This window comes from Danio rerio, chromosome 22, assembly GCF_049306965.1.
Source record: "Danio rerio strain Tuebingen ecotype United States chromosome 22, GRCz12tu, whole genome shotgun sequence".
In the NCBI taxonomy this organism is placed as follows: domain Eukaryota; kingdom Metazoa; phylum Chordata; class Actinopteri; order Cypriniformes; family Danionidae; genus Danio; species Danio rerio.
Genome location: NC_133197.1, coordinates 15,142,731 through 15,286,909, shown reverse-complemented (window position 1 = coordinate 15,286,909; position 144,179 = coordinate 15,142,731). Strand labels below are relative to the sequence as shown.

General features: G+C 36.0%; 5 protein-coding genes across 7 annotated transcripts in view; 3 read left to right on the top strand and 2 right to left on the bottom strand.

Moving 5' to 3' along the window:
• hsh2d (hematopoietic SH2 domain containing) overlaps positions 1-127 on the top strand; it is a 7,213-nt gene extending 7,086 nt beyond the window's left edge. For both annotated transcript variants that reach the window (XM_073936490.1, NM_001017541.2), the window contains exon 6: positions 1-127. This exon is cut by the window's left edge and continues 1,160 nt beyond it. The gene's annotated coding sequence lies outside the window, so the exon portion shown is untranslated.
• Positions 128-1,684: 1,557 nt separating this feature from the next.
• On the top strand, positions 1,685-23,191 carry ankmy1 (ankyrin repeat and MYND domain containing 1). 2 transcript variants are annotated; one of them, XM_692348.10, is made up of 16 exons: positions 1,685-1,920; positions 3,627-3,773; positions 3,848-4,293; positions 4,966-5,182; positions 5,744-5,920; positions 7,241-7,767; positions 8,484-8,655; positions 9,516-9,656; positions 9,741-9,851; positions 10,996-11,103; positions 11,752-11,883; positions 13,629-13,742; positions 13,828-13,978; positions 15,459-15,570; positions 15,655-15,803; positions 19,121-23,191. In XM_692348.10, the coding sequence occupies exons 1-16, from the start codon at positions 1,792-1,794 to the stop codon at positions 19,270-19,272; spliced, it is 2,985 nt and encodes a 994-aa protein (XP_697440.1). In that variant the 5' UTR covers positions 1,685-1,791; the 3' UTR covers positions 19,273-23,191. The 2 variants fall into 2 exon arrangements, with proteins under 2 accessions (XP_697440.1, XP_073793548.1); XM_073937447.1 differs by having other exon boundaries at positions 5,628-5,920.
• On the bottom strand, positions 22,169-64,745 carry gpc1a (glypican 1a). Its single transcript, NM_001037373.2, has 9 exons — positions 64,193-64,745; positions 31,242-31,400; positions 30,111-30,508; positions 27,945-28,110; positions 27,136-27,266; positions 26,854-26,991; positions 26,639-26,769; positions 25,493-25,668; positions 22,169-23,531 (listed from the first exon to the last, which is right to left on the bottom strand). The coding sequence occupies exons 1-9, from the start codon at positions 64,347-64,349 to the stop codon at positions 23,323-23,325; spliced, it is 1,665 nt and encodes a 554-aa protein (NP_001032450.2). The 5' UTR covers positions 64,350-64,745; the 3' UTR covers positions 22,169-23,322.
• A 5,432-nt stretch (positions 64,746-70,177) lies between these two features.
• Positions 70,178-132,828, bottom strand: gpc5b (glypican 5b). The gene is given in 9 exon segments (NM_001302221.1): positions 70,178-70,356; positions 95,172-95,298; positions 107,468-107,588; positions 122,120-122,242; positions 122,580-122,639; positions 123,034-123,215; positions 125,503-126,212; positions 128,850-129,011; positions 132,660-132,828. Coding segments are annotated over 9 exon segments (1,833 nt in total).
• Positions 132,829-134,458: 1,630 nt separating this feature from the next.
• On the top strand, positions 134,459-142,037 carry rpp21 (ribonuclease P subunit p21). The gene is given in 5 exon segments (NM_001003530.2): positions 134,459-134,611; positions 134,710-134,810; positions 134,926-135,008; positions 135,212-135,346; positions 141,677-142,037. Coding segments are annotated over 5 exon segments (498 nt in total). The 5' UTR covers positions 134,459-134,554; the 3' UTR covers positions 141,799-142,037.
• Positions 142,038-144,179: the final 2,142 nt, after the last annotated feature.

Genomic DNA, 144,179 nt, shown 5'->3' with positions numbered 1-144,179 from the left:
TGATATCATGTGAATTGTAAGCCTCGGTTTGCTGTTCTCAGCTGACAGAGAGTTTTTTTCTGCTGCTGTAGCTCATCTGCTTCAATGTTCGATGAATTGTGTGTCCATAAATGCTCTTCATTTATAATGAGTGGTTATTTGTTGGCTTTCTGTGTGCTGAACCAGTTCAGAGGTTCTCTGCTGACATATCTCTGGCATGTACAAGGCATTTCCCCCACTGCTTTTCAGTTTTTCTGACCATCCTCATTTATAAACCCTAGAGGTGGTTGTGCATGAAAATCCCATTTGACGGCAATTTGCTCCACTAGCCGGCCTGGCACCAACAACTATGCCACAGTCACCTAAATCACCTTTCTTTCTCATTCAGATGCTTAGTTTGTACTTCACCAGACCATCTTGACCAGGTCAGTGTCTGAGTTACTGCAAAATTATTGATGCAAGCATTAATACGTTGAACCCCCTACTGAAAAAAATAGCTTAAACCAGCCTAGGCTGGTTGGCTGGTTTTAGCTAGTCGACCAGGCTGGTTTTAGAGGGGTTTTGGCCATTTCCAGGCTGGTTTCCAGCCATTTCCAGCCTGGTATTAGCTGGTCAGGCTGGGAGATGACCAGCTAAAACCAGCTTGACCAGCCTAGCCAGGCTGGGAGCCCAGCCAAAACCAGCTATGTTCAGCTTAAACCAGGCTGGTCAAGCTGGTTTTAGCTGGATTTAGCTGGTCATTATCCAGCCTGACCAGCTAAGACCAGGCTGGAAATGGCTGGAAACCAGCATGGAAATGGCCAAAACCCTCAAAAACTAGCCTGGTCGACCAGCTAAAACCAGCCAACCAGCCTAGACTGGTTTAAGCTGGATTTTTCAGCAGGGCAGGTACCTATTAAATTGGCCAGTGAGTCTTATTGTTTATTTTCATTTATTTTATTTGTATTTAAATATAAAATCTTATATTATAAATATAAAATCTTATATTAATCTGTCATTTTGCCAGTTAGCTGGTCTTTTAGACTGGACTTCAGTTTAGCTGATAAAAAGAGCTTATAACCCAAAAAAATATCATGGGTGTCATTGTAGTTACTTATTCAAATCGTCAGGATTCTTAATTAAATGTTTATCTCGTTAGAAGGGCACTGCGTGTTCAGCCACTTGTAAGTATCATGTATCATTAAGTATTGCCAGTCAAGTATCATGTGTCGCGCGCCCAAGAGCACGCGCTTGAGGGAGCTTGTTGCACAACTGGCTGCTGTCTAATGAGTCAGGAAAAATACGTATTAGTTAATTTAAACAAACAATATTATCGCACATATGCAAGTGTGCAATGTTATGTGCTTGATAGCAGCGAGAAAGCTGTAATAGCGCGTGAACATAATGCGCGCTCTCGAAAACCCCAGGTTATTGCGGTTGCTTAGTTGCGCGGCGTTTATTAGCTACAATAGCAGATCACTCGAAACAGAAAAACAAACCATTGAGGGACACGTGCTTATTTGAAGAGGCTCTCCGGCTTTTGTCTTGTATATTATGTTGTGAATAGACCATCTGGAGTAACTTACTAACTATGCCACTAAAGAACCGGCTGAAGTATAGTTCATTTAAAGAGGACTTTATTTTCCGCACATATTATGGCTCTGACAGAAAATTTACGACAGTTTCAGGAATGTACGCGAGACGTCATGTCGTCATGGTAACTGTCAGACGTTAAACATTAAAATCTCTTTGCTAGGGCACCTAAGTACGCTGCTCATATAAAAGTGTATAAAGTCAGAATGTGAGCTGAAAAATAAGGACAAGAACAGTATAATGTGGGATATTTCTTGCAAAAGAAATGGACATGGCATCCAGGAGTGGCCTGATGGATGCAAATATGAGGGGGAATTCATAAATAACCTGAAACATGGCGATGGCGTCTTCACATGGACAAATGGAGAGGTAACGTTAACGTTAACATTTGCAACAATTGGTGTTTTTTATTCGTTATACTCAATTTTGTATTTATTTCCCCTCTTTAAGCTGTTGTTTATTTTCTATCATTTAAAATAAGTTAATATTGTTTGAGAAATGCAAATTTATTGAATAATAAGCCAAATGTTTACTTAAGCTTTAATCTGTCTATCTATCTATCTATCTATCTATCTATCTATCTATCTATCTATCTATCTATCTATCTATCTATCTATCTATCTATCTATCTATCTATCTGTCTGTCTGTCTGTCTGTCTGTCTGTCTGTCTGTCTGTCTGTCTGTCTGTCTGTCTGTCTATCTATCTATCTATCTATCTATCTATCTATCTATCTATCTACAGTTAAAGTCAGAGTTATTTGCCCCAATGTTTATTTCCCCCTATATTCAAAACATTTCTAATCATAAGAGTTTTAATAACTCATTTCTAATAACTGATTTGTTTTTATCTTTGCCATTGTGACAGTAAATAATATTTGACTAGATATTTTTCAAGACCATTCTATACAGCTTAAAGTGACATTTAAAGGCTTAACTAGGTTAATTAGGTTAATTAGGCAGGTTAGGATAATTAGGTAAGTTATTGTGTAAAGATGCTTTGTTCTGTAGACTATCAAAAATATAGCTTAAAGGGGCTAATAATTTTGACCTTAAAATGGTTTTCAAAAAAATTATAAACTGCTTTTGTTCTTGCCGAAATAAAGCAAATAAGACTTTCTCCAAAAGAAAAATTATTATCAGACATACTGTGAAAATTTCATTGCTCTGTTAAAATATTAAAAAATTTGAAAAAGATAAAAAAATTCAAAGGGGGGCTAATAATTCTGATTTCAACTGTCTGTCTGTCTGTCTGTCTGTCTGTCTGTCTATCTATCATCTATCTATTGTGGTAGAATCACATCATTTGATTTCCTAATATTTTTACCTAACAACTTATTATATTTATTAGGGCTGTACAATATATTGTTTCAGCATCATTGATGCAATGTGCGCATCCGCAATAGTCACATTGCAAAGATAGGCGATGTACAGTCTGAATTATAGTTAACCGAGAGCCATAGAATTGTATTTACGGTAATCACTGTATTTATATGGAGTTTATATGATTTATGCTAAAAAAAAAAAACAAAACAAAAAAAAAACATTTCTTTCTTAGAATTTTTGTCTTTTTACATATCAAAGTGAAAACAAGATTTTTTCGCTTACCCCACTGGCAGATAATTTCTTTAAAACAAGCAAAAAAAAAAAAAAACTCTTAATTTGGACTGATTCTGACAGTGAAAACTAAACATTATTTTTACTTGGTCAAATAATTTTTGATATTTGGAATAGAAACAAGACAAAACAAAGTAAGAAAAGCATTTTTTGCATTGTGATTATTCAATTTTTGTGCCAGAATATACTGTTAGACTCCACACAAGTCTACCAAATGGAGCCATTCAAACTTTGTTCTGAAACTGTATTAACTGTATCGCAATGTTTATCGCGGAAAAATAAAATATCGCAATATCAGCTTTTCCCAACATCATTCAGCCCTAATATTTATAATCTAAATCACAACATTATAATTATGATATTATATTTAACATTTGTGATTATTTTGTTGCTATTATTATTTGTAAACATCATAAAGTCTTTGCCAGTTTAATATCAAACAATCGTCATGTTTTATCAGTCCTACAAAGGTTCATTTTTCAAGGATTATCGTCACGGCAAAGGCACATACTCCTGGCCGGATGGATCTAAATACACAGGAAAGTTTTATCTGAATCGAAAAGAGGGATACGGAGTGCAAGTTTTTTCAGATGGATCAACGTTTCAGGTAAACAACTCCCATTTTATTCATTAACAATACATTTGTTTCATAATACATAAAACAAAACCTTTTCTCTTTAGGGCCTATATCATGCAGGTGAACGTTTCGGCCCTGGGGTCATGACATACCCGGACGGCCGACAGGATTTAGGCCTGTGGCACAGAGAAAAGTTACTGCAAATGTGCAGCACAATGGAGGACGGTTTCAGTCTGGAGCATTTCCCAGAATACATGACTAGACGGCTTGAGAAAGACCTGAAACAGCCCCTTTTTCCTGTCGATGTGGAGTCAAGGGCAGACAGAGGTCATTATGTGTCAGATCTGTGTTTATTGGAGGACGAGGATCACTTTATTCTGCCTCCAGAGATCGAGAGGTACTCCACAGACTCAGACCACCTGCCCATCCCGAGGCGTTTGAGGAGAGAGCTGGACCTGCACTTTTTCGGCACTAGTGAGATCAGCACTGAGTCACTGTCGATTGCTGTGCCGCTACAACAGCGCCTGAATGCACACATACAGAGACACAGGTAAGAGTGTTTTATTTAGTGTTTTATTTTTAGTATTAATATTATTATTTAAAAAAACTTTGTTTCATATTTATTATTATTTTCCTATTTATAAATTTATATTGCTGCTTAGTATTTTATCTTATATTATTTAAAGCACTTTTACAAAATTACCAAACATTTATACAACAAAATTACACAACTTTTACATGCATTTCATTATTTAAAAAAATGTAATTATACACAGCGACATTTTATTAAATCACCTTTTCACTTTAGCAGGTTTTTTAGCTTTATTAACCCATTAGGGTTAACACATTTTTTATTATTTTATTTTAATTAGTTATTATTTTATTTTATAATTATATTGCATAAATGTATAAATATTGACAATATTCCTATTTATTTATTTTTATTATTATCAACTTAAATTACCAAATTTTATTATTTGATTATTTAAAATTTATTATTATTGTTGTTGTTGCTGTTGTTGTTGGTTATTCATAATTTATCAGAAGATGGCAGATTGCTTGCATTTAATTTTAATTTTATTTTAAAAATGCATTACTATTGACCCTATATTTTATTTATTATATTTAATCTCAGTTAAATAGTACTGTGTTTTAATTAACTTTATTTTATCTAGATTACCTTTATTGCTGTCATATATTTTTCTCGCCTTTTCTCCTGCAGATTTGAGGCAGAAACTTTAGACTGGGACGTCGCTGCTGTGCTGAACTTGAACAGGGCTCAGTTTGGACCCAAAGGTCCGCTGGAGCTCAACTCAGAGAGACTGATCATGGAAGCTTCTCGTGGCGAATGCAGGAATGTTTACCGAATCCTCAGAGATGGAGAAATTCATCCGAATGTGAGCGATGCAAAAGGACATACAGCTCTCATAGCAGCAACGGTAAGCTTTTGTTGTGTGATCAAACCCAGTAGAAAGTTGTTGTTGTACAGGATAGTTAGCTTTAAATCTTGGTCTTTAATGTAATTCCATTTTTTATTTATGCTTCTCTTATGCTTTTTTGTTATAAATGCAAAATAATGCAAAAATTATGAATGTATATTATATTATATTATATTATATTATATTATATTATATTATATTATATTATATTATATTATATTTACTTATTTTAGTTGCTGATAAAATTTAATAACAAAATATAATACATAAATAATATATATATATATTAAAGTTTTATTATTTTATTTTATTTTATTTTATAAAAAAATGATACTTTATTATTATATCACATTTTGTTGCTGAACATTTTCTTTCCCGTCATTAGAAAAAGTAATCATAACTTCCCAGCAGAGGGCAGCATTGCTTTTTCTTTTATCTTTTTCAGTCGTGAAAGATCATCATGTGGAAACCTCAAGTTTCATATATTCAGCAACAACAACAACACCCAAGACAACTTGTTTAATGAGGTATGTAAATGAGCTTTGTCGGTTGGCATTGCAGGTTTATTGTCATGATGATGTCATCAACATGCTGTTGGACAATGGGGCTGATGTTAATAAGCTGAATGCTGAAGGCATGTCTGCTCTGGCCGTCTGTATGCTTCTCTACTACCCACTTCAGTCCTTACACGAGACGCTTGCAGAGAAAGTGCCTCGAAATATCAGCCCAGAACCACAGGTAAATAATACATTAGTGCATTATGGGAATTTTATTTGCTTATCCACCTTTTTGTGCTACATATTTTTGGATTTTATAAAAAAATTCTTGGTATTTTAAAATGAAATATATATCAAAAAACAAAGCAATGCACTGCGTTTTGTTCCTTCAGATTATTTTCTCATAAGCTGGGTTTCCATCACCCTGTGTTAATGTGCATTTTAAAGTGTCACATAAAAAAAAAACAGATGATGGAAGTGCCAGATAGCGATTAAAAATCATTTAATTAAAAATATATTTTTATGCCCACTTGAGAAAGATTTGTATTTTGCTGAAAAGAGTTCATGTGGATAATAGAATAGACGAAAACACATTTGCTGAATAAACACTGACGTAGTGAATATTACACTGATGTGACCCCATTGTCCTTGCCTTGTTAACTGTTGGTTGCTAGGTTACCAATACTACCACAGACTGCTCTAACGACTTAATGGAATAACATCTAATTTGCATTTAAGATGTGTTTTTTTTGTGCACTTTACAAAGATTTGCTTCATTGTAGGATGGAAAACTGGCTATTTTTCTACAGTTCAGTATATTGAATTTACATCCATTATATTGCTTTTCGAGTTATTCATGATTGGATGAAACAAATTTGTTAACTCCAAACTGTCTTTTCATATTCAGTAGATAAACATTGAGGAGAATGCGCATTTTAAAAGCATCACATAAAAAAAATGTGATTTTGATTAAAAAAATCATTTAATTAAAAAAAGTTTTTACGCTCACTTCACATTTTATTTGTTCTAAAAAGGGTTAGGGTGAATAATAAAGTAGATAAAATAGCATTTGCTGAATAAACACTGACTTAGTGAATATTACACCCACTTCATTATGCTTGCCTTGTTTACTTTTGGTTGCTAGGTTACCAATACTACAACAGACTGCTCTAACAACTTGATGGAAACAAACCTAATTGGGTTTTTTCTTGTTGTTGAAAACTTTAAAAAGATTTGGTTCATGTAATTATATGAAGGCTAACCCAGCTAATGTACGACCCTGCAGTACATTAATTTTTAATTTATCTCTATAATATTTTTTAGGGTTATTCATAGTGTGCTTAAAGTAATTTGTTAATTCTGAACTGCCTTTTCAAATTCTATGAATGAACTATAAGGAGAATAATGACACCTCATTGTACCCAGTAAACAAAACAATTTACTGATTGTTTACAGTTTAACAGAAGTTACTCCCATAATTCACGCAAAACATCATGAGGTGAAGGAAAAAAGACACTTTTAATCTGCTTTGTTTCTGTTTTTTCCGTCCGTTACGCTGAAGATCAAGCCTCTGGAAGACGTCGCTCATGAATCTTCTCCAGATCCGGTGACAGAAACAGCCAGAGATGAAAGAGAACCAGTGACATCCGAGACCAACCAAACTAACCCACGTCTTGAACCAGAAAACCTTGAGGCGCATGGAAAAATCAACGATAACGAGACGGTTGTTCAACTGGATGAGCTCAACACCTCTGAGGAAATAGATAAAAATACAGACTTAATCCGTAAGGAAACTCTGCTTGAACTCGAAAATGAGCAGAACATCAGGTCTCAATCTGTTCAAGTGTTGGATGATTTGGTCCCAGTTGGTTGTGTTTCGTGGAAAGAAGCAATTAAAGAAGAAGATCTGGAGAGTAGTGTCAGGTCAGATGATCCGGATTTCAACTCGGCCTGCTCTATGTTGAGTTTTCAGATCGAGGTGACAGAGGAGATCCTGCAGAAAAGCGCTGAGATCTTGAGCCTGACGCAAACGCTGAGTCCCACTGACACACAGGAGACTGTTCGCAGAATCGCTCTGCTCAAGACAGAGTTAGTAAATACATTTCTAGAGAAAAGGTTTTAATTGGCGATTGTTTTAAACAGAAATGTCTGTGTATATCTTGTTTTATAACAAAAACAAACAAACAGTCAAAAAAAGCTATTTATTTATTTTGAACTGGATAACTAAAAGTATTTTGCTAGCAAATAAATACTAGTAAATAAATATATACTAGTATTGTATACAACTATTAAAATCAAATAATTAATTACCCAATAAATAAATGTAGATTAAACTTTTTCATTGGTATTTAAAAGACCAACAACAAAATAACAGCAATATAATTTAACATATTTATATTTTTAAAATAACAGAATTATGTAATTATAATTTCAGTATTTATTTGGTAAACTTCATTGTAAGTAATATTTACATTTATATTACAATTATTAATTTCATTACTACCACTGCTAAAGCAAAAATTGTTCAATAAATGCAATTATTATTATAATAATATTATATATTAATATGGATATTTTTTTGTTGATTTTGATTATTTAAAAATAAACATTTATATAGATTATCACATTGTTCCCATTACTGCTGGTACTGCTATTATTAATAATAATAATAACAATGCAAAATTTACTGACAGTAATATTTGTATTTTTATATATTCTAATATTACGCAATAACACTATATAATAATATTGTTATTTGATATTTTGTTTATATGTGATTAACTGGTGATCGTTTGGTTTGTCAGGCATCGTAAACGGTGGGCAACAGTTGAGCTTCTGTTGGAAAGAGGAGCAGATCCGAACTCCTCTACTGTCCCTGTGCCTGTGATCTTCCTGGCCATTAAAGCTGCTCACGTGAATAGTGTCCGGCGACTGCTGGAATGCGGAGCTCGTACAGACATTCCTCTCCCTCCAGAGGTACCATTTTATTTTATTTTATTTTATTTTATTTTATTTTATTTTATTTTATTTTATTTTATTTTATTTTATTTTATTTTATTTTATTAAAATGTCTTATTTTATGCATTAATTACTGATTATTTTCAAAATGCATAAATATTGACAATGAATTAATTTAAAACCATATATAAGATATTAATTGTTGTTACTTTATTTGTATTTATTATTTACTATTATTAGTATTTTTTTCTGACCCAAAGTTTTTAAAACCGTATCATTTATGATGTAAATGAATTAAAATAATTTAAGTACTTGATTTCCACAACATTTCATTCTTTTTTACTGTATCCATTAATGAATGATGAATAAAAAGTGATTTTGTTTTTATTATTATTATTATTATTATTATTATTATTGTTATTATTATTATTATTATTATTATTATTTATTTATATTTTTTTATTTTTAAATGAAAATAAATGTACAGAATATTAGTATGTAAATAAATATTATTTAAACAAATGTTTTAATTTGCCTTTTTTATCTTACATATTTATTAATGCATTGCTTCATTTCCTGAGTAGTTGCTTTTTTGCTTTTTATAATATTATTATTATTCTTGTTATTATTATTATTATTATTATTATTATTATTATTATTATTGTGTCTCAGTTTTCTCCTATTATGCAGATAAATTAGGGAAAAAGTATATTTATATTTATTAATTTAAGTATTATTTAAGTATAATTTATGTATTAATATTATTATTATGCTTTTTTGCATACATATTGACTATGAATTCATACAAAACCATATAATGAATCATTAGATTAACAATAAGAATAATTAATGTATTGATGTTTTTGTGTATTTGACAGCAAAAGGGTCTGTATCCCCTTCACATAGCAGCAGGTCTGCTTGGAGCAGAGGGTCCTGAAATCACAGAGCTGCTCCTGCACGCACTGGCAGACCCCAATCACAAAGCACTGGACCAAAATGAGGTCTTCCAGCTCGATCAGGTTTGAGGAAACCATTACTTTTGTGTGATTTATTATTATGCAAAAGTGTTCAACAAAACACTAATGAAAGAAATTTGCCTCCAGGTCTTTGAGGATCCTCATGTCTGCCAGTTCAGTGATGCTCATGTCCAGTTTTCTCAAGAAGGTGGCAGGACAGCACTGCATGTGGCCTGTCAGAGAGACTCAGAATATACTGTGAGGTTACAATATTTAGTTTTAAAATCATTTTTGATTCATTCTCATTTCAAAAAGTAGCATGTTAGAAGAATAAAAAGGAGAATTGCCTAAAAAAGATGTAATCTAGCCATCATAGACATGACTTCGACTATTAAAGGGATATTTCACTTACAAATAAATGAAAACCGTTACTCACCCTTTACACCCTTTACCTTTACTCACACTCTAGCGGTTCTTAAATTTTATGAGTTTCTTTTTTTCTGTTGAACACAAAACATGATTTTCTGAAGAATATTGGAAAAAACAGCCATTGATGTTCATAGTAGGAACAGAAAGTACTATAATGAAAGTCAATGACTGTTGGTTTCCAGTAGTCTTCAGTATATCTCCGTTTACACTCAAAAAGGTTTTCCTTTCAGAAGCAATCATTTATTTGGGTTTACTGGATTTATTACGGATGGGATTCAGTATAATGTTGATTTTTGTATTATTCTGGCAGTGTATTCTGGCAGTGTTTGATTACATTTCTTCCACGTTTTAAATAAATATAATGTTATTTAGAGCATTTATGAACAATTGGTCAGAATAACAAATCTGTAAATCAAAATCTGGGTTAATCCAACTAATAGCGATTTCTTAATTCTTCAGAAGTTAAAACATCTGAGGACACCTCTGTTTCATCGACACTTAACTGACTAACAACAGCAATCACTTAGGCATGCTCAATATATCGTTTACTGTATGTGTTTGTCTTTTGTTTTTGCTATTATGCAGAAAAATGAGAAGGAAATAGGCTAATACATCGTTAATAATACTAAAAGGCTAATATATTGACTATTGGCCCACAAACTAAATATTGGTTATAGATATCGGTTATCAGTATGGGTCAAACACTCCATATTGGTGCATACCTGTACTCACTAGTTATTCCTTTGCGTTTTTTCCTGTTAGTTTGATTTTAAAAATAAGAAAATTAAAAAAACACACCACTAAAGTAACACTGACTTGTCATAGCATTTATATATCACTGCTCTCTAGTGACCTAAAGTGCTTTTATTATTTTCATTTGTGAGTAGTTGTTAGATAATTGACTAAATATAAAATGTAAATGTACAACATTGGTATTGTGTTGTCTAAAAATCAATGCCTATTTGTCTTCCAGAATGCTAGAGATGTGGTGGCGCTTCTCCTTTCTCACTGTGCGAGCCCCAATGAAGTCTGGAGTGGCCATTCACCTTTGTCTCTGGCCATCGCCAGTGGCAACCACCTTGTATGTGGTATTTTCTGACATCACTGCATCATCTATTCTGCTGTTATGGGCTCTTTGCACGGAGTGTGTCTAAACCCATTGAAATTCTTCAGATGAAAGGGTTGACGTGATTCTAGTGATCTTACATTTCACTAAAATCCTTGAACAGCATGCAGTTAAAAAAGGATTTCGCTGCTTGTTCAAACTACTTGTGCAAAATGAGCTCAAACAACACAATTTTTGAGATTTTTTTTGGGACAACTTTCATGTTTAAATTGGTTCAGTTTGTTAAGTTAACTCAATCGATTTGTGTTGGGACAACCTGAATGAATTGCATTACAGTGTAATATAATCAGAATCCAGTCAGCAGTCATTAAGTACACACGCATAGTAGTGCCTGTAAATCTTGACCTTGTTGGGTCATAATGTTTAGTCTCCATAAAGAAAAGAGCTCATAAATCATCCAGGATGAAGTCATTTGAAAATGCAAAACTGCAAAATATTTTCTGTCAGTGTTGAAATTGGGAAAAGGACAGAATGTACTGTGTACACAGTATAAAAATAATTAAATTTATTAAAAACCTTTATTAAACATGAAAACTCAATATGCATGTCTGTATATTTGTGTGTGTGTGTGTGTGTGTGTGTGTGTGTGTGTGTGTTTTGTAGGCTGTGGATGAGCTGTTGTCTGCCGGGGCTGATGTTAATCTTCCCCTCACTCGTCATATAGGCAGTGCCCTCTGTGCCCTCACCAATATCAACTATGACCACGAGCAGCAGCCGCGAAACCATGTCAAGCTGGTGACTAACTACTAACCTATCAACTACTTAATTACTAAACAACAATCCTGGACTCATCAGAAAGACTTGGCTGTGCATATGTGTAAAATGTATATTTTGTTTTATAGAAAATGAACATATCTGAATAGAAAATCTAGAATCTAAAATGAAACGTAGTTTGGAAAAAATTATTTTCAGTATAACGTCATACAACGTTTACTAATTCTAGGTAAAAATGAAAATTTATTTATTCGTATATTGATTTAACAAGTATGAAATATGTAATTTAAAACAATGAAAATAACAAATATAACTGTATACTGACCTTTTTTGTGTGGAGTTTGGAGTTGCGTGGCTTTACTCTGGCTGCTCCAGTTTCCCCCACAGTCCAAAGACATGCGCTATAGGGGAATTGAATAAACTAGCAGTAAATGAGTGTGTATGGATGTTTCCTAGTACTTGGTTGCAGCTGGAACGACATCCGCTGTGTAAAACATATGTTGGATAAGTTGGCGGTTCATTCTGTTGTGGCGACCCCTGATGAATAAAGGGACTAAGCTGAAGGAAAATGAATGAATGAAAAAGGAAAAGTTTGGACTTTAGTGTCCTTAAGTGTCCTTTTGACTGGTACTGTACTATAATATTCATATTAAAAAAATCGGACGATATATCAGTTGTTTTTTACTCCCTGATATCTCTGATTTTTTATAGTTTTAAAATATATTAATCAACATATTTTTATTTATATTAATTGATTTAATAAAATGGTTAAAATTGTATCATTTAAAATGACTCCAACAATAGCACTTATACAGTATTTTAATTTGAAATACATAATACTAAGTGAAGTTTATTTATAAACTAATTTCGAGAGGATCACATGCTTATGATTGCTTGCAGCCAGTCCCCCATTATTCAATTTCAGATTCACCAATCAGGCGATTCCTAAGCCACTATAAATACCCTAAGTTCCATATAACAGCCATCTTGGTTTTGAAGAATCCCTCCTTCCACCCCTACTCCTCCTCCTTTCCTAGATGGTTGGCACGGTGGCCCAGTGGTCAGCACTGTTGCCTCACAGCAAGAACTTCACTGGTTGTAGTCTTTACAAAGCCAGCTGACATTTCTGTGTGGAGTTATGTTCTCCCCGTGCAACTTAAATTAATTGACTAGTCCAAATCTGCACCATAGAAATGCTCCTAGTAAGTAGTTATCTCCTAAGAGCAATCACTATCTGTTCATTAGCTACTACAGCAGGGGAGTTCTCGAGATCTACCTGAGCTTAAACTCCCCTCTCGCCTTGCAAACGGGAAAAAGCCCCGGGCTCGAGGATCTTATTAGCTCAGGGCTCTCCACCGGGACAGCATGTCAAACACGCTTTATAATCAATCATCAGCTAAGTGTGAACTCTTGAAAGTAAATATAATAACATAAAAAATACAGCTGTTATTCCAAATATTCATATGAAGATCGAGTAATTAATGTATTAATAGCTGCAATTTAAATATTGAACATAAAGGATTACTTGGTTTACATTCGTAATGTTTTTTATTTATTCATTATTTTCCAATTTAATTAAATAGAAATAAAAGAACATCACACGTCTGACACAAAAGGCTTGTTTTGTATTTCAATGTTTTTGCAGAAAACATCGAGTCTCACATTCTCACGGTATCAGGCTGAATTATAATAAACCTGCCAATCAAATAAACTGTAAAAAAATAAAGTTCTCATCTCTCTTTGTGTGTGTGTGTGTCTCAATCCAGCTGGATAAGCTAGTGAAAGCAGGCGCTGACGTTCTCATGCCTGTGATGGTTTGCGATGGCCGCAGGTGTACGATGGGAACAGTAGTGGATTATGCACACATCACATTCCAACAGGTGCAGCTTTTCATCGCCACTTCATTTTAAAGAGCTTCATTTATCGCCTCAGTCATTTACCAGAGGTCTTCTGCTTTCCCTTCAGAACCGGCGCATGTCCCGCACCCCGTATCACGCCCTCAGCAAACACGAAAGGCACGTTTATAATGCCCGCCGGCAGCTGCTCGGACTCATGGGAGATCTGATGAGACAGACCGCCTCCAGGGGGCAAGAGGAACAAGGCCAGGATGAGTTCGGTGAGACTAGACTATTGTTGTTGTTGTTTTTTCATCTCCATTGTTTCGGATTCTGTTTTATCCTCTTAAAAAGATCTAGGTTCTATTATAATAGTACATAAAATACATTTTAGTAATCAAAAAGATGGCTTAGATAATTTAAATCAAGAAGCTTAATCGATTTTTACAACATTTATGAAGAACATAACGGTTCAGCTAAGAAAAAAAATTCAGTCTTCCTTTCCTCACCCTCCACTTGATTCAAATCTGAGGAAGATAAAATGAAGAATGTTTGATAAAATCAGCCATTGACTTTTACAGTATTTTTTGTTCCTACTTTGGATGTCAGTGACATTCTTCTGAATATCTTGTTTTGTGTTCAACAGTTTAGAATAAAAGAGTAAATTTAAGCTTAGCTTAGCATAAATCATGGAATCGGATTAGACCATTAGCATCTCGTTCAAAAATTACCAAAAAGTTTAGATAATTTTAATTTAAAATATTTAAAACTCTACTGTCGACCAACAGAAAATGAAAGGTCATTTATAATTTTAAAAATCATAATCTTTTATAAGTATGTGCTAAATGAACAATGCAAAATTATAAAAAAGTTATAAAATACAACCTAATTTAAATGTATCTTTTAAGAATAAATTTTTATTGATCTTTTTTTTTTTTAATTACCTATTCTAAATGACATTTTTATATATTAAAAAATGGGAAATTCTACAAACATTATATAATTACTAATAAATTGATCCAAAACTGTAGTCAATGTATGTATTTGCATATGGACAGTGAAACTGAAACACTGGCAAATTTAGCGTTGGAAGTTTTTATGGCTAAATTTGAACAACCTTTCTGGAGGACCATGTGCACCCAATGGTTCAAACATTGTATCCTGAAGGTGGTGCCATGTACCAGGATGATTATAATGCACCAATACACAAGCAAGACTGGTGACAGAGTGGTTTGATGAACATGAAAGTGAAGTTGATCATTTCCCATGGCCTGCACAGTCACTTTAACCAAATATTATTGAGCCACTTTGAGGTGGTTTGTAGAAGCGAGTCAGCAAATGTCATTGCAGTCAGCATTATGTAGCGACCTGGCCACTATTCTGCAAGAAGAATGGCTCAAAATCCCTTTGGCCACTGTGGAGGACTTGTATCTCTGTCATTCCCAAGATGAATGAATGCTATATTGGCTGCAAAAGGAGGCCATACACCATATTAATGAATTATTGTTGTCTAAAACCATGCGTTTCAGTTTCATTGTCCAACCTCTGTTTATAATATATATATATATATATAAATATAAATATATATATATATATATATATATATATATATATATATATATATATATATATATATATATATATATATATATATATATAAATATATATATATATATATATATATATATATATATATATATATATATATATATATATATATAGTATAAATCAGTGTAATGTATTTATGTTGTGCTGTTGAAGGTGTAAGTCCCTCAGAGAGGTCTGTGTACAGTCGATCAGCAGTGACGTCCAGTCTCCTGAACTCTCCTGAAAGCATCAGTAGGATGTCCTGTAATAAACAGAGAGCACACAGGTACTCCACACTGACTCTCTAAACCACACTGACTCTTTTTGACAGCTGCTTCAAACACTGAATGTGTGTGTGTGTGTGTTTCAGAAAGTGGAGGTTTTGTGAGGAGTGTGGTCGTTCAGTGGGTGTTCATCTGACCGCCTGCAGCCGCTGTCATGAAGTCTATTACTGCAGCAACACCTGCAGAGGCAGATCATGGGAACAGCGCCATCGAGAAAAGTGTGTGCGGCTGCCAGGTCAGTGTTAGTGCTCAGTACATCACAAAACACAAGAAACCCTGAAGATCCTGAGTTAAACATGCACTGCAGAATTTAGTTTCATTATATATCGTTTGTAATGTAACAGAAAATTGTGTATGTTTTAATACATAATGGTTAATATAAACATATATATTGTGTGTATATAAGTTTAATCATCTTCTTTCAGAATTTATTTTATATTAGACAGATAATGTAGCAGCAGTTTAGATAGCGTAGCATATTTTGGTAATTTATATACATGCATATTTAAAAAAAAATTCAATATTCATGTTCACTTTATAACTGATATAATGATGGAAAATTTAGCATAACTGTTTAGTACAATTTCTATAAAAATGTGTCAATTACTAGAAAATTTACCTGTTGGTACCGAAATAAAGTCAATATACATGCATCACATTTTTTTGGCACAGTGTGCTAAATAATGAAGATTATGAAACATGACTGGAAATAGGTTGAAAGAGATTTTCGTAAAAAGAGTCGGTTTTTAGAGAATATATAAAAGAGAGGTTGTTATATATATATATATCAGAAGTCAGAATTATTAGACCCCCTGTTTATTTTTTTTCCCCAATTTCTGTTTAACGAAGAGAAGATTTTTCAACACATTTCTAAACATAATAGTTTTAATAACTCATCTTTAATAACTGATTTATTTTATCTTTGCCATGATGACAGTAAATAATATTTTACTAGATATTTTTTAAGACACCTCTATATAGCTTAAATTGACATTTAACTAGGTTAATTAGGTTAACTAGGCAGGTTAAGGTAATTAGGCAAGTTATTGTATAACGATGGTTTGTCCTGTAGACAGTCGAAAAAAAATTATCTAAAGATTAATAATTTTGTCCTTAAAATGGTGTTAAAAATTAATAACTGCTTTTATTCTAGCCTAAATAAAAACAAATAGGACTTTCTGCAAAAGACATAATACTATCAGACATGCTGTGAAAATGTCCTTGCTCTGTTAAACATCATTTGGGAAATAAAAAAAAAAAAAAGGAAATTCAAAGGGTATATATGTGCCCCTCACACATAAACTTTACTTGGTCGGGTATATTAACGGCCGCCCAAGTATATTTAGTGACACTACGAGAGTGCAATTGTCAACAGGGTGATCGCTAAAACTAAACTGTAAAAATCCCTTGAACGCTAATTACACCTAAGAGAGTAGAACTTAATGTTTCTTTTTAAAAATCATTCCGATTTTAAATATTGGAATGTTCTAAATGAAAAGGGCATAGGGGGGATAACTGGGAATAGAAAACAACTAGAAACTATGCTTAACTTGTTAGTTGGAATGATGGATTTGAGAAACACTAAATCAACTAACTATGTTTGTAATGATGGAACTTGCGACCTTAGTTGGCTAACGATGGTTTTCGGAAACACACCCCTGGCCAGGGTTTCTAAATCTCCTAAAATGTCTGGGATTCGACTTTTGCTTTCTCTGCTTAATGCTGTCGTTATTCATTTGCATTTTTGCTTTAGCTTTTTACTTAAGTCTACTTTCGATTGGCTTCGTAGATGACTGCGCGTGCAAAGTCGCAAGCGCTAGAGAAACATTAAGTAACTCATTCTTTAATCTAAACGACTCAGAGAAACTTTACTATGTACTCGGAAAGGATGAAATGACTGGTCTAAACTGGCTGCAAAATATATGTACAACATATTGGTTAATCATCACATTAAATAATTTACTGTCTTTTATTTCTCATTTGCTGTATATTTTATTAATTTGATGATGTCAGTATATTACAAAGGCTACTTTATATACATTTCTAAAATGCTTTGGCATTCAAGTTCGCATTAAACTTCAAAGAGAAAGAGAAGCAGGTTTTACTTGTCAGTGGGTGCACATGGCTACTGAATAGTGGATTTCTTTTTTTATTTCAACAGTCTTTCTACTTTAACCCATTGTGAGAAATGGTGTATAACAGTGTCATAATAAACAGAATTATTGTTAAAAATTTAAATTATGTTTTTTTTGTCGCATTTAGTTAGCTTATTTATGTGATGTGGGTAAATTTTGTGTTTCAATCTGGCTACCACCACAAGTGTATATTGAAAATACTGTGGAAATTACTGTGTATATTACTGGTAAAAAGGACGATACATAAAAAGCTGAGAAGTTTCTGTCAAAGGTTTTTACAAAAACTAATCACTGTAACTTGCATTTAAAATGTGCCATCCAAAAGTGAATTAAAAATAATAACAAATAGCCATATAGGCCATTAAATTATCAATAGATTGTTACAATTAAAACACAAACATATTTTTTTATCAGCAGTTAAACCTATTCATAGTTTTTATATTCAAAACATTTGAAAAGTTTTGCTTAGATTCTGATCTGCGAAGCACATAGTTGGTCTGTATGAAGCTGAAAAGTCTGAGAAGCTGAGCGGTAGCAAAAGAGCGAAGGATTTGTTTTGAAAACAGACAGAAAATCCTGTGGGATTTGGAGAATGAGATGAGAAATGCTCTCCTCTAAGATGAAGAGTGCAGGAACAACAGTGATTGAGGAAGAGTCTGTGAGGCCACGGCAGAACAAATGAGAAACACACCAAGGGTCATCAGGAGCCCTGGAGGATCTGTCTGTCTAGTACATGAGAAACTGATGCTCCACAGACAGCACAAAACATCTAAATGGAAAATAATCAGATAAACATAAAGTAATGAACATTAAAATTGAAGTAAAAAAACAAACCTAAATGTGTATGAATTAATTATATATTAATGTATTAATTAAAAATATTCTTATATAATAAAATACGCGTAAAAACCTAAAAAACTTTTACAGTAAACTTAATTCAAAAGCTTTACAATAAAAATATATTCATATTGATACCTAATTATCTACCTATGGATTAATAAAATATCTTTTTTTTTTTCAAGTGTTTTTTAAGGATTTTTTGCATTATGGAAAAATAAACCTGTTTGGACACATTTTGTTTTTTGTGAAAGTACAAATCGATTTATACGAAATTATATGTATTCATATTTATAATTATTCAGTTGTTTTTTGTGGCTAAAAAATGTACAAAAAAGGATTAGAATATAATAAATAATAAAAGATTATTATTTATAAATTTCTTTTTAAACACTTATCTATTCATTTTAAGAAAAATCTAAATTTATAAAATGGCATTACATATTTTTATAAATAAAATGTATGATTTTATGAAAATATCAATATTTCTCTATAAATAGAGAAAATGTCTCATCTTTAATTAGCAAATAAATCAGTGAACTAATATGTAACACGTTTCTTTTTTTTTTTATCTTTCAAGTGGTCAATGGAAAAAGCAACAGTGGAAGAATTGAACCCAACAGACCACGTTCATCGTCGTCACCCAAAGATGCCAAAGCCAACCCCATCCACCCCAGCATCAGTCCAGAAATACAAGAATACGACCCCAACGAAAACTACAGCTTCATTTAAAGTGCGGTACTACATTAACATCAAAACCCACAGCATCACATTTACATCTCATGAAAAGACGGAGACCAAAAGACACTTCAAATGGATGCAAAACAACTCGAAAGACACACAACGTCCATTTCCTTCAAACAACTGTGCATGTTTATTACATAAAACAGAGCAAATTTACAAAGTCAGACCTCAAATAAAACGCTAATGCAGAAATAGAACAAAATCAAAGGTCTCTCGAATCATCTTGTGTTTGAGCCCTTCTCACTGTCCGCTCGTTGAGTCCTGTCAAGAGTTTACAATGTGCTTTTTATTTATACTGTACAACCGACAGACCCTCCAGGATTTCACAATCGGCAAATTTTACCCAAAATTAAGCAAAGTTGTCAGGGCACTGTTTAAATTCCCGCCACGAAACAGAGCATCGTCTGCATAGTTTTATATTCACAAATAATATAGTATTCACAAATCGATTGTGCTCGTCCAGTGTGCAAAACCTCGAATTGTCAATATACGCTTCTCATACGATGTGTACTCCACGTCACATGATGGTATTGTAATGTGAATTCAGAGCTTGTTTGAAATAGACAACATGAGTTGTATCAAATCCATACGAACAAAAAGCACACACGAGATCATTTTTATCAATGTGTTCTTATAGCTTTCATTCGACTTAGAGTTTATTCATTCATTTGTTTTCTTTCGGCTTAGTCTCTATTTCAGAGGTTGCCACAGCGGAAAATTGGTTTCACTTTCATTTGATACAGCAAGTTTTAGGGGTAAACTCTAGTTTTGCTTTCTTTTTTCTCAGTGTTTTCTTTATACAAATTACAGAGATCAATTATTCTCAAGGTCAAATTTATAATAAAGAATTAAAGATGTGTACATTTCTGTTTATTTCCACAACAAAATAATAAAAGAAATTCCGCAAAATTTGACACAAAATTTGCCTAATAATCGAAACAAAATCCTGGAGGGATCGAACCAAGTACAAAAAACAAGCATCTCGGGACAAAGACTGCATACATTTTTCGACTGCGTTTACATTCCACTATGTTTACATTTCCACAGCCTTGTGGATTGAACAATAGTTGTGCACCGAGAAAGGAAGAGTCATTAAAAACAATTAATAGAAATGTGAAGATCATTTGACACTTTAATTGCAAGATGCACATGTACACTACCAGTCAAAAGGTTTTAAAAGAAGCCTATCCTTTTCATAAAATATATGAAAATATTAGAAAAACAGTCAAATCTGAAATGTTTTCATATTAAATGTAGTTCTAAAGCATCAATACTCCAGTCTTCAGTGTCACACGATCCTTCAGAAATCCTACTTATAATATGCATTAAACATGTATTCACTTTTATTCATCAAGGACACATTTAAAGGTTCAAGAGGGAAATTAAAGTCATTTATTTCAAATAAATGCTGTTATTTCTAACTTTCTTTTCACTAAAAGAATCTTAAAAAGTCAAATGTATTACAGTTTCTACTAAACTGAAGCAGGAATAATTTGTTTATGATTTAATGCCAATAATTATTGAAATATTATCATAATAGAACATCAGATCAGCAAATTATTATTTATGAACAATTTAAACTGCAATAAGAAATTAGTTATCTAAAATTGTAATGTTATTTAATAGTTTCACTATTTTTGATCAAATAAATAAGCAGATTAGGCCCTAAAAAACAACTTTTGACCAGTAGTTAAAATATCTGTGCCATTTGATTTAATCATATTGCTCTGGAAAGTCACAAACTGTATTTTAATCAAAAGTGACACTTGGCATTTTAAAACGGTACATTCTGTAAATGACTGCTTCCCATTAGCTTTGGCTGTAATGAAATTTCATTCATAGCAAATTGGTTCATTCAGGGTTGACACATGCTTCTGTTTAACTTGGCATCGATGCTGAAAGTATTCAAAAAGTGACATTACTAATATAATTTAGCATCGTTCTGAGTTGTAACGCATCCATCAGTTTTCAAATGCTATTTATGGTTTGCATGGGATTAAGTGAAGCAAGTATTTTGTGCTTTTTTTGTTGTTGTTGTCTGTTGAATGTCAAGTGTTTTGCATTCACGATTTCTCATGTCCTGGACATATTTCACAGCTAAATCAAAAACAAACAAATATTGCATAAAAAATAGAGCATTTTTAAAATGAATGAATTAATATAATTTTTTCTTTTTGCATTCTATTTGTAATGAAAATAAAAAGAAAGTATTCCAGAAATTACGTATTATGATATACTAGACATTATATATTGAAATGTTGTGAAGGTATAATTATGAAATTATTATATCAATATTTTTTTTGTTTTTAATGTTCATATATATATATATATATACACACACACACACAACAGTTCTGTCTGGTTCTTGAATCTAATTAGCTGATAGCAGTGCGATATTCTGCAAATAACAACACTTGTACCGCCCCTTAACTCTTGGGTATTACTTCGCCTACATACAGAGAAAAGCAGAGGATACTCTACAGTATGACAAATATTGCTGCTGTTGGACAACATAATGTACTTTTGAGACTTTTTTAGTCAAGAATCTAGTTGTTTAGATTGCAACTATGCAGTTTATTTATAAGGATAGTGCTTTTTAAAAAGTATTTATAATTTTGGATAATCGGATTCAGTGCATCGACTGCCATCAGCCTGTCTGAGCAGACCAAAGAAAGTGAAGGTTGACGTTCCGCCACAATTTGGCGACAGAGACTGCATAATGAGTCCTTAGGGGAGGAGAACAGCATTTTCTCAGCACAAGTTTAAACTACAGCTGAACAAATCATTATACATCGGGAAAGTGACATTCTAAGTCGATCGCTGTCTTTTGTATTTTGTAGTGCTGTATATATTTATGTATTAAAACTAGTAGTGTTTGCTTTGCTTTTTTTTTTTTCGGGTTTAATTATTGTGTAATCCTGATTGCAACAGAGAAATACTGGGAAATCTCTGCAGACTGATGCATTTCATGCCGTTCAGCCTTATAACCTTAAAATGTGAGCAAAAATTACCACTTTTGTCATCACTTTAGACATTACGCTAGAGAATCATTCAAATACTAGCTTGAAAGTGACGTTTGTGAAGCAGCAACGGTTTCTGCTGTTCTGACATCAGCAGCAGATGTCATTGAATGCCGGAAGAAAGTAAGTCGTGTCCTTTTATAAACACAATTATGCACTTGTAAAATATCACACTTGTAACAGTTATTTACCTAATTTTTATGTAAACACAGATAATTACCTAAAAAATATGGAAACATTTTTATTAGCCCTAAAAATGCTCTATTTTCTTTTATGCAACAAAGAAAAAAAAGTTTCTTTTTTGTTTTTTGATGTTAGTTTGAAATAAATTGACAGTTCTTCTATTAAATGAAATTCACCCATTATAACAGCTTGCCATTATACAAAATTGGACGCAACCAAATGAATCACAGTTAAAAAAAAACACCATTACATAACTCCTTAGATACTCAGCAGTTCCATATTTCAATCCATGTCCATGCCAAAGTTCATACATTTTGTAATCTAAAAGGGATCTGACTGATGTAGTACTTTGTAACAATGTCCATCTGTGACATATTTAAAATGTACAGTTGTGCAAAAACAAACTTGCGTAACTCAAGCATGGTGAAATGACTTGTTGGGGGTGACTTGTTGACTGTGACTTTAATAGCAAAGAACTGTGGGTGGGTAAGTCACTTATGTTTTCAAGAAGCTCATATTGTATCTCTAAACCATCATTCCTCCTGTCCATCTGTTTACATTCAAAGGTAAAAAAAAAGCAATGTGACGATTGATGCAACAAGTCAGCACTCAAATCTGACGTATATTACAAAACATAAAAAAAACACAAAAGCAATTCCTTTCCAACCTATTCCAAAGGAATTAAAATGTCCTTTCACTCAAAATGCTTCCTTTTTTTTCTTTTGGCAATTTTGATTACACTCACCTGTTCCCACTTTCTCAATTTTTCCTCAACATTCCTGGTCATAATCCAAATTTCCTGACCCAGAACCCAAAGTTCAATTTAGCATCTCCATTATCGTCTGAGCAATAGACTCACAAAGAACACAATCAGTAAAATGAAAGAAGGCTGAATCTGGTTCCCGGATCCTTTGACTCTTTTGTTTTCAGGCCCAGTGGCATAGAGTTTGGGCCTGTCCGTTTTCGGCCCAAAAACCGGAGGTCGACCACGAACACACAGGTGATCCGCACACATGCCGCTTCCCGAGCCACTGAAATCATCACCTAGAAACACATTATAGAAAAACATCATGATTACTTTGGTAAATAGGCTACAGACATAATGATTGCTATGCAGTATCTAATTTGCTTGAAATTGCATTACGCTTCGAGACAAAAATCACTATTGCAAAGACCACCCAACCTTATAATAGTGCTATATATAGAGACAGAAGTAGAACAAACATAATGTTTTGTTTACACATGTATCACATTTAGAATATTTCACTTGTAATTAAATAGTGAATTGTGTTAATTTGGAATTAAATAGACAAAACTGCAAATGTAAACACACCAAAGTGGTGTACAGTGTAGCAAAATTGAAACTCATCAATTAATTTTTTTACTTTGGCTTAGTTTTTTTTTTTTTTATCACTCGCCACAGCGGAATGAACCACCCACTATTTCAGCCTGTTTTACACAGCGGATGCCCTTCCAGCCACAACCCAATACTGGGAAACACCCATACAGTCACATTCACACACGCACTCGTACACTATGGATAATTTTGTTTACCCAATTAACTAGTGTTCCTTTGCTTTGCCCATGCCAAATCATAAACGTTGCTCCCACACCAAATCAAATTGTATCAAGGCTCCAATACTATGAACTGGACCAAACCATGGCATTGGTATTTTGTTAGACCTCTAGTGAATAAGGCCCAATCCCAAGTCTTAAACAGAATTTTTAGGACCTCACTCGAAACCAAGGGGTACCAAAATTGTCCAGAATACACTATCTACAACGACAGTATGGCTGCACACGGAAGTCAGGAGATCCACAAATTAGAATTTTTTTTGTCATTATTACTAATTTTTACAATAAACAAGCAAATGATTTAATATATTCATAACCGCTTTTGTGTTTTACCATCATGCTTTAAATGAAAAACGATAAAATAAAAAGCGCTAAATTTCGCTATCTACAATTCATAGTAGTAACTCTTGTATAGCAGTCCCACAACATTTGGACACTCGATGACACTCGAATACCCTGTCAGAAAAGTCTAGTGGCTGGAATTGAGCTTTTTACAGTGTCTGCTATAATGTTAATGTTGTTTTTGTGTTAGTTTACATAGATAAATATGTCTAAGGTGTAAATACACAGTACAGTTACAATATTATAGCCACACTAGATTGTTATGATAACATGATATATGCCTTAAGTGATTCCCTGAAGATAAATACCAAAAAATAACAAAAGTGGAATAACTACAGTAGTCGTGATCGACGATCTCATATAAAGCAAGAGATTGCGATGACATTGGATGATGTTTGCAGGTGTTGTAGTGGTGTCCCATTTCTTAGGAGTAAATTTTAAAGCCCTTTTTCATCACACTTTGTTTCAATGGTTAAGTGGAAGGGGTAGGGGCACAAAAATAGAATTGGTATTGGGTTTACATGACAGTAATATAGCCTAAATAGAAAAGTTTTTCCCTTAAGTTTTGAAAAAGTTTTACGTCTACATGACTGTTTTTAAAATGATCGACGTTTACGCATCTAGCCATGTAAACAAACCAGCAAAGTGTAAATAAAGTTTCCTGTTTTTGTCTGTAAACATTGTGTAAATAGCCCTGTAGGACTGGTTAGAGTTTTACTCTTGTGTCTGCATTTACAAAAAATACATCTTAATATCAAGGGTAAATAGGTCACAGTGTTAAAGGTGAACAGGCTCAAGTTTCTGACCCTCTTTATACTTATAATTAGTGTCATCTATTTTGTATCAAATTTATCTAAGGACACATCTAAATATTAGGGGTTTATAATGCAGTATTAGTCAAAAGTGAGCAAGCTCAAAATGTTTTAGATCTTATATTAATGTGCTCCACTTTGGATCACACTAACTAAAATGCATCTTCACCTGATTTTAGAACTTTGCCCTTTAGATCAGATTGATGAAACTATCTTAACACTAATTGTATATGGGGCCTTAGTTAGCACTAAGCAGTTTGTAGCTACTGTACGTACTTGTATCTTGGAAATCCACATCATTGCCTTCGAGGGCGTTTTTCAGGCGGTTAGACATGATCTTCAGCAGCATGATCTGTTGACGTATAGTCCTGTCAGGCTTAGTGATGTCGATCTCCACCTCTGGGTTATTAATCTGATTGGCCAGCCCATCACCCATGACCTCTGGGAGGTAACTGCAGAAAAAAAAAAAATCAATTTCCACAACCATTTCAGTCACGCACATTTTGTTCCTGCTTCTTGGATTTTTTTTTCACAATTTATAGACTTAAACTGAAATTAAATGCATACTGGTAGAACAAAATGGATTATAGTGTCATGCTAACATAGTGACAGTCAAAAATAACTGTTTTGAACATGTAGCTAAGTTGTTTATTGATTATTTTTTAGCATGTTGCTAAAGATTCTGAGGGTTTTAATGCATTTCTGTGTGGTTGCTAGGTTGTTCTGGGTGGTTGCTATGCAATGTTTTTTGTATTTTGCATTATTATTTTATTATGCTTTAGCATCTGACCGGTTTGCTATGTGGTTGCTAGGGTGTTTGTTTCTGAGTTTCTGTGTTATTCTAGTCTTTAGATTTATCTCATCTGCCTGCATTTTATTATCTGTATAAACCGTAGCTAGCAATAGTAATAGGGATACTTGTGTTTGCAAACATCCCTAATCACATAGTAGTATGTATAAACTACCCCCACAAGATTGCTAATTTGGTTATGTAGAGCATAGAGCTAATAGATATCAGCAGTGACTAAAAATAAAGCTTTTTTGGCCATACTTGTTAAAATCTTCTCACATGAACGCACATCTAAACCACATCCAGTGATTAATTACTTCTGATGACTTTGAGCAATGGGAGTTCAGTTCTGTGGCAGTGATTGCTAAACAATCAATTTAACGACTTTGGCCGCAAAAAGAGGGAGGGATGCAGCTTTGAGACGTCCGCCAGCACTGACCATGAGTAACGATCTATAAATTCATAATGTGCATTCATCCTAAAAGTCATCCATCAAAATCCTGCACACCTATTTAGCCTTGAGAAGTGCATACATTTGTGTAGATTATATAAAAATTAACTGCAAATTACACATACCGACCGGCTGAATACACACCTATCATTGTAGAGTTAAAAGAATTTCCATGTAATACCTGGCTTTGGTGATGCCATTCCAGCATTTGTCACCAGTGGTTGAAGATGCCGTTTTACCACTGCACAAAGCCGAAGGAAGTTGGATCCAGTAAAGCTGCATTTCCTTGAGTTTGCTGTACACATCCGTGACCTGGGAATTGCACAGATGTTTAAAAAATATTGTATAAAACTCATAGAAATGTTCAGAAGTGGACACAGCCACACATTCACACACCTGGACCTCCAGTCTGGCTGCAGACTTAGGGCTGGGTTTGTATTCCAGAGCAGTCACTGTGCGTTCTTTCTTTTTTGGCTCCTCAGATATTGAACTTGGTGTGCCTTCCTCACCACGGTCCCCACAGGCCTTAAAAACCTGAAATACAACACAAGCGTACGTGTACATTTGTACAAATGATGCGTGCCTGATCGATAAATCTCTAAACGGACACCTCGAGTGCAATCAAATCTAACAAACTCGCACAAGATTAAAATAGACGCTTAATTTCAGTGACCTAACCTTGCTGGTATAGATCTCCATGTTCTCCTGCATGGCGAGGACAGCTTCAGAGATTCTCACAGGAATTGAATAGATCACCGTGTCCATACTGGGCTCGGCACCAAAACTGGAGGCCACCTGTAGCATGGTTTCTGACCGAGATAGAGGGTGAATAAATTTGTGTCTTTTCCAATTTCTGTCAACACTGTAATTGTAGTTTTTACAAAGCAATAAAAAAGAGGTGATGCAACAAAAATAGGAAAAAGCAAACCAACAAAAAAAAAAAGGCTGATTTATACTTCTGCATCAAGCGCACATGTATGCTCGGGTGCAGCCTTCGCACGGTCACATAGCCCTTGCCGTGGCTAATGCCGATGCTGACATGCACCTCTCAAAAAATTTAACTACACATCGCAACAACGCAAGCTGTGTGATTGGTAGGCTTGGTAGCTGTGACGAGTGTGGAGCTACGAGCTCCATGGAGCCAATGTTTACAAGTGTTGAGTCCTGTGAAGGGGCACCAGCTGAAAAGTTTTGCGTTCACCTTATGATTAATGTTGTTGCACGTACGCCGGTTTCCACCTCTAAATAAGCAAGATGTGGCTACATGTACATTAAGGTAGCGTTCAGAAAAATCTCCATGAAGAAACTCGACACAGGATCATAAAAACCTACTGCTAGCTAGCGTTTTGGAAGTTTTACTGCAGAGCAACACAGCGCGCAGAAGTATAAATGCATGACTACATGCTAGGCAGGCACCGTGGGTCACGACAATCACTCGACGCAGAAGTATAAACCAGCCTTGAGAGTTCTAGTGTTATAAGCCCTACCTATGAGGCTCTGCCACTCAGTGTCCAGGTCAGCCTGATTAGCCAGGCAGCCCTTCATCACATTTTTGCAGTAGTTGATGCAAGGTTTGACTGATCCCAGACCTCTGCAATGAGGGCAGTACACCAGTTTCATAATGGCACGATTGCACTCTGGGCTCAGTGGGACCTGTGGAAAGAGTGACCATTGCCAAGGGTTCATTTTTTTTAAGATAACAATATTAAGTTAAACAGTAACCATGGCATTTATCAGTGAGCAAGGCAATTAACTCAGTATATCTTCAGGGAAGCTGTCCTGATAAAAAAAAAAAACACTGGAAGTTGAAATAAGAGCACTGGTAAACACACTAGATGCGAGTTAGCTTGATTTACTGAATTGTACCTGCTTATTACCTGCATGTTGATTCAGGTCATCTACTTCAAACTTTGAAGTCTTTTGGGAAAGCCAGGTATGGAGGGCAGAGTAATCATGCTTGTATATTAGCTGAAGGCATCTTCAGTTGAATCGCTTTATTCTGACAGAATGTGAACCTGTCATGCTGCTCAACAAACTTGAATATGGCCATGACTAAACGTATTCATGTTGAATGCTAATCCCTATGAACGTGCCATGCAGTGGAATTCAGATTTTACTGATGTTTTTTACAAGGCACGCAATATTCTGAACTGATCTATTCCCAACATCAGCAAGAATTTAGGTCTGCTTAGCAGGAATCTCTCGAGAGTTTGGCAGCGGGAGACCAAGATTCCAATTCTGTAAGAAATTCCTTAACGAACAGAGAGGTACCATTGTGCCCTACTTTCATTTGTCAAAGCAGCAGGGAGTAGTTGAGAAGGGAAGGGTAGTCACTAAGGACTTGGACTAATTTTTCTTTTGCGGATTTGGAGCCAACATCATCTGTGAAGCTATTGTTTAGCCATTTGCCTTGATGTCATTGATCCATTATTGATGATTTTTTTGATTGACTTGCTAGCCAGCTAGGGCACATGAAGGTATTGCACCATTCTAGTGCAACCCGACCTCCCACAAATGTAGTGACATTGAAAAGTATTTGTAGTTTTATACATATAGGCACATCAACTCAAAGAACAATAGCCACAAATGTTTGTGTCTCTGGGCTTTCTCTGAAGATCAGTGTTACACCAAGGAACAATGATTCACTGAACATTTTTTCCATTTCTGTACAAGTCTAATGTCAAACACACCTGTGTCTAGGATAATACACACTTCATCTCCAAGGCAACACCCTACCGCAGAACCCAAGGATCATTATTAGCAGATCTGCAGCAAGTTCTTGAAGAATACTAGTCAGGGCAAGGATATAAAACATATTAAATATACCTTGAAGCACTGTGAGGTTTGTCATTATAAAGGTGAGAATTGAACTTCCTCCAGAATTGGGTGTCTGGACAAGAAGGGTTTGGCAACACTAAAGTGTTACACTTATACACAACATACATTTAAGAGTCTCATAAGGCATCAATATCATGCCAAGAACAAAAACACTTCATAAATCTGGTTCATAAAGGTGAAAGAAGGAAATCTTTGTTATCATTTCTTTGCTGGTATTTGCCCAAAAGGCTTGTCAAAGGCTTGAGGGAGAATCCCTGGTCTGATGATACCTTAGCTAAACCTTAAGACATTCAAGTGAAGCACTATATTTGGTGCAAACTTAAACCCAAGAATTCACACTGGAAAACACATTAGAAAATATTGATGTCAGTATATAGCTATTCCAGGGCTTTTTAGGACAACTCTTAGGTTATTAATCTTACAGCATGCAGGACAAAATAAGTAAGTCTAGAAATTTGGTCACTAAACTTTCAGCTCCTAAATGGCCCAATTTCCAATTTGCAGAAGGTTTGCTAAGAAGATGCAAATCTAGCTTCAATTTGTTCAATGCTAGTAAGGACTGGAAATATTGGTCTTATCAACTCTTGGGAATTTATTTTTAACTTATTTAGTCGAACCCTTGTTTTTAACTTTCATGCTTGAATGCCGCCCTTCACCCTGGAGCATTCTGGAATTAATTGCCTTGCTCAAAGGCAGCATGGTCTTGGCACAGGGCATGCATCTTGTGGGGATCAAACCGACAACCTTCCGGTTACCAGCCCTAGGCATTAACCACTACATCACAGCATCCTAAAAAAGAAAGAAATCTGCTGTACCTGAGACACCTTCCGTACAATCTCTCCAGCTGCGTTAAGGCCCTGGACAAATGCCCGAGCCGCAATGAATGCCCGCACCAGCTTGGCCTTTAGTTCCCGTGGAGCATCTCCAAAAGGACGCAGGGTCTCGGTCTGCTTGGAGGCACAATCAAGGAAGTCATCAGAGAGCAGGGAGGCAGTTTCAGGGTCAGACGCCTTCAGAAGTCGCTCCAGGAGCTTCATCCAGAACTCATCCAAGGCCTCCTCGAGATTCAGGGAAGCACCACTGTAATATCGATGCAGTTCGGCATAGAGGTCACGAAACACTCCTGCATTCAGTCGATACAGTTCTCCAAGTGCAGCCACAAAAGCCTCCTCTAACCACCGTTCAGAGCCATTCAGGAGTTCCAGGAAATATGCTGAAAGGATAAAAAAAGAAGTCACTTTTCACAGAAGAATACTAATAACCAAATGAATCTTCTTTAGGTATCCTGTTGGCAACTACTAACTCTCATTAGAGTATTAGTGTACTGTCAGGATGGAGTTTAGAGTTAGAAGAATAAGCGGACATACTTGCAAAGTTGCTTATAGCCTGTAAACAGTTTGTTGGGGACTTGCAGGAAGTGTCTGATTAGAGTTAGGAACTCCAACAGCTGCATCAAAATCATTATTGGGCGTCACTATAGTTTATCATTCCTAAATGGTGCACTGCAGTAAAAGGCCATAAAAGCCCACTGTAATTGCCTAGCGAAGGACCACTTGGTGCGAAAGCATATGAGCTACAGAGTTTTCCTTTTATCTAAGCTTACAATGACACAAACCAGGAGAGAGTTTGGACTTCAGAGTGCTGCAACTCTTTAACCCTACACATTCATTAACCCTGATGCCGTTAAATCTGCAGATGGGTAAAAAGAAAAAATGTTAAGTAAAAGCAGATGAAGTTTGGTAAATGGCTGCTCTGGATAAGACAGCCATTCGTGACAGTACAAGCACACTGTAAAACCCCTAAATCTCATTTCCGCTATGAGCTGCTGTAGTTGCTACCCTGTTTTTCTTTAACTTGACACTCTGGGTGGAGAAATGACAACTTAAAAAGTGAGGTTCCCTGAAAACCATTTGATCTCAAAGCCCAAAAAAGAGCTGTTGACTCACTGTCAAAGGTTCTGTACTGAGCATTGAGCAAAGCTTGAATGGATCGTCCTGCTTCTCTGACCAGGCCTTCAAATTCTCTGCGGCTCAGGTTCGACAGCGTTTCCTCCATGGCACTGGTGCAGCAGGTGTAACCTTGCGGGCAGATGCGGAGATGCTCTCCTGGAAAAGGGAAACATAATCTCATTTAGGGAGACTTTATAACCTAGTTATGGAACTATAGATGCCAGTTACACTTATAACATAATATATCAAACTCTATGAAGTTTCAAATTTAGCCTGATGCCTGAAAAGGTTAAATGTAATGTCATGCTTACACAAAGGCCAATGAAGGTAGTGATCATGTTTGTAATGTGTGAGGAATGAAAAAAAAACAGTATATTCCCATCCATTTATCCATCCATCCATCTATACCTTCATACTTCCTCCTTGTTTTCCATTCATTCAACTATCCATCCATCCATCAATTTGTACTTTATACTTGTTTCACATCCAACCATCTATCTATCCATTTCTACTTTCTTCTTGTTTTCCATCCTTCCAACCATCCATCCATCCATCCATCCAACCATCCATCCATCCATCCATCCATCCATCCATCCATCCATCCATCCATCCATCCATCCATCTATCCATCCTACCATTTGTACTTCCTTCTTGTTTCCCATCATCCATCCATCCATCCATCCATCCACCCACCCATCCATCCATTATTACTTCCTCTTTGTTTCACATCCATCCATCAATCCATTTGTACTTTGTTTGTTTTCCATTCATCCATCCATCCATCCATACATGCATCCACCCATCCATCTGTTCGAATAAGTGGCCTCTCTTATTCCATGCGTGTTCAATACAAATTCAGGAGGCAGAGATCAATTTAAAAAATATTAGAAACTTATTAAGTACAAATGAATAATTCGATTAGGGCCCTGGCAACTGTGTCCTACTGGTTATACAATGCTAACCAAGAGAACACACAAGGCGACCTGCAAGTGTTTTCTTAGGATTAAAGACCCAGTTTATATACACAGAAGAAGGAGAAGGTGGGTTGTCTCTGTCAGCTTTTCTGCACCGTCTCTAGTTCCTCTTTTCTGCACAGAAGAACTGGACCAGTTAAATGTACATGCTTAGAGACCTCCATAGGCCTCAATACATTTTCATAAATTGTTACACAGGAAAATTAGAAGCAAGAGACACATGTTATTCTTATTGTTTCTACTCCATATGTCTTGTCCAAGATAGCTCTTTTTGCAAAATGCCTCATTAGAATGCAAACTACATTTCCTCAAAGGCCAGTTTCGGTTAACATATTATTTGACAGAGCATACAAAATATAATAAAGAATACAAAAATATATATGGTAAAGAATGACTGTAAGGTAAATGATTTAACATCTCTAACTAATAGAGAATCAAGGATAACAAACCAAGATAATCCATCCATCCATTCATCCATCCATCCATTTGTTCTTCCTTCTTGTTTTCCATCCATCCATCCATCCATCCATCCATCCATCCATCCATCTGTTTGTTCCTTCTTCTTGTTTTCCATCCATCCATCCATCCATCCATCCATCCATCCATCCATCCATCCATCCATCCATCCATTGCTAAGTATTAGACCTTTTTAAGGGTTATCTTTCTGTGGTTGAATTATGAGTTAGTTTAGCTTGTAGCCTAACTGTCTGATGTTTTAAAATAGCTTCTCATAAACATTACTAAAACCAGACCATTGGGTCAGCTCGGTCCTCTAGAGAGCAAGAGTTTCTTGGACCCAGATGACATTTAGCGAACAACTTTCCTAGTTAAGCCTGTCTTGGGTCATGGCTTAGGGAACTAGAGCGAGAGATGCCATCGCTACCATGCATTTTTTATGCAGCAAGTGCAAAAAAAAATCTCAGAAAAGCACAATTTTAGACATTCGCCATGGTAAGGCTGTAGCACAGGGGTAAAAATACTCGATTTCACCACTTATTGGTCAACTTGAGAGTCTTCCCGTCAGGTTTTGGTACCTAGATTTTTGTGTGTGCTTAAAGTAGCCTAGAGTGCATCTATATCAAGACATGCTGACAATATTTTATTTATGTATGGAAAAAAAATGACACTTAGGAACACTCAAGTCAACTGAAATATGCATGTGTCAAAGTAAGCATTGTTTTATATCATTCTTTTCCTACTGTAGTCATTACCCAGTTTATGTATTAACTAGACTGATGCATACGTCTCTATACTATGTGAAGACAGTATCTGAGCTGTGTAGTATACGTCTGAATTCATAGTATTCGAAGTAGTATAAAAGAGTATTCCTTAATTCATAGTAGTATAACAGTAGGCTAGACGTTCACAGATGAGATGTAGTTCGGTGATTAATAACATGACATACATAATACATTTTAATTCCATTTATGCTACTCATATTCATACTATATATAACATACTTTTCTAATGGTGGTAAATTCAAATGTATTACCTACTCGAGTAGTATGCAATTTTTAAAGGCAGCTATACTATAAAGTCTCTCTCAATCTCTACTATTAAGACTGCAACTCTCATAAGTCAGGTATTTAACACATTCAGTATCATGAGGCCGTTTTGAGATGTGTTTGAGATCCCAACATCATATTCTGCATGTCGTTCTGCATCTACTGGTGTTAAAGAGCCTTCAGAGTCATTACGTATCGTATCCCGGGCCCTTCATCGCAGTCCGTGAGCAGCACAGCCGTGTGGTCTGCATATCAATGTGAACTGACTAGGGACCGCCAGACACAAGACAGATGAGGCTTTTCCTCCCGCTCTGATACACAAAGGAAGAAGCTGCACCGACAATGTGCCTATATATATATATATATATATATATATATATATATATATATATATATATATATATATATATATATATATATATATATATATATATATATACATATATATATGTGTGTGTGATATATATATATATATATATATATATATATATATATATATATATATATATATATCAGCCGGAATATTGCTTTGCATATAAAACAAACACCTAAGAAAATAAACAAAGCGAAAGTAATAGAAAAAAAATCACTGACAATAAGAATAAATACTGTCTAATTTATGTCTATGCACAATGTCTACTGCAGTTTTCCACATGTACTGTATGTTTATTGCAGATATTGTTTTACAGGCATGCAAATGAAACAAAAAATTCCTGTGCATAATTTACATTAGCAAGTTCCAGTGCACGAGGGGGCAATAGAGTTTTGTTCAAGTCTTTGTCAACAACTAATGCAGACTGCGTGATTTTTAGCCCCGATTTTGCCTGGCTAACAGGCTTTGAGAAATCGCAGACAAATGCCTGAAATCACAAGCAAATCGGTGCAGTGAGACAGTATGAACTATTAAAGACGCGATATGAGAGAATCGCTGATGAGTCTTCGACACCCGTAAGATATTTGGCATGCTAAATATCTGCAGCTGCAGGCGATTCAAGTCATGCCATGTGAAATGAGTTTTGACCGAAAAAGAAACATAGGCGACACCAGCAGCCAATGAGAGAACAGCATCTGCTAGTATGGGTATCTGCAGGCCAGCGGGAGGTTGAGGGAGAAGTTAAAGGTGGTGCTTCTCAGTCTATTTGGATCCAAGAAATGGAGGAAAAACTAGAGCAAAATTGGCAGGAGCACCCGTGTCATATAAGCAATCTCTCAATTGAGTCAAAAAAGAAAAAAAATTGATGAGAAATTGGTAATTCCCTTCAAAAGCCAGGCGAGCAAAATAAGTACATTCTCTACCCCACTAAAGGCTTCTTTCCTCATTGTGTTGTTAATGACAAAAGATATACTACATGATCTTTTGTTGTTTCCATGTCAATTCTCACATCTATTTGATTGTGAGAGATGTAGTTTTTGGACCGAGACAAAGTTGTTGCAGGTTCTTCCTCTTCTGATGTCATGCAGTGTGAAACTCCCTGTCGCCGATCCTTCCTACAGTGTAAACAAAGCAGCGATGAAACACTACCCCAGATAGTCATGCAGTGTGAAAACACCTGTGACACAACTACTTTGAAAATTATGCAGTCTGAACTCGGCATTAAGTAAATTATGCTGTAAATCATGTTCAATTTCTTAAAAAGAACAATGAATTCACTTTTAAAGGGTGCTTTCACAGTTTCATAGTTCATTTCAATTGGCCGAGACCAAGGACAACTGATTACTCTTGTTCAAACTAGCTGAATTGAACTAAAATGCAGTCATTTTACAACATCTAGATCACACGTTGGACAGAACTGCGTTTTGATTGGTCCACATTGCATGAATATTCCTCTGGAACTACCGAAAGTAAACAAAATGAGGAGGAAAAGCCTTCAGACAACACACTACTTCTTAGTATGGAGAGAGAACTGCACTGGCTGACTGTATCCCTGCTCATTGTATACAGTATTAGTTTGTATTCATCACTTCAGACAGATTATATATTTTAAGAATGAAGCATAAAAGCAGGTTGAAAACAAAAGCACAGCAAATGGCGAAGGTGGATAGCACCTTGTGATAACTATTAAAGACTCAATATGAGAGAATCGCCAATTCTTCGACACCTGTGAAGTCACTTCAGAAGTGAGCTAATGCTGAGGTGTTGCTAAAGCATTGTAGCATTTTAAGTTGGATCTGTTCGAGTTTGGACTACTGTATGTTCTCATCACAAGCTAACCACTTTAATCCACTCAAGTGTGATTGCTGCATTCTTATCTGTCCAATTGTACCTTACCAAACAGGAAAATGAACTCTAACATGATTCAACCAAACTAAACGAGGCAAGTGAGCCCAGTGGATTGTCAGGAGACATTCATTTAATAAAAATTGCAGGCAAAAAAAAAATCTAATTGATTGTCCTGAGGGAGAATAAATTAACAGCAAGTTGTCCCTTTAATGCTAACATTTTCACACTATTTTATGAGTGTATGCAGTGTATGCTGCTTAGTAAGCAGTATGCTAGTATTCCATGTATTAAACATAGTCAGAGATGGAGATTAACAAAGATTGATCTTGTGCATGCACATGCACACTGAATCTCCCACAATTCCAGATCAAGGGATGATGCATAGCTTTACGAATGCGGGATTCTTGCCAAGGCAGTATTTTGAATAAGCTAAAAATAAACGCTGAGGAATTATCTCTTTCTGTTGCGAATAAACATTGTTGGAGCCTCCTTGTGCTGCCGCATCCGTGTGGCAGATGAAAATCGACAGCCTGCCAACAGAACAAGACCCTGAATCAAAGCCTGACAGAGAATCACCTGTCAGCCGCCTCCATCTGCCCTGAAAAATCAAGGGTTTCTTCAGACAGCCTAATTGTTAGAGACGGACAGCGAGACAAATAGTCAAGCGGGATGACAAACAGACCGACGAGGAGGAGAAACCTTGTGGTGTGGTGTCAGTTGAGGCAAATGCCTTCAAGTCAAACTGTTAGCAGGTTGCATTCCACGCAACTGCCTCAGATCCTTGAGGGTTGGAGACTGTTTAATCAAAGAAATGCTTCGTACGGTGTAGTGCAGAGCGCTCTTTTTCCGCTCTTCTCTCTCGCATGCCTATTTGATATTCGCTTACATACTGCAAAACACATCAGGGTGTCAACTTTTGAACAGATCATTACAAATAATGGACTTTTGAACACAGCACTGGGAAAATGCACAGTGGCTACTTATAAGCGTTTTTGTCTGTGCTATTAAAAGAGATGTGTTGTTATTCAAGTAATTTGCTGTGAGCATTTGCTTTATCTGACTGAGTAAGATTTTCTTTAAAGCATTATTCTGTCATAATAGTAAATTACCTGAACACTATGTCAATAAAATAGCCAGAACACTATTGAAACTGCAAAGCAACACTCTGGAAACTGGCCAGAACAGCATAGAAATCATACAGCAATGCTGTTGTAACTGGTCAGAACACTTTAGAAATTGGAAAGCAATGCTGTGAAAACAAGCCAGAACACTGAAGCAACCACACAGCAACACTCTGGCTAGCAGTCAGAACAGAATGACAATCACACAGAAACACCCTGGCAACCAATCAGAAAACTTACTGTAAACACATAGCAAGGCTCTGGCCAGAATACAATAGTACCACACTCTACAGATCAGGAGTAGGACATTATTGTAAAAGCATGGCAACAATGTAGCAATTAGCCAGAACTTCTTAGCAACCCCTATGATAACACTCTAGAGATCATCTAGTACACCATAGGAACCGCATAGAAATGCCCTAGCAACCGGTTAGGAACTGCACAGCTGTTTGCACCAATGTTATTGTTGATAGCGCACTGTCATGTGCTGCAGATTTCCCCTGGTGAGCAGCGACCCAAATTTGATTCCAGACTCAAGGTTCTTTACCACTCCATCTCCCCTCTCTCTACCCCTCTGCTTTCCTATTCAGTCTCTACTGTCCTGTCAAATTAAAGCATAGAAGGGCATTTATTCATTTTCTTTCAGCTTAGTTTCTTATGTATCAGGGGTCACCACAGGGGAATGAACCGGCAACTATTCCGTCATATGTTTTACGCAGCGGATCCCCTTCCAGCTGCAACCCAGTGCACTCTCATACACACACGCACTCATACACTACGGCCAATTTAGTTCATCCAGTTCACTTAAAACGCATGTCTTTGGACTGTGGGGGAAACCGGAGCACCCGATGGAAACCCATGAGAACACAGGGAGAACATGCAAACTTTACACAGAAAGGCCAACTGGTCCTTTCGGGACTTGAATCAATGATATTCTTTGCTGTGAGGTGGCAGGCTAACCACTGAGCCACCATGCCACTCAAGGGCAAAAATGTGACTTAAAAAAACGAAACTGGAGAACAATTCTAGAGAGAACAGCTAGAAACTATATAGCAATGCTCTGACAACCAATCAGAACACTTTAGGCTCTGTTCACACATGGTATTTAAATGTTGTTTTTTTGTCCAATTTCAAACACTACTTTTAACTATATATATACTTTTGAAAAAAAAATAGTCCTTATTTTACATTATTAAAGGTCATATTTTGGTTTTGGGGTTTCCAACAACAGGCTGATATGTATGCAAGGTCAAAAAACACTTTCATTGTCTTATAATATGCATTTATTTTACCTAATTATCCCAACAACTCCCATATGATTCCCTGTGGTCCACTAGTGTCTGAAGGGAAAGGTGTGTTCACGTTTTCCTAGAACTGGCACTTCATATTTGGTGATGTACCGTATTGACGTCGACACATTCAAGCGAAAGATCCAAACCCAACACGATTCATTTATACGACTCTGGGTCGACTATTTTATTAACGAATCTATAGTTTTAAACACGTTGCACTTTCAGATTTAAACCTCAGCTAGATGTTTTCATTCACTTAGTGCTGTGTTACACACTGCATGGAAGGTCATTTAAAAAAAAGGGGCTTTTGAAACACTTCAGGACTAGAAAGAGAACATTCTACTCTACACATTTTTTTTTTTGCCTAAGATTATCAACGGCAAACTTTAACGTTCATTAAACACTGCGGCAACTACCCACAACAGATAAAATCTCAGTAAATACTTCTTTCATTTACTTCACAAGATATAGATATGTAGTTCTGCCAAACCACAAATAGCTAACATTGCATAGCTGACTTATGATAGAAATCTTCATCATGACTTATGTAAGGTACATGGTATAAGAAAACATTCGCAATATGCATGCAGGATCCTCAAAGGCCGATGCTTTGTGAATGTTGACTGATTTTCCCAAGTTCTGTCAACCACATTCCAACAAGAAAATCTGCATCCTAATTCATAAAAAAGCACTGATGTTGACACAGCGGGCTAAAAAGCCCTCGTGCCTTCTGGATTGGCTTTTGAAAATTGACTTGGACGGACATCAGAAGAAAAAGGCGTGGCCTCGCTGTAAGAAGTGAACCACCATACAGTATGAAGAAAGTTCTTTTGAGGGATGTTCTTCAAGTTCATCTTCAAAGCCCCTGACATACCAATGTGAATAGTTCTTTTATTTTCCCATCTCCGTACTTTCCTTCTTTTCCTGGGAGAGGATTTGAGTGGACTCCTTTGAGACGAGAGCAAAGGCTGCCTCAGGCACCGGTTTACCAGCAGCAGGTGCGCGGGGATCTACAGGTGAGCCAGGTTGAGGTTTTAATTCCCTGCTCTGGCCAAAAACCATACTCCTGTCCTCCGTGCCTGATTAACAGAGTGCCTCTGAGGAATGAGAAAGTGTTTGGTAAGCTTGTTTCCCTAGCAAGCACTTCTGGAAGACATATAAACACTACACCCGCGTTACCACACAAGTACCGCATAGCACAACGCTCAGGAACAAGCTCAGCAAGCAGTAAAAGAATTTATGGATACACACTGAGAGGTTAGCTTAAAGTGCTCCAGAATTGCAGCTCAAGTGCTGACATACTGACTTGTATATGAATTACTAAGTAAAGGTGCGTTAATGCTTTCCTTGTCATTTATGACTGCCATACAGTGAGTAGAAAAAACAGAACTATGTTGAAACTATGTTCATCTATGTTGAATTCCAGATTATAAAAGATAATTTGAGTTAACCTCACCTAGATTATCCATCAACATTACACCTCCCGTGTGAAATAATTGAAAAATGTCCGACTGCGACTATGAGGCCTTATTGTCTGGTTTACTTGTAGATCAAGACATGACGACAACTGTACGCAAACTCTAGGCTTGCTGCCATTCACAACTAATCTCTGAATCTGACCTTCTTTTCAAACATAGGGGTCATGGGTGAGATGGCACTTTGCCAAAAATTGGTCTCAATGAAGAGGATAAGCTGCCTTTAATGAATACAATGCTATATCTCTGTAATCCCCAGCAGAGCAGTGTCCTCAGAGGACACTGGGAAAATGTGCACAGGAAAAATTAGGTTAGGAAGACAAAGAGAGATGGGGGAGAAGAAGTGCGTAACGGAACAAATTTATCTGTAAAAAAAAAGTGTGCCAAACACCTTTGCATCTGTGTCAGCAACATGGATTTAAATTTAAGCATGGAAGGATTAACACACGTCCCTGCCAAGTGTTTGTCTTGTCTCCTGACCAGCAGGGGGCCATGATGAGTACACTGCAATACACTAGAGCGTAGATCTCAAACTAGATTCCTGGATGGCCACAGATCTACACAGTTTTGCTCCAACCCTAATTAAACACAACTGATCCAACTTATAAAGGTGTTCAAGACTACTAGAGACTATTAAGCAGGTGTGAGTTGGAGCTAAACTGTGCAGAGTTGTGGCCCTCCGGGAATTGAGTTTGAGATCACTGCACTAGAGTACTTTGTTTATAGTATATCACAATGGCCCTGTCTTATATGACACCTTGAATCTTTGGCACCCAATAGCACACTAAATCCTCAGTGTGGGCTCAACAGAAGTACAGATCAAAGGCACATAGCGGCCTCAAAGATCATCAGACAGCTAAAATTAAGTATAGGACATCCTACTTTTTGGAGTTAATGGCCTTGTGGTGGCCACCATAGAATACAGGTGCACATAAAATGTGCTATTTCCAACAGGTCCAAGGAATAGGCTAGATAGTTCCTATCTACCTATAGCATCAGCAGATTTTTCATGTACCTGCTCCAGACCAAAGCTAAATGTTAAGGTGCATCAATTTCTGAAAAAAATGGTACCAATTCTCTCTCCAATCTAATTTTATTTTCTCCGACCCTACTTGCTGGGAACTGCAAATTCTCAGCAAAAATGATTGATGTGGCTCAAACACAAATTTGACCCTGAACCACAAATTCAGCCTTAAGTTGCTTGTGTATATTTGTAGGAATAGCCTACTCAATATAGGAGTCGAAATCCAAATTCTACCCCTTAGCCCTACCCCTCGTTTTGCACATGCTTGACACAGAAGTATAAATCAGCCTTTAGGGGTAAATTTTAAAGCCCTTCTCCTTCACACTCTGTTTCAAGGACCAAGGGGAAGGGGTACAAAAATAGAATTAGGATTCGCCCTAACTATGTGAAAACATAATATTTTATTAGTAATACGGATTACTTAATTTGGACAACTTTAAAGGTGGTTTTCTCAGTATGTCGACTTTTGGACCCTCGGATTCCAGGTTTTCAAATAGTTGTACCTCGGCCAAATTATGTCCTACCATAACAAACCTGCATCAACGGAAAGCTTGCTTATTCCGGTTTCAGGTTTTTAGGTTTCCGGTTTGAATAAATCAATCTCAATTTCCAAAAATTAACTGGTTTTGTGGTTAGCATCACAAATGGATTTGCAAATGTACAAAAATTAAGTTGGAGCAAACTGTTCAAGACTTTTTTTTCATTTAATTGAGGAGCTACGAAAAAGGCAACTAATAATAAATGTTTCATATGAATCAGACTTTTAAAATGTAAATACTGTCACTTGACAGATAGAGGACAATGCACAAGACATCGATGAGCAAATCAAGGCAAAGGCAGGAGCAGCTTGACTAATGTATTCAGTATTGAGCTCCATTGTGTTATAAATGGGATTTTTTATGTTTTTACTATATTACGTTGATTATATATAAGGCTAATAATTATACTGCATCATCATTTAATATGTTTTAAAGCAACTTTTTCTAGTTATTTTTAAATAATGAGCAAACAAATGAGCGAATTTGATGAAATATGGTTCGGTATATTTAACTTTATACAACAGTTCTGTCTGGTTCTCAAATCTGATTGGCTGATAGCCGTGATATATTTAAGAAATATCAGCACCTGTACAGTCTCTTTACCCTTTGTGTATTCCTCCGCCCACATACAGCCAGCAAAAAGCAGACACTACAGATCTTAAGTTTTAAACTTGCTCAACTGTTTAACTGTCAGCTTATGATTTGAATCCAATGCGGAAGAAAGTAGTTCCTCATTCAAAAGGGTTTTTGAGATTCTCCATGTTTGATTTTGTTTTTATATACACAATTATGCCATCAAACTGTTGTATAAACGCAATATCACACTCGTAGCAGTGCGACATGGCTGTATATCGGCACTGGTTGGGGCACTAAGGTACTCGGCCTGTGACCTCGTGCCAACGCACGCCTCCAACCAGTGCCGATATACAGCAATATCGCACTGCTACGAGTGTGATATTGCTCATTTAGCCCACAGCCCTCAATCAAGTTTGGCTTTTGGCCTTTTATAGGAGAAGGTTTGGGCACCCCTGATTTAAATGAACAAGCTGCATGATTGTTTTGTCACCACATTATACCTGAAGACAGATGATGAGCTAAACTGTCTACAATTGAAGGCCAGCAGACTATTTTCATTGGTATCTTACTTCCATTGTACATCATCCGGACATCTCAGGACATCCTAACGTTATAATCTGTTCCCATATACAAGAAAGACACTGTTGGGGAATAAAACTGATTAAGGATTAAGCTTTTATACTATCGACAGTATAAACGTAATCTAGTGCTTCGTCACCGCTCTGGCCGACTCTTTTAATCTCCGCTCCTGTCCGCTTTTAGTCTGGTCTTCCACCACATTTCGAGGTGACCTTTCTTTCAACCTCTTCCTGTGCCTATTAGCACTCATTACCCCCCTCCTGCTGGGTTTCTCGCACTCTCTTAACCATCTGCCTCTGGTCTCTCTTATCCGCTACCCTGCTGAGTCGCGGGGCTACTCAAAGAGTCCCGAACGTCCCAGGCGCCATGCCGTCTTACGCTCAGAGCTTGTGACCCCTGAACCAGGCCGTGCACGAAACCGCAATAAAGGCGATTGACGGCCACTCGCTTTATGTGCTAAAAGAGACGACTTCAGAGCAAGCCCCAGGTATGCCTTATAAAACACTGGAAAGCACCTTTTAATTGATTTCCTAGGTTCTTCTAAGATGCCAGCCTTTCCCTTCTTGGGTAAATGGGCAGGATCGTCAAAGCCAATGTACGTCTGGCCATAATCGGCGGTGAAAATAGCCTGACTGTGATTTAGTTTGCACATGGTCTGCTCTCATATTCGTGTTTACAGTTTTATGACCCAGGGGAACTGAGGAAGCAGAAGGGAGTGTGAAATATAAAGGCCATAACAGGTCGGTCTAATGAGCTGCTGTGATCCTATAACACGCAGTATATGAGAGGGTTCAAACGGAAAATACAACCCTGTTGACTTTATATTTAGAACATGATATACAGGGGCTTTTTGGGAAACTAATAAAACAAAAAGTACAGCTTCGACTAACATTGATAGCATAGTTTAGATATTTGAATTTTAACTTTAAAAGTAGTTAAAATATACTGTTAAAGACATATGTAGATGTATAGCAAAGTAAAACAGCTTTATTCGTAACATTCTTTTTCAAATTTTCAATTATTATTATTTATTTTTGGCTGGGTGGTTACCTAACAGCACAAAGGTAGCTGGTTCGAGTCCCGGCTGGGCCAATTAGCATTTCTGTGTGGAGTTTGCATGATTTTCGCCATGTTTTCTCTGGAACTAAGAGACTAAACCGAAGAAAAATTCTGGACTGAATTATGAATTTTTTTATTTATGGTGGCTTAAGAAAGCCTTTCCGTTGTATTCATATAATACAAACTACCGTTTATAAAATGAAACTACCTATTTTTTGTCATCCAGTCCTGTGCAGTGTTGCTTTACAGACGGATTGGGAAAAAAACTGCAAGTAAAAAATGTGTTCTATGTCCTTAAACAAGTGTTTATGTTCATTTAAAAATGAAATGTTAAAAGTAGATCTTTATTAGTAGATAGCTGCTGAGTGCAACGAAATATAGGCTATATTTTATCACTTTCTCTTACGTCCTGAAACACTTTACTTAAGTTAACCAAATATTATTCAACATCCTTAAATTGTTCTCTTAAATAAAGGGGAATTACCTATTAAGTATCATATAGCCTAGAAAAAAAAAATTATGTTTTAGGTCTCACCGGAGCATTTGGGCAGAATGTTTGACGACGTCTATCAAAACGATGATGTTGTAAAATACATTTTACACCGAGCTATTACTGGAGAATTTCTGTGATTTTATATTATGGATGGTGCGCTGGGTCCCTCCGTTAGTGGCGAGACCGCTTGATGTACGATGCCAACAGTCGGTCGATGGGTAGCCTAAGCAAAAGCAATATCTGAAAATAAATAGGCCTGTGCGTATAGACATATAATGTAATGCTGTACAGTAATGTGTCATTTGTTTCAGTTGTCTTCATTTGAATTGTTTCGTGATGATGCGATGGTGTGCGTGACAAGCTGTAAGCTACTAGCACGACAGTGGAAACGCGACATGATTACGACCTCACTGCTCAACCTACCGGGCGATTGGCCTGGCCCAGCCCGATAAAAGCCCTGGCTCGCACTGACCCGACAGTGGAAATGCAGCTATTGATGCAATATTTGTGTTATCAAAATGACTACGGAGACTTTTAAAGATGGAGAAGAGACTAGTGGTCGCTGTTTTGCATTATACGGAGCTATGCGACTTCACAAATCATGAATATCACAATATTATTACAATTATAACAATAAAAAGCAATGTTTGTGCACAATATGCTGATTCAGTCAATGCCTAGCGACATACAAAGCACAGAGCACTTCTTTTATTTCTTGTCGACAGATTGCGTTCTCAGATTGGAAAAGCACATTCGGTGTCATCGGCCCCTAAGTCAGCCATCAGATTACACTTAAAGCAAAAAATTAGGGCACAATTTAAACTATTTTTGCTTGAACTTCTCAAATAAACTGACAAAAGATTAGTGTAAGGTCAGGAGAAAAATATCATGTGGTTGATGATTTTTGACATGAGCTTACTGATTCTACAGACATATTAATATTTATATATAATATATATGTATACAGAAATGGTTTTGTTTTATAACTCTTAAAAATATTCAAATATGTCGAACCAAATCTTGATAAATAAAATCTACCAGAAATGCTGTATTTGGACATTCAAAGCAATAATTTTTGCAGATTGTTCAAACTACTTTTTTAAAATGCATTGAAACAACACAATTCTTGGGTTTTTTGGGGACAACTTAATTGTTTTGTTCAATCCACTTAAATTTGTAAAAATTATTAAAATAATCCATTTGTGTCGGGACAACATGAAGGATTTGTGTGAAATTCTTTTTCCTGTGCATAGTTACTTACTGTTCATACACTTTGGCTTTGTGCCACACTATAGCTTAACAGACTTGTAAACATCTCATTAACCTTCATTGCTTCAGGCACTACATCTAGGTAGGAAAGCACTTTTTTACTTGTTTTATTCTCTCGAGCATTAGTTAAGATGTGAACTCGTAGCATGCATTATGGATACGCTCTAAAAACCTGTGCCTCGCTTCGCTAATGGTGAAAGATGGCTAAGCGCTCAACCCAGCTCTTTGAATTGGACATTTCTAGGTTTCCATAAACCTAAAAATACACCAAAGCTCAGACGCTGCTTAGATACACACGTGTGCGCGTTGAACACGTGCTTGTGTGTAAACAGCGCCCGTAATTGTGCACATTACAATGTTTGGCTAACCTTGTTAAAACAGACATCCTGAGCTCTAATCGAGTTTGAGGCGAGGACACGTGTAAGAGCGTGGATGAGGAAAACAGGCTAAGGGGTTAAGACTTAGAGAGATGGTGAAACCTAAGAAAAAAAAGACCACAAGAACTCCTGTTTGGTTGCTTCAAGACTTCTTAAGACGTATTTTTAGCTTGGATTTTGGTGCTGAATTATTCAGCTCGGGCAGCTCTGTACTTTTTTATATTGCTATTTTATAAAAAAATGGGTTTAATTTTTTTCTCAATTGAAAGATTAAAAATAAAATGAAATAAATCATATGTATTTAAACTATAGGGTTGTCCCCGACTAAAGATTTTCTTAGTCGACCATTAGTTGTTCATAAAAGCCATTAGTCAACTAATCGCCCATTTATTAATTAGGGCTACTTAAGCAAATACGGGGGAAACGGTTTGAGTTTAAAGTTTTAGAAAGAATGTCATTTGTAACATATTTTTATTTTGTAGAGAAATACTACAATAATAAGCATTCAAATTTGACATTGAAAATTTTCACATGCATAAAACCTCAATGACGAATGATATCATTGTAAAAGTGTTGGAAAGAAATGCACAAGGCTTTGCTGAATATTTAACCTATATGTGAAGTTTATTTATAAACTAATTTTGAGAGGATCACGTGCTTATGATTGCTTGCAGCCGGTCCCGCATTATTGGATTTATGATTCACCAATGAGACGATTCCTGAGCCACTATAAATATCCTAAGTTCCATATAACAGCCATCTTCGTTTTGAAGAATCCCCCCTTCCAACCCTACTCCTCCTCCTTTTCTAGATGGGTGGCCCAGTGGTTAGCACTGTTGCCTCACAGCAAGAACGTCACTGTTTCTAGTCCTTACCAAACTAGCCGAAATTTCTGGGCGGAGTTTACACGTTCTCCCTGTGCTCAGGGTTTCCCCCGGGTCCCCCGGTTTTTTCCCACCGTACAAAAACATGCAACTTAAGTTAATTGACTAATCCAAATCAGCACTATAGACATGCACCTAGTAAGTAGTTATCTCCTAAGAGCAATCACTATCTGTTCATTAGCTACAAAAGCAGGAGAGTTCTTGAGATCTACCAGACCTTAAACTCCCCTTGCAAATGGGAGGGAGCCCCGGGCTCGAGGATATTATGAGCTCAGGGCTCCCTCCCGGGACAGCATGCCAAACAAGCTTTATAATTAACGATCACACAAATCGCAATTTTCGAACTGGCTAACAATAAACTACACCGTTTGGTGAAGAAACTAAAAAACAAATAAATATATCAGAAAGTGCAACTTTGAAAATAGCCAAAAACATTATTTCCTATGTTAAATATTTGTGTAAGTAAACCATAGCCTATAAATTAACTAAATTAAACACAACAAATATAAAAGACTTAAAAGAAAACCTTACAAAAATATGGGCAATTATAACTGACCGTCTCTAATGTAATTTTCCCTTCACTCTCATTTTTTTTTTTTAAATATTGAAAGCAACACAAGTTTGCCTATGCGTTGTTGGGAAGATGTTATCTCCGTATCCTCATGTCTTATTTACCATAAAACCAGGAAATGCGCTCTGTTATAGAAGGTATGGAGTGATGGAATGATCTCACACTTTTGATTCCCTTCCTGCTATCATTAGCAGATGGATTTGCCAGATCTGCGAGTGACCACCGAAGTGTTTTTTGCGCTGCAGAAACGTGAGCACTAAAAATTCTCAGCTGCGAGCACTTCTCCAACTGTCAGCTTTTAAAACTCTGCGCTCAGTTCGCTTATCTGCAGCGCAAATACACTTGTGTTTTTTTTTTTTTCGATACGAACCAACCAACGAAATCTTAGTCAACCAGAACAGGCTCGACTAGTGGGCTATTAGGGGCCTTATTTTATGGCAGAGCTCAAAAAATTAAAGAAGGCTTGGATAATATTTTTCGCGATTACAAATTGTCATTTGGTGCTAGTATGAACAAAAAGATTGTGGCTATAAATTATCATTCCGTAATCAAGCCAGCATGTTTCACTGCTGACATTTTACTTCATGTTATTTTGTCGTTTAATGTTAGTTGATAATTTTTTTGGCGTAACATTTTTTGTGATGTTGTTTATTTTGTTGTTTATTGTTAGATTGTTAGTTGTTTATTTTTTGGTGTAATGTTTCATCCACACCATTAGGGGTGTGTATGTAATTTATTTTGTTGTTTATTGTTAGATTGTTAGTTGTTGGGTTTTTTTGGTGTAACGTTTCATCTACACAACCAAGGGTGTGGATGTAATTTATTTTGTCGTCTATTGTTAGATTGTTAGTTTTTTTTTTTTTTTTTTTTTGGTGTAACGTTTCATCTACACAACTAAGGGTGTGGATGTAATTTATTTTGTCGTTTATTGTTATATTGTTAGTTGTTTATTTTTTGGTGTAATGTTTCATTTACACAACTAGGGGCGTGTATGTAATTTATTTTGTCGTATGTTGTAAGATTGTCTTTTTTTTTTTTTGGTGTAACGTTTCATCCACACCACTAGGTGTGTGGATGACGTTTATTTTGTTGTTTATTGTTAGATTGTTAGTTTTTTTGGGGTGTAATGTTTTCGTCCACACTACTAGGCGTGTGGATGTCATTTATTTTTACATTGTTGTTTATTTTTTTGGTGTAACATTTTATCTACACCACTAGGGGTGTGGATGTCATTTATTTTGTCATTTATTGTTAGATTGTTAGCTTTTTTTTTGGTGTAACGTTTCATCCACACCATTAGGGGTTTGGATGTTGTTTATTGTTACATTGTTTATATTTTTGGTGTAACATTTCATCTACACCACTACGGGTGTGGATGTCGTTTATTTTGTCATTTATTGTTAGATTGTTAGTTTATTTTTTTGGTGTAATGTTTCATCCAAACCACTAGGGGTGTGGATGTCGTTTATTTTGTTGTTTATTGTTAGTTAGTTGTTTTTTGTGTGTGTAATGTTTCATCCATAACATTAGTATAATGTGCACTTGCTCATTAACTTACGTAGTTAGTTCAACATTGCCATGAGTTACTAAAAGCAGGGAACAAATTAATAAATATTGAATCTACCGTGATATTATTCATCCACACCTCTAGGTGTCAGTGTAACTTGCTCTTACCTTGTGACTTTTATTGAAATATTCATGTATATATATATATATATATATATATATATATATATATATATATATATATATATATATTTTTTTTTTTTTTCCCTAAAAAGCTAAAAATGAACAATTTGTACCGAAAATTTTTTATGCTTTTATTTATGAACACGCTAAAATACACAAGTCTGTTTGTAGTGTTAACCACAAGTTTGTTGCTGTGTAATAACAGGAAGAATCCAGAGAGGAAAAAAAGAGATAAATCACTGGGCATGTTGCCAGGCTGTAAGAGAGGCAGAAAGTGAGAATGTGCTTACTTAGTAGACTATAAAAACAGCAAATGATAATGTCCCGTCATTTTCAATGTGATGCGTTAATTTTATAATCCCTCGCTGAGTTTTATCGACCGCAGGAGCTGTCATTCAGTGCGTGTGGCTCTTCCCAGTGAGCAAGGAAAACGTGCCGTGACTGAAGCGGCAAGTCATTATGCAAAATAATAAGTTCTTCATAATTGCTTCCACTCAAACAATAAAAAATGTCACAATAAATAAATCTCATCAGCCTAATGGTCTGTCGCATTCGCTGACAGGGTCAAGACAAATGAACAGAGCACAGCAAGAGCAGAATGGATTTGAAGGCCGTCATTTTTTTAAATGCATGATAATGTAGGTAAAGAGGTCCTTTGAGTGTTTTCCTTGAACGTAAAATCCTTGCTTTCTAACAAGGTCAAGACGCTCGCAAATTGCCATGCTAAAATCTGGATTACGGGTCCACGGATTACGAGTATTTGAGTCTTAAAGAAATCCTAATCCCAGAGCTGTCACGCATGAAGTCAGAACAGTGTCTTTACCAGAGTACGGATGTTTTGTTTTCAGGTTGTGAACAAACACCTCATTCTTTAGGGTATTTAGCATTTAGCTTTACTCATTTCTTTCCATGCTAATCAGATGCAAGTTTAATATCAGAGCACCTCTTTGGATTGTGTATATTTTCATGACTATGCGAGAATACTGTATGCAACCTGTCAGTGTTAGCATCCGTTAAAAATGTGTAGCTTCCCCCAAGTTACAGAAGATTTTGTGCTAAAATGTTGCAAACGTTTATTTAGCTGCATTTCTTTAGTTAGATTTAGCTATGTTATCATTGTTTTGTGTCAAATCTGACTATTTCAATATTTTGAGATGCAAAGCATTGTGATATTGGAAGGCAGAAATGTTTTGCTAACATTTTAAGTAGCCTAAGAGAGGCTTTGGTTGCACTTTATGTTTAGCATTGTTAACACTATCTTGTACGCAAACAAACCTTCATTTTTGACTTATGAAAAACAGTAATCAAAATGATGAATAGAAAACATTTCATGTAGCAAAACTTGTTTCGCTAACACTAGGCTAGCTAATTAGAGGCTTTTAATACTTTTAAGTGGAACTTTAATAGTTGTATTTAGCATTATTAGCACTGTTTTGTTCCTAAATGTGAAAGTGGAAACATAATATTTGTAAAAAGAAACAGGTTTTGCTGATAAATTATTTAGGTAATGACAGACTTTTTAGTAACTCTCACTATTTGTGCTTTTCATTAGCATTGTTAGCATCATTTTGTATGAAACCAGATCCTCATTTTTGAGTTATAAAACACATGAAATATGGTAATTGCAAAAGGAAAACATGTTTTGCTAACATTAGGCTAGCTAATGAGAGGTTTTAAATACTTTTAAGTAGGACTTTGATATTGTTAACATTATCTTGACTTGTACCCAAACAAACCTTAATTTTTGACTCATGAAAAACAGAAATCCTATTGGTGAATAGAAAACATGTTTTGCTCACATTTCATGTAGCAAAACATGTTTTGCTAACATGTAGCTACCAAATGAAATGCTTTGAATACTTTAATATTTGCATTTAGCATAGTTAGCTCTGTTTTTGTTCCAAAATGTGAATGTGGGAACATAGTAATTGTGAAAAGCAACATGATTTACTAAAAAAAATTTAGGAAATGACTTTTTTGTTGCTGACTATTTGCACTTTTATTAACATTGTTAGCATGGTTTTGTATGTAAGCAGATCCTCATTTTTGAGAAACACATGAAACATGGTAAATATGAAAGGAAAACATGTTTTGCTAACATTTCATGTAACTAATAAGAGGCTTTAGAAGTAGCACTCAAAATTTAGTTCCACTTTATTTAAATTTATCATGTTCTAGCATTGTTTTTCCAGCTAACAGGGAACATTCTCAAAACACTACTTTACATTTTTTTTTTAATAATGTTTTAAATATCGGCCTAAGAACATTGATGTAACAAGACAATAACATTTTGAATAATGTTATAACTCAAAAATAATATCATTCATTCATTCATTCATTTTCTTTTCGGCTGAGTTCCTTTATTAATCCGGGGTCGCCACAGCGGAATGAACCGCCAACTTATCCAGCACGTTTTTACGCAGCGGATGCCCTTCAAGCAACACATCTCTGGGAAACATCCGCACACACTCATTCACGCTCATACACTATGGACAATTTTAGCTTACCCAATTCACCTGTATCGCATGTCTTTGGACTGTGGGGGAAACCGGAGCACCCGGAGAAAACCCACTCTAACGCATGGAGAACATGCAAACTCCACACAGAAATGCCCATTGACCCAGCCCAGGTTCGGACCAGAGACCTTGATGTGAGGTGACATCGCTACCTACTGTGCCACTGCGTCACCAAAAATAATGTCAATAAATCATAATTATTAAACAAATGTATTAAAAATGTATTAAACACTTAACACAATGATAACAATTAACTGAGAATTTTAGGTAAAAGTTCTTAAAACATAATGTGGATGTAATGTTCTAATAACGTTTTAAATAACATTCGGAGAACATGTATAAAATTCTAAGAAAAAAATGTAACGACTGAAATGTTATGAATAAAATAGACGTTTTAAACATTTTAAGAACATTAAAAAATAACATTGTGTAACTTAATCAGGATTGTTAAAGGAAAGTTTTATGAACCTGAAATTGTTAGCTGGGTTCTACCGAAACAGATCTCCGAACCTATAGGCATAGTAAAGAGTAAACGTCAAGGGAAAAAAAAAACATGCTAACATTTCATGCAGCGTTACGTGCAAGACAAAAGTTGAGCTGAGGTAAAGCTTTACCCAGGTCCTGTCATGCATTGTTCTCCATTAGATCCAATTACAAGGAAACGCTTAATGAGTAAACGGTAAAGAACCGATAATTCACTCAATGTCAAGACCTTAAAGACATTACCTGACTAATGCAGTCAACGCAGGATGATGGCTAACATCCCTCAATGCTAATGTGACACGACCCTGTTTTCAGGACAGCGGATAAGAGACAGCGAGTTTCATTCAGCAGGACATGTGTACACAACATTTTGTACATTTTCACAAACAAATCTAAATCTAAATATGAAAAATCTGTGCAGTTGTTAGTGAATGCGGCCCTCTTACTCATGGAAATGTTGTTAAAGCGTTGAGAGGACACACATTTCACAGCGCTGTGACTTTCAAAACAGCATAATGTTCCCTTAAAGGACGCTGACAGCGATAATAATCACATCTCCGTCTTCATCGTTCGCTTCTCTTCGCTTTCAGCAGCATGTTGGCAGCGCGAGAACCTGACAGCTAACTGGCTAACGTGGAGAAATGTGCAATTAATATTGACAGAGCCAAACGGTTGGAGAAAAGCCCGGCATGACTGTGAATTATTCACGACACGGCTGCTAGTGCGCATTCAGCACGAGGAGACGAACACTTGTCTGCGGCTGCGGAAGACTGATCACAAATGAAGCCATTTTGTGTATTTAATTAGCTAGAGGCGCTAACAGCACAGATTAAACAATGAACTCCACTGCTGCTGAGTTTGAGGTGTGAGTGTGAACTTGTGGAGAGTTAGAATTAGTTTAGGATTTATGTAAGTCAAGTGTGCTATCGACATACAACACCTGCTTGGCCGTGCTTATACGTTTAATTCAATGCTAACTGCTACAGCGTAATGAATGTAATCTTTTACTACACAGACTAATCAGCTAGCTAAGTTTCGATAACATAAAGTGCCATTCTGATGCAATTCTTTGAAACTTTGCTTGTTTTTCAGGCATACTGTAAAGTCCACACAACCATTTATCAATAATAATGCAAAACAATAAGCCCAAGTTTTTAATACTTAGGAATTTCAATCAACTTGGTTGAACTTGAACTTAAAAATTAAATCTGCTTTGTATTTTATTTATTTATTTGTTTATTTATTTATGTATTCATTCATTCATTTTTCATTATTCATTCATTCATTTATTATTTATTATTCATTAATTCAGTTATTTATTCATTCATTTATTTATTTATTTATTTATTTATTTATTTATTTATTTATTCATTCATTTTTTTATTTATTATTCATTCATTCATTATTTATTTATTTATTTATTTATTATTAATTAATTCATTTATTTGTTTGTTTGTTTGTTTGTTTATTTGTTCATTCGTTCGTTCATTTATTCATTCATTCATTCGTTTATTCATTCATTCATTTATTTATTTTTTATTATTTTATTCATTTATTTATTTATTAATTTGTTCATTCATTTTATTTATGTATGTATTTATTCATTTATTTATTTATTCATTCATTCATTCATTCATTCATTCTCATTCATTCCTTTATTCATTTGACATGGACATCACAATTACACTGGACAACCAAATGCATTTGTTTAGGTGTTTTAGCAGACTTGCTAATTCTCATCACCTTTCCACAGGAGGCTTGAAAATATAATAGATACATATACTGTACACAAAATTATAATTCTTTACATAAAATTACTGTAAGGCCGTAGAAAAGGCGGCATGATCAAACAGTGTGTGCAAACACTGCTGTTTTGTTTTCAACCACTTTTTAAGAACACTACTAAAAATATTTATATTACTTTCTAATTTTAGGCTAACGGGTAAATCATTCCACAATTTAGTTCCCTTAACAGAAAAAAAAAACTGATTTACCAAAAGAGCTATTAGACAGTCCCCATTAATGCTGGATCAAACTGAATTTAGTTTCAGGATTTATTTTTAGTGAATGACAACCCTGCACTGAGAGACAATAATAGTCTTAATGGTACAAATTAGTGTTTAATTACCTTCCTATTTTAATTTGAAATTATAAATCAACCTTTTTGAGTTTTGATCAAGTTTTACAAATTAAGTAGTGCACTTTCGTCATTTATAATTTCATAAAATTGTTTTAAATTATTATTATTATTATTATAGAGTTTTTGTTTTCAAATGAGAGCACTTAAAAGCAAAAATCAATGATCATTTTGCAATTACACTGAATTACTCCCATAAAATGTATCCAGCTTTTGTCAAACATATGTTAATGCTGTTTTTTTTAAACATCTACAGTTGAAGTCAGAATTATTAGCCCTTTTTTTGAACTTTTTATTCTCTTTTAAATATTTCCCAAATGATGTTTAATGGAGGAAGGAAATTTTCACAGTATGTCTAATAATATTTTATCTTCTGGAGAAAGTCTTATTTGTTTTATTTCGGCTAGAATGAAATTAGTTTTTAAAATTTTTTAAATCCTTTTTAAGGTCACAATTTTTAGCCCCTTTAACCTATATGTTTTTGATAGTCTATAGAACAAACCATCATTATACAATGCCTTGCCTAATTACCCTAACCTGCCTGTTAACCTAATTAACCTAGTTAAACCTTTAAATGTCACTTTAAGCTGTATAAAAGTGTCTTAAAAAATATCTAGTCAAATATTATTTACTGTTATCAGGGCAAAGATAAAATAAATCAGTTTTTAGAAATGAGTTATTAAAACTATGATGTTTAGAAATGTGTTGAAACAAATCTTCCCTCCGTTAAACAGAAATTGGGGAAAAAATAAACAGGGCTAATAATTCAGGGGGGCTAATAATTCTGACTTCAACTGTATATTCGCTATAGAAGCACGAACAGCACTTTTGAAATGTACAGTCCAGCATTTACACTCATTTCAGCACACTTAAACACCAGAGGAGCTGCGAGGTCATTCAAATGCAGAATAAATGAGTTCAGATTGTGTTTACTGGACATCAGGCCAATCAGATCAGCATGATTTCGGCTGTAGGAAGAACAATCAGTGGGTCGAGCCAGAGCCGCGTGTGGGAGAACGTGTGATTATTCGCACATAATCAGCAGTCGACAAATAATCAGTGAAAACAAGAGCGTTCGCCACTAATGTCTCTTTGCACAAACTGAAACCGCATGAGAAAATTAATTACTTTAAAAAGGACTGATGTAAACAAATATTTATATATTACAGCAAATATAACTTTTGTAATGAAAATCAAGAGCAGATTTTGAATTTGCATGACAAATTGTAAAATATAATATATTTTTTTTAAGTATGAATTAAATATATACAATTAATAATAATAATAATAAATAAATAAATAAATAGTAATATTATTTTTTTTATAATTATGCACAGTTTATAGAACCAGGTTGATTTATTAATAATAATTCATTTCATTTTCATTTCATTTTCACTAACATTTTCAGTCGTTTTCAAATAATTTCAGTCAATTTAAATACTAATATTGTATATTTATAGTCTTTTTAATATTTATGTGTTACACTTTATAAAATTAATAATGAATAATTTTATTAATTATTCATTATTATTATCAATTTTAATACATAAATATTAAATACTATAAATATACAATATTTGTATTCAAACTGACTGAATTTATATACATTAAGTTAATTATGTATATAATTTTTATCAAATGAAAAAGCATGCACATTAAAATATATATACACAATTAAAATGTAATTTTTTATATCATTTACATATTTATTTAAAATGTAAATTAACTTAAAATATAATTTAAAATGTAAAATAATTTAAAATGTAAAATATAATTTGATTACAATATACATATATAATCACATGTTTAGTTCACGCTTCATCTACCAATTAATGTCTATTAATTACATGATTTTCGAGGAATTACCACTGGATTAAAATCTGCGATGGTCGTACAAACATTAATTAGATGCAGAAATCTAATTAAATAACTTCGAATGAGCAAATCTGATTGTCACTCTCCGCCGAACGAATGTATTATAGAATTTGCATGTGCGAGCTGCTTTAATACATGCCAAAGCCTCAGCATCTCCACATGGGGTTGATGTGCGGGTGGCGGATATTGTGTGTGTGTGTGTGTGTGTCTTTCATTTCACACAGGCCTCATGGGTGTGTGCCGCATCTATACAAGAACAAAAAATATGAGCCAACAATCTTGAAAACCAGTCAAGTCACAAAAACTACCCATGCCACGTTAGTTAAAAGCTGGAAATCAATCTCTTGACGCATGAAACTACAGGTAAATGAATAAAAATAATCTAACCTTATAATTACAGTATATTTGACCCGTTTATGAATTAAATTAAGATAAGCAAACATTTATTTGCTTCATAAGTTCTCCAAAACGTTGTTTAAATATTCTTATTTGTGATTATTTCATTAAATATGTGCTAATTTGCATACATTTCCTGCACAAATTAATATATCTCTAAATTATAAATTAAGTAAGGTTCAAAGGTCAATTTATTTATTTATTTTTTTGACATATTCACTGTAAAAAAATGCTGGCTTTCACACAATCGATTTGTGTTGATACTTGAACAAATTAAGCTAACGTATTAGTTTTTAGAAAATTTAGTGGTATCAGGACTGTAAAAACTGATCAGTTACCTAAAGCAAGTAAACCAACTACCTAAAAAGCAACACGCTGACTTTACAAAAAAATAATGTAAGTAAGCCCATTGTAACTTGGAACTGTTAAGTTGACTTAATTTTTATAAATATGCAAATTGTACTTACTTAATAATATTTCCAGTACACCTTTATTATATTTGTTTTTTTTTTTCTCCAACTTTTCTGTATCTAGCAAAATGACAGTAACTAAAATAAATCTGCTCTTCCAGACTTGGTGTGTCTTCTAAATTTAATACAGGCGATAATTGTAGATTTTATAGACTTAAGGAAGCACCATATATGTAATATTGTAATAATTACAGTAATTATTTGAAAACAGATGTACCAAAATAGTCTGACACTGTAAAAAGTTAATGGGGAAGTTAATGGGACTTTTCTGAACTTTCCTGGTCTGTTTTTGGAAAACCATAAGTCGGATCAGTTGGAAAAGATATAGCAACCCTAGTCAGACCAGTTTGGAGGTTTGGTGTTTGTTCAAATAAACTAAATACCACTGAACATATTCTAACTTCTAACTCAAAGTAAAACTTAATTTACTTCCAAAATGTGATGTATTTATAAGTATTTGGTCAACAACAGCAAACAGCATAGTTTCTTCTGTGGAACACAAATAAAGACTTTTCCTTACAAAGCAAGTGAATGGGGTCCAGGACTATCAAGCACCAAAAAAGCACAAATAAAAGCATCATCCATATGCCATTTAAAATGAAATGACTTTCTTATACAGTATATGGAGTGGAAAATGAAATGCTTGGGAACATGGTCAGGCTGCTCGTTTCCTAACAATGAAAGTGGATGTGGACTGGGACTGAAAACTTAAAAAAAAAATATTAAAAATAAAAATCATAAAGTGGTCTCAACTCAACATTCTGTCATCATTTACAGATCCATGTGCAACTCAAAACCAAAACCACATAGTTTCTTCTGAGGAACACAAATAAAAATATTTTGAAGCATGTTCATGCTGCACTTTTCCTTACAATAAAAAAGGGTCCAGGCCTCAAACAACAACAACAACAAAAAGCACAATTAAAGCATCATCGGTGTGCTATTTAAAACTGGAATGACTTTCTTATATGTGGAGTGTAAAATGAAATGCTTTGGAGCATGTTCAGGCTGCACGATTCAGTTCTGTGGTTGTAGTATGAACAGTCTAGGAAGAGATCCATATTGAAATTAGCCTCAAAAGAGGAATATTACGCTTCCCCCTACCCTATTATTAGGAATATTACGCTTATGTAGTATAACAGTATGTTGGCTTTCTTAAGCCACCATAATAACAGCAGTTTTTATAACAAGAGGTCTATGGAAAACAAAGAAACATTTAACCATTTACTACATTTTAAATGGTGACAACTAATTATATTCGTTTTTGTCATTTGTGACAGTGAAAATATGATGTAAACAGTCCATATATGAACAAATGCCTCTGTAAAAAAATTCATGAATAAAAACCTGCAGTTTGGTGCATATGTAAAGCTGCTGAAGTGGAATTTTATGAGAAAAAGAAACTAATATTGAGATGAAAATCAACAAATGCAAATTGATTAAGTGATACAAAGGAAAAGACTCCAAAAAAGGGTATTTTGGATTTTTTCTTTACATTAGACTGACAAAAATCACTTTATGTTAAGCCAGAAAATACCAAATCTCCAAACTGACAGGTGGATGACAAAGTGTCTCATCTCACAAAACAAATGCGAGATGAGCACAGACCAGACCTGTCTTCATGGCCTATTTGAGCGAAACGTGAGATTGTCATTGTTTCAAGTCACCGCAGGGCTCCAAGTGTCACATAGTCGCCCGTTGAACAATACGCGGCCTCTGTGTTTGTAAAAACGGCAGACACACAGTGGTTGCATCTGTAACTCTAGAGCGCAGCATTCAGCTCTGGTTCCTCTCTGACCTTTAGGTGATGCTTTATGATCAGCTCTTTCTAAAACACCTTCAAACCTCAAACCCTCTGACTCTGAATGCAAATGATGGGTATCACCGTCACACCCAGCAAAACCGCATCGAGATAAAGGCGTATTGTAGGCATTCGGAGAGAGGACTGTGATATAACTACAACGTCGGTTCAACGTTGAAACAATGTTTTGTTAATGTTAGAGCTAACATTCTGCAAAAATCACTATGATGTCAAAATATTGAAAGAAATATGTCAATCATCCATAAACTGCAATTACTTTCTTATAAGTGGAGCAAAAAAAATGAGACGCTTTGGAGCATGTTCAGGCTGCACTTTTCCTAACAATGAAAGTGGATAGTGACTGGGACTGTCAAACTAAAGAAAATACAAAAAAAAAACCATAATAAAAGTCGTCCAAACTATTTGTTTTACTAATTTATTACAAAAGTGCTTCCTTAATAAGGAACAGACTGAAGCTGATTAACAGACTTAATAATGAACTACAACAGTTTAACCTTTAAACAACGTTTTATTAACGTTGCATCTAATATTCAGAATTCGAAATTTTAGTCAATTGTAAAAAAATAAAATCAATATAGATATGAAATTTATGCTTGCTGAATTGTCAGTTTAACATTTAAACATTTTATTGTTATATCTAACAGACTGTGAAATCGATTTCTGTGGTCGAAATATTGTAAAAATTATATAATCATGAAATATAGCGAATCAAATTTTAAAACACATACTTCCAAAATATTTGTAAGTAATCAGTCCAATAATGAAAGTTCAGTCATCATTGCCACAACCTCATGTGCAACTCACACAAGAATGACTCTTTTATTCCATCAAACACAAAAGAAGATATTTTGAAGCATGTTCAGGCTGCACTTCTTTATGATAAAGGGGATGGAAATTTCAAGTCTTTCTCATACTTTGAAATAAGCTTTATTATTTGGTAGAATGTCAAACTATTTATTTCTGTTACATCTAATATTGTCTTATACTGTCTGTTGTCAAAATACTAAAAAAAGTTTTAGAATTATAGAATTTCAAATTAAACATAAAAAAACTTCTAAAATATGTCATATTTGTTCGGTCATCAATGGCACATCCTCCAATGCAACCCAAACCAGATTGACTATTTTTTTTCATTGAGCACAAAAGAAGACGTTTAGAAGCATGTTCATGCTGCACTTCTTTATAATAAAAAAGGAAGGAAATTGTTCTGCATTTCAAGTCTATCTGAAACCGTCAAAAGAAGCTATATTACTTGGTAGAACGTCAAACTATTTATTTCTGTTACATCTAAAGTTCTCTTATACTGTCTGTGGTCAAACTATTTTTTTTTTAAATATTAGAAACATATAAATTCAAATCAAATGTAAAAAATACTTCCAGAATGAACCATATTTGTGAGTAATCAGTCAAATAATGAACATTTGGTCATCACTGACACATCCTTATTCATTCATTCATTTTCTTGTTGGCTTAGTCCCTTTATTTATCCGGGGTCGCCACAGCGAAATGAACCGCCAACTTATCCAGCAGATAAAAAAAAGATAAGTTTTTACGCAGCAGATGCCCTTCCAGCCGCAACCCAACTCTGGGAAACATCCACACACACACTCATACACTATGGACAATTTAGCCTACCCAATTCACCTGTACCGCATGTCTTTGGACTGTGGGGTAAACCGGAGCACCCAGAGGAAACCCACGCGATGGCAGGGAGAACATGCAAACTCCACACAGATACACCAACTGAGCCGAGGTTCGAACAAGCGACCCAGCGACCTTCTTGCTGTGAGGCGATAGCACTACCTACTGCGCCACTGCCTCGCCACACACATCCTTATGTGCAACTCAAACCAGAATGACTGTTTTATTCCACTGAACACAAAAGAAGATAGGATAAAGAAAAGATAAAAGGGGATGAAAATTGTGCTGAATTCCAAATCTTTCTGAAACTGACGAAAAAATGTTCTCTTATATGATCTGTGGTCATAATAACTATAAAACTGTTAGACAAATGAACATTTTCTAATTTCTAAATCTCAAAGCAAAACATTATTTACTTTCTAAAAAATGTGACGTATTTATAAGTATTTGGTCAACAACTCAACAATCTGTCATCATCTACACAACCGCATGCAACTCAAAACCAAAATGACAGTTTCTTCTGTTGAACACAAATAAAGGCGTTTTAAAGTATGTTCAGGCTGCACTTTTCCTTAAAATGAAAGTGAATAGGGTCCAGGGATATCAAGCACCAAAAAAGCACAAATAAAAGCATCATCTGTATGCCATTTAAAACTGGAATGACTTTCAAATACATGAAGTGTAAAATGAAATGCTGTGGAGCATGTTCAGGCTGCACGTTTCCTAACAATGAAAGTGGATGAGGGCTGGGACTGTCAAACTTAAGAAAATATGAAAAAACATCATAAAAGTGGTCTCAACTCAACATTCTGCAATTATTTACACATCCACGTGCAACTCAAAACCTAAGTGACATAGCTTCTTTTGTGGAACACAAATAAAAAACTTTTGAAGCAGCACTTTTCTTAACAATGAAAGTGAATGGGGTCCAGGACTTTAAGCACCAAAAAAGCTGAAATAAAGGATCAATCACATCCCATTTGAAACTGGAATCATTTTCTTATAAGTGGAGTGTAAAATTAAATGCTTTGGAGCATGTTCAGGCTGCACGTTTCCTAACAATGAAAGTGGATGTGGACTGGGACTGTCAAACTAATGAAAATATAAAAAAAAAACATTATAAAAGGGGTCTCAACTCAACACTCTGTTATCATTTACAGATCCATGTGCAACTCAAAACAACATTGTTTCTTCTGTGGAACACAAATAAAGATGTTCCGAAGTATGTTCATGCTGCATTTTTTCTTACAATGAAAGTGAATTTAAGACTATCAAGCACCAAAAAAGCCACAAATATTAGTAGTCCAAATGACTTGTACAATATTATAATGCCAAGCTGTGTTTTTTGTCTTTATTTGAACAAAATCTTGCTTGAGAGGCACAATCTAAAGCATTTTAATGACACAATAAGACCAGCACACGATTTAATTAAAAAATGTACTTATTAACCACTAACACACAATGCATCTCACTAAAATAAACACTAATTTCCACCAGACAAACACAGTTTGCCCGCCAACCACTTTAAGGCTCGAAAAGCGAACAACTTATTCCGACGGTTAGTGTGATGAATAAAAGATGTTGAGACGGTCTCAGGGCGAGACGCTGGCAGTGGGCGGCCGACACATGCTACATTTTCCCTCATCTTCCCCCTTCTGTCATTGAAACCGCAGGCGATGACCTTGAGAAATATTCTCATGGCCAATAGGAACTCTTTGTTTCCCTCAGCCTCTCAAAATCTGCTGAGGATGCCAATGTATAATACACTTATTACTGAAGGAGCAGATGTTTGTTTTGTGGAATGCAATCTGGAGGCCGCATGCACTGTACATTTGGTCTTTATCTTATAGGAAGAATACATTGTGAATAATGGTGATGTTGTTCAATTTGTATTTCCTTCCAAGCTTATGTTTTATTTACGTGTTTATGTGCGAGAATCATTTATCTCCTTTAGCTTATTTTGGGCATACAATTAGACGCTAGCATCCCAGAGGAATTCCGAAGGGGGAAAAAAACTGGAGAGCATCGTGGATTGATATAATTGCATGTTTACGCCAACTGATTTGTGACATATTACTGGTTATAATGCATCAAAAAGATGGTTGTGTCATAAAGATTGATGGCAGATTTCATTTCAGCCGGCGCGCATGGGACAGATTCACAACCTGCCAACATTTCTTTGGCCTCTAATGAGAGCGTTAAAAATCACTGGCTGCTGCTGCGGATCATTTGCTGACTGCACGGATTTCAGATGATGCCTGTTACTTCTACAATCGGGAGATTTTGCTTGTATAATTAATACAGTAACACTATTCCTCAGAAAGTTCAACACTGAGGGAATCCACAAATCCAACCGTGAGTGTTTACCTCATAACATGACCTACATGGACCACATACTGTCGAGGACACGCTCTTTCAAACCACATGGGGATCCAGACATCAGGTGGGTGTCTGTGCAAAACCCATGAATGAATCCTGGGGTCGTTTTGTTTTATGTGGGAATATTCTTGTGGTAAAGACAGGTTTAGCGATGTGTTAGAGCGGTTTGAGTTTTTCGTCTATTGTTTGTGGCAAGCTTTTGTCTGGGACGCTCCATCTGTTTATGCGCTTTCTGAAGTTGACAGTGTAAGAACACCTTGTGGAGCATTGAGGAAAGTGACAGGTGTGAACATGCTGGACATTTATTAGATAGATAGATAGATAGATAGATAGATAGATAGATAGATAGATAGATAGATAGATAGATAGATAGATAGATAGATAGATAGATAGATAGATAGATAGATAGATAGATAGATAGATAGATAGATAATGATTAAAAGAGAAAGAAAGAAAGAAAGAAAGAAAGAAAGAAAGAAAGAAAGAAAGAAAGAAAGAAAGAAAGAAAGAAAGAAGAAGTGGATGGATTGATAGACAGATAGATAGATAGATAGATAGATAGATAGATAGATAGATAGATAGATAGATAGATAGATAGATAGATAGATAGATAGATAGATAGATAGATAGATATATAGATAGATAGATAGATAGATGGATGGATGGATGGATGGATGGATGGATGGATGGATAGATAGATAGATAGATAGATAATGATTAAAAGAAGAAAGAAAGAAAGAAAGAAAGAAAGAAAGAAAGAAAGAAAGAAAGAAAGAGATGGATGGATGGATGGATGGATGGATGGATGGATGGATGGATGGATGGATAGATAGACAGACGGACGGACGGACGGATGTATGGATGGATGGATAGATAGATAGATAATTATTAAAAGAGAAAGAAAGAAAGAAAGAAAGAAAGAAATGGATAGATAGATAGATAGATAGATAGATAGATAGATAGATAGATAGATAGATAGATAGATAGATAGATAGATAGATAGATAGATAGATAGATAGGTGGATGGATGGATGGATGGATGGATGGATGGATGGATGGATGGATAGATAGATAGATAGATAGATAGATAGATAGATAGATAGATAGATAGATAGATAGATAGATAGATAGATAGATAGATAGATAGATAGATAGATAGATAGATAATGATTAAAAGAGAAAGAAAGAAAGAAAGAAAGAAAGAAAGAAAGAAAGAAAGAAAGAAAGAAAAGAAAGAAAGAAAGAAATGGATGGGTGGATAGATAGATAGATAGATAGATAGATGGATGGATGGATGGATGGATGGATGGATGGATGGATGGATGGATGGATGGATGGATGGATAGATAGATAGATAGATAGATAGATAGATAGATAGATAGATAGATAGATAGATAGATAGATAGATAGATAGATAGATAGATAGATAGATAGATAGATAGATAGATAGATAGATAGATAGATAGATAGATAGATAGATAGATAGATAGATATTCAGTGTCAGAGATAGACTGACAAAGAAACAGTGTTGAATATGAATGAGACTGTACTGCGCCGGTAACAACGACCGGCAATTCATACCTGAGATCTCCGACTGCGGGACGCCGTTTAACGTGAAGCCTTTGCCGCTGTAGAACTGGCGCACGTCCGTGCAGCTCCGCGCTTTACCACCCGCGTTCTCCGCGGACAGAGACACGGACACGAGCGACACGAGCAGCGCGACCGCTGTCAGATCCATTGTGTCCCGGATCCAGAGGCTGGGGAGGAAGAAGAAGTCCTGATGCTCTGCACTTCACACAGCCAAACAAAGCATCCGATTCTCTCCGCAATTGCGGGACAGAGTATAAAATCCACTTGTTTAGCGATGTCCTGCCTTAAAAGCGGTGGTCCTGATGAAAGAGGATGTGTGTGTTTTTGATCAGTCCGGCGGGGATCTGTTTCTGGCGCTCATGTCTTTACTAAATATTAATAATGCATAACTGATAATATGCCTATAACAGAATAAACATTAGATGCTGTTGGAGGAATAATCTCTGTGCTGCTGCTGCTGTGCGCTCCTGTTCTGTCTGCCTCTCTACTGTCCCGTCCTCACCGAACAATAGTCATGTCCGATTCGCAAACGAGTCGCTCTTTTGAATCGACTCATTTGAACGATTCTCACGAAACAATTCGCTTATGAAGAAATGCATTTTTTCGGTCGAAAAACAGCTTAAAGGGCATAGTCTGACTGGTGTACATAGACTGGAACTAGTTAAGACAAGCAAACATAACCTAGTTTAAGCAGATTTCAAGCTTAGTATTGAGCAATTCCTAAACATTGAGCCAACTGACATTCTTTGAGTGTCAGATTTGAACTTCTTCTGACAGCCAAAAAAAAAAAAAACTTGAACAAAAAGAAGTGGAAACTGTTCAGAGGTAAACTGTAAGATATAGGAGATACATGATTCCATGTCCCAATGTCTCACTTCAATAACCAAGTAAACAATAATAGTGACGTCACAAAGGTGGCATACAGATCAACATTCCCAGATTTATTTATTTTTTTTTATTTATCAGGATCCCCATTAGCCACTACCAAGGTAGTGGCTATTCTTCCTGGGGTCCAGATGGTTCCTGTTTGGTTCAAATTTAGTTTTTGGGGGACCAAATTTTTATTTTTTGGTAACGTAAACAGTGAGTTTTATTTTTGTTTTGTAACAACTTTAGAAGAACCTAAAGGCGAACATTCCATGAACATTCCCCTAAGCCACTGAACATCATGCGTAAAGAAAAACTTCCTGGCTAACCAAATCCAGAATGTTTTGAGAACCAATAATTGTTAGCAGGGTTGAACTAAATCTTTTATTATATTGATTTATTTATTTACTGCATGTTGGCTAATAGCTGATGCACATGCTAACCCAAACCCTTATAAATTTCATCGTAAAAATGTTTAGAGTCTCTCACATCAAAACAAATTAATGTACAGACCTTGACAGACGGCTTATTTTTAAAGTTTCATAAAATGTTCACGCGTTGGCATTAAAACATAAACATAATTTCGAGCACTGAGTGACCAAAATGGCATTTATCACTGTAACTTCAAATATTTCTTTATAGCAAAAAAATAACCTATGAGAAACAGTTGGACGTGATGAATCATATGAACCGATTCACTAAAAAGCTCCGTTCGTTCGCATTCCCAACGGATTTCCCAGCGGTACTGAACAAGTCCAGCCCTGTGGTAGAATAAAAGAGAAGGGGTGGGTGTAAAGACACCTGCAGGTGGTAGTAAACGCCCCCTGCCGCCTTGCCAGACTACTGTAACAGAATGAATCCAGCATAGCAATTGATTTTGAGGCGGGATATTAAACGGACGCGATCGTGTAACAGAGTGAATCGGTTATGGGCTGAAACCGAGAACACAGCCGGCAGAGAAAGCCTGTTATTTTTCAGTCAAGACACGTCTAATTAAGAGCACTTAAACTCTCGCGGGTTTGTGTTGAGCGGGTTTATTTCAATTACACGGGGGTTACAGCTGCATAAAGATGAAGAATTATTTTTACAACACGCCTACTTGTAGCTACAATAAACGCGTATTGAACCACGAGGCTTGTTTGATCTTTTAGACGCGGGAATGAAAAGAGAACGAGTATCTGATAATATAGTTAGGGAATATTAAAACACACCTGCAACCTCAAAGCAGTTTTAAAGAACATTTCTAAGCATTTCTATATAGTTACAATAAACTTGGTTGGCACCAAAAACAATGGGATTAGATTTGTGCAAAATAAAATGAATGCAACTTTTACGAAAAATAACACAATTCTAAATTAAAATGACAATGGGAATAAAATAAAACTTAAAAAAAAAAAGAATTAAAGACAATCAGCTTTACTTTCGCTTAAAAAAAGATTTAAAAATTACTTTTGGAATAGATAGATAAAAATCTTTCTTTATTTAAATTACTATAATGTTTTTTTTTTTTTTTTTTTTTTGTAGGCCAAAAATGTATTTTTAAATAACCGAATGACCTAAATTAAATATTTTAATGCTTAATAGGAGAACAACTTACAATCACATAAGCATCAGTAAATCTTCATTGCTGACCCAATTAGAATGCAGGCAGCAGAAATCGAGAGTCATCAGACCAGGCAACACTTTTTCAATCTTCTATTGTCCAATTTTGGTGAGCCTGTGTGATTTGTAGCCTCAGTTTCCTTTTCTTAAATGATAGGAGTAGCACCCAGTGTAGGCTTCTGCTGCTGTAGCCCATCTACTTCAAGGTTGGACGTGTTGTGCTTTCAGAGATGCTGGCCGTTCTCCTCTGACCTCTGCCATCAGAAAGGTTTTTTGCGCCAACAGAACCGCCGCTCACGCATATTTTCTCTTCTTCAGACCATTCTCTGTAAAGCCTAAAGATGGTTGTGCGTGAAAATACCAGTAGATCAACAGTATCTGAAGTACTCAGACCAGTCCTTTTGTCACCAACAACAACCATGTCACGTTCAAAGTCACTTAAATCACCTTTCTTTTCCATTCTGGTGCTCAATTTGAATTGCAGCAGACGGTCTTAACCGTGTTTACATGCCTAAATGCATTGAGTTGCTGTCATGTGACTGACCGATTAGAAATTTGCATTAACGAGTAGTTAAAGATATACCTAATAAAGTGGCCGGTGAGTGTATATTACAGTAGACTGTAAATCAGAGGTCACACAAGCTATTTGTTTCCCAAATGCTGAATATCACATTTGAAAGCTCAATAGCATTGAGCATATTAAGAGAATAATAAAACACTCACCTTTCATTCATCTCAAAGCAGTTTTAAAGCCAAATTCTAAGCATTTCTACAGTTGCCATGCACTTGGGTTGGCACAAAAAACATAGCAACGGCAAAATGAAGGGTTTCAGTGTGGCGGGAGACTAGGAAATGTTCATGACAGCTTAATTGGCATCTAAATAATAAGACACGGCTAATTAAAAACAAAAGCAGCATAAATTACAACATGACTGCTGAAAGACATGAGGACTCAATTGCACGTTTTGGCTGTGATTGGTTTAATGCAAACACTGCTCAGCTGTAAATTATTCTACAGAATATGTTTTCAGAAATTATGTCAGCGATACAAAGAAGGTTCAGATGAAGGTGAAAAACATTTATTAGGATATACAAACCAGGCCAACAGGAAAATACACCATGAAGCGTTGCTCAGAGGTTGAACCTAAGGTGTGAAAATTGACTCAGATTTAAACCCCAAAGGCAAAAGTGTGAAAAACGTGTGTAAAATGTGAAAATATGATATTTTATTGATCAACTGATGTGCAAATACTTACAGTAACAATATGGCGCAGTCAGAGCTACGTGGAAAGTGGCGTTAAAAACATTAACCAACGTTTTAAGACTGAGAACGATCAAAACTAACAATATGTGGTAAAATGTTGACTCTAGCAGAGTTAAGCATCCATGTTATGAACGTTTGTACTAAAAGTAAAGTGTTTTAATATTCTATGATTCAAGCTACTTGCAACATTTTAATGGTTATATGCACAACCTGAATATCATATACACACTTTGTATAGACATAGATTTCAGTATAAATATGTTAAATGTACAATTTGCCTTTTTTTATAAACAAAAATAAAAGCCCTACAATTGCACGAGCAGGTGGGTCAATCTTACAAAAAAATTGTTTTTTTTTCATCAAAAAACAAAATAATATCTATATATTCAACTTAAAAACAAACGAAAAGAAAATCAGCCATATTGAAGTCTAGTATTGATTTCGTAATGAAATGTTTATAACTCTATTTTGAGAAAATAATATTTATATCAAATATTTATAAATAAAAGTGCTTAAATTAGATATATAGGTTTTACAATATTTAATTATGCACTTTTTACGATCGTAGAAATGAAGCAGAAATACTGTAGTTAAAAAAAATCATGTTGTAAAATATGCTATAATTCTCTTTATTTGTCTATTAATTTGGCTAATTCGTACAAATTTATACAAGTTAAGTCGTACGAAAGTGTACGATTTTAAAAAGGAGGTGTGGCACCAAACGCCGCCCCTTAACCCAATTGTCACTGAGGTATAAGCAACTTGTACTAAATTGTGCGAATGAGATGGTACAAATTCGTACGAATAAGGCACTAAATCAAAAAGTTACGAATTACTATGAGATTGTGCTGGATTCACCAAGGTAACTGATGATAAGGTTGTCATGATACTGGAATTCGGTACCAATTGGTACTAAAATTTTAAAAACGTCCATTTCCCGCTAACATTTAAGCGCCGTTGAGCACGTCACGTATTTTAAAGTCACGTCAGCACCTTTGAGCATGTGTTTTAAAGTCACGTCAATCAGCTGGTTGTCTATAAGCTGACATACGAGCAATCTGCTGATGAATCGTGGCTTTAAAACGCTCCAGTGTCCGTCTATCTATGGTGACACTCAGTAAATAGCGGTGAGTTCGGTGAACTGATGACCTTTACAGCCAATCAAAGTCATTTCTGTTGAGTACGTGAACACAATGGTAAATCGGTAGTGTTTAGGAACATAAAAATTATACGAATGAGGTTGTACGAATTCGCATAAATTAAAATCATAAAGTTACGAAATCAAAAAGTTACGTATTGCTGTGAGATTGTGCTGGATTCAGCCAGGTAACTGATAATAGAGTTGTGACACTACTGGAATTCGGTACCAATCATTACAGTGATTTTAAAAATGTCCATTTCCCACTAACATTTAAGAGCTGTTGAGCACGCCACTTATTTTAAAGTCACGTCAGCACCTTTGAGGATTTGTTTTAAAGTCACGTTAATCAGCTGGTTGTCTATAAGCTGACATACGAGCAATCTGCTGATGAATCCGCTTTAAAACGCTCCAGTGTCCCTGTATCTGTGGTTACACTCAGTAAACAGTGGTGAGTTCGGTGAACTGATGATCTTTACAGCCAATCACAGTCATTTCTGTTGAGCGTGTTGAGCATTTCTGTTTAAGAACGTGCTCAACAGTGCTCAAATGTTCGCAGGAAATTGACAATTTTATAATTTCGGTATTAATTGGTACCGATTTTCGGTTTTGTGACAACCCAAACTGATAAAGGGGGAATAATTAAAGTTGCATAATTAAATTATAAAAAAATATATATATATATATATATATATATATAATCCACACATACAATAACAGTAATCACACATTTAAAAAAGAAAACGGACAGCCTTCCCTTTACCTTGTGGAGTGTGTGATAGGTATTACTCTAAACTGTATCAAACCCGACTAGCATAACTATATCAAAGAAGCTCCAAAATAACTGTCATAAAATGCGACCGTAAACCATCAAATTTGGTGGACATCAATCACACTTGAGTCTTGTTTCACTACTTAGTAGCTACGTAAAAAAAACCTTTAAAACAGGCCAGAGCAAAACCAATATCCAGTTTTTTAACAGCGGCATCCTGAGGGAGGCTGGCAGGAGAACTTACTGATCAGGAGATGAATGTGCAGACTTCTAAGGGCCTAGTGCAAATGCATGCTTGAATCGTTCAGTCTTTTTACTGTGCGTCAGAAGCCATCAAGGCCACAGGAGGAGCTGTAAAAGAGGAAGAAGTAGGATGAAGGAGATGGTTGGGATGTGGGTGACTCCGCTGGTCTGCACATCTCGTTTGGGTCCATTGTTAGGAGGCTGGACTGGGATTTTGCCATACTGGGATGGAATTTGAACACTGCTTATGTTTTCTTTTATTAAGTGCACTGTTGGGAGAAGAAGAAAAAAACGGGGTGAGGATTAGATACAGATAACATATTTACGCTGATTTGTAAATGCTTTCTGTTGTTGATGTTCTGTGAGGAATTTCAACCGAGACATTTTTTTTTCCAGATAACAAGGAATGGACCTTTGGATAACTTTCTAGCAACATTCCCTCAACATTCAGAAGAAATAGAATGTTTGTTAAACATAGCTCGAACACGTTATTTCCATATCCTTTACAGAGCATTTTTCTGAAACTGTTTGGTTTGAGTTTGTCTGTTAAAAGTCACATTAAAGTTTTTTAGATGATAGTTTTAAGGATATAAGCTTGTGTGTTCTAAAACAGTGACAAAATTCACGTTTAGAAGATATAAACCTGATATAAACACCCAAAGCTTGCAGTTTGTCACTTCCGCATAAATGGGTCAACATTTTACGACGATCACCTCATACTTCAAATTCTTTTCAAATCATCTGAACATTCAAATGCTCTCAAGTTTCTGACTTCCCCCACCCACTTCAAATGCTTCTTATTTGCTGTTTATTTGATGCGCTTGATTTCAACCACTCTCACTGATTAGTTGTTTTTTTTATAAAGGGGAGGGGCTACTACATGTCCCGCCTTGTCTTTTTGTTTCAGATTGTTACATTTAGAATAAAAAAGACACGTTTCAAAGCACTTCATGGGACGTTTAAACCAGTTTTTCCCCACCCTGTTCTTGGAGGCACATCAACAGTACATATTTTGGATGGCTCTCTTATCTGACTCATTAACCTCAGGTTTTGGAGTCTCTTTTTATGTTCTGATAAGTTGATTCAGGTGTGTTTGATTGATTAGGAAGGTTGAAAATGTTTACCGTTGTTGGAACATGCCTTTAGGAACAAGGATGGGAAACACTGCTTACAAAAAGGGCTCTATTTTAGCGATCTAGGCACATAGTCTAAAGCGCATGGTGCAAAAGCACTAAAGGTGTGTCTGAATCCACTTTTGCTATTTTAAGGATGGAAAAATATGCTTTGCGCTGTGGCACATGGTCTAACAGGGTTGTGCTTATTCTCTTAATGAGTTATGGGTGTGTTTTAAGCATAACCTGCATTAAAGAGTCTCATCTCACATTCCCTTTAAGAGTTGCATCACACCCAGGAGCATTTGCTATTTACATGGTGGACTTTGTAAGTGGAAAAACTGAACACTTCACTTGTGAGAAAACCGACCATCTGCAGCGCGAGGATAAAGAATGAGCCTCCACCATTCGGTCTCTTCATTTTCTCTTTACTTTACGTTTACTCTTTACTTTACTCCTTTACTTCCGTGGATAGGGAAACGCTGTTGTACGCACTCGACAGAAAACATCCATTAGCCTACATGTTTAATTTTGTTTGTTAAGACAAAGATTTTTTTTCAAAACTATTTCTAAATTTAGTTCAAATTTCCAGCAAAGGAATAAATGAACAATAACAACGTGTGGTCAAAAAAAATCGCTTTTAGTTGGCTGATGGTGTGGTCTATGTCAGTTCCTCAAAATAGCAACACACAAACAATGCGCCTTAACACACCTCCCTTTTAGACCGGCACACCCATGAGTCCACAAAGGGGTGCAAATGGATTTGCTATTTAAGCAACATGGTGTAAAACATGAAAATTAGGGTTGCGCTGGTCTGAAAATAGCAACAAATCATGCCATACATGACTTGTGCCTTATTGCGCCGGGTGTATGATAGGGCCAGAAACTCCTTTCAAATGGTTAAATAAAAGTCACTTTTCAAAAGGAAAAAGTTTCTTGATGGTTCCATTTAATGGAGCGTCCCATTTCTAACAATTGTTTCCTATTTAACAGGCTAAAATTTCGGCAAGGTTTTTCTCAAAGTCTCAAAGATGTGAATAGAGGTGAATTATGGCCACATGGTGTAAATGATGTGGAATGCTGTGACATGTGGAATGTAACTGAATCAAGAAATTCACATAAGGATAAAAACATCCCCTGAATAAGCCGGAGCTAGTGAAGTGGTGTTTTGCATCTGCTGTGAAACTAGCATAAATCAACCCAGTCTTGTTCAGCTATATTTATGGGGACTTCCTAGAAATATTTCTATACTGTACAAACTGTATAGCCTGTTCCCTTAAACCAAACCCTCATAAGAAACAATCTGCATTTTTACATTTTCAATTCATTCTGTGTAATAAAGTCCTTTTCTTCATCAGGGAAAAAATGTCCCCACAAACGTCAGAAATAACTGGTTTTGCTATACTCGTGGGGACATTTGTTACACACACAAACACGGAGTAATGCCTTCAGCTGAACATATGTGCATTGCGCAGCAGATGATCGGGACCATATATCAGCAGCAGACTCGCAAATACAAACCAACAGACGGCAACACATTAACACGTCACAATCAAATGATGCATAGCATCCGCACGGACACAAACCAATGGCTTAACGTTTGAATATCTGGCCACAAACAAACACATTCACGGTTTAATGTTTCACAGGCGTGTTTTACCTGATTTCACAATAAATACGAGCCAGACGCAACAAGGAAGGGTGAGACGAAAACAAGTCACACCTTTTCCTAATGAAACCCAACCTGAGATCCCTCACACAATGGCCATTGTGCTGCGTTGTACAATACACAAAGGCTTCATTTATTCACAATCACTGCTGATGCCAATTAAAGGGTAAACCGATCTGATTGGCATCAGAGTGGAGAGCAAATGCCCGCGGGCTGCTTGGCTTTGACAGGAGTGATGTGTAGGAATGATCACATATGCTGGATAATATCTTGCTAAATATGCGGTGGCCGTGTGAAATTGAGGTTTCTCGCTGATGGTGGAAATGTTGGAGGATATACACATTCAGCATATTGTACTTTTGGTGCCTCTTCAAAGAGCATTGGGAAGCCACCATGGGGTGTACTTGAGGATGTTTTTACATCCTAATGGATATACTGTATTTTTTAGCATAGCAAAATGGGAGACTTTGCAAGATTTCAGCATTTCTAATCAAGACCACATCATTTTTTCATTGCATTCACACAGAATGAAACTGGCATTGAATAGACAAATACTGCTAATAAAAATTATAATACTTTATAAAAAATATTAAATGTGTAACATCCTATATAAATAAAAATCAATAAATTACAGAATATATAACTATATAAATTCAATATAAATAACTATATACATGCAAATAATGTGAAATAAAAATGAAAACACCTAGTTTAATGTAATAAAATAGTTTTTAACAATTTTTAAATAATTTGTCAAAGAATATTTATAAATCAGATGTGTTTTTAGCATGTATCTGGTCAAATATTGCAGAAACACATTAAATATACATTTAGAGATAACACAAATAACATAAATGTTATTGTGGTATTTTAAAATGAAGCATTTATTTCTGTGTGTACACTTGCATATAATCTACTGTAGGTGTCACATTCACCAGTGATCTACTACTTAAGATCGCTGGTAAACACACATATTCACATGAACTACAATTCCGCCATGTCATGGACTACATATTCAGTCATGCAGGACACACACACCTGCTCCAAGTGATCACTGATTACGTACACTCATAGCTGAAGCTGCTCAGACTGATTACTTGGACTACAAATATAGCACACTAACACACAGTTGTTGCTGAGTCTTGTTTTCTGTTATAGTCATATCACAACGCGTTTCCTTTGCCGTGTTTTTGATTCTCGCCTTGTTTTCTTGTTTTATTCCTGTCTTCTGCCTGCCTTCTGACCATATACCTACTATTTCGACTGACTCTGGATTGCCCTCATACATCTGTTTGCTCCTGTGTTGATCATTGCTTGCCTGACCATCCTGTCAATAGCCCCTTTCACACAGTGATACCGGCAAATATCCAGAAAATTTCCGGAATGACTTTACTGGTAAATTCAATAAAGCGCTGTTCACACAGGCAAGGACTTTACGGAATTTTACCGGAAAAAATGTTCAAACATCCATTCCAAAACACCGGTAAATTCTGACATCATTACCCAGAAACGACCTCTAAACGTCTAGGCTTGTATTTGTAAACATTTGACTACTTTACAAACTCTGTGGATGGATCAGTATTGTGAACAACTTTGATGAAAACATGGAGGAACACTTTCACATGTCGAGATGTACAGGATATGTGTGTGTGCTGGCACTCACCGACTCCTTCACAGGCACACGCGACGCGTCAAGCAACTGCAGCAAGCAGAGCTTGAAGGTAAACAAACAACGGCTTATCATAAGCATCTTATCGATAATTATTTACACAGTTGGCAATAAGAAGTACCATATAAATGTTATCTGACTAACATCTAGCAGCTAAATGTGTCTGGAAAAATATTCAAAGGCTTTTATTTTCATAAACCACACGGACGTGAATGCGTCTGACTGTTCTGATTGGCTAAAGTAGATGTCTTTACGTCAGCACGTTCTAGACGTGCATGCGCTCTTTCCGGCAATCGTCCTTCTGCGTTCACACAGAGCAGCTTTCCGGCAAATTACCAGTAAAGTTACAAGTTCTCTTTCCGGATAATAGCCGGAACAAATTTACCGGTATTTTTAAAAAAAGGCCCTGGTCACGCATACAGAACCTTCCGGAAAAGTGCCATATCTAAATAACTATGTTCTAATTTATTTTCCACATTGGCAAAATCAATATTAGCACAAAGCACTGTACACTACTGTACACAAAACAAAAACAATAACAATTGACTGATCATAAAAAAATATGTTCTTAAAATCTTTTTATCAAATACTAAAATATCACCACGATATTCACAAAATACTAATGATTTCAATATTGACAACAATAATAAATGTTCTTTAAGCAGCGAGTTAGCATATCTGAAAACTCATGTAAGACTGGAACCTAAAATAATGATGCTTAAAATTCTGCTTTGCAGCACAAAATTTTTAAAACCGATCTCTGAAAATTTGAATAAAGAAATATGCACTGTATAAAAAAAAACTAATTAAGAATTTTTTATAACCATATATCGGCTTTACAACTTTGATTAGATGGATATTAAATATGCAGCCGGCTTCTAGGCTCAGACTTGCTGAATGCCAACCTGCACAACAGCAGTGCTCGTGTAATTGCTGTGACATGTGGCCACTCATTCGTAAGACAAAAGCAAATGGTATAATTACGCCTCCGTAAAACCATGTTTACCTTCTGTCTGTCAAAAACGCAGGTGAAGCATGACCACACTTGACAGAAAGAATGATTGCATTTCAGATCTTTTCTCTGAAGCTGGAGCAGAACGCTACTGAACCCCCGTCCTAAACGACTCACGGACTGAATATATTAGTTCGCCTTGGCCTAGTTTTGCCAACTTCCAGCCGAGAAACAGTGACGAACAAGTAAAAAAAAAAAATTCTCGACGAGACTTCTAATTGACCTTAAACAAATTCAATATTTTAAAAAGACAGCTCCTTGGACTGTGTAGCTATTACAAGGTTCAAGTTTATCTGAGCAATAATGCAGCTTACAAAATCAAGTTAGAATGTTTTGCTAATGTTTCCATTAGGGTATGAAAACATCATGGCCTTAGAATGTTTACAATTTGTACACATTAAACATTCCATTTTTAAAAACATCTGACATAATTAATATGATTATTAGGTGTTATGTTGATACAAACGTTGATAGAATGTTTCAGTTTTCGTTTGGTAAACATTATAGGAACGTTACTATTGAAAATGTGTTAACAATAACTTAAACCATGTGTAATGTTATTTAATAGTACTTAAAAAACATTTTTTCTAAAACTTGGAAGAAAAATGTTCTGTACACAAATAATAATAATAATAATAATAATAATAATAATAATATATTAATTCCTTACATTTATATAGCGCATTTCTGAACACTCAAAGTGCTTTGCATATATTTTTGGGGGGGAATCTTCTCATCCACCACCAGTGTTCAGCATCCACCTGGATGATGTGACGGTAGCCATATTGCGCCAGATCATACACCACACACCAGCTGATTGATGGAGAGGAGACAGATAAAAGCCAATAATGATATGATGGACAGAGACCAATGGGGAAATTTGGCCAGAATGCCGGGGTTAAACCCCTACTCATTTTCGAAAGACATCCTGGAAATTTTAACGACCAAGACCTCAGTTTAACATCTCATTTGAAAGATGGCGCTCACTGGCAGTATAGTATCCCCTTCACTATACTGGGGCATTAGGAGCCACACAGACTGCAGGTTGAGCGCCCCTTCAGTTTTCCAATATGGTCTTCCATACAGGTACTGACCAGGCGCAGCCTGTTTAGCTTCAGTGGGCGACCAGGCAGACAGAAATGAGCAAAATATTGGGCCCTATCATTCACCTTGTGCAATGTGGCGCAAAGCGACACAATGGTTGTTTGCTAGTTTCAGCTTGGTGCAAGAGTCATTTTGATGTTTTGCACCACGCTGTTTAAATAGCAAATGCATTTGCGCTCATGTATGCGCCAATGTGGTCTAAAAAAGAAGGTGTGTCAAGGCACATCGCTGGCGCGTTGCTATTTTGAGGAACTAAATTAGACTGCGCAATAGACCTGCTGAGAGGAGGTCTAAAGTCAGCGCATAGCGCATTAGTTGTACGCCTTGTTTACACATTGCTTAATACACACAAGTACATCATATACGCAGATATCTTTACAAATGAAAAAGAACTAAAGGAATTAAATATGACAAAAATTATTATTGTATATAGCCTACATAAATATAACCATTCATTATTATTGTTCATTTATTTGTTTGCTGGAAATTAGAACTGAATTTAGAAACAGTTTTGAAACAAATTTTTGCCCGTAACAAACAAAATTAACTATGTAGGCTAATGGATGTCTGTGCGAACAACACCGTTTCCTTATCCACGAGAGAGAAAGTGAAAGTGAAAGTAAAGAATAAGGAGACTCATTCTGTCATTCTCGGTGCTGCAGATGCTCTGTTTAACTGTTTTCTTGCTAGTGAAGCATTCAGTTTTTCCACTTACAAAGTCCGCCATGTAAATAGCAAATGCAGTATGGCATGACGCAACTGACTCTTAAAGGGAATGGGAGATGAGACTCTGGTTTATTCTCGAAACTTAACTCATTAAGAGAATAAGCTCAACCCTGTTAGACCATGCGCAAGTGGATTTTTCCATCTTAAAATAGAAAAAGTATATTCGGTCACGCCCTTAATGCTTTTGCACCCTGCGCTTTGGACATAGCACCTGGATCGTCAAAATAGAGCCCAATATCTTAATGCGCTTAAACTCACATTTTCAGTTTGAAAAGCATTATAATTTAAATGATCTCACCTGCATTTAATTGTGTGTACCACAGTATCATTAGACATTCTTACTTAAAAACGAATTAACTGCCTGCGACCACAATAGACAGTTGTTTATCGAAGCCTGTGTTGCTTACTATTAACATGAAATGTATTGTATTGTTTATATATAATGTATAGCAATCCAGTGATTCAGTAGTAAATCTTCAGCATCATTACTGCAGTGTCACATGATCCATCAGAAATTATTTGAATATAATGATTTGGTGTTTAAAAATCACTTATTATTGGTAAAAGTTGTACTTTACAGTTAGCACAGTGTAATGCTTTAAAAAAGTTTTTTTTTTTTTTTAAATTCTGAAATGAATTGATTTATTCTGCATTTAGTGGTTTAATAATGATCAAAGTCCTATGATAGACATTATGTCTAAAAGCAGACAGGGCGCCATTGTTAACTTGTCCACCCACAAAAGTAGGTATAATTATGTGTGGTACTTGGCTGTCTTGAAAACTCTTGATGTTTAGGAGAGCAAAAACAAAACATCTCCATTCATTCATTTACTTCAGTTTTTTTTTAATCCAGAGGTGGGAAAAGCAGGTGTGGAAATGTGATCCCCCAACCAACAATGCCGAACACACACTTCGTTTATGAAGCCTGATGCTAGAAATAATGCTTCCTTCATCCACTGTAAATATACCTGGCAATTAACAGTTGTATGACTGTATATAAAGAAAAAAGTATCCATAGATTATGATTCACTGGGGTTTCCCTTCACCTACTTGTTATTTTGAATTGCATTATTGGTATATTTGCTGTCACTAGCTTTATCAGTTGCCAGTCACTTACTGTCAACAAACTGTTAACAAAGATATCTTTATTGACATTATTAATACTTTAAAATGAATGATTTATTGTCTGGGCATGTAAATTATAGTACAAAAATTGTGAGATTCAGGAGTATAAATCAGATACTGAAGAATTTTCATAGAGCAAGTATTAAAAAAATGCTACATTGGTAATAAAAAATAAATTACAGTAGCTTCAGAGTCACTTTGAGGCAAGCTTTTTCACCATTTTACCATCAGTTGGTGGTTTGGTTACTTGACACTGTGTTGTTCTAACTAGAACTAAGCAGTCTACCATATCCCATAATGACATAATGACAGTCTACCACTATTTTCACTATTTCTTAATCAACTTGAATTGCACATTTGATCTGATTCAGTGTTCGCAAACATCGAAATTATCAGCCAAGAAGTTCTGAAAAGTCGTTTTTTCTGCAAAATTTTAAATAGCTACTAGCATTTATGCTTCAAAAGATATTAGCATAAATATTATATAATATCTGCTGTTGAAAACAAGCCTACTGCACCATCTGCTGTTGAAAACTAGCCTAGAGCGCCATCTGCTGTTTAAAACTAGTTTAGAACAACATCTGCTGTTAAAAAATGAACATAGAGCGCCATCTGCTGTTAAAAACTAGTCTAGAGCACCATCTGCTGTTAAAAACTAGCCTAGAGCACCATCTGCTGTTAAAACTAGCCTAGAGTACCATCTTCTGTTAAAAACTAGCCTAGAGCACCAACTGCTGTTAAAAACTAGCCTAGAGCACCATCCGCTGATAAAAACTAGCCTAGAGCGCCATCTGCTGTTAAAAACTAGTTTAGTGCGCCATCTGCTGTTAAAAACCAGGCTAGAGAGCCATCTGCTGTAACAAACTAGCCTAGAGCGCCATCTGCTGTTAAAAACTAGCCTAGAGCGCCATCTGCTGTTAATAACTAGCCTAAAGCACCATTTGCTGTTAAAACTAGTTTAGTGCGCCATCTGCTGTTAAAAACTAGCCTAGAGCACCACTTGCTGTTAAAAACTAGTTTAGAACACCATCTGCGGTCAAAAAAATGAACCTAGATCGCCATCTGCTGGTAAAAACTAGCCTAGAGCACAATTTGCAGTTAATAACTATCCTAAAGCACCATCTGCTGTTAAAACTAGTTTAGTGCACCATCTGCTGTTAAAAACTAGTCTAGAGAGCCATCTGCTGGTAAAAAACTAGCTTAGAGCACAACCTGCTGTTAAATCGAGACGGTGCTCACTGCAGAGCCATTTGAGCAGAGTTGAGCTCCAGCGAGGGGGAGCATGAGCTCTCGCTCCTCCTCCTATAAGCTTTTTTAATGCGTACACCAACCCCACCCCCAACCCTACCCCCAGTGGCATCCCTCGTAGAAGAAGTGCAAGAAAGGAGGAGCGAAAGCTCAAGCTCCCCCTCGCTGGAGCTCAACTCTGCTCAAATGGCTCTGCAGTGAGCACCACTTGGTTAAATCTAGCCTAGAGCACCATTTGCTGTTAAAAAAAAAAACTAGCCTAGAGTGCCATCTGCTGTTAAAAAATAGTCTATAGCACCATCTGCTGTGTAATCTAGCCCAGAGAACCATCCACTGTAAAAAAAAAAAAAAAAAACTAGCTTAGAGCACCACCTGCTTTTAAATCTAGCCTAGAGCACCATCAGCTGTTAAAAACTAGCCTGGAGCGCCATCTGCTGTTAAAAACTAGCCTAGAGTGCCATCTGCTGTTAAATCTAGTTTAGAGCACCATCAGCTGTTAAAAACTAGCCTAGAGCGCCATCTGCTGTTAAATCTAGCCTAGAGCGTCATTTGCTGTTAAATCTATCTTAGAGTGCCATCCGCTGTTAAAACTAGCATAGAGTACCACCTACTTTTAAAAACTAGACTAGAGCACCATCTGCTGTTAAAAACTAGCCTAGAGCGCCATCTGCTGTTAAAAACTAGCCTAGAGCACCATCTGCTTAAAAAAACTAGGCTAGAGCGCCATCTGCTTATAAAAACTAGGCTAGAGCGCCATCTGCTGTGGAAAAACCAAGTTGTCCTCACTGCAGTATGTAGAAAGAGGGATCAGGTCCAATATGTAGTGGACATTGTAACGCCTCTGATACTGTGATAGATCGGTTTAGGGAAGGTGTAGACATTAATAGCACCCAATGTAATGGGTAATTTAATAACTACTATAAATGATTCTCATACCACGAACCGCTTATGCATGTGCTTCCACTATGTACTATGGACCCGATCCAGTAAGTCATCAAACTAGAAGCTGCAGCTAGGAAAAAACAGCCTAGAGCCCCATCTGCTGTGAAAAAACTGCCTAGAGCACCATAACCAACCTAGACTGCCCTCTGCTGTTAAAAACTAGCCCAGAGCACCATCTGCTGTTAAAACAATCTGAATCGATTTGAGGGAAGAATTGATTTTTTCGAACAGTTTTGTTTTTGTCTAAGAATAAGTCCAACTTGGACAGTTGGTGAGGCTAAAGGGGTAGAGCTAGAGTCTGCAAATTTTGCTGTGGTTTATGCTCAGACCATCCTCTATCAGTGTGCTAAATTTCAATTCTTTTTACCATACACTTCTGTAAGTGGTTGAACATACGTTCAATGCTTTGTCACTAAAAACACAAGTCTGACTCTTTGAACATGGACATAGCCAACACAGTGTCAAAAGAGTGACATTTCTATTACTAGCATGGCTAAAGCTACATAAACCTGCTGTTTCTGACACAACGGCTGCAATATTTCCTACAGCTGGAGGTTGAGGCTGGTTTTACCTTTGGGACTCAATCTAATCTTCCTCTCCTGTTCTCCATCAATGTGCAAGGGGGAAGGGTGGAGCAGAGCCCGTGGATCTGAAATTATGTTAGCATTAGCTACGCTGACATCTACTCACCAAAAATCCTGTTTGTGATTTTAACATCTAAAAAAAGGAATTTACTGAAAGAAGCAGGTGCTGACAAACTGACGACGGTGCATTAGCTGAGGATGAGGTCACCTTAATCAGAGTTTACCAAACTGTCAGAGCTTGCCTGCTCCCATGTCTGATGCTGGAAAATAATCTGATAATTACCAACTGAGACACGCATGAATGCCAATGCAGTAACATGAGTGCGGCTGCTGGTATGTGCCAAACAAACAGTCGTGGGGTTTAGATTAAACTTTTTTTTCTTTCTAGCAGTTCACCAAGGACCTGTTTGTATTGTGTTAAAAGAGATGCTTTCAAGTACTCTATCTAAAAAATAGGAGAGGATATATAAACTGCACACATCTTTTTAAACAAAATTAAACATAAACTATATTTACATTTACGATCTCTTGTGAATAAAAAAACATGAGTGGAATAATCTGCTATTGTTCAAAAAGGTAATGGTTCGCACTCATCAAGTAATTGCTTCATATTGTTTTTATTTTTATATTCTTCGTGTGATACAAAATCACAAACGTTTCGGCACAATGCCTTTCTCAGTGCGTCACACAATCCTCTCACTCCACCCTTTTGTCCCACAATCAATCGCATTGTGTCCTTGGTTAGACGGTTACTAGATGATCAAAAAAATCTTATTTTCGATTCATATTCCATAATTAACCACATATCTAATATTTACCTTCATGTTTAAACATTATTTCACAGAAAAATAGCATATCAATTATCATCGTTTGCTTATGTGTACATCAATACAATGAAAATCCGACAGTCCAAAACATAAAAAAATATATTTGATGGTCACTCGATGATTAAAGACAATCTTACCTTCACCTCAACACATATAACTAACCTCACAAGAGATATTTACCCTCACCTTCAAAAACAATATTTCACAGGAAAATAGCATATTTACATCAATACAATGAAAATCCGACAGTCCAAAACATTAAAAAATACATTTGTTATATTGTGTCGATCATCTAGACGGCTACTCGATGATTACCAACAGTCTCTTTTTCAATTCAATATATCATAATCAACCACACGAGAAATACCCTTACCTTCAAAACATTATTTTACAGGAAAATAGCAAATCAATTATCATCATTCACTTATTCATGTCATAAATTAAAATCACTTGCACCAAGAGGAATGAATGAGGATTTGGACTTTTCTGTGTTTCTTTGACAGTTTTTTGTTTAGCTGTAATATTAGGAATCATGGATTTTGAAGTTGTAGTGACAATAAGGTAATGAGATGAAAATGGATATATAATGTTTTTGGACTGTCCGAATTTCACTATATTGACGTAGACATGAATAAGGGAATGATGATAATTGACATGCCATTTTCCTGTAAAAAATAATGTATTGAAGGTAAGGGTATTTCTCGTGTGGTTGATTATGATATATTGAATTGAAAAAGAGACTGTTGGTAATCATCGAGTAGCCATCTAGATGATCGACACAATATAACAAATTTAGTTTTTTAATGTTTTGGACTGTCGGATTTTCATTGTATTGATGTAAATATGCTATTTTCCTGTGAAATATTGTTTTTAAAGGTCAGTGTAAATGTTTTTTGTGTTTTTAGTTACAAAACAGCGACCTTCTTGCTGTGAGGCAATAGTGCTAACCCACTGCGCCGCCATATATATGTAGTTATATATGTGTGTGCATGTGTGTGCATATATATATATATATATATATATATATATATATATATATATATATATATATATATATATATATATATATATATATATATATATATATATATATATATAATTTATTTATATATGTACAGTTGAAGTCAGAATTATTAGCTGATCTGTTTATTTTTTCCCCCAATTTCTGTTTAAAGGAGAGCAGATTTTTTCAACACATTTCTAAACATAATAGTTTTAATAACTCATTTCTAATAAATGATTTATTTTATCTTTGCCATGATGACAGTCAATAATATTTTACTAGATTTTTTCAAGGCACTTCTATACAGCTTAAAGTGAGATTTAAAGGCTTAACTTGGTTAATTAGGTTAACTAGGCAGGTTTGGATAATTAGGCAAGTTATTGTATAACAATGATTTATTTTGTAGACAATTGAAGAAATATAGCTTAAAGGGGCTAATAATTTTGACCTTAAAATAGTTTTTAAAAATTTAAAACTGCTTTTATTCTAGCAGAAATAAAGCAAATAAAGCTTTCTCCAGAAGAAATATAATCAGACATACTGTGAAAATTTCCTTGCTCTGTTAAGCATCATTTTGGAAATATATATTTTGGGGGGCTAATAATTCTGTATATAAGTTTTTAAATTATTACTAGCAAATAATCTTTTAATAGTACTTATATGCACACATTTTTACATAGACCTAATATTATATTATCACAAATGTTATGAATGAAATACTACATATATATATATATATATATATATATATATATATATATATTATATATATATATATATATATATATATATATATATATATATATATATATATATATATATATATATCATATTCTACAAAATAATTAGCCCAGTCTCTAAAATCTTCTTCTGACATCATAAAGTTGTCTATTTATGGCAGATAACATTGACTTTTCACAACCAAATTGTATACCCTTATCTATAAATTACCCTCTGTACAATCCACTTTCACCCATATTACCAAATTTAAATTCATCAAAAGACCATTTGCATACAAGACTAATTCAGGACACACACACACACACCCTGCGTGTATTGTTTGACCTTCACTAGAGGCTTGAGGTTGGGGGTGTAAAGGTATCTCTCAAAATCCTTCTTGAATCAGTAATGAGTCCTTCATTACCCAAGAGACACGAGCGGCCACAGACCCAACACACACACACACACGCACACGCCTGAGTCACATTAAGGGCATTAATTGATATATTAAGCTGGAGTGGTGTTGTTCAGTGCGCTCTGGACTGCTGGATTGAGTAATGAGGTTTCACTCACTCTCTACAACACTGATTCAATAGCGCTGGTGCCAGTGTCACTTCATTTATCAAAGTAAAGCTGGAGAAAGAAGACGACGACACTCAAGCGGACAGAAAAACCTTGCACTTTCACATTGCCACACGACTTAGACTGTTAAGAAATGTACAGAACATAAATGACAAGAACAGACTCGCTAAATAAACCCTTATTTGCTTAAGGGTGTAATGGTGAAATTTAGTTATTGTAGTGAAATGTCAGTCCTACTCTTGCCAAGTATGTGGTCTGTGCACAGTTACTACTTTGACAACAGATTTGAAAATAAATGGGATAAAATTGACTACCGAACCAAATGTCGAACTGTATGTTCCATGGGTATGTTTGTGGGAATAGACAAAAATATAGTGTGACTTGAAAATTAGAATATTAGTTAATATCACATTCCATGAAGACATTTAGTAAATTTCCTTCCGTAAATACAGTGCCTTCGGAAAGTTTTCATAGCGCTTCACTTGGATTAAACTATTTCCTCAAAATTTTACACACAATATCTTATAATGACAATGTGAAAAAAGATTTTGTGAAATTGTTGCAAATGTATTAAAAATAAAAAACCTGAAAAATCACATGTACATAAGTATTCACAGCCTTTGCTCAATACTTTGTTGATGCACCTTTGGCAGCAACAACAGCCTCAAGTCTTTTCAAATTTGATGCCAGAAGCTTGGGAATTTTTGACCATTCCGCTTTGCAGTATCTCTCAAGCTCTGTTAAGCCTGATTTATACTTCTGCGTCAGGTGACCGGCGTAACCCACGGCGCATGCAACACGCGTGGCTGTGCATTTATACTTCTGCATACGCCGGCGTTTGACGCAGAAGTATAAATCAGCCTTTAGGCTGGATGGGAAGAGACGGTGTACAGCCATTTTCTGATCTCTCCAGAGATGTTCAATAGGATTTAGGTTTGGGCTCTGGCTGGGCCACTCAAGGATATTCACAGAGTTGTTGTGAAGCCACTCCATTGATATTTTGGCGGTGTGCTTTGGTCGGCCCAGTCAAGAGAGGTCAAGAGCACTCTGAAGCAGGTTTTCATTCAGGATGTCTCTGTACATTGCTGCATTCATCTTTCCCTCTATCCTGACTAGTCTTCCAGTTTCGGCTGTTAGAAAACATCCCCACAGCATGATGCTGCCACCACTATGCTTCACTGTAGGGATGCTATTAGCCTGGTGATGAGCGGTGCCTGGTTTCTCAAAACGTAATGCCTGGCATTCATACTAAAGAGTTCGATTTTAGTCTTATCAGACCACAGATCTTTGTTTCTTACGGTCTGAGAGTCCTTCAAATGCCTTTTGGCAGATTCCAGGTGGGGAGTGGCTTCCGTCTGGCCACTCTACCATACAGACCTGATTGGTGGATGGCTGCACAGATGGTTGTCCTTCTGTAAGCTTCTCCTCTCTCCACAGAAGAACGCTGGTGCTCAGACAGAGTGATCATCGGGTTATTGATCACCTCCCTAAATAAGGCCCATCACTCAGCTTAGATGGCCAGCCAGTTCTAGGAAGAGTCCTGGTCATTCCAAACATCTTTTACTTACAGATAATAGAGGCCGCTGTGCTCATTGGAACTTTTAGAGCAGCAGAAATTTTTCAGTAACCTTCCCCAGCCTTGTGCCTCGAGACAATCCTGTCTCGGAGGTCTACAGACAATTCCATTATCTTCATGCTTGGTTTGTGCTTTGACCATACTGTCAACCCTGGGATCTTATATGGACAGGTGTATGCCTTTTCAAATCATGTCCAATCAACTGAATTTACCACAGGTAAACTCCAATTAAGCTGCTGAAATAACTCAAGAATGATCAGAGGAAACAGAATGTACCTGAGCTCAATTGAGAGCTTCACAGCAAAGTCTGTGTATACTTCTGTACATGTGATTTTTCAGTTTTTTTTTTTTTAATAAATTTGCAACAACTTCAAAAAATGTCATAATGGGGTATTATGTGTAGAATTTTGAGGAAATAAATTAATTTAATGCATTTTGGAATAAGGCTGTAACATAAAAATGTGGAAAAACTGAAGCGCTATGAATACTTTCCAGATGCACTGTGTATATATAGTGCAATAAATATTTTTAAAAAAAGTTATTATTCTCAAAAAAAATTATATATATATATATATATATATATTTTTTTTTTTTTTTTTTGGCTGTAGAACAAACCACTGTTGTCCAATGACTTCCTTAAACTTATTATTAACTTGCCTAGTTAACCTAACTAAATAAGTTAAGCCTTTAAAATGTGCTGTTTCTTGCAAAATAACTAGCAAAATATTACATACTGTCATCAATGCAAAGACAATAATATATATTAAAATAATACATTAGTTAATAAAACAAAGTATGGTGAAAAATGTGATAAAAGAATCTTTCAACAGCACTTGGAAAATTGTTCAGTTTGATGCAGAATACATATCAACCTATAGGACATAAAGAGACACTTTAGTTTACCAATAAAAAAGAAGGGAAAATCCAATACACAAACAAAAAGGCTCTGATCCAGCATTACAAACTTTAATTATCTTTAATGGATCAAGTGATCCATTAAACATCACCGATGTCGACAATTTTTTATCACAAGCCGTCACGAAATAATTATAGGAGGGACAAAAGTTGCAGCAAAAACTTCCCCCATTAACCTTACTTTTAACAGTTTCAGACCTAAATTACTGGAGTTCATGAGACCCTGAAGCGCAGGATGGCAGTCTGTCTCGTGCGGGTCAAGAAGGTCCAGTTTCCCTCACAATCCATCAATTATTCATCCGTCAGGAAATGCTTCATTAGCGGAGAGCGGAGCTTTTTATGATCGTGGCCACTTCTCTGGTCTCCGTCTACTGATACTGAGGTAAATACTCGGACAATGCCATTAGCACTGTTTGTTTTCGTCAAGCGTTACTTGTCGTAATTGAGCGTGACGGAGACACACGCAAACAGACAATGTGGATGATGGAGATCAGGGGTCCGTTCTTCGTACGTGGATTACTCAGTTAGCTGGATTTGGATGTTGACGATTTGACACGATCCAGGATCGTTTCGTTCTTCAAAGCTGATCCGAGAGTTGTTGTCATGGCAACAGTTCTGCTAGGTCAAACCTGATCGGGAGCAGGTTTAATTCATATAAACAGGATTAGATCGGCTTAGTTCAAGCAAAGATAATACAGAAAGTATGTACCGAATTCTGATATTTTCTTACAGTAGTAGTTATATACACTTGGGAAAATAATACATAATTTTTAAATATATATATAAAGTTATAGTCATTAATAAAATAAACAAAGTTATACATATTAATAAAACGTATGCAATCTGCACCCTCGAAATGAAAGTACAAAGACTGCCATCTGGTGCAAAGAGAAAACTTATTGAAATGAACTTATTAGATCGCTTTAGAACAAATTGTGTATAATAGAAATGCATAATATGTGATTTTTTTAAGCAATAATACATTTATGCAGTCATAAACATATTTTGATAGTTAATATGCCGGTGATTTGATGCTTCACAAAAGTTGCAGACACCTTTACCAATATGAAAATGCTTTTGTAAACAACCAGTTATTCTTTACACCGATTAAAAAACGGCTACTATTATAACGAAAATCTTTTCTAACTAAATACATTGATTTGCATTGAAATACATGAAAACTCTTGTCTTGACAAATAAAAGTGTAAAGCCTGCAGCTCATAACAAATGTGTAAAGTTCTTGCGTGTCATATTTAACGCACCGTTTACTGCTAATTTGATGTAATTTTGCTCACATGGATAATTGAATATTAATCAGATGATGTCATTACGCTGCTGTGCCGTCAGCCAATCGTTGCATTGCTGATCATGATTTCGAGGATCGATAGATCTGTCCTTCACAACACACGCAGCGATCTCAGATCAGTTTATCCAGACATTCTAATCTGATTCGCAAACTTGTTTGAAGAACCAAATTAGCGAGAGATCGGTTATCAAGATTAAAAGATCCAGGATCTGCCAAATCATCTTAGATCATTTAAGCGAGGTACGAAGAACGGACCCCAGGGTCAGGGATCAGGGATTAAGGATGGGTGACATGACTATATCCCAATATTTTCTGGTATCATTGATAGTGATAGTAAGGATGACAATTTAAGTCTAGCTTATTATCTAGCTAATAGCTAATTGAACTAGCCTTTACCACTTAATATAATACTATATATTTACATTTAGTCATTTAGCAGATGCTTTTGTCCAATTTACAATTAAGGAGGCATTCAGTGATTCAACAAGAAGAGGCAATACACACAAGAAGTGCTAATTATACTGTTAGTAAGTTGATCTATTAGGGAATTAAGTGCTTGAGTTTGGAAAGAAGAGTGTTTCTACAGGTGGTTTGTCAAGACTACTCACCTGAGTGAGGCACACTTCATGCACAATGTATTTTTAATGATATGTTGAGTGATTGTGAAAAAGTATGATTTCGATGTATAATGACTATTTATAAAAGTATGATTTTGTCCTAATTCTGTGATATCAAATCATATCTGGCCACAAAAAAAATAGTGATTTCAAACACTTGACTGATGATGTAAAGTACAAAGAATGTCAAGAAATCTTTGTGTGTAAACACAAAACTGTATTGCACATGAGCTACTGTTATAAACCATTGCACAGACCGATCATACGATTTATCATTATTACCTTGATGTCCCATTTTTATTATCAGTATCGCATTGACCATCCGACCAGGCATTTGCACTACTGTATTTGTATGTACTGATAACTACTTATAATATTCTATCTGAATGAAGTAGCCGGTTAAATATGTTTTCAAGAGTTCACACTTCGCTATTACTTGATACTAGTTGCAGGTTTGGCATGTTGTTCTGGGAGAGAACCCTGAGCTTGGAGATACTGGTCTTAAATCATAGAAGGGGCTCTGAGATCAGGTAGGTCTCGAGAGCTTCCCCTGGTAAAGGACAAAAGGGGAAACGGGGTGGATGGAGGATTCTTCAAAAACAAAGATAATGGAAGTAAGACAAACTGGGCTATTTATTGAAGGCTTGGATTCATCTGATTGGTTTATTGATGATTGTTGATGCGGGACCAGCCACGATCAATCATAACATGTGATCCTCTCGAAATTAGTTTATAAAACTTTACTGATTATACCACGGGGCAACTTTTAGATGAATGCACAGCTAAAGTAGTTAATCGCATTTCAATTTCATATCACTCCGCTGAATTATTTGAGTTATTTCACAATTATTGGAGCAGTAAAATTACACCGGAGGAGTTTGAAGACAAAGACCTACACAAATTACTTGAATTACAACATCTGAACAGTGTCCTTAGGTGTGGTAACTGTAGTATAGGCAGAACAATTAACTTATGTCCATTGAATAATCAGAAAATAATGTGCAGCTGAGGTGTTATTCCACTTTGCACGTCGACGGCCACCACAGATGTGCATTATTTTCTAATTATTTCAAATGCTGTTTTCAATTATTTCTTAAATATTTGATATAAAAGACAACATGCAGCTGTGAAGCTACTGTACTATAAAACTGCCATTATGCTAAAATTGCCTCTTGTAATCAGTTCCACCACAATGGAAAACTGAATTACTTCACCCTAATGAGGAGCAAAGCTCCATCAGACCAACAAGGTCTGTTTTGGGGTTTAGATTCTGTACGTTGGACAGGAATGTAATATTTTTTTCCTGCGCGCCTCATTGATTGTTTCCTGAACCCCAGAGATTCTCTGTCTGCGTCAATAATGCTAATACGCTTTCTGGCCGTCGTGTTTAAACTCAAGGCTTGTTTTCTTCAGCTTGTTTACACAGCAAATGATTGTGTTGGAGTATTGTGTTGAGCTTTATACGAGTCCAGGGTGATTGATGGGCTTGTTTCATTACACAATTGAAGGCAAACGTCAGTTCTGTTCATTTTTAAGGCCTTCTTGTTTGTGGAATGATCTCCTGATAGAAACCAATTTCAGAATCACAGATAATATTCAAGATTTACTCATTATTTACTGCATTGGTCAGGTAAGATTTTTTCACAGAGTGTAATAAATCTTAATGGTTTTGTGGGTCTCGTCTAGCCAAACTGATCTTAATTTTGTGTTTTCTATTGGATTCAAGTCAGGTAATTGGCTGGGCCATTCTACAGCTTGATTTTCTTTTCTAAAGGCATTTGAGAGTTTCTTTGGCTGTGTTTTGGATTGTCGTCTTGCTGAAATGTCCACTGTGGTTTCATCTTCATCATCCTGCTAATGTAGATGTTGGACTGAAGCATCGAATATTAATTTACACTGAGGAAGGGCAGAGGGTTGCTGAAGAACTACGGAGAGATTTCAGCTGCTGTCTGAGCTTTCACCTCCCTTTCATCATGTGCTCAATACTTTTTTCCTGTGTCATTTCATTTTATTACACATGACATCATTTGTAAACTAATTGGATTTGTTTTTGTTTTATATTTGTATTTCTTTGGATGTTATTAACATCTGGTGAAAATTTCATGTCAACGGCACCTTTAGGAATATGTTATCAGAGGAAAATGGTGACTTGCTGAATACTTATTTCCCCCACTGTATATAGGCTCTATTTAATCAAACTAATTAAGTTAAACATTACCAAATTTAAAGTATTTGTTTAATTTCAGCCCATATAAATTGTTCGCAACTAGTTACCTTAAAAAAAAATTGTAAAATTGTAAAAATTTTCAGTGTACTATTTGGTTGGGTTAGTTTACTTTATGTAGGTAAGCATTGTTTAGATATTGTTCAGCTCAGTTTAGTTACATGTAATTATGCATAATGCATTATAGTTACCAACATTTTTTTTGACTAATAATATATATAATTGTATACATTTATTTATTTTATGATATAATGTCGAGCATTTTCTACTTTATTTCTCCTGTCGTGTCCTCTTGTGTCCCTCAGTTTTTGTCCTCTGATTCTGCAGTGTTTGAGAAGGAAGTGGGATTTCAGGTGTAACTTTATCTAGTTGTTTATGGAACTGAGTCTGATAAGCACTTGCTGAGGCTCAATCCTCCAGACAAATGAAATCAAATCTGTGCATGCGTGTGTGTGTGTGTGTTTACCGTTTGTGTCTCCACATCTGCAGTTTGTGAGTTTATAGTTTGGAAAACCCGATAGCCAGAGCAAAGAAAACAAGGACATTCAAACTGAAACAGTGCCTTTCCAAACTACTGAAGTAAAAAAACTCAAATCGATACACATTCATTCCTTCATTTTCTTTTCAGCTTAGTCCCTTTATTTATCTGGGGTCGCCACAGCGGAAAGAACTGCCAACTAATGCAGCTGCAACCCAGTACTGGGAAACACCCATACACACTCTTTCACGCACACACGAGACGGCCTATTTCGTTTATTCAATTTACCTATACCACATGCCTTTGGGTTGTGGGGGAAACCGGAGCACCCCGAGGAATCCCACACAAACACTGGGAAAATATGCAAACTCCACACAGAAATGCCAACTGACCCAGCAGGGGCTCAAACCAGCGACTTTCTTGCTGTGAGGCGATTAAGCTGCCCACTGCGCCACCATGACGCCCCATCAATACAAATTATATATTACTATTTTACACTTAAAAATTTGACACTTGCTGTTTGTTAAGACTACTTATTTAAAATGAGCCAAAACAACACAATTCTTGACTTTTATTGGCACAACTTAATTGTTTTATGTTCAATCCACATACATTTGTAAAAAGCTAACTTAACTTAAGTTAACTTCATTCCTTCATGTTGTCCTAACACAAGTTGTTTATCTGGAACCCATTATTTTTTACAGGGTCTATTAGAATTCCTGCTGACTTAATTTTTTTAGTTGAATCAAATTAACTTTTCTAGTCATCAAAACTTACATCAAAAAAACTAACTAAAAATATGAAGTTAAACTTTGTATAAGTAAAAATTTTTTTTTTGACCGAAATCTGATTTACTTAAAATAAGTTAAAGCAATATAAAGACATTTGCTGTCTTGACTTTTTGTCATTTTTACAGTGAATACATAAATTTCTTCAGTTTTATTACTGATATTTATAATTTTACATACAAAACAAGATATATATTTATTTTATTACAGTGGTCTGTTGTTATTCGCGGGAGTTAAGTTTAAAAATAAGCGGCAATCGGCAAAATCCGCAAAGTAGTGTGCTTTATTTTTTACTAAGACCGAATGCATGTGCGAGAGAGCGAGAGACTATTAACGTTACCATTATTAATTACTATTACTAATATGACTTTGTTTGTTGTCCAAAGAAATAAGCACACATTTGTTATCTGCATAACAAAATAAATAGTTTAGTTGACAGTGTCACACTACACACTTTATACAACTTTCCCAGATGAAACTAAAGATAAAACTATTTGATCTTCAATTATTTATTCCGTAATGCCGTCCTTCACCTGGTAACTTCTACTTTCCTTTAGCATGTCCAGAAGTTCAACTTTTTGCGCGATGGTTAGCGAATTCCTCTGCTTTTTGGGTGTTACCACAGAATGTTTCAGAATTTACAGTCCATCACTTCAGAGCCGGTCAAAGATTTATGTAAAATTGGCAAGCTAAACGCATTCTGTACTGTACAGGAGACACGGCATGGAAGAGATTAATTGACAATGGTCTACAGCCAGTCAGGACGCAGAACACAATGTGCTAATCAGGATGCAGAACACAATGCACTGTAAAAAAATTACATTTAAAAAATCTGCCAAACTGCGAGAAGTGAAACATGTTAAAGTGAGGGACCACTATATAACTATTTACTACTGGATTTATTATTGTATATTTATTATTATGCTATATATATATATATATATATATATATATATATATATATATATATATATATATATATATATATATATATATATATATATATATATATATATATATATATATGCTACATATTACTATGCTCCGTTGCTTGAATAAATTCTGAAATTACTTTAAAATATTTTCAGATATATTTTAGTTTTTTATTTATTATTATATTGAATATTTGTAATTCTTTACAAAAAACAAAAAATATCATATTATAGATTTTAAAAATGCTTTTTATTATTATTTATTATTAGACATGTCTGCTTGTAAGTGATACAGTAATATATAGTAATACTGTAGTGAATTTCTGCACAACTTCATTCATTTTCCTTCGGCTTAGTCCCTTATTTATCAGGGATTGTCACAGCCGAATGAACAACCAACTATTTCAGCATATATTTTACACAGCGGATGGCCTTCCAGCCACAACCCAGTACTGGGAAATTTGTGCACAATTTTTTAAACACCAAATGTGCTCATAGTAGAACAAATCATTTTAACTGTAGATGATTAAAGAATGAAGATGATTTTACCAGATAATATCCTAGCTTTAGCCGACAGAATGATGTTTTTGTTAATGTCTGTAATGGTAGAGCAGAGATGCTACAGCTTGTGGAAATGGATGTGAGAGCAATGAACGAACCGGCAGACATTACAGAAGCAGCAGAGTGAAAGAACAGCAGGAGCTCCTTGAGAAATGCTGCAATAACTCTGTTCTTCTATTGTAAGTCTATTCTGAATCTATTATTCAGTGCAGACTCTCAGAAGAGAAAAGCGCAGATCTGAGAGGAAAACTTATCTAGAGTAAAACTACTTATCTGAAGCTTTAATAAAATGAAAATAATATTCAAAATATAAGAACATTTAATAAGTTATGTATTAGTTATCTATTTTGTAAATATTCATACATACAGCTGACGTCAGAATTATTAGCCCCCCTAAATTATTAGCCCCCCTGTTTTTTCCCCAAATTCTATTTAACAAAGAGATTTTTTAAAACACATTTCTAAACATAATAGTTTTAATGAAACATTTCTACACTGCAAAAATGATTTTTTACTTAGATTTTCTTCTTTCTAGTCCAAATATCTAAAAAAAATTCTTATATCAAGAAGCCTTTTCTAGGCAAGCAAAACATATAGACTTGTTTTCAGAAATTATATGCCAAAATTAAGTGAGATTTTCCTTAAAACAAGCAAAATAATCTGCCAATGGGGTAAGCTAAATAATCTTGTTTTTCCTTTTGACATGAAATTTTTTTGCTTGCCCCATTGACAGATTATTAGTTTTAAGGAAAAACTGACTTAATTGGAATATTATTTCTTAAAACAAGACGATTTGTTTTGCTTGATTTGCAAGACCTTTAAACTTAACCAAGTTTTTAAGTTCATATTGACCTTTTCAGTCAATTGGATATGCTAAAATTGACCGTAGTATAAGTGAGTGTGTGAATGAGTGTGTATGGATGTTTTCCAGTGATGGGTTCTGGCTAAAAAGGCATCCGCTGCGTAAAACAAGTGCGGAATAAGTTGCCGTATCATTTCGCTGTGGTAACCCCAGATTAATAAAGAGATTAAGCCGAAAAGAAAATGAATTAATAAATAAATGTATAATGTCCAAAAAAGCTTTTATTTTGGATGAATTTTTAATTTCTAATGAAAAGTTAATTTATTCTTAATAAAAGAAAAATCAAGTTTGTTTTCAAACAAAATTTGATTTAAAAGGTTGGTTTAATATAAACATTTATCTTGCTAGTTTGCTAGGATTTATATCATATTATATAATTTATATTATATTAAGGCAAGTAAGAAAAAAAATATTTTTTTTTTGGCATTTGCCCTGCAAAAACTCAGGCCAGTAAATGTATCCAGACGGGACACTCGTCCTCTGCCAGCTGTATGAGACTTACCTCTTTCGTCTCCGCGTCCCGAACCCTGACAGCCGTCTTCATCATCACACTCGCCACTGCCTTCTGCACTGCTGGACTCCTTAACATCTGTGCCACCTGTGCCCAAACCAGTCGTTGCCCACATCTCCTGTTACCAAACACACACAACACACACTTTTGGGATTGATGTTTTATGGGGACTTTCCATAGACCTATTTATAACGCCACCTTGGAATTATAAGGTTCTTTCTGCGTTCTAAAAGATTTTGAGATAATGAGCTTCAAAGTTTTTGCATTCCATAGCAAACAGTATATGTGTAACTTTTAAAAAAAATTAAAAAGTCTTAAAATGTAAACAACTTATAAAAAACATCTCATAATGTAAATAAGTTGTCATTTAATAAGAATATGTCAACTCAATTTGGACAAAAATGTCAGATAGAACCTTATAATTCTAACATACGATTTGTATACTGTATATTCTGTCCTCTTGCCCCAACCATACCCCTATAGTCAATCTTCACAGTTTTATGCTTTTTAAAAAAAATATATTTAATTCTGTGTGATTTATGAGCGTTTTGCTAACAGAGAGCAAAACAATGTCCCCACGTGGTCAAAAAACTGGCGACTGCTTTTACTACATAAATTGATGAATACCTAAACCAATAAATATGGTCAGCGTTCTAATTTTATTATTATGTTTTTTATTCATTTCATTATGTTATTTTTGCATTTAAACATATAAGTGCCACTATTGCTTTATTTGCAGAATAATCAAGAACTGCACACAAGGGAAAAAATTACATGATAAAATATTATGAAAGTTAAATGAATATTTTAAATATTGAGCACTTGCATGAAAACAAAAATGTTTGATCAAGTCTTAACACATGGTGAACATGTTATTAGAACATTAGTTGTGTGTTTCTCACATGATTTACCACATGATTTGAACACACTATTAACAGGTTGTTAGCATGAATGACACTCCAATCATGTTTTACCATGATTTTTAACACATTTCTAACATTCCCTAGCATACTGTTAACATACTGCTAACACGATTTAGCATGCTGATCGCTTGTTTCCTATGGTTACACAGGAAGATAGAAATACAGACAGATAAAACTTTTGATAAAAAATGAGAATCATATTCCTGCTATCATCAAACACAATGCTAACATGTTACCACACTGATAGCTATATGCTAGACATGTTTGTAAAGTGATTTACCACACTACAATGGCAATACGTCAAGCATGATTTAGCATGCTAACATGTTGCTAACATGCTGCTGAAATACCTATTTTAGTTAGCATGCTGAGAGCCTGTTTTTACCCCCTCATCTTTGTTAGAACAGATAGATAGTTTCTGTAACTACTAGTTTTGTGTAATGTATCATAATTACTTCCATAAGTCCAAGCCCAATATGCAGCTGAATAGTGAACTTAGTCTGAAATATGAAGCGAGCGAGTCGAGTGTTCAGCTCAAGAAGTCAAAGCTCAATAGAAAACAATTCCAGCTCACTAAACAGTGATTCAGTCAAGTGTAAACCCAATCTCCACAGACAGAGAATATTAAACACATGGTTCAGGGAATCACATAAGTGCATAATTCATGACATCTTAACAGAGTTATTTTCTGGCTTCCTATTTTGATTCTGATTTTATATTCAGACTTACTCTTTACAACAACAACTATCAGCAGAATAGTTAGGTTTAATATTGGGTAGAGCAGTATTTTGGATCTATAAGAATTCACTGTGTGTGTCTAACAAGTGTGACAAGACTTTGCAAGTACATTTCAGCTTACACTAACCTTGAACCCAACCCTAACAGTCTACTTATAATCTAATGAGAATTAGTTGCCATGTAATTGCACTTAATTCAACAAACGGACCATCAAAAAATAGTGTGACCAATAGTTCTAACTCATATGTATAGATATGATCAACGATTTTAGGAAGGCTGCTTCCACACAGGTGAACACTTCCATTAAAAATCAGACTGTGGAAAGTGTGTGATCATATAAAATACATTGGCACAATTATTGGCTCCAATGTCTCCTTTGACGAGAATTGTGAAGCAGTGTGTAAAAAAGGGCACCAGCAAATATTCTGTTTGAGAAAGTAAAACTGTTCCCATATTGATAAACACATGAGGATTTTATTCTGCCATGCTTTTCTTGAATCTGTTTTATCTTTTACTTGGGGTCATGGTTTGGGAACCTTTCTATTAAGAATAAAAGCACACTTAATGAGATAGTGATACAGTGGTCCAGTAAACTGACTGTGGTGTCACTAGCCAATCTGGAGCCAGTCTCCTACCTTCTGGTCGCAGGTTTTCTATTAACAAGCTGTAGAACTAAACGATACAAAAATAGTTTCATACCAGCAGCCACTAGAGGATTAAATAAGGCATAGACAAAAACAGAGGTGTTTCTGTGCTGGAAGAGAGTGCTAGACACTTGAAAAGATTATTTATTTATATATATTTTTTTAAAGAGAGTGTTTTGCATGTTTATGTTTTATGTCTTTATGTCCATTTGTTGTTGTCACTATGTGAGTTTTTTTTTTAGTGTGGCGCTGTTATGAAATGAGGACCTAAATAACCTAACCTAAAGTAACCTTACCTAGTTATTAGCCCCCTTGAATTATTAGCCTCCATGTTTACTTTCCGCCCAATTTCTGTTAACGGAGAGCAGATTTTTTCAACACATTTCTAAACATAATAGTTTTTAGTTCTAATAAATGATTTCTTTTATCCTTGCCATGATGACAGTAAATATTATTTGACTAGATGTTTTTTCAAGACACTTCTATACAGCTTAAAGTGACATTTACAGGCTTAACTAGGTTAATTAGGTTAACTAGGCAGGATAAGGCAATTAGGCAAGTTATTGTACAACGATGGTTTGTTCTGTAGACTATTGTAAAAAATGTAGCTTAAAGGGGCTAATAATTTTGACCTTAAATTGGTTTAAAAAAAATAAAAACTGCTTTTATTCTAGCCAAAATAAAACAAATAAGACTTTGTTCGGAAGAAAAAATATTATCGGACATGCTGTGAAAATTTCCTTGCTCTGTTAAATATATTTTGGGAAATGTTTAAAAAAAAACAAAGGGGGCTAATATATATAATCATGTAATCATTGTATCATAAACATACATTTTTATAAAATAAAAAGTAATTATCACAATTAATAATTTGTACTGTTGAAAAATAAAGCAATTAAGTGAATAATTATAATAATTATTTAATGTTTTAGATATCTAATAACAGTTATATTTGTCTAAATATTAAAAAATAAAATATATTATTAAATAAATAATATTTAATAAACAATGTTCAGTATTAAGTTATTTAAATATTAATATTATGATAGCCTAGTGGCAACCTGAGTTTGATTACCAGCTTGAAGTCTCATGTCGATCCGTCCCCTCTCTGCTCCCAAAGCTTTCCTGTCTGTCCTCCACTATCCTATCCCAATAAAAGGTGAAAAAACCCTAAAAATAATAATTTAAAAGAATATTAATATTATTAAATAATTAGGCTAAAATATTATTTAATTTATGATAATATAATTTGATATTTTATAAAATAACGTACTACGATGAAACATATTTTGCATTCACTTCCCCTTCCTCCTGTGTCTTCCAGACGGAAGGAAGGAAACACAATTAAACTCCACAGTGACTTTGAGGGAATCGTCCCCCAGGGGACTGTTAATTAACTCCTGTATAATGAATTATGGCAGGCGTCAGACGAGCACCATAGAAACAGACTGTCCTCCTCCAGTGCCTCCATCCGCTTCTATTCAGATCAAATAGCAGCACACTTATTACTGCTGGCTTTATTCTTCTCTGCCCGGGTCATTATTCAATTGAGCCGCACATTACATTTTAATTGCTTTGTTTGTGATTAGAGAAGAAACAATTAAAGGAGGATCTCTCCCCCTTAAAGGGACAGTTCACCCAAAAAAGAACATTTTATTACGTTTTTATTATATTTATTTTAATTCATATTATTCTTTTATAAAATAGTTGTGCATAAATAATGCAATTATTAAATATTTTAATGAATAATAATTTAAATAATTTCAAATTCACAACTTAATTAATCATTAAATAATGTAAATGCAATTAATTAAAAGTAAAAGTATTGAATATATAACTACACTCAAAAATATTTTTGCTGCTTGTTCAAACTACTTTAAAATGAGCTGAATCAACACAATTCTTGAGTTTTTTTTTGGGACAACTTAATTGTTTTATGTTTAATCCACTTAAATTTGAAAACAATTAAGTTAACTTAATTGATTTGTGTTGGGACAACCTAAAAGAATTATGTGGAACCCAGCATTTTAGTGTATATTTAATATAATAAATGGTCATTTAATAACTTTAATTAACATGAAAATAGATTTGACAAAAAATTACTTTTGTTTCATGATATATTTCTTAAAGAAGCAAGAGAGTACGGTTTGGACTCTGAGGTCTTTGATTATGAAAAGTAGGCGTTTACTCACATGACCCTCCTTATATAATAACCCCTGCCCCCATGTATCCCAACTGACTGGTCCAAAATGCTCCTGATCAACTCCTATGAAATGAATTAATAATTAAAATAATAGTTTTAATCATTCAACGAAAAGTACTCAATACATCATTATTTTACAAAACAGTTATGTACAAATCATATTAATATTAATAATAATTTAAAAAGTCAATTAATTATTGATTTAAAAGAGGCAATTAATTAAAAAGCAAACAAATCAATATATAATTATATTTATTTATTTTTTTTTTAGATTTTAATAAATAGTCATTTAGGGCGACACAGTGGTACAGAGGGTAGTACGATCGTCTCACAGCAAGAAGGTCGCTGGTTTGTACCCCGGCGGGGTCAGTTTGCATTTCTGTGTGGAGTTTACATGTTCTCACCGTGTTCACATGAGTTTTCTCTGGTTTTCTAGTATAGGCACATTGAATACGCTAAATTGGCTATAGTGTATGTATGTGAATGCAAGAGTGTATGGGTGTTTCCCAGTGTTGGGTTGCAGCTGGAAGGGCATTTGCTGCATAAAACATATGCTGGATAAGTTGGCAGTTCATTCCGCTGTGGCGACCCCTGATTAATAAAGGGACTAAGCCGAAAATGAATGAATGAATAAATAGTAATTTGTTTAATCTTTTTATTTGATAATTTATACAATTTGAAAGAAATAAATGAAACAAAGAATAAGGGCAAGACCCTGGGCTCTTTGATTATGAAAAGTGGGTGTTTACTTGTTTGATCTGCCTTTTATCACAAGCCCTGCCCTCCACATAAGCAAACTGACCGACACGTTTTTAAAGAATGCTTCTCTTACCTTTAGTTTGTCTTATTTCTAGTCCAAATATTTAGAAATTCCTGAATCAAGAAGCATTTTCTAAATAAGTAAACAATATTGTCAACAATATAGTAACAATAAGTCAACAATGTGTTCAGAAAATTCTTCTTATTTAAAAACCAAAAGTGGCCTCACAGCAAGAAAGTCGCTGGTTTGAGTCCCTGCTGGGTCAGTTGGCATTTCTGTGTGAAGTTTGCACGTTCTCCACATGTTTGCGTGGGTTTCCTCCAGGTGCTCCGGTTTCCCGCACAGTCCAAAGACATGCGCTATATGTGAATAGGATGAACTAAATATGCTGTAGTATATGAGTGCGTGTGAATGTAAGAGTTTCCTGTGATGGGTTGCAGCTGGAAGGGCATCCGCTGTGCAAAACATATGCTGGATAAGTTGGCGGTTCATTCCTTTGTGGTGACCTTTGATGAATAAAGGGACTAAGTCGAAGGAAAATGAATGAATTAATTATTCAGATTTTTTTTTGCTTGTTTTAAGGACAAAATCGCTTAATTTTGCTTTATCACTTCTGAAAAAACAACATACTTTTTTTTACATGTCTAGTAATGCTTCTTAATCTAAGATTTTTTTTAAATATAAATTTTAATTAGAAACAAGACAGAAAATCCAAGTAAGAAACAAAATCTGACGGACTCCCATGAAATGAAGCTATCATTCTTCTTCTAAAAAAGGGACAACCTTTCATATGAAATTACATTTTCTGAAACTACACTTCTTACATGATCCACTGAAATACAAATGGGACAGATGCTAAAATTTTCAAGGATGTACATTAATATTCAGAGCTCTTCACAGTCAGTCTTCATTACATTCTCGCTTTTCGCCAGCAGGATTTTCAGCACAAATCAGCTGCAGTCATTTGGGAAACAAATTCCCTCATATCCGTGGCAGATTCAAGACCCCATTCAAGTCGACGGATCGATTGGACGCTTTGGGGGTCTTTGTTGCCAAACCGCATCTCCTTGACAGCAGTCCTCATCAGCTGGACTGATATTCACCTCTAATGGTCAAAGGAAAGCGATACTGAGGTGCAGTCGACAGGGGTCTGATAAACAGACCGATAACTCAGACCGATGGCGCATATTAATGTTAAAATTACAAATAATTATTCTATAATTCTGTTATTTTACTATTATTTATATACTAGTATAGTATTTGTTGATTTTTAATTAGCTTTTTAGTTAGGTTGTGCTTTTGACATCTTCATTCTTTGTTTTTAATATTCCCATTTTTTTTGTCATTTTAGTACTTTAGTTTAAGTGAAATTTAACAATGTTGCCTTAAAAACTAACTAATAGGTGTATATATTTTTTCAGTTTAACTTTTTCATCGTAATTATTTTTCGATTCGTAAATAGACAAAAAAATTGCTTTCGTTTTAGTTAGCAACAACAGCACAAATATTTTCTAGCATGGCGTTTATTTTTTTATGTAATGCAAAGGTTCATTCCACGTTTTTTCTGAGATTTTTGCCGGTTAAAAATTCAATTCGACGTCACACTGTGTCAATCACATTTACACACTGCCTCTAAAACTTTCCATGATCATTTTTTTAAATCAGGTTGCATTTTTTTCTTATTTTCACAAGCTTCCAAATAAAAAAAGTTATATTTTCTGGCCGTCACATCGTTCCAAACATGTATGGTGCTCATTCATTCATTCATTCATTTTCTTGTCGGCTTAGTCCCTTTATTAATCCGGGGTCGCCACAGCGGAATGAACCACCAACTTATCCAGCAAGTTATTACGAAGCGGATGCCCTTCCAGCTGGAACCCATCTCTGGGAAACATCCACACACATTCACACACACACTCATACACTACGGACAATTAAGCCTACCAAATTCACCTGTACCGCATGTCTTTGGACAGTGGGGGAAACCGGAGCACCCGGGGAAAACTTTACACAGAAATGCCAACTGAGCCGAGGTTCGAACCAGCGACCCAGCGACCTTCTTGCTGTGAGGCGACAGCACTACCTACTGCGCCACTGCCTCACCCTGTGTGGTGCTTATCTTCATTATATATCAGAGTAGTTGGTGGTTCATTCTGCAGTGGTGACCCCCTATAGACTTCCATTCTTACGTATGCAAATGTGGCAGACTGGAAAAGCAACCTCGTGCTACAAGTTTCGCAGTTCGGTGCGTTGCAAAGTATAAGCTTGATAACTCTAACCTGTGAAATTGCATCACGTGACTGCGTGAGACCAACTGAAGATCAAAACATGACCTCTCTGTATTTTATTTAAAATAGGAGTCAATGGCTCCCTTTTATGTCTAATCATCTTCTTTAATCCCGCCCCTTTTCGCAGCATCGTACGACAGAATTTTCCATGCTCAAATTCTGGTGTGACCGTAGCATAAGCCGACTGAAAACTAATGTATTTGTTTAACCTTTTCCTTTGTGAACAGGCTTAGAAAAATTTATATTTCTCAACTTTCGACTTTCAAATATCGAAAGTTATGATATCGGGCAAAGCTTTTATACAGCTACATATAGGTACATAGGCATAAATCTTAATTTATAGAACTCAAAATCCTCTTTAGGTCATAATAATTTCACATTTATTGCTTGACATCATTGTTTATAATAATTAGTTTCGTAAAACAATCCTACATCCTACAGTCTACAGCAGGAGGGAAAATATAAGTGTCAGTAATGAAGTAAACAACAGTAACATGTCATATGATTTCAGAATTTAGTACCTAATTCATGCTTGTCTACTTTATGTTGCTGTCGTGATGGTTCCTGGTATAAATCGCCAATTGACAGCTCGATATATGGGAAATAAAACACCTCATGGACAAAAGGTCATCATATGGGTTTGGTGAACTATCCATAACAATTACCGAACAACACAGACTCAGGTGTCTTCAGATGGTATTGAAATATGTTGCGCACATCTTCTTGCATACGTTATTTCTGTACGAGCTTGTGTGTTTTGATATATGTTTACTTGCATAGCGGGTTATGAAAGCATTCATACTCATTAGCATCCGTCCGTGACACATCTCGGCTGTTGTAAGTCACGCCTGGGGTTCACTTCATTCGCCATTTGCACAGGGAGGACTCATAAATTACTTAGCTTTATGCAAAAGAGTATTACATCATACTGTCCGCTCAAAGCAAAAGGACGCACGGAAGAGTCAGAGAAAAAAAAAATAACGGCGACCTTTGAAGTAAACTCGCATAAATCTTCCCTGTAGCGCAAGATGACTCACCCACGGAACATGCTATTGCAATATTAATTTCTCAATAAGCGTTTATCAGAGATGGCCTGGGACTGGGGCTCTGGTTTTTATTTCAGGATCTCTCAGAAAGCACAAAGTGACACTTAAGACGCCAAATTGTCATGATATCTTGACACAATTACTATTCAGTGTGTAACACATGTCCTACATTTACGGGACACTTTATATTGGGGGGTATGTTACCTATGAAACAAAGACTTCTGTAATAGATCCATATTTGACAACAACCTAATGTACATTGGAAAACAAATCATTTTATTTTGTGTAATCTTCCAGTTAAAGCATCTAAAGATTTTTAAAGCAAGAATCATATGCTCAGGAGACAATACCGCATTAAATATTAAGACGTGTTTTCATAAAATGAATATTTAATACTAAGTGTGTTCTCTTATATTTTGAGTGAGTCAAAATACACTAATAACCCAACACACATCGAAAACATGTCATAAGCAGTATTTCTCTTTAAATAAATGTGTCTTGTTTTTTTAAAGTATTTTTTTATTTAAAAACATGCCAAAATGTACATTTTTGCAGTGTACACAAGTGGGCGATAGTGATCAAAAGTAATTTTATATTAAATTAAATAAATAAAGTCAGACGCGCACACTGGAGAATTAGATTTAAGATTGGGAAGGTCTGGGAAGATTTTGGATTTTTTATGCACAATTAAAATGGACTAATTTTATCGTGCTTTAATGGTTGACTTAAAAACATTCAACAAAAGAAAGCCGTCATGTTTGGTTTCCCCTTGCAGAAATACTATCCCACACCACTGATATTAACACATTACTTTAACTGGAATACATTAACAATTATGATAACACCCCAATGCGAGTATGCTTTGAATACGAACTCATCCCGACAAACCATGTCCATGTCTCCATTTTGAGTGAGATGAAATGCACTAATAATCCAACACACATCGAAAACATGTCTTAAGCAGTATTTCTCATCAAATAAATGTCTTGTTTGTTTTTATTGTTTTTTTTACTTTAAAACATGCCTAAATGTACATTTTAGCAGTGTACACAAGGGGGCGATAGTGATCAAAAGTAATTTACATTCAATTAAATTCAGTTAAGTTGCTGAAAACATTATAACAACATTCTGAGTCAAACACGCACAATGGAGATGTACATCTAAGATTTGGAAGGTATGGGAAGATTTTTGAATTTTTACGTACAGTTGACGTGGACTAATTTTATGGTGCTTTAATGGCTGACTTAAATACATTCAACAAAAAAAACCCCATCATGTTTGGTTTCCCCTTGCCGAAATACAATCCCACACCACTGATATTAACACATTACTTTAACTGGAATACATTAACAATTATGTGAAGACTCCAATGCTAGTATGCTTTGAATACTAACTCATCCCAACTAACCATGTCAAGTCTCCATATTGGTATGGCCACTATTTATTACATAGGTTCCTGTTTCCAAGGGTACATAGGTTAAGTATTACCATTATTTGTACACCAATGCCATATTTTACCTGTCAGGTTGTACACGGGAAGGTTAATGAAATACCAGCTAGACACTAAAAACCACTATAGGTCACTGTGACAGCAAAAACCCATGTGATGACCTGTGGGAATAATAGAAGTAATTCCGCAAGCGGTTCAAAGTGACCTTCTCCTCAACCCCTGACACAAATCTACTGTACTTTCCCTGCTTTCTTGCCTGCCAGTGACGCAAGTCCTCTCTGCGAAGCAATGTGGCCAGGGCTGGGTCGGGTTTGGACATAATGTGGAACCAGAGCGTCTGGTTTTAATGGAGCAATGAAAGATGTTACAAAATGGCTTCCAGAGGGCCAACAGAGCTGCCCACCGTCCCCTCCCAAACACAGCTGCAGGAGCGACAGACTCTATCGCCATGCCAAGCAGGTCTTCGACACTCCTGCTGAGGATGCTTGGCATGACCATAGACTCTGATCACAGAGCAAACTCTGGGCTAATGACACTGTCTCACCACTCCTGACATGTGATGAGTTGGCCTAGACTATTTTTGTTTGGTGGGCAAGCTTGAAACTAGCACTTCTTGTGGTTCTTAATGTCTTCTTTTTTGGCTTACAAAAGCAAACATTCAGTGAAAGGTTTATAAAAAGAAATACACACAAGGCATAGCTATACTTTTTTGTTCAAAAGTTGCTTGCACAATTTGACCACAGTAATATCTTGTTTAAATGATAAAAAATGCATCTTTAGTAGGAACTTTGCACTAAAGATCTGAAGACAAAAAAAAAATAAAAATCTTTCATCAGAAATCCTGTTATTCTGTTCAGCCTGATCTCACAAGGAAACATACGTATTTTACGTTTTGTCAGTTTAGTGGCTAATTCGTATGTATTCGTACGAGTTAAGTTGTAAGAAAATGTACGATTTTAAAAAGGAGGCATGGCACACAATCCCCGCCCCTAAACCCAACCATCATTGGGTGATAAGCAAATCGTACTAAATTGTACGAATTATTACAAATTCATACGAATTAGCCAATAAACTAAAAAGTTACGAATTGCCGTGAGATTGTGTTGTTCTGTTGGTGCTGGTAGTGTTGTAAGGAGTGCACTGATACTATAGCACAACTGTGCTTTGGGCATCCCGATTACAATCCTGGCTTGGAAATCTTTCCTGATCCTGTCCAAACTCTTTAGCTCTATCTTTGCTTCCTGTCTAACTAATGTCCTATCAAAAAGAAAAATGCCCAAAATAAATATTTTAAAAAGAAATTCTGTCATCCTAAATGTGGGTATAAATGTGAAGCTGTTTGCCAAGCTTCAATTATTTTTCTCAATTGACCAGGGCTCGGCATGTCTATGACAGGTTCCAAATCATTTGAATCTTATTATCTTGATCAATTATCTTGATGTCATTATTGACCAATAAAACCACATAAAAAAACTGTTTCTGTGTAGAAAACACAGTACCATCAGAATGAATTTGCTGGAAGTTTACTAGAACTGACTTGTGCACAAATGGCACAAGAAATCCCTTTTCAATAATAGCCCAACTTCAGTTGGTCTTGATTTAGTTGAAAAGTCGATTAAACTGAATGATAAGGGCTCAAACTTCCGATTGTCGGATCTTTCTCAGTGCACATCTGGCCTACACCATCAAAGCCATATCATCTCTACAACAAAACAGTTACTGTATGTTTGTTTTTGAGAATTAGTTTTGGCATTTTTACTTATTGTGAGAGCAAGTACAAGAGAAGGGCGGTGGGATAAGGACAGATCCCCAAGTCGGGACTCGAACTTGAGTTGCCTGAAGGAAAACCAAGCTACATGTCAGTGCATTGCCCAGAAGGCTGCTGGCTTCAACTAAATAGAATATCTTATTATTCCTCAAAGTTGTACCAGATATCTTGACAAACTGTACATAACTTTAGTGCTACACACTATTGTCACACTTATGTTTAGAGGGTAAGGTCAGAGGGGTCACATATAGAGGGGAAAGGATGGACATAGTAAAAAGGTCTCAGCAAAACCCAGTGAGGGATTCCCCTCAGAATGTGATTTCAACAAAGGGGGCCTGAAGCAGAAGCCTGTGCATAGGGCCCAAAGTCGCTAGCAGTGTTGCTACTCAGGGTAAAGGTCAAGAATACATCTTTTGAGCCAAATCCAGCAGGATGGATGTTCTAACTTCAAATGTTTTTGGACCTACCTGGTTGAAGTGCTCTAGCATTTCCTTCACGCTGACGAGGACTGGATTTGCAGTTTTGACCTTTATCTCTGGGTTGTGTTTCTGGGCTTGCAGTCCATTCCCCACCACGTGGCCTGTATAGCTGTGGCGGAAAAAGAGCAAGAGATAAGGTACTGCTACAGAAATCGAGCACTCTTTGAACTGATAATGATCTCCTAACTAGTTCTGGTGTCCGAAAAATGCAGGGAATGCTCAAGGCTTGCCTATTAGAAACAGGCCCAAGGATTGATCGGATATTCAGACAGCCTTTTCACCCACATAAATGATTCATTATGAAATCCCGCGGTGAGGCCTGAAGACACAACTGTGCTGCAAATGTAAGTATTGACCCTATGTCCTTTTATTAGAGACGCTGGAGGAGAAGACCGGAGGGCGTCCTTCAACAAAGGCCAAGTCGGTGCAGCCAAGTCTCAAGCCACACAAGTTGCATCCCTACTTCAAGATATTGATAGCAACACATCTGGACAGGTTGACATGAAAACCATTTCATGCATCCCTGAGAATGCTATTCCGAGAAGAATGTGGACACACACTTGAGGAAGAGGTCTCCACAGGTCTTCAATCTTCACTCTTCAGGTGGACACCTTAATATTAGTTGCCATGGTGACTGTCAAAGTGCCATGCTCAGCAGCCTATGAAATCAATGGGTCAAGCTCAGGCAGGGCAGATAGGTTAAGTCTCTGATTAAGCACAGAGCATGAACTTTAAATACAGACATGACTGGTTGCTGGGGTGGATAGATTACTGGCATGCAAAACTGAAGGGATTTTATTGACTACAATTATTTTTAATCTTGTTGAAGAAAAGCACACAATTTTGGGAATAGATGTTAAATGATATGCTATTGTTATGGGTTGTGGCCAGAATGCTGGGGTTGCTGTGTGGTTACTTAAGCAAAGCTGATAATAAAATGTAACCTTGTTACAATGTTGCTAGGAATTTGCATTCTGATGGCACTAAGTAAGATTTTAAATCTACATAAAAGGCCATTGTGCATAGAAGGTTAATATGATACATATCATATGCAAAATGTTGGTTTGTGGTTGCTAGGTGGTTAAATTTAGAGCACACAATTACAATGGACAAAATAGCAACTTATATATATTCTATTGAGAATATTGCTAGCTGGTTCATTTATAGTGATGGGAAGTTCAGATCATTTTACTGAGTCAGACCTTTGGGTCTCATCCATTAAAATGGACAAATCTTTTTGAGTCGTTTTGTTCAATTTGCCAAAATAACATTAAAATGTTACAAGATGTTTCCAAACACATCTACACCTAGCCCAAATGTTGATCACACTATAAATAAGTCATAACTAGAAAGCTACTATACTAAGAAAGAAAAAATAATCCTTTATTGTTTACCTGGTGTTTTATCTCTGATCACCTCATCTGGCATGTCTTCAAATTTGAGTCGTTCGTCTACATGACGATGACTCGAGAAATGACCGGATACAATTTTTTTGGCTCTAAATGCATATGATTGGTTTCTGTCTTTCCTGTGATGAACGAATGACTCAAACCGACGACTCAAGAGATGAACGATCAAAATTTTTTCTGGCTCTGACTGCACCTGAGTAGCTTTTGTCTTTCACATGATGAATGAACGACTCGAGAGATGAATCGATCAAATTTTATTTCCGACTCTGACTGCATACGATTGGCTTCTGTCTTTTACATGAATACCCAATGACTCAAATCCGATAGAGGACTTGAAAAATGAACTAATCTTCTCCTCCACCTGCACAAATGTGCGCATGTGTGAATTAACAAATCATTTTCTGAGAGGACTTATAGTTCTCGAGTCACAAAAGATTCGTTTAAAATGAATAAATCATTAAAGAACGACCCATCACAAGCTAATTTCTGGTCTAAGTGACAGAAACCCAACTTTAAATAATACGATTTAAAAAAAAATCATATTAACCTTTCATATTAACAATGTCACTAGGGTGTTGCTAGGTGGTTGCATTTTGGTGGCACTTAATAAGCCAAATTTTAAATTCGTTACTTTCTTGATGAAAGGGAGCTCATTTTAAAACCCATAATTAAAATGTGTAAAATACGCAAAGAGATGTAGCATAATATATCACATTCATAATGTTGCCATGTGGTTGCGAGGAGGTTGCTAGGTGATTACATTATGTTCCAAGTCAAAGAAGTTCATTTTTAAAGTCCATAATTAAAATGTCATATCAAGAACATTGGCGACATGGTGGCGCAGTGGGTAGCGCTGTCGCCTTACAGTAAGTTTGCTAGTTCGAGCCCTGGCTGGGTCAATTGGCAACTCCACTGGGTGGAGTTTGCATGTTCTCCCAATGTTCACGTGGGTTTTTTCTGGGTGCTCCAGTTTCCCCCACAGTCCAATTGTTCGTAGTGTATGTGTGTAAATGAGTTTATGGGTGTTTCCCAGTAATGGGTTGCAGTTGAAAGGGCATCCACTGCTGGATAAGTTGGCAGTTTGTTCCGCTGTAGCGATCAAAGTGTTGCTATTTGGTTGCTAGGTGGTTACTTTTAAAGTAAAGTTTCCCAAGTCTATATATTATATATGTATACATGCCCTGTAACTGCATCTCTGTACATTCCATTATTCAATTCAAGCTAAAATTAACTCTAACTTCATAAATAGCATGACTTTTTTGAACTGTTGCAAATTTGCATATCATCACGCGAAAACGTCATGCATCCATCAGTTTATGCAAAATTGTTTGTCTATGCACTTGCCCGATTATCACAGCGAAGCTATTTCCAGAAGCAAACGTCCTTGAGACAGACGGGCAGACAGACAGTCAGACAGACGGATCAAAGGGTTAACAATGGGGGGGCATATAAAGCGCGGCAGGAGGGCAGAATAATGCAGCCGTGTGCCTGCACATCAATAAATGAATGCTTGTGGGAGAATCGGCCTGCTGTTTTCAGCGCAGCTAATCTAAGTGAATAAATAATGACCCCAGACACCTCATGCTGCATCCGAACAGCAGCTGAACACACTTTGCAAGGTGGGAGCACTTTGTCAGGAACCGACGTGAGACAGAGTTGTTTGTTGGTTTGTGCTTTTTAACTGTCGTGCGAAAATGCGTTTTGGCGGCAGGGATGGTGGAGATGAGATATGCGGGTTTTCACTACGTGAGAGGGGAGGATTATGGGGCTTATCTGTAAGAAGAATGAGCTGTCGAGATAGTGTCATTTTTACAAGCGCATTCTTCCATGGGTGAACCAAATGCGCTATCCGTATGCGCATAATTGAAGAGGAAACAATCTGCTCGACGTGTTTTATTAAACAAACAGCCAACCTTAAGACTCCCATCATTTTTATGGAAATTTACTGTAGTATGGTCACTCGTCTTTCTGGAGGCACTTACAGGACGAACGGATTTTCCACTAGCCACTTCAATTTAAGCGTGTTGCATTTTTGATGAAGTCTATCAATGGCGCCATTTCGAATGACATTAAAACCAGCCCTATTTTATGGTCTAAAAAAATATTCTCTGTCTATGTGCAGTTAATTGGAATTAAATCTAAATTACACCCGTTGCATTAAAGTGCCATGAAATCCCCCTGTCTCAGCAGGGTGTTTTTACTTCTCTAGGTTGAAAAAAAGTCTGGAAAGTGGGGGAGTCCAGCTTTGTTTAGGTCAGAGTGTCGTGTAGCGTAAGAGGGAAAGGTTTGCATAAAAAAGGGAGTTTCATTACGTGCACAATAATAGCTGATTAGCACGCCGGCAACACAAACACAGGTTCAGGGAAGATAGACAAATGCTGCATCCCAATTTACATACTATCCATCCTAAATTGTATTTGAAAATAGAATTAGTATGTCCTAAATCTTAGTATGTTGAAAAGAGTATGCCAAAGTTTCCTGGATGGTTTACAATTTCCGGTAAAATTTTTTAGTGCAGAACCGTCTATACTCTAACCGCTGATTTGCCCACAGTACATTGCGTGTTGGATGTGATTTTGATTAGAACATCAAACGCAGGTGTAAAGTGTAAATAAACTACAAACATGGCAGACGCGCAAGACCAACCGTCAATTAGAGAGGCTTTTGTGAAGTTGTTTGAATGACTGTTAATTACTATTCAGCCCACTGGAAAATATTTCAATTCCGTGTTATATTTCATCTGCAACAACATTACTGATTTTCTATAAAGATGTCTTTGGACATTAATGAATGCATAATTATCCAGAGACCTGAGGAGATTTCTCTGCATGAAAGACTTGTGAATGGCAGATTATCTTGTTGCTGCTGCTTCTCCAATATGGTAGTAAATTAAATATGAAAGAAATGTGGATGATGTGTTGAGATGATTGACAGGGCTCATAACTAAGCAACGTAACAATCAATTAATGAGGAAGTAGTATGTGCCAAAGCTTGCACACTCTACTGTTACACAATTAAAAGTATATATTTTTCCTTCACAAAAATGTACATGCTTTTAGGGCGTAGTATAAGTATGCAAATTGCGACGCAGCAAGTAATTCGGAGAGCAGCATTTACAGCGGATCTGGGAATGATATCTAACTTTGACATTTGAACTGTTGTAGTTATCGTACTATAAACTTAGGTTCACACTTGATGGTCCGGTTGTTGAACTTAAGTTACATTGCATCTACATGCCAACTAATTTTCATTACATTTTAAGTAGACTTAGATTGGGGTTATGATTAGTGTAAGTTGACATGTACTTGCAAAGTTTCTTATAGTTAGTTAAATGTCTGTTGAAGGAGCAGTATCAAAAGATATTAAACAGACAGTCTACAAATACTCAATTGGACCATCAAAATGAATTTTGACTAAGGATATGTCTTCAAAAACTGAAAGAGTACTGTTGACGATAATAAATTTGTCATCTGAATAAACAGATAAAAAACATTAATCACGCACTTTCCAAATTGTAAAGACGTGACAATCAACACAAACTGGAACCACATCTTTTTTTAAAAGAAGACAAGTGGCAAATTCGTGTTTCACCATTTTGTTACAAAACAAACTTACTTTTTGTGATAGCAGACTACTGTAAGCTAACTGCTTGCACTGACAGTGGGGAAATGGAAACAAAACTTTTCTTTTGGCACACTTTAAAAACGAACATTTATGACCCATTTATCTGAACAGTTCTTCATCTATCGAATACAATTGTGCTGGGTAACACTACTTGGACCATGCTTCTCTGAACTCTCTAACAGCTAAAAAAGCGACAAAGATTTCTCATGCACAGTGGTGAAAAAAAGTACAGAAAAATCAGACTTAAGTAAAAGTACCTTTACTTGCCTAAAAATGAAGTGCAAGTAGAGTAAAAGTGTCTGTTGTTAATATTACTCAAAGTATTAGTAAAATGTAGACCTTTCAAAAGTACTCAAGAGTATTAAGTAGTGAGTATTACGCTGTAAATTACATGTCATTTGTGGATGTGTGTAAACGTAAAATTCTGTAGTGCATTTAGCTATTGCCCAGCAGGCACACAATGTCATAAGACGTTAATATTTGGTTACATTTAGGTTGTGATGTCAGGTGATCTAAATTATTATGACCAAGTTTTTTTAATGTCCAATAATGATGTCAAATGACATTGATATTTGGTTGATTTTAGCTTGTGTTAGAAAGTGACCAAAATCCAACATCATATTGATCTCAAATAATGACATCTATTCGTCAGTTATGGCAACCAAAATCCAACATCTGATAGACGTCACAATGGTAAGGTCCACATAGCTTCAAGCTGTAACATCATTAGATGTTTATATTTGGTTGATTTTAGGTTGGACGTTTTCTAATCCCCATAGACATGAAAAAACAGAGTAGTGACTACAGGTTGAAGGAAAGTAGTGGAGTAAAAGTACTGATACAGCACTAAAAATGAACTTAAGGGAGAGTAAAAGTACAGATTTTTAAAACTATACGTAGTAAATTACAATTCCTGAGAAAAACTACTTAATTACAGTAATTTGAGTATTTGTAATTTGTTACTTTACACCACTGCTAATGCATATTAAACAGGTTGCATGTCATCCATAATAGAGTATGCTGATTGGTTCAAACCAACTCTTCATCATGAATAATGCAGAGACATGCTGAAAACTCAATGACGTCACTTTGTACTGGCTGGTGCTGACGGCCAATCACCATGCTGGAATTTAGTCAATGACCTCATCACCATGAAGTTGCTTCAAAATTTCTTTTTAAACCAGAAGAACAAATTTGCTCAAAATAACGCAAAAACAACCATTTTTTTATGGAAATATATCTGTCCTAATAGTGTTTTTAACAAAGGGGGACATATATATGGCAGTCAACATCTCAAAAAATGTGCTTTGTGAGTCTTGTAAGGCATTTCTAGCAGGTTGCTGAGATCTCTCTTGTTGCAGTACTTTGTTGGAATTTTACACAATAATCTGGACGTTCAGTCATTTGTCATTTCAAACACTTCATTTTTCTTTTTACAATTGAGTTGAATCATACTTATGATGAACTGAAAAACCTAATGTTCTTTTGCACTACTTAAAAGCAAAGATTGTAAATCTGTAAATATGCTAAACTGTAAGCCAATCATACCAGTGCAGTAGCCATTTACTTCTGAGTCCACAATCCACCCTGTCCACTGTAATTAGGAGTCAAAACAAAACAGAAAAGAACTACTACTTATAAATTATGATGGCTTTTGATTGAAAAAATCAAGTCTTGACAATATTAGTGGGCTGGACAAGCATGAATCTTTCTAGTGATGGGGTGATTGCACAGTGGCTTGCTTGGTTTGGGACTTGTGGAATTGCGCATCAACAAATTTGCTCTTCAGTGTTTGGACTTCCAACAGTGAAATTTAAAACCACACTGAACTGAACTAAACTGAACTTCAACTCTGAAAACTGGACTGACACAGCTTCAATTTACTAGAACTTCTATGTTAAGCTGCTTTGACACAATCTAAATAGTTAAAAAGCGTTATAGAAATAAACATGAATTCAATTCAATTGAATAGCATGGAGTATGCTTTGAAAGCCTGTCGCTTCGGCTATGAACATTCAGTGCATTACTTGTTAGCATTGAAGTACACTTTGAGCCACATGCATTTTAGCATAAGTATGAGCAATGCTAAAGGAAAATTTCCTCAGCAAGCTCCACTAATATTAGCAGAGCCTACCGCATAGCGCTCCCCCACACAATCCAATCAAATACCGATATAATCAAGTTCTGTTTTCAACCGAAAACTTTTCCTATACACAAAAGAAAGACCACAATAAACAAGCCACCTCATAAAGTACTTTGATTACGACACAGACAAACTGTTTCAAATAAGCTACAAAGGGCACCAGGCTCTTTGAACAGATGTGCTAGCGAGAGCATGGGTCTTACAGTTCACTGCGATGGGCTTGTCGCTGCAGTCACCCACATTTCTCACAATAATTAGCAGCTAAATAAATCCAAACCAGAAAAATATTTACCCAGATCAAGACCAAAGAGTTTGGAGTTCCCCTTTGACTGAACGCTGCTTATTTTCCCATAGGAGCTACACACACACACACACACACACACACACACACACACACACACACACACACACACACACACACACACACACACACACACACATCCCAGCTCCAATTAAATTCATCTGCTATATTGGATTAGCTCATATGTTTGCTCAGAAGGTTATGAAACTCGGCAGCTAATGAGCTAGCAATATCCGTTCTTCATGAGCTGTGCATCAGAGGATTCTCTATTCTTTAGTACAGCTTTTCCATAAGTTATTGCCTTTGACGCACAGCTTAAACGGTTGCTGGATGCTAATATTTCAACAAGTCCTTTTCTTTCGAATACCCAGCTATGGTGTTTAGCATCTACGTACTGTAAGCTATGCTATCCTGTCTTACGTCAGCATGTGTGCCTTCTCATGTGTGTAATAACCGGGTGTAAGGCCTTCTGGTTGCTAGTTTTCCATCCTATTTATTGTCTGTGGTCTATGAAGTTGGGAAGGGCTCATGCTAATGTAGGGCAGATGTAATATATCTAGTCAGCTTTGAACTGCACAAAGCTAACAGTGGCGTTCTGTATTAAAGCAGCTCTTTGGAATCGAGCAGCTCAATAATAAGTTGTAATACTAGCATGGGATATCCTATGCAGCAACAGTATCCGTTTCAGGTTTTCGTGTCAATCAGCCACTATAAATACAGTACTGCAAATATTAGCATGTAGCATTTGCAGGCAAAACGTACAGCAAAAATGCTGCCTAGATGAGTTATTCAGTAGTTTTTCAGGTGGTCTCATTTGAGAGTTCATTATGCTAATAGTTGCACAGTTGTACCTCAGGACAAATACTTGCGCTAACCACCCACAGTCCTGTTTAAGCATGTGCAAAACACACTAAATTGCACTGTGCTGTATTGAAATCAAGCCATTATCATTCTTGTCACAGCAAACACACCACTTTTATGTTTATTAAACCACTGAGTGTATTAGTGTTAGCCTTATCACCAGGCGTAAGCAAACCTATTGAAGCTAACTAAACCAAACATGCTAAACATGGAATTGAGCAGCTCAATAATTAGTTGTAATACTAGCACAGTATATCCTATATGCAGCAACCGTATCCGTTACAGGTTTTTAGGTCAATCAACCACTATAAATACAGTACTGAAAATATTAGCATGCAGTACTTACGGGCAAAACCTACAGTACGGTGGCCAGAAAAAAGCTGTCTAGACAGATTATTCAGTAGGTTTTCAGATGGTAATAGTTGCACAACAGTATCTCAGCACAAATACAGGCCCTAACCACCCACAGTCCTGTTTAAGCACATGCAAAACACACTAAATTGCACTGTGCTGTATTGAAATGAAGCTATTATCATTCTTGTCACAGCAAACACACCACTTTTATGTTTATTAAACCAAACACTTGGTGTATTAGTGTTAGCATTATTATCACACAGAGGTTTAAACATACCTACAGTGAAGCTAAGCCAAACTAAACATGCTACACCAAATGTTATTATAATATGCAAATGCTATGGATAGGTACAAGTTTTGCCTAAAAAGAGACCAATAAACTGTGACATTCCTGAAGTTTTTATATATGGTGTTTTTAAACTTTTGCTAAGCTATACGTGAATCAAAATAACATTTTCAACATAAGATTTGTACAAAAAAGCAGGGAGGCTATAACAACATGTTTTCACTGTGTGGATGAATGTTTTTAGAAAGTTTATTTGTTAATTTCTGTTTAGGGAAATGCTGGTAGCTTTGTTTTTGAATGTGACACACCATCTTAGATTTATGAAAACTCGTTCCCGCCACTGAATTAAAAAAATATATAAATAAATCAGTCAGAATTCTGAGTTATAAAGTCGCAATTCTCAGTTATAAAGTAAGAGTTGCGAGTTAAGTTAGAATTCCAAGTTATAAAGTAAGAATTCTGAGTTATAAAGTCATAAATGTGAGTTACGTCAGAATTCATAGTTAAGTCATAATTCTGAGTTATAAAGTCAGGATTCTGAGTTATTAAGTCAGAATTCTGAGTTATTATGCCGGAATTGCGAGTTATAAAGTCAGAATTCGTAGTTATTATGCCAGAATTGCGAGTTATTGAGGCAGAATTGCATTTATTAATTCGTAATTCTGAGTTATAAAGTCATAATTCTGAGTTATTAAGTCAGAATTGGAAGTTATAAAGTTGTAATTCTGAGTTATAAAGTCATAATTCTAAGTTATAGTCACAATTCTGAGTTATTAAGTCAGAATTCTAAGGTATTATGCCAGAATTGCGAGTTATTAAGTCAAAATTCTGTTATAAACTCCCAATTCTGAGTTAGGTCAGAATTACGAGTTATAAAGTCACAAATCTGAGTTATAGTCAGAGTATAGTTTGAGTATTTTTTTTTTTTACATTGTATGTATTTAAAAAAATAAATTAATTAATTCAGTGGCTGGTACGGGCTTCCATAAAGATTAGCAACAAAGCAACCAATATCTGTTTATGTCAGCGTAAAGTAGTTTGGACAACTATCTTAAACTAGCCATTGCATTCTGCACACATTATACAAGTTTTTATCATTTATAATCAAATATTCCTGTGAGTATTTGATAGGACAAGCCTAAAAGAGGTTTAGGGAACTACCATGTTCAGTTCAACCTCTTAAAAATGAAAATAAGTGTTATAGTGAGCACAAGGGCGAGTCCTGAATGAAAACACATAATCTAATAGAGGTGTAATGGAGGACACGGCCAGCCTAAGACCACAGAAGAAAGGAAAACAGCAGTCAGATCGGTCATGGACACAACATGGAGGCTTTAGCATTTCATGACGATTGACATTAAGTCACTTTTCAATCTGTTGACCTTTTATGTGGGTTAAAGCTTGGCAGTGGCAGCCTTAATGGACAAAACGAGAGAGAGAAACTACGATCTACCCAAAATACCAAAAAAGCCTTCAACCACAGATGGTAGTTGCCTAAAATGAAAACAAAAACAAACCGTTTCCACAGTAACCTCACACATCCAGCTGCTTGGAGTCTGGCTGACACCGAGTTATAAGTCATGCTAACATTTCCTCGGTTAACGCCACCATCCTACGAAACATCCATTCATCCACTTCACTGTGCAGTGGGAGGTGAACCACAACTCCAGCTAAGCATTTTCCTAAATGACCTTGTTCGCTCAATTTGATATGTTATGGAGCCATCCAAATGGACCTGAGAAGTCCAAGCCAAAAATGCACGTTTTGGATTAAAAGCTCGACCATCTTGTGAACACATGTCTTCCTCAGTGGGCTTCTTTGACCCATTGTTTATTATGACAAAGTGGAGGAATATTTTTAGATGTTTGATTTTCTTTTCTGAAATGTTAACTTGTTTTGGCCAGAAGGAGGCAGTGTTGACTCACAGTATATGCTATTGAACTGTATGTTCAGTACAGAATGCTAATTTAGCTATTTTTGCAGTGTATAGCATGTATAATGTGCACAGAAAGCAAATATTGTTTATTTTCATAAGAACTGGTACTCACTACAACCATAGCAGCATAAATTCAAAACATTTATTGAGTTTAAAGGTGTTTATCTAAACATATTAGCATTATTCAGTACAGGTAAAGCTACTAAACTGTGTAGCATACTACCAATCTGTTAACATTTTTCATTTAGTATATTCTGTTCAGGAGTAGAGAGCAGTATGCTAACATAAAGGAGCTTATTCAAAGAGCAATGATGTTAGTTTGAAAGAAAAAAAGCGTGCCTAAATGACTAGGTTGTGGAACCTGCATTTGAAAATACAAAGCATTAAAAAAATATTGAGCTATATTACTTTGTAAGACTGTAAATAGGGTGTAGGCTATGACAATTAATTTCTGTGACTGTTAGCATAGAGCTAACTAACTCTCCCATTGCTTTTTGTAGCCCAGTGAAGAGAAAATACAAAGCTAATCTAAATGTATGTCTGTAAGGCTGCATATGGATTGTATGACCATAGATTTCTGTCACTATTAGCATAAAGACAACAGACTTACTTGCTAATCTGGTTTTGTGGTGTATGACAATTCATTTATGTGTCTGTTAGCATAAAGCTAACTAACCTGCTACTTTTGTCTCTGTATAAAAAGTTTATGCTTTTTAAAAAATATGAAACTAAATTACCACACCTGTAAGACTGTATATGGAGTGTATGACCACTTTTTTTTGTCAATATTAGCATAGTAAACTAGCTTGATAATCTATTTTCGTAGTCTGTAAAAATGTCAAATCTCTGTATTAAAAACTCGAAGCATGTTTAAGCAGTATTTAAGCCTGTAAATAGATAGTTTGACCATTCATTTCTACGATAGATTAGCAAGCTAGTCAGTCGCCTCTATGCAAACCTCTCAGATGTTATAGATCAGGGGTCACCAAACTTGTTCCTGGAGGGCCGGTGTCCAGCAGATATTACCTCCAACCCTAATCAAACACACCTGAACAAGTTAATCAAGCTCTTACTAGGTATACTTGAAACATGCAGGCACATGTGTTTAGGCAAGTTGGAGCTAAACCCAGCAGAGACACTGGCTCTCCTGGACCGAGATTGGTGACCCCTGTTTTAGATGTTTAGTTATGAAACAACGTTTAAATGTATCATTTTAAATGTAAAAACACTTGTCTGATAGATAAAGACTTAGTGATCACTTGCTCTCATGTGCCAAAAATGCCATTTTTTTGGAATTGTTTTGAAGTTAGCATCTATATTTTGTATTGGTCACACAAGCAACCAACCAATGGCATTTAGGAAACCACCAAATCTTTATCTTTCAGAAAAAGTACTTCAGTTTGACAGAATTAAAACTTGTCTTAATACAGAGATTCCACAAACCAAACAAACTATTAGCAAGCTAGTCAGTTTTCCCCTTGGTAACAGTGGCCAGTCTCCAGGACGAGCTGTGTTTTTGCCACCGGGGGCCCTTGTATAGACGTTGCCAGCCTTGCGTTACTGCCGTAGTGTTGACAGCGATGGGGCAATTTGTCCAGGGGTGGGTGGGTGTGTAGAAAGTGGGATCTCTAACCTTTGAGCCAAAGCTGAGGAGCAAATGAGGCCTGACTGGGGAAATATCTGGAATTATAAAACAGTGTCCATCCAAGCGAAGTGGTCACAGTCATTTTGTGTTGCGTAAGCCAAAAGAGTGTGTCCAAATGGATATATGCTGATAGCAAAAGCGCCTAAATGCAAATGTTTATTTTAAGAGTGTGTGTTTTTTTCGGGGAATCTCATTTGTGTCACAATAGAGCTCCAGAACTTTCTGAATGAAGCTTCTGTCCGAAAGGGGACTGGAGAAAAGCCACGATAATCCATGGCAACCATCACTCCTCCTGGCCATCTTATGAACTTCATGACCCCAAAGAGCGGATGCAGATTTTTTCTGGACACATATCTGATTTAATTACCTGAATTTACAATCAGTTTAGGTGGAATTTAAAAGCATTGTGATGGATAAGCTTTCAGTTAGCTTGAAGATCAACAACATGCTCCATTTTCTATCATTGTAGAGACACTAAAAGCAATGATGCATCACCTAAATGTGCAAAACTACATTAATGTGTATAAATATCATATACTAGTTTCTAGATTAGGAATATGGGCCATTGACAAATCATAATGTTAAAAAAGTACTCAAAATTATGAAAATGTTGAATTTAAGGTGAACATGATTGTGCCGAGTAAAACAAATCTTAAAAATGATTGTAAACATAAAATATTGCCAGCATGCACAGGACGCTAACATGATGTCAGATTGACATAATACCCCAACATCATGGGGACATTGCATCTTGTTTGAAAATGAGGAAATAGCCGGCAGCTAGCTCTCTGAAACTTTTACATGGTTGCCCACTGAAGCTAAGCAGGGCTGCGGCCGTCAGAATCTGGATGGGAGACCACATGGGAAAGCTAGATTGCTGCTGGAAGTGCTGTTAGTGAGGCCAGCAGAGTGTGCTCAACCTTTGTCCTGTGTGTTCCCTAATGCCCCAGTATATTGATGGGGACTTCATACTGCTCAGTGAGCACAGTCTTTCAGATGAGACGTTAAACCGAAGTCCTGACTTTCTGTGGTCGTTAAAAATCCTAGGATGTCCTTCGAAAAAGAAAAGGTGTTTAAACCCGGCACCTGGCCTTATTTGCCCACTGGCCTCTGTCCATCACTCGTCCTCATCATAATTGGATTCGTCTCCTCTCCACCAATCAGCTTGTATGTGCGGTCTGGGGCAATTTGGCTGCCATCGAGTCATCCTGGATGAGAGACTTGAGGTTGTGTGGACGTTAACTGTGGACGTCTATCAAACGTTGGATTTTGGTTGCCGTACCTGACGACTAAATGTCAGTATATTCTAACACAATCAAAAATCAACCAAATATCAACGTCATTGGAGGTTGTTATTGGACGTAAAATCTAACCTAATATTACGTAAAATTGTAAAAACTTAAAATTCTATTCATATTTATATTAATATTATTATTATAATATTTATAATATTTATATAATATAATATATTTATCCATTTTCTTTTCTGCTTAGTCCCTTTATTAATCTGGGGTCCCCACAAGGGAATGAACCACCAACTTATACAGCATATGTTCTACGCAGCGGATGCCCATCCGGCGGCAACCCATCCCAGGGAAACATCCAAACACACTCATTCATACACATACACTACGGACAATTTAGCCTACCCAATTCACCTATAGCGCATGTCTTTGGACTGTGGGGGAAACCGGAGCACCCAGAGGAAACCCATGCTAACACAAGGAGAACATGCAAACCCCACACAGAAATGCCAATAGACCCAGCCGAGGCTCGAACCAGTGACTTTCTTGCTGTGAGGCAAACATGATATCCACTGTGCCACCGTGTAGCCATAATATAATATAATATAATATAATATAATATAATATAATATAATATAATATAATATAATATAATATAATATAACATAATATAATACTACATTAAACGATAATTGAATCATTTACATCTTAAACTGCTTTGTCAGGCCATTTAATTTTATGTGCATTTTTAATGCATTTTGGAATAAATCAAATCCCACCATGTCATTGACCCATATTCATCCACGCATTAACATGCAAATTAGAGTTCAAGCTCACCTCTCCACCACGTCTTCTCCACTCCAGCAGGTGTTTTCATCCATCACCACCTCCCCCTCACACAGCATCTCCGGCAGGTTGGAGAAGAAAGACTTGTACCGCTGGATGTAGCCCATAAACTCCCTGCAGGAAGTTCAGGCTTTCAGGAGGCGATCAAAAACCATCAAACCAGGCCTAATTATAGAGTACAACCAGTTCTGCCCCAGTCATCATGATATTTCTAATCAAACATGCCCAAACACTGATAGACACAAGCTGCTTTTTTTTGTTGTTTGTTACCGTTATTAATGCTGACAGCGTTCTTCCTTGCTCGCACACGTTCATTTGATGTGAGATTAAATCGTTAGTACATTCTTAGGCTGGCAGCCAATGTCATTTTAATGACAAAATAATTAGAGGTAATTTTATAAAAAAGAAAAATCTTAAGGGTATGATCGGAAACGCAAATGCTTAGTCTTACTTTGAAATCTTTTTCAGGCTCCTGGGTTTGTCATATTTGGATGCTTTCAGAGGCAGAGACCTGCAGTCATCGACATGTGGAGATTTGTGAAGAAAAAAAAGACAAATTGCATATAAGCTGCTACTAGTATGTGTTGCTTACATAGTATTTGTACTGTCGCACATAACAAACATGAATATAATTAGTACTGACATCATTTAAAAGGTATTGAAAAAATAAACATAATAATAATAATGAACTTTATTTTCTGTAGCACCTTTGTGCAACACATGTCCGACAATTCGAAGAAAAAAAATTATTATAAATTTCATACAAAATAATTAGCGATAAACGATAAGTGTCCAAAAATAAAATAAGATATTCTAAGCTTATTTCCTAAGTAAGGTAAGATATTAAGATTTCATAAGGTTTTCTATTTTTAGATGAATATAGGTTACATATGCTATATTCTCACCGTCTTTTGAGAGCTATGTGCTCATGTTGGTTGCCTGTGTCAGGTAGTGTTGTATGGCTGGAGGATGTGTTTGAGGTTTGGAGTTCAAGGCTGGGATTCACTGACGGAGTCAAACTTCCCAAAGTCGAATTGGCTGGAGTGGAAGAAACCGATTCGGTCAAGGACCCGCAGACTTTACCAACCTAAAGAGAGAGAGAGAGAGAGATGAGGAATAAAAAGCCACTGGATGTTATGGATAAATTGTAAACTGACATCCACCAGTTCAAACAAACAGCTCCATCTAGTGGACACTAGTAAGTGGCACAATAACACTCTAGTATTATTTACAATAAGTTTAATTAGAACAAGCTTGCATGATAAACGTCTTTTAACACTGAATACTGGATTGCAACGCCTTAGCATTGAGATGCATACATTATAAGGGCAAGTTTCGGGACATGTTTCCACAATAAAGTGGAATAGGCTTTAAGAAAGTTGTCTATAAGAGCGTGTAAACGTGTTTGTATTTGTATATCTTCTACAGAGCTTTATTTATCTGAGGATTAGCCGAACTTTCTCATTCCCCCTGCTCTGGCCCCTCGCTAGCTGAATTGCATTTTGGGAAGGGGCCGTTTGGTTCACGAGAGCCGTCTTTGTCCAGAGGTGAATTTGCATGCAGGACATCAGGCTGATTGTGACCAGACAACACCCAAACAACTCAAGCAGCACCAAGATAGCGCCAGACCACATGCAGCGTGAGGGACTGGAGAGGCCCCATAGTCCTCCGTGTCAATGCCACTGCGGGCGGCACATATAGACATCTTATAAACAATGACGATAACAATCCAAATGAACTCTGTTCCGTTAGTATCATTTTGACAATGAAGACGGCCCCCAAAATACTCAATGCTAACAAGTTAGCGCAAATGTTTCTAGCTATGAATGTTTGGCTTGTTATCATAGTGTTCTAAATCCTGACCGACTAACTTTGTAGCACAAAACAAACTTGCATTGTATTCTGTCAGCCGGATTTAACATGAAATCATGGATTGGTAGGATAAATCATATGTTAATCAACTTTTGACAGTTGTTTTTGACACCAAACATGTGTAAGCATACCTCTACAGTGATCTTTGCTACTTCATCAACAACCCACACTAAAAGAAACTAGCCTAATTAGCTAAATGCCGTCATAGAAACATACTATGGCATTGCAATACCCTAGAAAACCATGAGCAAAACCATGTAAAGCAAGTAAAAAAAAGGCTAAAAAACAACATTTCAAAAAGGCTTCACTAGCGAAGAATATAAGCATGCAGTATTAGCACTGCTAGTAGTTAGCACTGCTAAGAACACAAAACATTTTTTTAAGTACACTGCCGCTTTATGTATTTTCTGGGTCCCAAACCAGAACAATCATTGATTTAGCCAAATCATAACTTTACCATTCGTTTAGCATGTATGTCAGGTAAGCTAATGGGTACAAACAACTAGCATTTTCTAAAATAACTTCTTTTGTGTTAAACAGAAGAAAGAAACTCAAACAGGTCTTGCAAAACTGAATGGTGAGTAAATGATGATGGAATTTTTATTTTGGGGCAAACTATCCCTTTAACTAGCGATGTTTTCCAACTCTTACGGCTGAATCCAGACCAGGTAATGTGAATCCTAAGTCATTCCAGTCTGAATGGATTCAGTCCAGTGATGGATTCAGGGAGGGGTGAACTCCCATAACCAGCCTCTATTGTAGAGCGGTAAGCTTGCGGTTGGAGTTTATGAGTGCAGTAGTTGGAGGCTTAAGAAATAATATCTCCCATTCTGATTGGTATGTGTAGACTCTTTGAGACAGATTTGTAGGAATGCGTTCTCAAACTTGACCTACACATATAGATCTGTCAGCACCGGGACATGATGTGTGCAAAGCCGAGCTGTCATGAACCTCTTGACCCCTGTGGCCCCTTCTGCTATGATTCCACTGGAAGAGTAAAGTGAGAGAGACCGGCAGACGGCCATCCCATGCCATGCTTATAGACTTTGGCGTTGATGGTATGAATAGCCTCAGGGTGGGCGGATGGGTATTCACTTACAGACAGCCATAGTCACACTGTCATGACCAACACATTTTTTTACAGTGCGTGTCATATTACCACATAATCACGGTTCTAATGATTGAGCTAATAATAAACCCCTTGCAGATAGAATAATCATAGGGCTTCGTTTTACACAATTTAGAACTGAAAACTTTAGGCTAAAATGCGAATTTATACAAGTTATTTATTTTAGATTAAAGCCAAATTGTCTTAAATGTGCAAAACGGCAGCCTTGTAACTGCACAGACTACGATTGGTCGAGACATTTGATATGCACCAGTCACCAAACATGCTGCTTCAAGTGCATGCCCACTAGAACTGATTAGTCCAACACATGGTGCAGCTCGTTCGTGGAATAAAAATAAATGTGTTCTATGAATCAGAGAGTAGCATGACTCACCACGGCGCTAAGATGTGGCCCGTGCAGTTGCGCAGTGAGGATGGCATCATTAATTCTTTCCCGGATGCGTAGAAGTCCCAGTTCCACTTCATATCTCTCTGATAATGCCCCACTCAGCTTCTCCAGAAGCGATACATAGTCTCGCCAGGGAGCATCCAGCTCAGCCACGCCTGCCAGGCAACCTCGCATCACGTTGAGACATAGGCCTCCACATGGCCGGATCAGGGTCAGTCCTCGACAGTGAGGACAGAACAACATGCGCACTAGTGCACGTCCACACACTCGTCCCATGCCCACAGACTCTGTGATGTTAAGTACATCTGCACCGACTGCCAGTGCCCGGCTGAGGGCACGACCAACCACAAGCGCCTTGGACAGTCCTTGAGCAAGTTCTTGTGGGTGATGGCCAAAGGGATAGATATCATGCCGTGTGGCACGAAGGCACTCAGTTCCTTCGGCAGACCAGGTTGAAACAGGTGAACCCAAGCCAGGATTGACCAGATGCTGGTACACCAATGGGAAGAGTTTGTCATAAAATCTGTAAACCGAGTGTTCCACAGAAACGTTATCATCGCCTCGAAGGTAGAGATCAAGGTCATTGAAGAGGGTGGACACCAGTGGTCTTGCATCTTGGGAGATTGTCTCGTAGGTGGTGTCGAAAAGTGAGTTGGTATGATTTAGAGTGAACGAGAGCAGGGAATGGAAGGTATCTGTGGGAAGAGGAAATAAAAGAAAGATTTTGGACTGAAGAAGCACTGAAAAAGACCTCCACGAACAGCTATTTCATAGTCATCTTAGATGGATAAACATTCGTAACATGAGAGACTAACAATTGCTGTAATTTTGTTTGACATTTACGAGAGGGTCAAAGATACTAGTCTGTCATGGTGCACCTCTGCCTTGTCTCGCATTGCTTACGACTCTTTCTTGTGTATCTAATCTCTCTTTCCATTGGGCTAATGGGAGCTGACAACACTTAATCCATGGATCTTTTGGGCTGGCGCTATTGGGCTGAAGGTTAGTTTGGAGATATGTGACACGTGTGACTAGCTTATTACCAATTTTAGCAGTCAGGGCGTCATTTTATACCTCACTATGCCTATGGTCTTCAAATGGAAGTTGAGGATCATAGTCTGTTGTGCCTTATACATTATTTACAATGGCATATTAACATTTGTGTGACAAGTGACAGATGGGTGCTTAAGTAGACAGCTGGTAGAACCCTTCAAAGTACAGTTTGCTTTAGTGTCATCTCATTCATAATGGCCAAAACATTCCAGCTCTGTCTGGTTTCTCTGTGAATGGCCCAAATGCTAAGAATGAATCGAAAGTTATGATTGCACTTTATTGATGCAGGAACAAAAGAACACCTGTTTGGCTCGTGATCCTAAAAGGCACCCAAAGGAAACTTTGTAAAACAAACCTTTGAGGTTTTAAAATAAATACATCAGGGATCTTGAAATATTGTATCTCTGCTCTTGCTATTTCTTTGTGTCTCTTTTCTGGAATTCCCACAACAATATGTAATTAAATTTCTTGGGCAAGGAATAGTATCTGAGTCCTTTCATCCAAGCCTCAAACCACAATCCGGGATAGGCAGTTTGTATGAATGACTGGGAAATGGGTATTGCGTGGAACAGGTTCAAGCACTGACACTTCAAACTTGAATCAATATAACAAAACAGCCCAACATCTGACTTACAGCACTAGGCCGAAAATCTGGGTGTAACTTGGTAACTACATCCAAACACCCTGCTATCAAGTGACATGACCAGGGATTACACCCGGATCAAGTATTGGGGTTCTTCTCAGGTGGTTCTGGGACATGGAGGCATGTTGGGGGGGGATCCATACTCAGGGGTCACAGAGGGTGCCTAGCAATCACCACAACTGACCTCTAACCTCAGGGACAGCGGGATGTTCTGAAAGGACAGACAGAAGGGTCAACCTGGATGGCCTTTCAATGATTGCTCTATTAACTTGGAGCCTGCTGGAATTGATATGGGTCCTTCTTTAAAAAACATCAGTGTCAGACTAACTCCACTCACTGTACCCAGTCCAGGACTGAATTTAGATCAAGGAAGCACACAAGTATTTTTAGTTCCTCTCAGGTTAAAGAGGATAGCTGGGCTTTGTTGGATAGCTAGTACGTGAGCAGCATATGTTGGGTTTGCTTTTGCAGTGAAATCACTTGAAGGGCAGAGAGGACTTTTTAAAGAAATAGTTCAGCTAAAACATGTGCTCACTCTCAGATATTTAACAGTTCATGCTCCTTCCTATATTTTGAGGTAGGTTTGAAGTCAGCAATATAAAATATGTTCGATTCTCACATGTCTGTGTTTGTGTACTTTTTAGTCCTTTTCCCCCAATATGAAAAAAGCCATTTACCCTTGTCTTCTATGGAAGAAAGTTACATTTCCCGAATGAATTCATAAGGTTCGTACTTGAGTTATTACTTTACCCTTAAACACACAAGTGTAGTCGTAGAGACAATAAGCGGTCTACATTAAAAATCCTCTTTCACGTGGGAATGAAAAACACTTTACAAACCTTCCTTCTTTTAAACAGGACACCAGCTACAACCATGCGAAAAGTAGCAGAAAAGGACAACTGATCTTTTCAAAAGCTCTCATTATAGAGCAATACATTGAAGTGCACTGAGACGGATCTCCAAGGATACGCCAAGAATTTCAACATTTCTCTTTTCGTTTGCTTTACACTCGTTAAATATTCACTCGGCTGGCAGCAAAGACAGAGAGGACAGCGGCTGTGCCCTTTTCCTGTGAACCTGAAAGGGGATTTGTGCAAGTTTGGGCAGACAAATTGGATGAACTTAAATATTTGGTTGGGCGAGGATTTGGAGTTGTAAATTGGAAGATTGCATGGTTTATGTCATCACATGGTATACATGCACCGGAGGAGATAATGACATGCACAGAACTGGCCTAAGTGTGTGAGTTCTGGTTCTTTTTGTATGTTTTATTCAAACACTGGTTGTGAAAGGCCTTGTCCTAATCCTAAAGCGCCAATCAACCCCTAGGATGCACATGTATTGCTTCACAGGAGACCTCAGGCAGATAAAGGATCATCCTGTGAGCATGAAAAACAGCGGACAAAAGCCAAATCTCCAAGTAACCTTGGAAAGTCATGATGTACAATGTAAGAAATGTTAAACACCACCTCTGTGTTTCCTATGCAATACATACAAAGTAATAACATGTCATATGACCCACCTGCTGTGGCAGGGACTTGATCCCATGACCTACTACTGCTGCTGCTGCGAATGCAAAAAGCACATGTCCTAGTGTTTGTTTGGCCAATAAGCTTCACTCCATCTCAATACATACCCTGGAAGGAAGAAGCATGGCCCAGGATGAGATACTTGAGTTCGAAGCTATAGGAGAGAATGTTTTGGAGTGTGTCTCTTTGAGCAGCTGAGTAGTAGCTCTCCTCCATCTTGCGGGTACAGCATGTGGGACCCTGGTGTTTACAGATGAGAAGTTCTGCATCTGTGATGGATTAATCATAGAAGGTGACTTAAGTAGAAACATTTGTGCCTATTTAAACCACATGTCTCATAACTTTCATATGTTGGATTTCTGAGTACAGTTTTTAACCCTCATGCAATACCTCCTCTAAAGTTTTTTTTCCAAGCTAACAAACTGATTATGAACACTGAATGGCTTTCCTGTGGTAAATGCAATTTGCAAAGTCAAGTGACATACTGTTTACATCGACTAAAAGTAGTTGTACAGCATTTTTACATGTAAACCTAAAGGGGGTTTTTAGCAAGTTTGGACAAACAAATTGGATGAACTTATATATTTGGTTGATCGAAGATTTGGAGTTGTAAATTGGAAGATTGGATGGTTTAGTAATGCGTACAATTTTAATCTTCATGCAATGCCTTCCTCTAGAGCAGGGATCAACAAACTTGGAGGTTCGGTGTCCTGAAGAATTTAGCTCCAACCCTGATCAAACACACCTGAACAAGCTAATCAAGGTCTTACTAGGGATACTTGAAACACCAAGGCAGGTGTGTTGAGGCAAGTTGGAGCTAAACCATGCAGGGCACCGGACCTCCAGGAACGAGATTGGTGACCCCTGCACTAGAGTATTTTTCCAAGCTAACAAACAAATCATGCACACCGAATGGCTTTCCTGTGGTAAATGTAATTAGCAAAGTCAAGTATAATACTGTTCATAATGTTTGCATCAGCATATTTGCATCAGACTTAATGTTTTCTGTGCTCTATATCAACAATACAATGCCAGATTTCACCAAGGCATTAATAATAGTGGAAAGGGGGCAAAGAGTCCATAGGGAGCCTATTGAAAGGGTGTATCTTAAAGAGCAGGTCGTATAGGTTTAAAAAAAAAATCTTAGTTGCAGTGTATATGCATATGTAACTTTGGGTAAAAAAAAAATGTAATAACGATGATAATGATTATGTATTTTCACCTGAAAATAGTTTTATAGTTAGGGGCGGGTTTTATTTTTGTGCTCCTCCTTTCAAACTAAGCCTAATTTGCCCAAGCCATCAAACTGATGTCATCAGAGAAGGGCTGCCATTTCAAAGCAGAAGCACAAGGTCAGATTTAGATGAATGATTATCAAAACAAAAATGTTTTCTTTTTCTGTGGATGTTGGAAATAGGCTCATTTAACAAATCCTCTAGAGTTAAACAGTTGAGTTCTACCATTTATGAATCCATTCAGCCTATCTCCAGGTCTGGCGGGAGCACTTTTAGCTTAGCATAGCTTAGCATAAATCATTGCATCTTGCGCAAAGAATGAAAATCTGTTCCCATACATGTTCAGAAATAAAGGTACAGGAGTTGTCTCTGGGGCAGTATCTTTTTAAAAGGTAGATATTTGTACCTAAAGGGTCCATAATGGTACTTTAAAGGTACTTTTTAGGTACACTTGAGTACTAATAGTCACCTTTTAGATACCACTGTGGACTACTGTGTACAAATATGTATTTTTTTTAAAAGGTACTTCCCCAGTTGCAGCATCTTTATCTTTTTTTTCTGAAAGTGCTGCAACGGGTACAGTAATATTATTCAGCGCTTTTATCATTCAATAACCATTGATTTAATGCTACAACAATGCTAATCTTTCTAATTATTACATTTTGTTTACAATTGTCATGGGACATGATTAACATACAAAGAGTGTGGCATAGGGGCAAGTAGGTGCATGTAAAAGGGAAAACATGTGATCAAGACAGATGATATCCGCTCTGTCAGTCATCCGGCTCTATCCTATGTGACCAATTTTACACCAATGGGACCCCATAAGCCATGCATTAGAGCAGCTGACTGTGATCACCGGCATTCGGATGACCTCTCTCACCTCTCAATACACATGGAACGTATGTACTAAGAATATTTTGTAATCGTCATGCTTTTCCAGTGTATCCTTTCCATAAACAAGAACCTGAGACAAACCTAAGATGGCTAGCTGTCAATTTCACAGGAACTCGCAAGCATTTTTTAGATGACTTCAGTTCAGGAATGCGTTTTTGATTTAACATGAAATGCGTAACATGAAAAACATTTGACAGCCTATCCTACAGTCGTTTTCATTTTGTCAACACCACTGGCATTTCTGATTTATGCTCTGTCATCAAAATGAACTGTTTGTTAGACGACTTTTTCAGTCGCATTTTACATAACATATAGTTTAGCGTATTCATAAATATATTAAACTGGGGGAAAACATGGTGTAGATACAATTTTCACTAAGGAAATGTTAGTAAACATAGACATTTAAAAGCCTGCAATATTTTCTCTTGTACAAATGACTTAGTAAATCTCACAAAAATAAAAAAATATATAAAAATCTACAGTGTAATAAATTAATAGGTCAATATTTTGTGCTTTTTGTTCAAATTAAATAATTATACTTAATTGGTTACATAACAGCCTAACAGGACATAGCTGAAACAATTCAAAGCAACATTATATGGGCCCACATCTAATATAATATAATATAATATAAAATAATATAATATAATATAATATAATATAGGGGCGAAGCAGTGGCACAGTAGGTAGTGCTGTTGCCTCATATCAAGAAGGTCGCTGGTTTGATCCTCAGTTTCCGTTTCTGTGTGGAGTTTGCATGTACTTCCTATGTTCGCGTGGGTTTCCTCCGGGTTCTCCGGTTTCCCCCACAGTCCAAAAGACATGTCCTACAGGTGAATTGGGTAGGCTAAATTGTATGTATGAGTGTGTGTGGATGTTTCCCAGAGATGGGTTGCGGCTGGAAGGGCATTCGCTGCATAACAACGTGCTGGATAAGTTGGTGGTTCATTCTGCTGTGGTGACCCCAGATAAATAAAGGCACTAAGCCGACAAGAGAATGAATGATAATATAATATAATAAAATATTATATATTATAATATAATATAATGACAACTATTTATTAAAATTCAGTCACGTTTCTTGACAGGTACACACACACACACACAAATCATTGTTTTAATTTTAACCTACATTAATAGAGGTTACTAAACCAAAAATAAATATACTTTAAACTTTTAAAGATCATTTGAGACGGTTTATTCCGCTGTGGTGACCCCTGAAAAAGAGACTAAGCCAAAGGAAAATAATGAATGAAAAGACATGTGACATTTTAAAAATAGATTAAATGAAGTGGCGAATTAACCGATATTAAATGGTCAAAGACTAAAATGATCAATCACATTCCCTAAAATGTTTTTGTTTTACGTCAGTTTGGCGTGATTTTTAACGTTATTTGTTGTTAGCAAAAACTATGTTAGTTATAGCGCTCCATTTTATATGTTTCATATTGTTTTGTTGTTTAAAATTAGACACAAGTAGCTGTTTATCGACTACCACAGCTTTAGTATACCGAGTTTTTAGTTATATACTTAACTTTTAATTAACATGATTATGTAAATCCCTCACATGTTCTCACAGTTAAAATTCAGTTGTCATTGTTTGTAACTTAACTGTACCTTCAAGTTACATAACATTTTTTTAAAGTCCTTGCTTTTTGTCAACGTGTTCAATTGGTCATATTTTTTTACTCTTGAAGAAGAAAAACATAAATATAGCTGACTAACCATCACAGGAAACTGTTCAGGATGTGACTGTTTATACCGTTTCCTCCGGTGCAAACAAACCTGTAGCTGCTGTCTCCGGAACCCACCGCAATGAGCCGACCTGCCGCAGCTGGAAAGCGGTTTTGACCTCATGACAGCTCTGCGCACCGGCGCTCTGAACCCTCCATATCAGCACACTGAAGAGCAGGATCCACATCCAGCAGACACGCGGTGCTGTCCCGCGGAGCATTGCACCATCTCAGTCAGTCCACAGAAAAGCCCTCTGAGCCAATGTGAAGGGGAAAAACCCGAGGCGAGACTGAAGAAAGTAACTATTATCCTGAAGACAGGCACATTTAGAGCCGCTTAATGAAGTATCCAGAGAGAATGTTTTGCAGCCTAGCAGGGGCTTCACATGCTGCGCGGTCTGCACTGGGGACATGTAAGGAAGGGCCCCTGTGTGTATCCAGAGACTTATGCCAATTTTGTGCGCCAAACACTCACTGCACACACCCCTCACACAGGAATAGATAGATAGATAGATAGATAGATAGACAGATAGATAGATAGATAGATAGATAGATAGATAGATAGATAGATAGATAGATAGATAGATAGATTTTTTTTCATCCGTTTAATGTTATTTTAAGGCTTATCTATTGGGAGAAAATGAATAAAATGCCTTCATAAATACCATATTGTTTTGCTTTAATACATTATTAATGCAAAATGTTTTAATGATCAAATAACTAAATTTACAGCAGCTTTTAGTAAGATGAAAGAGAAAGTTTTAAGTTATTTATAAAAAAATGTCAGCTCAGAAAAAAAATCTAAATAAAAATTTAAGATCTATTGAGTCTTCTTACAGTAACCATGTAAAAAAATTGAATAATTAATCAGAATTAGTTTAATATAAACTACAAAACTGTAGTAAAAGAAAAACATTTACGTGTAGGAATAAATAATATATTAATAGCTTTAAATAACAAACTTAGAAAATAAATAAGGAAATAAACTTATTATAACTTATAATAAAACATATTATATATATATATATATATATATATATATATATATATATATATATATATATATATATATATATATAAATTGCTATTATATAAATAAATTGCATCAAATATTTCTTGATTTGTTTTTCTCTATTTACAGTCATAGTTTTTAGGAAGAAAAAAATATTTTGAGAGCAACTTAAGTCTAAATATTAAGCTAGTAACAAACACGCTTTCTTAAGGCCACAACTCAATAAATATTTTTTTTCTACCTAAGTCTAGCAGCAATCTCCATTTAATATTTTCTTCACACGACACAAAATGATTGGGAAGTAGATGAAATTGGTTTTGTGCAACCTGTTGATTTGTCCACTGAATATATAATAACTTAACAACAGAAGCAAATCAATATTGTGCAAATGCTGTGTGCATACACAAACACAAAATTATTTTATATCATTTTAAATCATCATGTCGACATTTACTTTGGTTTACATATTCAGAAAATGGACTACTGTTAGCAAAGCAGCCAACTGTAATTTTACCCGTGATTCAAAACTCCCACAAATTATATGACGCTTAAAAATGTTATAACTCCTTTAATCTTCAGCTGTAAACAATATAATATAATATAATATAATATAATATAATATAATATAATATAATATAATATAATATAATATAATATAATATAATATAATATAATATAATATAATATAAATCTCACAAGTCCACAAATCAGCGTTATTTCGTCCTGTCGCTACGAGGCGCAGTATGTTCATTCATCACACTCTTTTTTTAAATAAATAATGAAGTAACACCACTAGATGGCGAAATACTGTAAATAGAGGGATTTTTACCGGATTCAGAGACGCAGAAGGAATAATACAAGCATGCTGTGATGTTATGTACTCCCAAGTTCACACTTTTCCGAGTTTAAGATCAGCTAAACGCTTATAAAGACACATGGCTGGGAATATAAAAGATAAAGAAGCATTTCAACGCCTCAATTTCCTCTATCAGGTTAGTCAGACTCTCTATCATTCGTATGATATCCTCTCATACTCATTCGAATATCTCCAAATCTTTTGCTGATGTTTTCTTCTTACGGTTAATCAAAGGCTGCTCACTGCGTTTTGGCCCAAAACCCAGAGAACATCGAATTAGCACGATTTTACTGCTTCACACAGAAGACAATCTCTAAACGACTAGTGCTCAGACAGTAAGTATGCTGTAACTATAAGTGTTTACACTAATATACGTCAATTTTAAATGTACAAACTATAGTTATTTTAAATTAAGCTTCAGCAAAATATGTTTTTTTTTTCTGTTAAAAGAGACCCTTCAGTGAAGAGAACCATTTGCAAGAAATGCTACACTTTACTAATACCAGGTGTCACATCAACTGTACGTCAAAAAAGTAAGGTCTATCTATCTATCTATCTATCTATCTATCTGTCTGTCTGTCTGTCTGTCTGTCTGTCTGTCTGTCTGTCTGTCTGTCTGTCTGTCTGTCTGTCTGTCTGTCTGTCTGTCTGTCTGTCTGTCTGTCTGTCTGTCTGTCTGTCTGTCTATTTAAAAGTTAACAATTCATTTCAAGTTAATTCAATATAAAATTTTAAGGAGGAAAGGGGCGACAACGTAAGACTGTTGTACGATGTCTAAGTTGTGGACTGACCAAACGATTCCCAAACAACCCGAAACATAAACTGTGGGTGGATCAACCAGAGGCTCAACTAGAAAACCAGACATCTCAAGGTAAACTTATTTTGAATTAGCAAAACATTTAAAATATTTTGGAACAGTAAACATGTCAGGCTAAATAACTCAAATTCATTATTGGCTTCTGCTGTCTTCATTAGTTTCAAAAACAGATTTTTTTACTATTTTAAAATGGCGTCTTTGGAGATATTTTCTGCTGGAGAAACTGCTTTCCTTTTAGAACGGTATAGCAGAAAATGTTGTTAGTTTTAAAACCTTGACTTTTTCAAACCACTGTCTACCTTGAATCATCCCATGCTTAGCACTGAGGTAAAGTTGGTTTTATATTTGCACATTCAGACATTAGCGTTTAATAAAATAGTAAAGTATGATAAAAAAGGCTTATACAGATGAATTATCATGACGTACTGTTAAGAGCGCAACACATTATATAAACATGCTTACCTCTATATATTTTTTACACTACTTTGAATATCATTCTGAAATCATGTTAGTAAGACCTCCAAAAAACATAAGCACCATTTAACTTTACTATGAACAATGTTGTAGCTTGATAGTCATTGGATGACAATTTGAATTCACCATTTAAAATTGGTTAAATTTTCCATTCAGTTCATCATAGCAACACATATTTTAAATCAAGTCTATTATTGATTCACTAACATACTGTTTACATCATTGACAAATCACAAATATATCCAGAGGAGATACAGAAAAGTATCAAATCACAAATATGAAAATAATTAAATAAATAAATAATATTACTTGATAAATCCTATCACTCAAAATAAAATAAAACTGGAAAATGCTACCCTGTTTGTGTCATTAAAGTTAATTTTGTTAAAGCATAATCTGAGCTTTATGGCACATAAGACTTGCTATATTAAAGGGATAAATATCTAATGAAATATCTATTAACATATATGAAGTGTTGGTGTAAGAAAATAGGTGGAAATAATTAGCTGTAGAAGCTAAACTAAATGTTTTTTCATCTAATGATTGGTAAATTATGTTACTGGTATGTTAGAATAGCTGGCTAATCAGGTAGCATACTACTGTAGCATTATGCAAAGCTAATTGGTAAACCACCTACCTTGTAAATTACCTGACAAAAGAGAATGTTTGTAGCAGTGAAATCCAAGCTAACTGGATAATCTGCTAGTGATATGTTAGCTTGTCAGGCTAATCTGTTATTGGTATGTCAGGAATGGCAGGCTAATCAGGTGGCAGTGAGCAAAGCTAATTTGTAAGAATAAATGTAGCAGTTAAAAAACTGAAAGCAAAGTTTGCTGGTTGATTGCTAGTTGAAATTTGCTTGATGAGTGATGTTAATTTAGGGGGTTAATGTGTTAGTGGGATGCTATGTATACAGGTTATTTGGCTAATGAATACAGTTTTTTTTTTAATTTAAGGCCCCGTTTACACTAATGCGTTTTAGTTTGAAAACTCAAAAGTTTTGCTACGGTTACGCCAACCGTCCTCACTACAGCGGAGTTCTCGAGCGCACAAAATGGAGCGTTTCGAAAACGCTGGAGAGGCCGTTTTCATTCTGAAATGCTGCTGCTCTGTCTCAGTGTGGATGATGGAAAACGGAGACATCTGAAATCGAAGGCGGGGCTGCAGACATTCATCTCTCTGATTGGGGCTTTTCCTCAATATTAAGTAGCCTAACACATACAGTTCAGTCCTGCATTCTCTCCTTGTAAGTTCAGACTTCGCAAGTTTGATCAAGGCTGCAGTCTCTTCTTCTCAGTTTGATATGGAAAACAGACTGGACGTGGGTAAATCTTCAAAGGGAACAGTGTACTTTATAACTTCATTCACATCACCCTGGCTTCGTTGTTTCACTTTGTCAACAATAAAATGTAAATATGATTTAAGGAACTGCCTATTTTCATTTTAATATTAGCAACTTAACAGACAGCAGAAATGTTGAGGCGTCGTGCTGCAAATATGAGCGTCATCTTCACTGTGTGGATATTTACAACAAAACGGAGCCCATAACAACTGCCTCCTTTAAATTTCAGTAAAAATACAAAACATACCCTCTCTTTTGCTGAATATCAGTTTTAATAATCGATAATGGCCATTATAAAAGTATAACATACAATAAGTTTATACATTATTGCAAATAAAGGCAAGAGATCAGTCAATATACAGAATAGGCTACGTGGTTACATTAATCATTAACTTATCTTTGCGATCAGCCAAAGCACGTTACCTGAGAACAAGTAAAAGATTCCAATGACCAAAGTCAGGGAATATGTCGTTAGATATAAGCCCCTTTCACACATACAGACCTTTCCGGAAAATTACCGGCAATTTTCCGGAAAGGTTGTATGTGTGAACAGGTCCTTTTTGAAAATACCGGTAAATTCGTTCTGGCTATTTTCCGGAAAGAGAAGTTGTAACATTACCGGCAATTTGCCGGAATGCTGCGCTGTGTGAACGCAGAAGGAATATTTCCGGAATAAGCGCGTGCACGTCTAGAACGTGCTGACGTGAGCCGTCTACTTTAGCCAATCACAACAGTCAGACGCATTTACGTCCGCGCGGTTTGTGAGAATAAAAGCCTTTGAATATTTTTCCAGACGCATTTAGCTGCTAGAAGTTAGTCAGATCACGTTTATATGTTCTTCTTAATGCCAACTGTGCAAATAATCATCGATAAGATGCTTATGATAAGCCGTTGTTTGTTTACCTTCAAGCTTTGCGTGTGCCCATGAAACAGCCTGTGAGCGCCAGCACACACACATATTATGATCTCGACATGCGAAAGTGATCCTGCGAAAGTTGTTCACAATATTGATCATCAAAAGAGTTTGTAATTTAGTCAAATGATTACAAATACAAGCGCAGCCGTTTCAAGCTCATGTGTGGTGAATGATGTCAGAATTTACCGGTATTTTGGAATGGATGTGTGAATGCTCTTTTCCGGAAAATTTCCGTAACGTCCTCGCCTGTGTGAACAGCGCTTTTTTGAATATACCGGTAAAGTCGTTCCGTAAATTTTCCGGATATTTACCGGTATCACTGTGTGAAAGGGGCTATAGAGAACAAGATGAATGAAATATCACGTTTGATAAATATAGTGAGATTAGATCCAGCGGGAGATGCTTGATGAGAAGTCCGACTAGCACAGCTCTCATCTGGGTAGATGGGCTGCAGCGCTTGCCAGAGTGTGTGTGTGGTCACGTGATGTGCGTTTTCAGCGTTTTGGTGTGGACGGAGAGCTGTTCAGAAACGCTGGGTAAAACGCGAGTGTGGACGCGGATCGTTTTCATTCTAAAACGCCGTTTTAAAACTAAAACGCACTAGTGTAAATGGGGCCTAAAACGTCTAATCCTGTTTTTAACCGAAGTAGAAAAGAGCACGCTATTTAGCTATTGGTGTGCAAATACATTAGGCTAAGCTGTCAGTGCTAAGTTCAGATAACGAAGTAATTGTTTAACTGTATGCAAGATGAGGGCTAACTTCACTAGTCAATTTTTTGTATCAAATCCTTTCATCAAAGCTTGTCTTGTCTTTCACCTGTTTTTGTTTTTTTTGTCTTATGCCAGCGTTGATGACAGTTTTTGTCATCCTTTTCAAATATTGACTACTGTAGTAATAGTATTATTTTTTTCTTGTACATAGTATGTTAAAGGTGCCATATAATGTGTTTGATACATTGTTTACATTGTTCTCTCATATCTACATAGAAGGCATTTGGAAATAAAGCCCTAGAAACTGGTTTACAAGCCTGTTTAGAAGCTTATGATTTACCCCTAATATAGAAAGCTCTCTTTTGACCTTATTTGGAATGGTCGTGAATATACATGAGCTCTACTCCCATTCTCCAGTCTGTGACTTCAGCAACTCGTGTTGCTTATCCACACAGGGTGATGGGTTCTAAAGTAAATGTACAAAAAAAAAAAAAAACATATTTCGGTGTCAAAACATATTTGAACAAACTTGAGTAATTGCCTTGTCAAATGCTAGTCGTTTCAACTGAAGTGGACAGGAGGTTTTACATTACCTCATTACAAACATAAACAAAAAAATACATAAAATACACATTAAAGTCGGTATGAAAAGGGTTAAGACTGGAAGTACGAATGGACAAAAGCAGGGCAGAAACACGAAGGGCAATTTTTTTTTTTGTTTTGCTTCTTACACCTTCTTTACATACCTGAACCTTGCCTACAGCACTTATTCATTGTTGCTCTTATAGTTGCTTAAATTGCTTCCTTGTCCTCATTTGTAAGTCGCTTTGGATAAAAGCGTCTGCTAAATGACTAAATGTATGTTTTTTTTACAAAATAATGAATTATATAGATTATTTGTTTATAACAAACACTGCTATATAGAATTAAAATTAGGAAGAGTAGATTTTGAGTTCATGCAGGCTTTGAACTAATAAAAGAAACAGTTAAACAGACCTTAAGCCTCTTTGGAATGGTGCTAAAATATAAATACAATTATTATTTGTTTTTCCTGAATTTTCCGTTCTAACGGGCTGTCCGCTTGTTAAGTCATGATGTATGAAATACTGTTTCCAGGTCCAAGCCACTACTCATTTGAATTGTGAAAGTATTTGTTTATGACCACATTTTAGTCCTATATATCACACATTAAAGTGAATTTTATATAAAAGCATAGTGTACACAACAGTCTCTGGACTTGCTGCATCACAAATACCAATTTTTTTTTACAATTTCTTAAAAAATTAATCACTTTCTGGCCATCAGATATTAGGCATGGACATATATATTGCTATCTTGATTTTCGAAAGTATTACATCGCTTTGTGAACGTTTATTATTAACATTTGTCAAGTCTCCACATACAGTAGCGCTTGGACCCGGAAGCTGTTTCATGTGACGTCACACTCAACAAGTGGATAAACATGAGATGCTGTTGTGTTTACATGTCCCACAGATAATGTATTGCCAAAATAAGAGTCCCACATACATAGGAAATATAAGCAGCTGTGTCAAACTTAGAAAGTAAGTGGGAGAAATTATAATTATTGTAATATCAGTAGGAAACATTTTGGCTAATCAAATGCTGCTGTGATTTGTGCGTAATAATGATCCCATGGGAAACATCTGTTTTGCTTGGATTGATCGCTTTTTATTGGGATTTTGCACTCACAGGATTTACATGAGAATGAGGAAACGATGTTTGAGATTCACAGTATGCCATTTCCATGTATAAAGCACTCATTATTCAGATCTACTTAGATCAGGGCCGGAGTGGGACTCCTTTTCAGCCCTGGAGTTTCAAGCCTTAGACCGGCCCACCTCAGTTCACGTCTTTTTCAAGAAAACAGATGCTTTAGATCTTCAAATGTTTTTCATAAATATGAGAATATTAAAGGGTAGCTAAATCTCCAACACTATTCTTTAAATCACCACAATGTCCTTTAATGCAATATCTGAATATATATTCTGTGAAAAGTTCTTTATAGATAAAAAATAAAAAATGTACACATACATAAGTAACCCAAACAGTATTATATGTGTTAACACTAAAAATGAAATAAAAAAAAATTTATTTAGGTGAGGTTCTTGTCTGCGTCGTCGAAACGCAACGTGCTGACCACTGGACCACAATGGTGCTGTTATGAAATAAATATTGTCATCTGCAAGACTCTTTTAACCATAGTATTACTTTCTATTGATGGCTTAAACTTTTTCTCCCATGTTTAAATTTCTGATTAAGTTATGTCAGATTTAATAATGTAGTGAAACATCTGATTTTCATTGAGCAGGTGTAATATTCATTAATATTAATTATTTGAATTCTTATATTTACTAAGGTGCCGCTGTCATCATTAACCTGCAGGCTGCATTTTGCTCACAGGGCTGCGAGAAAATAAATAAAAAGAGTGGAGTTGGGACAAAATAACAAATAAAAATAGTGAGGCTATGGCCCTCGTGGCCAAAAAATGGACCGGCCAACCGGAAATTCTCCTGGTCCTCCCGATTAGCCAATCCGGGCCTGACCTAGATATATCCATATTTTTATTTTATGGCATCTTTATTTTTCATTTTACATTAGTTGGTAAACTGACAATTAACAGGCTAATCATCAAAGGCTTTGCTTATAAATCAACCAGCGATGCATGCAAAGTTTGAAAGGCTTAGTGACTAGTTTTTGCTTATGAGGCTAATAATCTGTGATTAATATATTAGATAGAGTAATAGGATTATAGCTAGTCTAACTCTTTAGCTTGTGAGCTACATTAATAAAACAAATGCTTATTTACCCTTTTATGATATCACATTTACAAACCTGAGACCACATACATAAGCAATTTAGCACTAATTAGCATTCAATAAATGTTGTAAATTTACCCAATGTAACCATATTTGTTCTGCAGACGCTGGTCCTTCATCTAACTCAACAACCCAAGGGAAGAAATGTGATGGTTCAAGTGGTTCAGCATCCACAGCAGCGAAGACTACACCTACAGCTCAAACAAATAAACCTAAATCTTCATGATACTTGTTTTATGAGACTGTCTTGAGGCATTAGAATAGCTTCAACTGTTTGGTTATATCCTATTATTAGTTTTTTATTCTCCTGACATGGTGTGCAATATTAGTTTTCATCCGCATCGAATGGATGTTTTGATTCGCAATAAAGTGATCCTACTGTAAGGGGCTGATTTACATTGCTAATGACTTTTATTTTGTACTTTATGCATGCTTTAATATCATTGAACTCTTTATGGCTTCCCATTAAAAAAAGAAGCTGCTTTTATCACCCCGAGCATATGGAAATCTGTTGGGAATTCAGTTCCCTGCATAAAAATTGATTGATCTACTGTTGCTAAATTACCTCTTTATCCAAACCATCATGTGGATATTTCACTTATACGCGTGCAGCAAACTTAATAATTCTTTTCTCTCTCGATTTTCCGATCGATAGCTTTTTTTTTTCAACTTCTGAAGCCTGTTGATCTCTGATAATCTCTTGATCTCAGGGTCGTGAGTTTACATCCCATGATGAGCATAAAGGTTTTGATATTATACTTTTGATGTTTTTGATGAGAACAAAAGCCTGCTTTTTTCCCCACGCGGTTATGCGCGTTCATGCATTATTCAGATCTGCGTGCACGAGCTCTCCCGAGTATCTCGCCTCAACTTGGATGCTCAATGCCGTTGCATATTCATGATATTCTGTACTCTGGCGATAATTTATAAGTGATATGAAGGCATTTACACATGTAAGAGTGTAATTCAGTGGCTGCTGATGTTGTTAATTGGATGGGATATGGATCTCGTCTAAACGCATTACAACAGCGCGGTCCTGAGGATATGCATCTAGTAGCTGTCGATACAAAAAAAAAAAAAAAAAAAACACTGAAAGTTCCATCAAGAGGCTTCATCTCAATCAAATCAATATGGCAAGCCGTATTTATACGTAGGCCTATAAACCATACAACTATTTTCAATTTCTCCCATTATGTAGGCTACTTGTTTATTAGCAAGTTGGGACTTTCTTATTAGCTAGATATAATATTTATTAAACATTACATACTAGTACTTACCCAATAAACGATACATTTATGAGAGAATAATTAGCCTATTGCACTATTTCATTTATTCATTAGACCAGGGGTGTCCAGCTTGGTCCTGGAGGGCCGGTGTCCTGCATATTTTAGTTTTAACCCCAATTAAACGCACCTGAAGCAGCTAATCAAGCTCTTTCAAGGTATACTAAAAACTTCCAGGGAGGCATGTTGAAGGGAGGTGGAGCTTAACTATGCTGCAGCCCTTCAGGAACGAGTTTGGACGCCCCTGCATTAGACACTGATATCTACCCTACCGATACCTTTCAATTAGTTTGTATTTGTTATAATAGACTATTCATTAGACACTGGCATTTTTTATTAGATACTTTATACTACCTATAGATTATAGTTATTTATTAGTACATGCCCTTTTTTATTTCCTAGTAGCTGTTATCAACTGTTTAGTTTTGACTACATATTCAAATTGTGGCCAGTACATACCATTTTTTTATTTAATTTAATTAATTTATGCTTATTTATGGAGTTCTCTTGCTAATTAAGTTGATACTAGTTCTTATTTGTAACACTAATTTATATTCATTCGATGATTATTAGATGATACTAGTACATATTTGTTACATGCTAATTAAAAATTTACTTGTAAGATTTTTTTATTTTTCTGGCACATTTTTTTAATTGAAATCATGTAGTCGTGTCATAAGACTGGTCATAGTAAGAAAGCAGATCTACACCTGACAAAAGTCTTTGTGTCGATCCCAGTTGTAAGAGCAAAAAATAACATTTTGACTTCCTGTTGACTATTTGGAAAAGGTAGAAATTTGAACTGCATCTCAATCATCACAAATTCTGCAGAAGACCTGGAACCTGCATAGACCCAAGATTCTCACGTAAATCCGTCAAGTTCGGTAAAGGAAAAGTCATGGTTTGGGATTACATTCAGTATGGGGGCGTGCGAGAGATCTGTAGAGTGGATGGCAACATCAACAACCTGAGATATCAAGACATTTGGGCTGCCCTTTACATTACAAACCGCAGGAGAGGGCAAATTCTTCAGCAGGTTAGCTCTCTTCCTCACACTTCAGCCTCCACATCAAAGTTCCTGAAATCAAAGAAGGTAAAGGTTCTCCAGGATTGGCCAGCCCAGTCACCAGATATGAACATTAATGAGCATGTCTGGAGTAACACAAAGGAGGATGCTTTGAAGATGAATCCAAAGAATCTTGATGAACTCTTTCTTTGCCATTGCAAATGACTTTATTTAATAAGTTATTTGAGTCATACTAATTAAACAATTAAAAATTAAGGCATGATCATAGTTTATTTAGGTAAAACAAGGGTAATCTAG

What these genes read in the sequence shown, in the direction of transcription:
- ankmy1 (XM_692348.10), top strand. Translation starts at nt 1,792, where the DNA reads ATGTGGGATATTTCTTGCAAAAGAAATGGACATGGCATCCAGGAGTGG. An exon ending in TCACATGGACAAATGGAGAG is followed by an intron (nt 1,921 to 3,626) that starts GTAACGTTAACG and finishes ATGTTTTATCAG; the next exon opens with TCCTACAAAGGTTCATTTTT. An exon ending in AAAGTGTGTGCGGCTGCCAG is followed by an intron (nt 15,804 to 19,120) that starts GTCAGTGTTAGT and finishes TTATCTTTCAAG; the next exon opens with TGGTCAATGGAAAAAGCAAC.
- gpc1a (NM_001037373.2), bottom strand. Translation starts at nt 64,349, where the DNA reads ATGGATCTGACAGCGGTCGCGCTGCTCGTGTCGCTCGTGTCCGTGTCT. An exon ending in CCCGCAGTCGGAGATCTCAG is followed by an intron (nt 31,401 to 64,192) that starts GTATGAATTGCC and finishes TCCCTTTTCCAG; the next exon opens with GAGAGCATCTCCGCATCTGC. An exon ending in TCAGTACAGAACCTTTGACA is followed by an intron (nt 30,509 to 31,241) that starts GTGAGTCAACAG and finishes TTATCCTTTCAG; the next exon opens with CATATTTCCTGGAACTCCTG.